This window comes from Barbus barbus, assembly GCF_936440315.1.
Source record: "Barbus barbus genome assembly, chromosome: 42".
Lineage (NCBI taxonomy): Eukaryota > Metazoa > Chordata > Actinopteri > Cypriniformes > Cyprinidae > Barbus > Barbus barbus.
The window spans coordinates 22,889,064-23,030,413 of record NC_136720.1 but is presented as its reverse complement, the minus strand read 5'-3'; the positions used below and the strand labels follow the sequence as shown (position 1 = coordinate 23,030,413).

The 141,350-nt window shown below is 37.4% G+C and overlaps 14 protein-coding genes and 1 pseudogene across 27 annotated transcripts; 8 read left to right on the top strand and 7 right to left on the bottom strand.

Moving 5' to 3' along the window:
* The first annotated feature begins 23,548 nt into the window (after nt 1-23,548).
* LOC306861197 (POU domain, class 3, transcription factor 2-like) lies at nt 23,549-24,741 on the top strand (annotated as a pseudogene). Its single transcript has one exon. The product of its transcript is annotated as a POU domain, class 3, transcription factor 2-like (transcript).
* A 6,255-nt stretch (nt 24,742-30,996) lies between these two features.
* On the bottom strand, nt 30,997-37,155 carry LOC306861516 (failed axon connections homolog). Its single transcript, XM_079403813.1, has 6 exons — nt 36,700-37,155; nt 33,914-34,049; nt 33,624-33,820; nt 33,215-33,432; nt 32,173-32,289; nt 30,997-32,087 (listed from the first exon to the last, which is right to left on the bottom strand). Exons 1-6 carry the CDS (start codon nt 36,957-36,959, stop codon nt 31,801-31,803), a joined length of 1,215 nt encoding a protein of 404 aa, XP_079259939.1. The 5' UTR covers nt 36,960-37,155; the 3' UTR covers nt 30,997-31,800.
* A 1,461-nt stretch (nt 37,156-38,616) lies between these two features.
* On the bottom strand, nt 38,617-45,363 carry ccnc (cyclin C). Its single transcript, XM_079403383.1, has 12 exons — nt 45,202-45,363; nt 44,615-44,721; nt 44,385-44,469; nt 44,186-44,255; nt 44,051-44,102; nt 42,835-42,890; nt 42,187-42,222; nt 42,021-42,112; nt 40,914-40,981; nt 40,731-40,810; nt 40,540-40,658; nt 38,617-39,603 (listed from the first exon to the last, which is right to left on the bottom strand). The coding sequence occupies exons 1-12, from the start codon at nt 45,231-45,233 to the stop codon at nt 39,549-39,551; spliced, it is 852 nt and encodes a 283-aa protein (XP_079259509.1). The 5' UTR covers nt 45,234-45,363; the 3' UTR covers nt 38,617-39,548.
* A 1,213-nt stretch (nt 45,364-46,576) lies between these two features.
* On the top strand, nt 46,577-51,263 carry LOC306861883 (desmin-like; the record flags this gene model as incomplete). The annotated part of the gene is made up of 11 exons (XM_079404369.1): nt 46,577-46,758; nt 47,899-48,067; nt 48,159-48,308; nt 48,405-48,524; nt 48,607-48,702; nt 49,051-49,185; nt 49,273-49,383; nt 49,478-49,588; nt 50,131-50,255; nt 50,790-51,041; nt 51,176-51,263. 11 exons carry the CDS (start codon nt 46,577-46,579, stop codon nt 51,261-51,263), a joined length of 1,539 nt encoding a protein of 512 aa, XP_079260495.1.
* Nucleotides 51,264-51,288: 25 nt separating this feature from the next.
* Nucleotides 51,289-57,957, bottom strand: pgm3 (phosphoglucomutase 3). Its single transcript, XM_079403449.1, has 13 exons — nt 57,905-57,957; nt 57,204-57,410; nt 56,910-57,094; nt 56,012-56,079; nt 55,499-55,632; nt 55,222-55,417; nt 54,004-54,161; nt 53,832-53,915; nt 53,632-53,730; nt 53,148-53,267; nt 52,911-53,033; nt 52,670-52,843; nt 51,289-52,584 (listed from the first exon to the last, which is right to left on the bottom strand). The coding sequence occupies exons 2-13, from the start codon at nt 57,408-57,410 to the stop codon at nt 52,495-52,497; spliced, it is 1,638 nt and encodes a 545-aa protein (XP_079259575.1). The 5' UTR covers nt 57,905-57,957; the 3' UTR covers nt 51,289-52,494.
* Nucleotides 57,958-58,824: 867 nt separating this feature from the next.
* LOC306861291 (cystine/glutamate transporter) lies at nt 58,825-67,560 on the top strand. Its single transcript, XM_079403490.1, has 13 exons — nt 58,825-59,326; nt 60,338-60,602; nt 62,983-63,109; nt 63,190-63,305; nt 63,400-63,525; nt 63,899-63,998; nt 64,088-64,132; nt 64,244-64,367; nt 64,456-64,559; nt 65,336-65,432; nt 65,505-65,654; nt 65,736-65,913; nt 66,428-67,560. Exons 2-13 carry the CDS (start codon nt 60,359-60,361, stop codon nt 66,490-66,492), a joined length of 1,476 nt encoding a protein of 491 aa, XP_079259616.1. The 5' UTR covers nt 58,825-59,326; nt 60,338-60,358; the 3' UTR covers nt 66,493-67,560.
* Nucleotides 67,403-73,473, bottom strand: LOC306861290 (forkhead box protein M1-like). 10 transcript variants are annotated; one of them, XM_079403484.1, is made up of 9 exons: nt 73,321-73,470; nt 72,208-72,614; nt 71,989-72,128; nt 71,120-71,299; nt 70,905-71,033; nt 70,758-70,817; nt 70,414-70,471; nt 70,139-70,323; nt 67,403-69,240 (listed from the first exon to the last, which is right to left on the bottom strand). In XM_079403484.1, the coding sequence occupies exons 2-9, from the start codon at nt 72,575-72,577 to the stop codon at nt 68,512-68,514; spliced, it is 1,851 nt and encodes a 616-aa protein (XP_079259610.1). In that variant the 5' UTR covers nt 72,578-72,614; nt 73,321-73,470; the 3' UTR covers nt 67,403-68,511. The 10 variants fall into 10 exon arrangements, with proteins under 10 accessions (XP_079259610.1, XP_079259608.1, XP_079259606.1 ...); XM_079403482.1 differs by having other exon boundaries at nt 67,403-69,291; nt 73,321-73,468; XM_079403480.1 differs by lacking the exon at nt 73,321-73,470 and adding an exon at nt 72,875-72,946 and having other exon boundaries at nt 67,403-69,291.
* Nucleotides 73,474-73,883: 410 nt separating this feature from the next.
* On the top strand, nt 73,884-75,524 carry LOC306861595 (RAD9, HUS1, RAD1-interacting nuclear orphan protein 1-like). 2 transcript variants are annotated; one of them, XM_079403965.1, is made up of 3 exons: nt 73,884-74,074; nt 74,316-74,511; nt 74,581-75,524. In XM_079403965.1, exons 2-3 carry the CDS (start codon nt 74,332-74,334, stop codon nt 75,268-75,270), a joined length of 870 nt encoding a protein of 289 aa, XP_079260091.1. In that variant the 5' UTR covers nt 73,884-74,074; nt 74,316-74,331; the 3' UTR covers nt 75,271-75,524. The 2 variants fall into 2 exon arrangements, with proteins under 2 accessions (XP_079260091.1, XP_079260090.1); XM_079403964.1 differs by having other exon boundaries at nt 73,884-74,209; nt 74,581-75,522.
* A 371-nt stretch (nt 75,525-75,895) lies between these two features.
* Nucleotides 75,896-78,557, top strand: pex26 (peroxisomal biogenesis factor 26). Its single transcript, XM_079403220.1, has 5 exons — nt 75,896-76,277; nt 76,355-76,501; nt 76,993-77,315; nt 77,451-77,597; nt 77,688-78,557. Exons 1-5 carry the CDS (start codon nt 76,072-76,074, stop codon nt 77,789-77,791), a joined length of 927 nt encoding a protein of 308 aa, XP_079259346.1. The 5' UTR covers nt 75,896-76,071; the 3' UTR covers nt 77,792-78,557.
* Nucleotides 78,558-78,623: 66 nt separating this feature from the next.
* Nucleotides 78,624-82,401, top strand: LOC306861142 (ubl carboxyl-terminal hydrolase 18-like). Of its 2 annotated transcripts, none has more exons than XM_079403242.1 (10): nt 78,624-78,903; nt 79,046-79,142; nt 79,864-80,000; nt 80,081-80,160; nt 80,265-80,399; nt 80,715-80,810; nt 80,973-81,122; nt 81,208-81,351; nt 81,442-81,491; nt 81,649-82,401. In XM_079403242.1, exons 1-10 carry the CDS (start codon nt 78,843-78,845, stop codon nt 81,701-81,703), a joined length of 1,005 nt encoding a protein of 334 aa, XP_079259368.1. In that variant the 5' UTR covers nt 78,624-78,842; the 3' UTR covers nt 81,704-82,401. The 2 variants fall into 2 exon arrangements, with proteins under 2 accessions (XP_079259368.1, XP_079259369.1); XM_079403243.1 differs by having other exon boundaries at nt 78,720-78,903; nt 79,049-79,142.
* On the bottom strand, nt 82,122-90,287 carry slc5a8 (solute carrier family 5 member 8). The gene is made up of 15 exons (XM_079403241.1): nt 89,764-90,287; nt 89,537-89,602; nt 89,408-89,459; nt 89,131-89,198; nt 88,314-88,468; nt 85,899-86,039; nt 85,680-85,809; nt 85,452-85,540; nt 84,797-84,906; nt 84,645-84,712; nt 84,476-84,562; nt 83,695-83,867; nt 83,522-83,625; nt 83,356-83,444; nt 82,122-83,266 (listed from the first exon to the last, which is right to left on the bottom strand). The coding sequence occupies exons 1-15, from the start codon at nt 90,103-90,105 to the stop codon at nt 83,156-83,158; spliced, it is 1,785 nt and encodes a 594-aa protein (XP_079259367.1). The 5' UTR covers nt 90,106-90,287; the 3' UTR covers nt 82,122-83,155.
* On the top strand, nt 82,163-82,926 carry LOC306861143 (LYR motif-containing protein 5A-like; the record flags this gene model as incomplete). Its single annotated transcript, XM_079403244.1, has 3 exons — nt 82,163-82,301; nt 82,445-82,530; nt 82,714-82,926. Exons 2-3 carry the CDS (start codon nt 82,486-82,488, stop codon nt 82,924-82,926), a joined length of 258 nt encoding a protein of 85 aa, XP_079259370.1. The 5' UTR covers nt 82,163-82,301; nt 82,445-82,485.
* A 1,410-nt stretch (nt 90,288-91,697) lies between the features above and the next one.
* utp20 (UTP20 small subunit processome component) lies at nt 91,698-116,706 on the top strand. Its single transcript, XM_079404277.1, has 62 exons — nt 91,698-91,875; nt 92,109-92,189; nt 92,275-92,341; nt 92,869-93,001; nt 93,072-93,260; nt 94,125-94,206; nt 94,294-94,431; nt 94,508-94,663; nt 95,242-95,388; nt 95,483-95,617; nt 95,699-95,776; nt 95,859-96,037; nt 96,124-96,258; nt 97,037-97,125; nt 97,242-97,347; nt 97,449-97,599; nt 97,926-97,988; nt 98,067-98,225; nt 98,306-98,382; nt 98,527-98,606; nt 98,687-98,960; nt 99,042-99,212; nt 99,356-99,446; nt 99,528-99,613; nt 100,185-100,310; nt 100,432-100,598; nt 100,888-101,096; nt 101,331-101,474; nt 101,712-101,791; nt 102,151-102,383; nt 102,469-102,613; nt 103,010-103,097; nt 103,786-103,929; nt 104,016-104,069; nt 104,159-104,311; nt 104,427-104,582; nt 104,664-104,804; nt 105,524-105,661; nt 105,749-105,888; nt 105,978-106,066; nt 106,150-106,460; nt 106,987-107,126; nt 107,347-107,503; nt 108,336-108,434; nt 108,514-108,681; nt 108,763-108,929; nt 109,017-109,158; nt 109,911-110,027; nt 110,136-110,306; nt 110,392-110,520; nt 111,545-111,655; nt 111,745-111,824; nt 111,915-111,984; nt 112,859-113,041; nt 113,123-113,254; nt 113,341-113,473; nt 113,560-113,747; nt 113,833-113,904; nt 114,615-114,887; nt 115,053-115,179; nt 116,081-116,226; nt 116,394-116,706. The coding sequence occupies exons 1-62, from the start codon at nt 91,825-91,827 to the stop codon at nt 116,547-116,549; spliced, it is 8,397 nt and encodes a 2,798-aa protein (XP_079260403.1). The 5' UTR covers nt 91,698-91,824; the 3' UTR covers nt 116,550-116,706.
* On the bottom strand, nt 115,294-118,557 carry arl1 (ADP-ribosylation factor-like 1). Its single transcript, XM_079404278.1, has 6 exons — nt 118,448-118,557; nt 117,960-118,097; nt 117,798-117,879; nt 117,607-117,718; nt 117,293-117,471; nt 115,294-117,210 (listed from the first exon to the last, which is right to left on the bottom strand). The coding sequence occupies exons 1-6, from the start codon at nt 118,449-118,451 to the stop codon at nt 117,180-117,182; spliced, it is 546 nt and encodes a 181-aa protein (XP_079260404.1). The 5' UTR covers nt 118,452-118,557; the 3' UTR covers nt 115,294-117,179.
* Nucleotides 118,558-120,811: 2,254 nt separating this feature from the next.
* On the bottom strand, nt 120,812-123,866 carry LOC306861517 (hemagglutinin/amebocyte aggregation factor-like). 2 transcript variants are annotated; one of them, XM_079403814.1, is made up of 5 exons: nt 123,644-123,866; nt 123,404-123,476; nt 122,708-122,890; nt 122,479-122,628; nt 120,812-122,376 (listed from the first exon to the last, which is right to left on the bottom strand). In XM_079403814.1, exons 1-5 carry the CDS (start codon nt 123,696-123,698, stop codon nt 122,331-122,333), a joined length of 507 nt encoding a protein of 168 aa, XP_079259940.1. In that variant the 5' UTR covers nt 123,699-123,866; the 3' UTR covers nt 120,812-122,330. The 2 variants fall into 2 exon arrangements, with proteins under 2 accessions (XP_079259940.1, XP_079259941.1); XM_079403815.1 differs by having other exon boundaries at nt 120,950-122,376; nt 123,404-123,428; nt 123,644-123,753.
* Nucleotides 123,867-141,350: the final 17,484 nt, after the last annotated feature.

Below are 141,350 nucleotides of genomic sequence, written 5' to 3'. Positions count from 1 at the left end.
TATAGAAATAATAAGCCTGGTTTTTATTGTGTGTTTTTGTATGATTACGTAGAAGGATGTGTATTGAAATGACTGAACTTCATGTTCTTGGCAAGTCTGAAACTGGTGTAAGTGGCTTCATTTCATAAACCTTGAATAAATACACACCTTTTTGGTTTGAAAAAGTGTTTTCTGGACACACACACACACACACATAGCAACATGTGGGGCTTTTTTCAGAAAAGTCCCGTCTAAATCCAGGGAGACAACATGCAGAGCATCTCAAAAATCACACAGCTCTGCAAAAAACAACAACCAAAAAATATAATACAAATTTTAAATAAAGTTTAAACATTTTTTTATTAATTTTTGTTTTTTTAGACAAATACCATATAAATTTAAATACTTTATTTATATAATATTTCAGATTAAACAACATATTTACAAAATGTATTGCTCCTAAAGGGATAATTCACCCAAAAAATAAAAATTGTCATAATTTACTCCAAACTTGTATGACTTCCTTTCTTCTTCTTTTTTTTATTTCAATGTAACGAAAGTCAATTAGAAAATTGATACTGTTTTGGACTTTTCATTATATGGACAAAAACATTAATAATAAAATATCTCCTTTTGTGTTCCACAGAAGAAAGGACATTATTCAGGTTTAGAACACCATAAATGATGACAGAAAGTTTCTTTTTGGATGAACTACCCCTTTAATAAACCAGATTTCACACTTTCTTTCGTCACAGCACTTCATTCTTTAGTATGCGGCGTCAGACACTCACAGTGATATTTTCCACCCATTTCTGTATTTTTCATTCAAGAAAAACATACTGTTATTCTTGATCATGTAGCGTGCCACAGTCTTATACTTTCTGCATTATTTCCATTTGCCGCTTCTCAAATGTTGATATCATAGCCGGTCTCTAAATCTCCAGACCTGCTGAATTAATATATCTCATTATCCATACGAAACATGGTTCTTGCCAAGGCATTATTTATCTGGAAAAGATGACAATATACTTCAGCTGTTGAATATTTATTATTTGGTTTAACAGAATAACAGCAAATGACTTGCTTACCTCAGAGCATTGGATATCGAAGCCTCCACGGCAGGTTTTTCGAGAACAGATGTCTTTAACAGCGTTAGCGATGGACCTCACAGCCAGCCCTATGCTAAACACTGAACCAGGGTATAGCTTTCTTCAGGGTTTCTCTTATTTCTTTGGTGGTTCTGCTTTTTCTTAAACCTCCTCTGAGGAAGTGCTGCAGCATGGTGGTGTTTGGAAGTGAATCAGCATTTAGATCTAGTAGATTATCTAAGTACCTTACGAAGTGAGAGTTGTCCCCTGAAACAAGGGTTATTCCAAGAATTATTCCACTTCATTCAGGGGCCGGTTGTTTAGCACTTCAATTGATGTAGCCCAACTATTTCTGCCGATCCAGAAATATCAAGATGTGTTAGAAGTGAGTTTCTCAAACAAACAAGACGTGGTGAGGTTTGGAAAATGACACAATGTCTTGAACTTTTGAGGCGCTCTCGATTTGTTTGATAGCTTCATTGAGTTTGCAATCTAAGCTTTCATTATTGAGAAAGTCAAATGTTTGTTTAGAACTGGCATGCACCTCAAGTCGGTCTGCGGCGTAGCACCCATAATCTCCATCTGTGGTTATAATGCCAATCCAGGTCCAGTTGTAGTACCTCAAAAATTTGGTGATTGCTTGAGCCTGGTGGTCATCTTCTGGCACAGTCCTCTTGAATGTCGGAAAACGGGTTTTATCGCTCATAAAGAATGAACCCCCAGTGGTTGAACCATAACTGATCTGCGACAATAATAAGAATATTATTAAAAAACCCCGAACGAAATCTTACAGTTAAGCATCTTCCTTTTGTCAATGTGTCAGACTTCTCTATTTTTCTGTTCACCTTCTCCACCTCTTCACCCAGAGTCCTCGGTTCTCTCTCTCTCTCCTCACCGGTCCTCTCTGCCAACTGGGCTGAGCTTGAAGATGTTGCTCAAATAGTCCATTTATGCTTCTTCCTCTGGTGCTCTAAAAACAGATGCCTTGTCTCCTTCCTGCTCACACCTCTAGACTATAAAGGAGGCCTGATCAAGAGGAAACATACCTGACATGAGGAAACGCCACATTAAGGAAGATTTGCATAAGATAACACCAACAATGCACAAGTGAATCCAAGTATGCCAAAACCTCTCAGAAGGGAAACATTTTTGCATAATCTAATAATTGTCCATAGCTATTTGCATTTCATTTAAGCAATCTATTCCGAGTGCATATTTAATGTTAGAACAGGTCAGTCAGGATTGCTAAACAGAAGGAAGGTCAGTTCTGAGAGTTTTCTCGTACCTATTTAACAAAGGAAATATTTTACACAACTATAAAGAGGCACATCAGTGTTGCATAAAAGTTGAGTAATCGTTGTCATCATTATGCGCTGCTATGATCTGAGTGCACTGCATTTAGGAGAAACACAAGTGATTTAATTAATGTTATGTAGGCCTATTGTACCACTAGGAAAGTCAAGGTCAATGTATATCTGAAAAATCGTTTTGTATAAAAGCATCTGTCAGTTGCATAAATAGTAAATGTATTTATTACATAATGCTAATTTATTTAGGTAAATTGGACACTCTGGAATAGGGGAAAGTATCCGAAGCAGTTATAAATATTTCTTTCTGGGCATTAAAATGTAGCCTAATGGAAATGACATTAAAATACACATAATAAATACATGTATAAATAATAATACAAATAATACATGCTCCCTAATTGACTTCCTAATTTTAGAACCTTTGAAAAAATTTACAAGGAAAACAATGGTTTAAAGTAATAAGGAAAAATCGCAACGAATTGATTTCTATGCTTTGGGGGTCATTGTTTGTTGTGGTTGGTGTCGACGCTATTACTATTACTCAGCACTAGAGGACGCCGCTGCATTTGTATTTTTCAGCCCTCGTCATATAAAAGTATGAGAAGCGCTCGTTGTTTATAATATCTCTATAGATAATATTGCTGGAAGTCTTCTCATGTCATGTATGTTTCGTATTTTTGCTATTTAATAATTCTTATTACCTTGTTGAAAAAAACAGCATATGCTGGTTAGGTAGCCTATGTTTTGAAGCATGGCTGCTGGTTTGAGCTGGTTTAAACTGGTCCTTAGCTGGTTTAAGCTGGTCATAAGCAACCAGCTCCTGCTCAGGACCAGCTTAGGACCAGCACATAACCAGTTTAAACCAGCTCATAACCAGCTAAGGACCAGCTTAAACCAGCTCAAACCAGCAGCCATGCTTCAAAACATACCTAACCAGCATATGCTGTTTTTTTCAACAGGGTAGGCCTACCAGTCTGTGCAAACTATAGCTACAGTATCAATTTATCGCTATTATCACAACAAAAATCAATGTATTCACCTTATGTAAGTCTGAAACTATGAGTTATAGGAGCCATCTCATTCAGCATTATCCTTCAATATGTGTATTTCAGTCAGTGTTTTTAATGTTTATAATGCGTGACATTTTGACAGTTCCTCTGTCAGAAACCTCCCCTCCCCTTGTGAATAACCTTGCCAGATTACCATACAATTATCATATCATTACCATCTCATTATCATACTGGAGCCAATGGAATTGGGTTTAAATTCTTTACGTTTGTTATTTCATTCTACACAACTGAATTTTATAGTTTGTGTGAACCGTAACTGGGCTGTTTTATATTTTAAAAAGCATGGATTTATAATGGGCGTCTGGCCTGTTTAATGCCGCTGGTTACTGAATGAAGTAGTTTAATAATATCAGGGTCTGTGTGTCATGTAAGGGCCATCCAAGTGTATTAAACACCTGCAGGTGGTCTAATATCTCTCCAGTATTATAATTACTTCTCGGCATCCACAGAAATCACCCGAAATCCCACTGTGACTGACCTAATCTGCAACTCTTTCCACAGAGGCCTGGATAAAGTGCATCTGCCTGTCTGTACTCAGCAAACATGAGTGTCAACCCTCCCGTATCTTCCTCTCAAAGTGACCTGGGCTTCATCTCATATACATTAGATCATCCAAAGGGGGTTCATTTTTCTCCATGCCTCTCTGTTCTCCATTACAATATTAAAGAGTCTTACTTAAGCTTCTACTCAAGGGTGGCTGTGAACTGAAATTTTCCTCAAAGTGCTCCAATCCATCATGAGGACAACACTGGGCCGAGCGTCCATGCATCATTTTAGAGAGGACGAGGGAGGGCTGTGGGTGTAACGGAGAGAGCGAGGCAGCGCCGGTGGGTTTTTCTTGCCAGTAGGGGGGTAGAGGGGCTGTGAGCTTTAGAATATCATAATCTAAAGGCTGGTTTTAATTTGTCATAATAAATGAGAAACCCCCTCTCCCCTGCAGAGACCACAAGGCTTTCTTTTGGGTTGTTAAAGGCCTTGTCTACATGCTGAGTGTGTCTGACCACAAATGCAAAACAACAGTATCCATATGCATTGATTAGGATTATTGCAAACATCACTAATACTATTGCTATATCTAGGGTTAGGGATGTAAACCCGAATAATTAAACATGCATTTAAGACATGAATGATGCTTCAGATTGTGTGGAGTTTTGAGGAGAGGCATGTTATTACGTTTCTTGACAATCTGAGTTTTAAATATATGAAAAATTGATTCTTTGGAGATGTCATGCTAGAATCCAACAGAGACTCCTTGTGAAAAAGAAGTGGACTTATTGACTGTGCACTTGTACTTCAAATCTTAGAAGTGTGTTTTAAAAAAAAAAAACTGTACTTGCAGATCATATAATATTAATAAAATAAACGGCCACTTAAGTGTGCTAATAGAAAGTATCTTTTCATGTTTCTTAACATATTTAAACATTCTTTTAAAATGCGCAATTTGTAATAATGTCAAATTAAAATATTTAAAGTCAATTTTAAATCACGCTTTAATAATGTTTTGTAATGCTTTAATTATGTGTTGTCTAAATACCAAAGCAAATGTATACATTATTAATTATATAGTTATATATTATTATATTGTAATTATATATAATTATAACTGTAGTGTGTTGTTTCATATATATATATATAATTAAATTTATGAGAACATTACATACACATCACACTTCATATTCTTTTAAAGTATATTATTTTCTTTTTAAAAGTATTCTCTTCTTTTTCACAAGAGGCCACCTAAACTACCAAATTTACTTAGCAAACGTCTTGTACAGGCCACCACTCACATTTTCTTCTTGTAGTTTAGGAAAAAAAGAGACATCAGACGTCACCACTGTGAATTAAGACTTTAATGCCAATATGACTGACAGGTGTCATAATAACAGTCAACGGGCCTTGGCAATTTCTCGCTCTCTGTTGGCAAAACATTAGCATTAGCGTAAGGGAGAGAAAGATGTGCGAGATCAGGTCGCCGCGGTACAGATGTTTTAATTGCGTCTGTGTCAGTGTGAAACACGATTAGTGTTTCTGCTCATTAACGAGCTGATGGGCCCCTCGTTCTGACACCTCGCTAATGCGCTAACACACTAACACCTCACACATCACATTCGGATGCAAAGACTGAAACAGAATCTAATCAACAAGGACAGCAACACATACACTTAACCGCTCTGCAGCAATTAGATGATCATTTGCTCAAGTCTTTGTGTATGTGCGAGTGTAATTACATAATGGATGGTTGAATAAAGCTGAATTTCATATGGTGAAGTTCTTTGGCCCTGCTGAGGTGAGACCGACAGAATGACGCCTCGCATGTTTGGGTTACAGCCATGCTGTATATGAATTTGAATGTGATGCTATTGCTGTACTGAACGTGACCTCATGAACGTTCAGCCTGTTTATTTCCAGCTGTTCAGATGTAGATGATGGCAGCTGTTATGTTTCCAACTAATCAGTTATTCAGCAAGACACAAAGGCCGTTTCTCAATATGCGTACTTGTCTGTACTTGTGTTCTTGTGGACTTGTGAAACGTCATCAGTCGCTGCCCAAGTACTATTCCAATTCAAAGTTCACATCTAGCCAAGTCCAGTTCAAATCCCCGGATGTGTTCTTGATCCACCCCTTTTATCGAGGATGCATCGAGAGGTGACTTGTGCGGACTTGATACGGGCCATAACCTAGAATTCAGTTCGTCCTCCCGTCCTCGAGAGTTCGTTCTTCTGAGTCGAACTTGGCAAGTCCAAACTCGAAAGGACGGAAGTCCAGACTCTGCGAACTTGGTATTGAGAAACGGCCTAAGTAAAGGTGTCAACATGCAATGTTCACAGAACATTCAGGCAAGGTTTTCTTACAGTTGAATGAACATTCTAATAACATTAATAGTAGAATGTTAGTAATTCAATGTAAATTCAAAATTATACGGTCTTCAATAGCATTCCTAAAATGTTACATTTATAGAAAGACCCTTTGCAAAATGATAAAAAGAAACATTCCCTTAACGTTTTCTCTAATGTTCCCATAAACTGAATGTTTTGAGTGTTCTTGGAACTCTCAGGAATAATGTTTTTGTAATTCAATGGGAAGATTAGAAAAACATTCCTAGAACATATTTGAGTTAGCTGGGATGCAAAGCGGGCGCATTAACAAGGACACTAAAGGCCGCTCCGCTCATACCAGCTGGCCTCTAACATTAACCGTCTGATGGTTTTTTTCACTATTATCATTTTTAAAATATTACAATAATGTGAATTTGATTGCTTTTGAATCCACTTTCTTCTGACATGCTGTTTCTTGGGAACAATATTAACTGTAGAAAATGTTTTATGCTTTTGGTGACATGTGGCTGACATTTAGTGCAGAGAGTATAGCAATTAAGATTCAGGGAATTATGGTTTTCAAACAGTTTCCCAACCAGTCCCCCATCTGCCACTGGTTGCTATAGTTTAGGCTAAAACAATATTTTGTTAAATCCGCTATTAAATTTACAGTACTTGAAGTTATTTTTAAAATTTGAAAAACACATTTTTTTTTTATTCTAAACATTTCATTTAAAACTATCAAAATAGAACATTAAATATCAATAAATACATTAAAATAAAATGCATACAGTAAAAAATTAAAGCCACCATATTACACTTATATTTAATTATATTTAATATATTTAATATTGTGAATGGATTGTCACCATGAATCTGAAATGTACAATTCTCATTATTTCTCATTCAAGAAGCTGTTTGACGTGGATATGAGTCAATGATGCCGTATTTTTGTAGGCCATCCCGGAAGTTAGTGTCACCCTGGTTTCCAATAGGATTTTTCCATTGGCTTTTGGCCATTGCAGAACATAAGCTCTGTGACCAACAAGTATATGATTCTTAAATGTTTTGTGCATCATGATAACGTTCACAAATGAACACAAATTTTGTGAATTTTGAAGCCTAAATAAAATGCTAAATGTAGGCCTAAAACTACACCATGGTCACATGACTTCCGAAAGTTAGGCCTACTTCAGTCTTTATTAACAGCCACCTTTTTCAAGACAAGTAAAAAATTTAATAAAACACAAGGAGTGATACTGATGTATTTTATATCAGAATAAAACATGAAAATATTTTGAGCTTGCTAACCACAGACCTTCGGGCATTTAAGCAACACCCAATTTAAAAAAAAGAAGAAAAAAAAGGAAGATGGAACTGGAAGTCCTAAAATACTAACTACAAAAATATGTAATTCCTACAACATTCCATAGGAGAGAAAACATAATTGCAATCTTTGTTCCTGCATGGTAATGTATTTGATGAAATTTTTCTCAGTATGATAAAGTAAATAATTTAGCTACATTTAGCTAACAAAAAAACGGTTGTGAACCTCTAAGAAAAGTCATTTTTAATGGGCATGTTGGGTAGAAATATCATGTTATGGTGCGCACTGCAATGTTTTAAAGTGTGTGCTATACTAATGCAAATAGTTTTAAATGCACCATGCCCATCATATTATTATCACACCCTGATATATTCTGCTAAAAATTATGAATTGGATTTTGCTGAATCTGGCTTTTGTTTGGCTCGCTATCGCATCACTTGCACCAGATTATTCACTTTCTGTGTGTCAAGCACGGCAAGAAATAATACAAAGGAGCTCACAATAAGTAGATTTGCTTTGGTCTCCGGTTGCCGTATATGTGTGTGTGGAGGCTGCAGTGGTGTGATACGGGTTGAACACACACTCTGAAGTGGACAGATATGAAGAATGACATTTAAAACGCTGCTCTGTTTGTCAGTTTCTCAGACCCTCGCGCTGACTGAACGCCCCTCAGCGCGGCTGTCAATCACCCGCGTGTCAAACCTGTGAGGACGAGGCAGGTGTGTTTATACTGGAAGACTGGAGACTAAACAAAAACCAAAAGACGCAAACAAGAAACGCAGAGGAGATGAAGGGGCGAGAGGCATAAAACGGGGAGAAAGTGTATCATAGAGACGCTGAGGAATCAAGAGAAAGCAGCCCTATCCTCCTCCCTCTCTTGCGCTGTCTGTCTCTCACCTGCGTATCAGTCGTCTGCGCCGTGTTTGATTGACAGCTTGGCAGAGATCAGTGTCTAGCTGATGTGAGGGTGGCAGACCTGGAAACGCAGTGAGAGGGTTTATCAGCTGCACAGAGAGAGAGAGAGGTGGGGGAGGTAGAGGGGGGCACACACAGAAAGGAGTGTGAAAGAGCTACAGGGAAGGAGAAAACGATGAAGGGAGGAGAGAGAGAGAGAGAGAGAGAGAGAGGAGGAGGGGAGAGGGCTCTTTTACTGCCGGTCTAGAATGTGACCGGATTCTTAAACAGCTTTACAGAGAGTAAGAAACAGCAGCCAGCAATTCATCAAACACATACCTGCACACACATGGGTGAATGTAATGAAACCAAAATCATAAGGTATAAAAATAAGAAATCATATTGTTAATTAATTAACTTATATTACCTAACTAGGATGATTAGTTTTTTTTTAGTTTTTTAATTTATTTATTGCATTATGACAGTATATTACTGACAATTAAGCATAGTATCCCTTCAACATTCTCATTATTGTAATGAGCTTTTTTTCTTTGCTAGTCCCATTATTCTCAACCATGATTGTCATTAGATTATCATACATTTAATACAGTAATAATATAGTAAAAAAAATAAAAAATAAATTATGAATATAAAGGCAATACATAAAAAACGTGGTACAAATAGTTGTGTTTTTGACAATATAATTATGAATATAAATGCAGTACAACAAATACTGCCATGTTGCATTACATTAATCTGGTGGAAAAACAGAAACTTGCAGGAAAATGTGCTTAATTATCATGAAAATGTAAAAAAAAAAAAAACATTTTGCAATAATTAATGTGCATATACATCTAATCACTATATAGACGGACATACTTGCATTTGTGTTTTATAGTGTGTTTAGCATGTTTGTAACATAGTACACCGGCACAAACATGAACATGCACCTGAATACATCCCTATGAGAACAAACACACACACCTGTTTAACACTAATTTTAAGCTGGTCCTAGTGGACGGTCCTTCCCTGACAATCACTGTGAGTCTGTTTTATAGACAATAAAAGCTTTAAACAGCAACACTATGTCTTTGCTTTAAATGGTGATGTCTTTCCTTTAAACGGCTGCTTTATAGTGTGAGTCGTAAAGGCTGTATAATTCAGCAGCATTTTACTGATGCTGCTCCTGGCACTCTGCCTGCCAGTCAACAAATGACTCTTGTGCCACAGAGGGCGGAAGAGAGAGAGAGAGAGAGAGAGAGCCAGATGCCCTGCTGCACTGAATCACTAGCTGTGCTTAAACTCTGTGCAGTGAGACAAATTCCATTACAGAGACACACAAACCTCGAGTCGGACTGACACACTGCCAGAATTTTGATAAGATTAGATCTCAGATGAAATTAGTGAAGAATCATTTCTGTGCTCTGAAAACACGTGATGTCATGAATATTTCGTGGAATTCTAATCATTTGATCATGAATATTCAATATTATATCAGTACATAAATAGATTATGATTGTTTTTTAAGTGTACTGCATCTAAAGCTTGTTTACGGAATATAAAATCCTTTTATCCTTTTATACGTTTCAAAAGTGTGATAATCACTTCGCATTTTGTCCATGCAGATCTTTCAGCACTTATAATCATGAAAGGAAAGTAAACATGCAAAAACACAACTAGAATTTTCTCTGCCTAGAAAGGTCTGACAACTTTACAGCTTACATTTATAAAGTTATTATACATTTCAAAGCAAAGCAGCTTACATTGCGCATATATATATATATATATATATATATATATAAAATATTCTCTACTGTTTGAGCTACGAGAACACCTCTAAACTAAAAAAAATATACAATAATAAAAAAAAAAAAATCGGAAGATTAGACTTTGACAATGTATTTATTGTTTAATCCAAATTGTTACTTGGCATTTCTTTGTAATTATATTGGTTTGTGAATTATTTACTAGCAATATTTGAGTGAAAATTTCAAAGTTTCATGGTTTCCTTTTTTCGGTGCAATTTGCCCAATTTTGTCTTGAAACACCCTCAAATAACTGTAAACTCAAGTGTAGATTATAAACTGAGAGATGAAAAAATTATTTTCTATGGTAATTCATCTGCATTTACAGATGCTGTCAATTCAGCTTGTTTTTAACAGGCTGGGTACCCTTTCAAAAATCATTTAGGTATATCTGAGCACAAATATGTATCTTTAAGTTACTAAAATGGGTAAATAAGGTACAAATCTGTATATTTTGAAAGGGTACCACTACAGTGACAGTTTCTGTACCTTTTTCTGTGAAAGTGAAAGATGTTTATATGTCAAAAAAGCCTAAATTACACCTCACATTTACATTATTGTACACAATTAAAGAAAGCACCCGTTTCAAGCCTCTTTCATTTCTATTTTCCCCTCTCTCTCTCTGATTCTCCCTTCATCTATCCGTCATTCCTTCCATCAATCGCTCATCTGTCACGCTGCAGGAGCACCCAATCTATCACGGGTTAGAGTTCGGGGGCACTGCGACTCTGAGCATTGGAGCGTTTCCTCCATCACACTTTCTCCCTCTCCTTTTTTCCTCCTCACTCCCTAACAGGCAGGAGGAGTGAGGTTGATGGAAATTTTCAGTGAGTATTTAACGTTTTGTTTAGCGTTCCTGAAGAACGCAGGGTTGTATTGTGAGCTTTACGATAAAAAAGGTGCTCTCTTCCGAGGGGCAGCGGCAGACATTAAAAATCAAGCCAAGTCATTACCCGGCATGCGTAGAGAGTAGGGCATGGGGGGGATTTACTTTGGGCAAGTGGTCTTCAATAAGTCCCGCTCTTGAGATCTGAGGTTTTATGTGGGGTAGCGGTGGTGGTGGTGGTGGTGGGGGGGGGGGGGGGGGGGTCTATTCCTGGGGTATTTGTGATGGGTGTGTGTTTGTGTGTTGCGGAAATGAATAAGATATTGAGTCGCTCACCTCTCCTCTGCCCTCTGATTCCAAATTGAATTTGAGGGATCTTGTGGATGGGGACAGCCTCCTACCTCTCAAAGCCACATCAATTACTATTGGCTGCCATGCAATTGATTTCGAATTACATCGCATTCAGACAGGCGACATATATTATTCAGAAACGTATAAAATCACATACACTCGTGTCTGTGACCTCACAGGAAATTAAAATACTGAGCATGTACAGTATATTTTACATTGCTCCTGTGGCAGTTTTGAGTGTCAATCAATCAGATTTTCCAGATACATCAACCGCAAACAGGTGAGAGCAGGCCAAAAGCCAGCAGAGGGTTGGGACCAAGGACGGTGACCTCTGATATAAAGCACAACCTCTGATTTACACCACGCCCTAGACAGGCGTATCGGTGACCTTAGCCATGACTGTAACCATGACAATCAGCCTACTGTTGCTGCGGGAGGATAATGAGAGAGACGCTGGATTGTGCATCAGTGCCCTATGTACACACACACACACACACACCTGATGTACAGAGTTATGGGTGAATAGTTCTGCCCAGATCGACCATATCTCTCTCTCTCTCTCTCGCTCTCATTACAGAGTGGATCATCGTCTGCAGCTCTGTTAGTAAAAATGTGAACCTCAATTGGCTTTATAGTTTAAAAAGATATAGAAATCAGGAACAGAATTAGAAAAAAATTCAAATCAGAATCTGGATCAGAATCCGAATCTAAAGCAGAGTCAGAATCAAAACAAGACTCAAATTCTGAATCTAAATAAAAATCATAATTCAAATTTAGGCTCAGGATTAAAATCAGTATCTGAATCAGAATCAAAATCAGAATCAGATTCAAAATACTATTTAAAATCTGAATACGAATCACAAAGTCAGTATCAAGATTAGAATCAGGAACAGAAGCAGAATTAAAAAAACAAAAATCAGGATCAAAATCTGAATCAAAATCAGAGTCAGAATTAAAATAACACTCAAAATCTGAATCTGAAGTATAATAAAAGTCAGTATCAATATTAGAACCAGAATCAGAATAAGAGTCAGGATCAGAATCACAAAATAAAATAAGACTTAAATCACAATTTGAATCAAAGTCAGTATCAGGTTTAGAACCAGGAACAGAATTAGAATACGACTCAGGATCAGAATCTGAATCAAATTCAGAGTCAGTATTAAAATACGTCTAAAAATCTGAATCAGAATATGAATTATAAATCAAGGGATCAGGATTAGAATCAGGTACAGAATGAGTCAAAATCTGGATCAAGTCAGATTCAAAATAGTACTCAAAATCAGAATCTAAATACAAATCATAAATCAAAATCAGAATTAGGATTAAAATTAGACAAAGAATCAGAAGAGTCAGGGTCTGTATACAAATCTGAATCAAGAGTCAATAGGTCAGAGTCATAATCAAAGCCAGTATCAAGATTAAACTCAGGATAAGAAGCTGAATCAAAATAATCTAAAAATCAGAATCAGAAAACAAATTCAGAATCTGAATACAAATCATAACCAGCCAGGATCAGGATAAGAATCAGGAGCAGAATCAGAAAACAGAAGAATCTGAAACAGAATAAGAATCTGACTTTAAATCAGAGTCAGAGTAGCGATAAGAGTCAGTATCAGAATTTAGAATCAAAATAAGACTATAATGAGTCATAATCATAATCCAAAGGATCAGGATTAGAATCAGGTACAGAATAAGAATTGGAGTCTGAATCAGGATTAAGAATGGGAAGAATCTGTATCAGACTCCAGGACCAAAAATACAGAAAACACGCTCAACAAAATATAAATCAAAACAAAATGGAAAATTACATTAATCAGGACGCACATAGAAAACTAAATGTAAAGAAGGTGGTGAAAATCTCCGCATCGACCAGTCCATCCCTAAATTCATCTCTACGAAGATAATAAAACAAGGGAGCTAATCTGGGGCAAACTCAACAAAATCAAAGAGCTTTTCTCGTGTGTAAATGAACCTCAGTATAGAGTGTTCTCTTCTGAGTAATGAAAATACACAGACTCAGCAAAGGAGAAATACACATTATTTCATTCACTTTCTTTACGCCCTCAAGATCCTGCCTTTAAAACACTTAAAGTGTTTTGCCTTCCATCCCTCTCTCTCTCTCTCTCCTCGCTCTTTCTCCAGGGTAATAAGTCGGCTCTCTCATTCCGTCACACGCTGTGCTACATTGATCAGGCCTGCAGGTCAAGTTCAATAGGTGCAGTGAGTGCCTCTTTTTTCCCCTTCCTGAGACCGACACGCACACACGTTCTGAAACGCACAATTACACACAAAAATACACACACGCACTCACATTCCTCATTCACACATACAAAGTGTTGCGTGCCCCTCTAAGGAGGTCAGACTCCTGGAACGCCTGTTCCACCCTGTAAACAGCGGCTGGGCTCCCACTTCATTAACATTCAAGCACACAAACAAACAGTCAGAAACAAGAGCAGAACGTTCCAGAAAAACAGTGTGTGATGTCTGCGGGTTGACTGTGACAGGAGATTTCGCACACACAAACATCTTCAGTGAAGCCTCAAGCGTCACATTTCTGTTTGCGTTCGTTTGTATTTTAGAAGGACACCGACCTCCATGGTTCCTAATTTATCCCGAAGAGAGCAATAGTTCATTTAATAAAGTTTACATTAAGGCACACTTGGTGTTGCACGGCTGCAGTGTTTTATGGGATGCGTTTTAGCAATAAAAGGAGTTAGCATTTATTGCTAACGCTGAGGGTCGTTATGAGACACGCTGACCTCCACAGACACGCAAATGAATTTATGAAGTATTCTCACAGCCATCGTAGATACACATATTAGCACACACACAATCTCATGAAATAGCCCTTGGTCCGTTTGCACTGGACCATGGCAAACAGAGCACATCTGTTAATATACACAAAGTAATTACAATTTCATTTAACACACACACACACACACACCACTTTTCATTAAACACACTCTGACTGTTTTGAGTTGAAGAAACATCTCATTAGCCACTGCTGGGAAGTGCTAGATGTGTGTGCGTGTGTGTACACATGAATTGCTTTCTAAAGTCGAATGGCACTAGCATGTGTCATGGCACTTTGTTCCCCTTCCGTTACGGCTATTTTGTCAATTTATCTTTATTTCTTTCCATTTGATGAAGACAAACTGTGTCATCGCAGAGGCATTTTTCACTTCTGCTGTCCTCCCCTTAAAAAATTACCATAAACCCTATAGCTTCTGTCAAAATACTGTAGTTGCTCAAGATAGTGTTACTGAACATCAGCCATCACTGTCATCAAAACAAGAAATTTATAGAAGAACAATGTTTGAAGAAGTTTCCATATTAGTCTATTTTGGTTTTAAGAGTTCAGGAGCAGAATCTGAATCAAAATAGTCAAAATTAGAATCAGAATATGAATCAGAATCAAAACAATAAACAAACAAGATATTTATGACAAAAAAAACAAAACAAATTCCCATAGTCTATTATGGTTTTAAGAGGTCAGGATCAGAATCTGAATTAAAGTCAGAGCTAAAATTAGAATTATAATATGAGTCATAATTAATGGATCAGGATCAGAATCTGAATGAAAATTAGAGTCAAAATTAGAATCAGAACATGAGTCATAATCAAAGGATCTGAATCGGTATCAAAACACAAGTCATAAGCAAGTTATAAGAAAAAGAAAATTGAGTTCCCATAGTCTATTAGGGTTTTAAGGATCAGAATCTGAATCAAAACGAGTGTCAAAATTAGAATCAGAACCAGTGACAATCAAAGGATCAGGATTAGAATCAGCAGCAGAATCAAAAGAAGAGTCAGAATCTGAATCAAAATGAGAGTCAAATTTAGAATCAAAGCAAGAAGTCAAGAAATACATTACCAACAACAGTATTTTGAAGAGTTCCCATATTAATCTATTGTGGTTCTACAATAGTAAATGTAGCTGATCTACTGTAACTTGATATTTTAACAAAAACTATGGTCATCATGGTAAATGGCAAAGATGAGTTTTTAATCAACCATACAGAAATTGCATTATTTTCAAGTTCCTCATTGTCTCTGTGCATATTATGAGCTGGAAAAGGCAGCAGGTTTCTTCAAACATGACTGCACACACAGAAGAGCAACTGAACGCTCACTTTAAACATTGACTTTAAGACACACCAGCAGCGGTTCAATTCTACAAACATTACCAAACACATTTAATACGACTCAGAATCCTTTGTCAGAACTGAGACAGTGTCAAGTAATAATCTATCAACTGCCACGATGTGTTTCGGCAGCTCAAAGTGTAAGCAGCTGACATGAAATTAGTAGTAGCCTACCTTTTAGTATGGAATATTTCTTTAAAAGGGATAATAATGTCTCATGAATATGGATATGTTTACTTAAATCTAATAAAAATAGACTACATCTTCCTAAAATGAGGCCGTTTTAGCATGACATTGGACAGTAAGGAGAGTTTTGGGAGAGGATGGAGGTCTAAACGGTTGCCATGGTGCCACAGGGTCGTGGGGGTCACAGCTGCAAGAGGCAGCTTTAGGAGATCGCTAACAATTGGGGGTCCGCTAATCACACACACACACACACACACACTCTTACAGAGGCAGCTTTAAATGGAGCACCAGCGCCAGTGCAGACCGCTTCACTCTTAGCAGGAATTCTGTGAGCAGCCACTCAGCCTTTCTCTGTTTCACCCCTTCATTCTGCAAATCTCTCACCTCTAGCCCCTCTGTTAGGCCAGCAAACCACTTCACAATCCCACCCTCCCACTCGCGCACACACAAACACTGCAAGATGTCCTTGGTCCTTTATGGCGGAGGACAGATGGTGTCCTGCCTTAAACCACTCAATTCTTTTTTCCCTTCTTTCTCTATTTTTTATCTGTTCGGGAAGGGGGAGACAGGCTCTTGGGAAAGTGACCTAAACGTGGTGAACACTTTAGTGAGGCTTGAGTGGAGAGAGAGAGAGAATGTTCATTAAAAAGCTGAATTTGATGTTTCTCTCAAACTTTAACCATTTAAATGTACAATCATATACTCACAGACGTATTTTAACCCCCACTTACCCACACACACACAACAAAGGCCCAAACAAAGAGGTATTGTTCCTTACTAATGTGTAGTTGGACCATTTAGTGCTCACACACACACACACACACACCTTCCATTCCATCTCCGCTGTGTGACCGGAGTTTCACTGTTAACCTGTGCTTGATGCACAGATTCAGCTCTTCTTCAGCTGTTAGTGTGGCCATCAGTGTTCAACTGGAGAGATTAACAGCCATTTTAACCCCTAGTTCAGACAGCTGTATTGATCTGGACTGACATACTTCTGTATAAATCCCCAGCGAGACAAACCGGGCTTGAAATCTGGGTTTAATCTGAGGTTAGCCCATCTCTATCGATCCACGAGGGCTTTCAAGATTTGTCTGTTCTAGAAGAGTGTTCTGAGGTTCATGAGGGGAGTATTAATGTTCTTGAATCATGGGAATGTTCTGATGCTGGAGTTCACATATAAAGAGAGTTCTAATGTGTTTATACATGAGGATAATTTCAATGTTCTAGAATCCTTGGAGAGTTCTGCTGCTGTAGTTCACATTAATATTCTACAGTTCTGAAGTTTATGACTATGTTTTTATATCTAATGGTCTTCAACAGAATTGTACTTATCTAGATCACTGGAATGCTCTAATGTTGCGGACACTAGAAGATTTGTAATGTTCTAGAATGCTATAGAATGTTATAGATATCTAATAGTCTAGAAGACTGAAGGTGTTTTAATGCAGATATTTATACAATTTGCACGCAATTTTACTGTAATATATCACTGCAATATTCTGACGTGAGGAGTCAGGACACATTACGAGAGTTCTAATGCTCTAGTATGCTATAGAATTGTATATGCATCTAATGGTCTAGAACATTGAAGATGTTTTGATGCTAATATTCACACATTTTACAAAATTTTATGTGAACAAAATATTATTGTTCTAAATTACTAGAATTTTCAGATGCTAAGGACACACTGAAGAGTTCTAATGTTCTAGAATGCTCTATAGAACATTATAGACATCTAATGGTCTAGAACACTGGAGGTAGTTTGATGGTGAAATTCATGCACTTTTACTGAATTTCACTTCAACCAAAGTTTACTGTTCTAGATTTCTAGATGACTGGAATGTTCTGATGCTGAGGACACATTAGGAGAGTTAATGTTCTAGAACACTATATAGATATCTAATGGTCTAGAACACTAAAGTATTTTGATGCTGATATTCACATATTTTTACTTGAATGCAATTTTACTGTTCTAGATCCTTGGAGATCTAGATCCTTGGAGTGTTCTATTGCTGAAGTTTTGATGCATATTCACACATTTTAACTGAATTTTACTGTTCTAGATGACTGGAATGTTCTGATGCTGTAGGCACATTAGAGGAATTCCAATGTTATCGAATGCTATAGAACGTTTTATAGATAATTAAATGGTCTAGAACATTGGAGGTGTTTTGATGCTGATATTCACACATTTTTACAGAATTTTACTTAAAACAGAATTTTGTTGTTCTAGATCGCTGGAATTTTCTGATGCTAAAGACACATTAGGAGAGTTCTAATGTTCTAGAATGCTGAAGTTTATGCCTACATTATAGATATCTAGAACACTGGTGGTGTTTGATGCTAATATTCACACATGAAGAGAATTTTACTGTTCTTGATCACTGGAATGTTCTGAGAGTTCTAAGGACAGTTCTATGTTCTAGAATATTCTAGAACCTTGGAGATGTTGTGATGCTCAAATTCACAGTTTTACTGAATTTTACTCAAACAATTTTATTGTTCTAGAATAGATCACTGGAACATTCTGATGCAGAGGTTCTTGCTTAAATAGAGAGAGCTCTAATGTTCCAGAACTGCTGGAATGTTCTGATGCTGTTCATATATTAGAATTTATAGGATAATTTGCATATGTTCTAGAACATTTCTATGCTGAAATACATATTGCAAATTAGAAAATGATGTACAGTCAGCTGGTACCATTAACATGAAATACTGAGTTTTAATTTAGTTTATAATTCTATATATTCTATACATTTTACTAGTACATTATTTTAATAATTATGAAAAATAAGAGGCGCAGCAAAAATGTTACAGTAATATAAATACTGAAGTCTTCTGAAGTCATTTGCACTACAATCAATAACTGAGACCAAAGATGGCGCTAGTTGTGATTGTATTACCCGTTTCAGTTGTGTCATTTTCTGATATACAGAGTTGCCATGGACGACTGTGAATATTATGAAAAATCACACCACTGACTTGAGCTGCTGACCAATCAGTAGCAGCATATCCTCAAGTTTAATGTTTAATTTGCTAGCTACAATCATGAGGTTGTTGTGACACTGAGGTTTAAGCATAACAAAATATCATGTGCTTTCATTTGGAAGAATATTTAAAGCCACAGCGACCCTGAAAACAGGACATATTTATACTCTCACATCCTCAGAGAATAGATCAGGATGCAAAACGAGCAAAACACCCGTGTGGATTTTTAATGGTCTGTTGCAATGGCGGTAAAATCCAACCGGCCATTAAGATACCAAACTCTTGCATCTGAGTCCAGGAGAAAAAGAGACTTAAATTGTATTTCCATCAAGTCATAAAAGTTCAGGGAACAGGGGAATCAATCAGCACTATCAGGCTGCGAGTTAGCCGCCTTCCAAAAATCTTGGACAATCAACTAAATATCTTAATGATTTTGGATTTGCACATTACAGTTTTATCATAACTGCCTAAGCTTCTCAGACAAAGATTTACACCCATTATCTAAATAATACCCCTAATTAGTGTGTTCATTATATCCTCCCACACAAAGCCAGAGACACAGACACCTCTGGATTACCTACTTAATCTGATGATGCAATGTCATTTTCCCACTCACTGCAACCAGCGCCAAATGTTTGTCACAATCAGGCGGAAAATACATAATCCTCACAAATGCTCTAAATTAGAGGAACATCATAGCAGACATGGAGCTAAATCTGAATGCTCAGACCATAGAAGGGATAGAAGCACGCAGGAGCTCAAATCATAACCCCATTAAAATCCAAAACCCTTGTGAAAAATACATGTAATTCTGCATTTGTTGTAATAACGGATGTACCTGCCGGGCTTCCAAAGTATTCATATTTAAACAACTACCCAATAAAAATGAGAGCTATTGAGTGTAAGAAGAAAAAGAGCAAGAGAAATGTTATTACTACTATGATTATTAAATATTAATATATGCATTGAGCGTACAGGATAAAGAACCTATCTTATTTTAGCTATGATATTTAATATAAAAATATAGCTGACGTGATCGTTCAAAGAAGTGGTTTTAAAATGTATTAGATAGTGAAATTTTGCAAGCACAAGCATTTTATTTTTTACTCTTCAGATTCACTTTCACACCATAATGTTTTCAAAATGTTTTTCTGAAGGGTTTGATCTAATGACACGTGATGAGCCGGTGTTTCTGCTGCATGTATGTGTGAGAGAGTGTGTTTGGGGTGCTATTGACCCCAGTTTTGCCGTGCGCAGTGGGAGCCTTAATACAGAGAGCTGAACTGCCCCTCCTTTATAAGGAGCATAATAGCCATTCGCTCACAGCTGACCAACACTATCAAAGGGAGAGGAGGCATGTGGGATTACAGATTTAACGAGCCCTTTGTGCAGACTAATTACATGTGAATGAGGGTCTGTAGGAGCTCATCCACCCCTTATATCTACCACAGGTGAACCCCAAACAAACCCCACACACATTCAAACTGACAGAAAACACAACACAATGTAAAATGAGACACACAGATGTACTGAATGACGTAAATTGCAATTGATTTGTTTTCAGTGTATTTTATTGAAAATGCAAATACTGGAGCAATGAAAAATGCTAAAAAAAAAACAAAGTACTGAAGTATGTTTCACAAAAAAATATACTATTTCAGTTTTTCTACTTCAAAAATGTAATTCAGTGTGCTACTGGCCATTTCTTTGTGACTATATATACTAACAATTTCTGCATAAAAATGGTTACTATGCCAAACTAAACTTTTTTTTCAGTAGGAATAATTTTGTTCATGTATTACCAATGTACTTTTTATCACACTTTATAGAAATGTTTTTAGATATCTGTATACATTGTATAGTATTTGTATATTTTAAAAATGTTATTCTTTATTATTTATACTGTTCTTATTTTTTTCCACTATATTCTACTTTTTACTGTTTTTTCTACAATGTTCTACTTTTTATAAATTTTTCATTTTATATTCATTTCATATACTTGATAGACTATTAATATTAATATTATTATTGCACTATAAATTCATTGCTCCATATCTGCTATACATCACACACACACACACACACACACACTCTCTCTCTCTCTCTCTCACACACACACACACACTCTCTCTCTCTCACACACACACACACACACACACACACACACTCTCTCTCTCTCTCTCACACACACACACACACACACACACACACACACACACTCTCTCTCTCACACACGCACACGTTGGTTTTTGTGGTTTATGGGGACTCTCCATAGGCGTAATGGTTTTTATACTGAACAAACTGTGTGTGCTATTGCCCTACACCAATCCTACACCTAAACTTAGCCCTCACAGGAAACTTTGTGCATTTTTACAATTAAAAAAAAAACGTTGTTTATTTTATTTTTAAACCCATTTTACAAATGAGGACGTCCCCAAAGGGAGGTTTTTGGAGATTTTGTCAGGTTTACCTCACTTTTGGGTACAAATTTGTCCCCAAAATATGGTTTTATATATATATATATATATATATATATATATATATATATATATATATATATATATATATAATATTTTTGAATATTTTCATGGCTATTAATAATGTACATAAACTATCAAACTGTATTTAAAAAATTATATATTTTCTTGTATATTTTATTTTTTATAGAATTATTTAATTATAAAAATGATGGGCTTTATGGAATTATGGAAGGTTATTACTCAGTGTTACCAGACTGTTCTGTTCCTGCTATGGAGAAAGAAAAGTATAAAAAGAAAAATCCCCATGATGATCATGTTTTGAATTGGAACATTTAGTTACTCAACAGTCCTAATTAAGCCATGAGAAATTAAATAACTTCAGCACAGGGTCGATATAATTACTGCTAATTTATTGCTCAGATTATTCACCATTAATTCTTATTCTCTCAAACGCAGATTGGAGGAACTATACCAGAGAGAGATAATTGCTTAATAATAATAAACACTAGGCCTTTTCGTCCCTTTAACAGGTCTAGCATCGTTTATGTGTTATTAGGATGTGTAATTGAACAGCCCATAGTTTGCATATTACTTTATTAAGCTAATGTGTTTTCTGCTTGGCCATGCACGACTGTGTTAAAGCTTCTGAATCTTAAAATTACAACTCAATTAACATGACCGCTCCTTGCATTTCACCAAAAATCATGAGCATTTAGCAATCTGCACTCATAATAAGTATCATGGGACTACCGTGCTTTTTTAGACATGCTACTACCATGTATTTTTTGCACTGCACACAGAGATGCATTACAAAAAAGTGGGAAAAAATGTGTTGAGAACAGTGCATGTGGGTGCATGTTTACAAAAGGCCGTGGCTGGAGTGGAGGTAGAGTCTGCCATTCACCTCTCTCTGGTCCTGCGGCCCTGCGATGCCCTGCGTGTGCTTTTCAGGCTTTGAAATGGGCTTTATGTGCGCGGAGAGAGAGAGAGAAAAGGCTCGAGCAGCTGTGACGTGGGCGGCGTCGTTTCATTCACCTCTCGCCATGGCAACGGACAGGGGCCCGAGAAATATGCCCCCTCCTTGAGCCATGAGAGAGACACAGAGAGACTCTGAAATCCCATCAGAAAACAGAGTGCTGTTATTTCAACCATATAATAATATAAACAAACAGAATTATTATAGTGTCATCTGAGTCTAAAATAATTATTAATGCTCAGATACCCATTTAATTATCATATACACTGTAAGGATGGTTAACAATACACTTGACGCAAGTCTATTATTGTGATTTTCTTAGCCTTATTTTTTTTTAAAAGTCAAATAAAAAAGTGGTGCCAGTGTCAATAAGCAGTCGTGACCTCATTGCACTTTTTCGACCATTTTGAATTTAATTTTAATGAAGAAATTAATGTTTAAATTACAAGAAAGAAAATTAAGTTAAAATTTGAGTAGAAATTACAAAGTATTGTGAAACAGATAGAATTTAAAAGGATGGAATGATGGCGATATTTTAATGTCCAGGTCACATTTCTGAATTTATCATTAATTGTCTTTTTTATTTTTCTATATGAAATATATTATGCACCCACGTCTTTAATTAATTTTGATTGTTGAAAAGCATTTTGTTTTATACAGTTATTTTCACCAAATATAAGATATAGATATATAAAAAAAACATTTAACTTTTGTATTGTCTTTTATCAATTTTTTGTTTATTTATTAATTTATTTGAACTACAAATTACTGTATATAAGAAATATTTAAAATAACTAATTTAAACCTATTTTTAGGTTTACTTATATATATTATTGCATAGAGAGAGAGAGAGAGAGAGAGAGAGAGAGAGAGAGAGAGAGAGATACACAGTTAAATATATAAAATATTAGGTTTTTGATACATTTATTTACCATTTATTTGAAAAACTAACACGATATATAATAAAATAAACGCGTTTATAAAATATTATTTAAAAAATGTTTTCATATGCAAGTTTTCACGGATAATATTAAAAACAGATGTATTCCTTTTTGAACAAAACACTCATAAAATAACCAATATTAACGAAATTAATTTAAAATTAATTATTTAATTATATTGAAATGACTATCATATAAGTAAAAGCCAAGTAAAACAGCAATTACGACTAAATTGTGAAGCCTTTAAACTTAAAAAATAAATAAATAAAAAAAGGTTACGAAAGCTAGGCTGGATACCTTTGGAGCCCATTGCGCCCTGTCACTGCTGATCCCTCTGTGCTTGTTTTCAGTGGAGAGCAATGGGATGGGGCTTTAGTGTCGACTCTACTGTGACCAATGAACGCGCCGCTGCCGCATCTGTCAAGCGCTTCTGACCAATCGACAGCAGCGCGAGGCGGATCTCAGGTGCGCGCCTCTGCGTCCTCGCGGCTCTGGCGCGCTGGGGAGCCGCCTGTGGCACAGAGTAGCTGTGGAAACTATGGCGACCGCGGCGTCCAGCCACTACAGCATCCTCACGTCCAGCTCGGAGCCCGGCAGCATGCAGCAGACGCCGCCGCAGGCCTACAGAGACGCGCACAGCCTTCTGCAGAGCGAGTACACCACCCTGCATAGCAGCGGCAGCACGCTTGGCCATGCGCACCAGTGGCTGACGGCGGCGCTGTCTCACGGGGGAGAGGGGTCGCCGTGGCCCGCCAGCCCGCTGGGCGAGCAGGACATTAAGCCGGTGGAGGAGCTGCAGCATTCGCCGAGGCAGGCGCATCTGGTGCAGCAGAGCCAGCAGCATCACGAAGCGGGCGCTTGGCGAGCCACCACCATGCCGAGCATGAGCACCTCCAACGGGCAGAGCCTGATCTACTCTCAGTCCGGGTACGGCGAGCCGGGGATGCACCACGAGGAGCACCACAGCCCTCATCTGAGCGAGCACGGCCATCCGCAGAGCCTGCACTCAGACGAGGACACGCCGACCTCGGACGACCTGGAGCAGTTCGCCAAGCAGTTCAAGCAGCGTAGGATCAAGCTGGGTTTTACACAGGCGGACGTGGGGCTCGCGCTGGGCACCCTCTACGGCAACGTCTTCTCTCAGACCACCATCTGCAGGTTCGAGGCGCTCCAGCTGAGCTTCAAGAACATGTGCAAACTCAAGCCCCTGCTGAACAAATGGCTGGAGGAGGCGGACTCCACCTCGGGAAGTCCGACCAGCCTGGATAAGATCGCCGCGCAGGGGAGGAAGAGAAAAAAGCGGACCTCCATCGAGGTGAGTGTCAAAGGGGCCCTAGAGAGCCATTTCCTGAAGTGCCCCAAACCCGGCGCGTCGGAGATCAACTCGCTGGCGGGCAGCCTGCAGCTGGAGAAGGAGGTGGTGCGGGTTTGGTTCTGCAACCGGCGGCAGAAGGAGAAGCGAATGACGCCCCAAAACGGACCGATGGCCGGGAACGAGGATGTGTACGGGGACGCCTCGCCTCACCACGGCGCGCAGACACCTGTTCCGTGAGAAAGGGGCGGCCTGAAACATAATCGACTGTCTCTTTGTCCCGGTCACAAGCCCGCTCGGGGCGGACCGACGGTGATGAAGTGTCTCTGTGTGTGGCACCTCCGAGGGCGCGGAGAGCGCGCGTGGTTGCGCGAACAATATACGGGCGCGGGCGCCAGAAAACACGCTCTGAGGCGTTACGCGCCCGGCTGAACCTAAAGAGGGAACGTAAATATTATTTTATTTAAGAGATTTCTTTTCTCAAGTCCGGGGATCTGTGAAAGCATCATATCACTTCCAACCGAAAGCTGTGAAAAAAAGGCGTCAGGGGCGCGCCATCTTCCCCTCATGGCCACAAAAGGTTTCTTACTGATTGAAATTAATCCGGTGCAGTCTACTGTATTCTCTTCCATATATTAATGGAAAATGCTTCGTTATTATTATTATTATTTCTGTCACGATCACAAAATGTTTAATACTGATGGAAATTATGAGTCTGAATATATATTATATATTAATATATAATATATATTTATATTAATGGCAATAAATAACCTAATAATAATAATAATAAACTAAATATATCTAAATTGTTTAAATAAAAAGATCCAAAAATTCCTAATACGAAAAATTAACAACAATAATAATAATAAATGTTATTGTTATTTTATTGTTCTTATTAACATCATATTAACTTATCTAAAAGTATCACTGTTAAATGCAAACGTGATCAATTCTTTAAAAGTCTAATTTCGGTAACAACAAAGGCTGCCAAGTGCTGCTGTGTGTCTTTCACAGGCAAAGCAGCCTGATTTCATGCAGATCACGCATTCACACTGCTGGTGCAAAACAGAGGCCTGAGGAAACAGTCAAACCCAGTGTTGTGGATCATAGCGAAATTTCTATTCACAAATAAAATTAATGGATACCAGCTCTTTATAATTAACCACCCAGTTTGGGTTTCTTAACATTGAGTGATTTTCTATAAGCGAGCACCAAAAGCGTTCATGATTTGAGACAGTGGCTTGTTTAATATGATTCTTCCTCCTCTTAATTTAAACCAGTTTTGGTTATTTAGCCTTTTCTAATTTAGGTAGTCTAAAAGAGACCAAAACTGACTCGTATAATTTATGATATTTTATATTAAACATAACAGCAAACCAAGCTTTTATTTAATTTCACTCATTTGTCTGGAAACGCTTTATGGAAATGACAAGATGCAAAAACTATGACGACGACATAATAATAATAAATATAATAGCATAATAATAATAATAATAGAGGCAAATTGTTCTTGATTGTAATTATTACAGTAACACCGTTCAAGATTTAAAAACAACAACGACAATATAATAATAATACTAGACTAAGAGGCCAGTTATTCTTGCCCATTATTATTATAGTAACATTGTGTGATTTTGTGCGTCAGCTAAATGTATAAGCCTCAACATGTTTGTATCTGTTTGATCTTTTGTGTTTCTTGTTTCTCTTAAATTGGTCTCTTTTTCTTTAACGGGAAATATTACACCAGCTGTGTTTCGCTGATTTGATGGCCCGCATCGAAAAACAAGGACATTGTGCGTGGATTTTTCTTTTGGATTTTCTATGGCTCTGTGAATACTTGTATATTTGTGCACTTAACCTGGCACTGCCAAAGCACAAGCTGTCAGTGTGCCCTATTGAGACTAGTAATGTCTTTGGTTTTGACAGAAAAATTGCACAGTTTTTAAACGCCTTTTGTCATTAAATGAATACGTTTTTATATAAAGAAGTGCCTCTCATCAATCTGTGCCCCGGATTCACAATTCCACACGTTATTCGAGCATCAAGGCTGTTGAATATAATGTTGCCTCGGGATGAGATGATGCTGTTGCAATTCCTTCGCTTCGATTTCTGCGTGAGCATGCAGGCAAATGTTTGCCATTTCACCGGTAATCAAGACGGATTTGACGGATTCCGAAAGAGGCCTAAGTGAATATTTTATGATGCTATTCTGGATCTAAATAAAATTCAAACGAGCAAATGGCTTTAAAATACATTCATGAAAACAAAATAACAAACTAGCTACTGATCTGTTAAATCATACTGTAATAGCTAATAGCTTTTAAACAATTAATAATAGCCTTTATACGATCAAATATTGGCTAACCTATTGCATTTTAATAGGCATATTTATCAGAAGGACTTTTCAAATATCATCAGCCATTTCTTTTAAATCAATTTAGCCTACTGCTCCATCAATCTACAATTTTAGGAAAACGACTAAAAGACTAGATATCAATTTTATTTACTGTGTGTTTATAATAAATAGTGAATCCTAGGACCTTGGAAATTTTCACTGCCTTGAAAAACTGCGTAAAGCCGCATTTGTGTGTGTGTGTGTGTGTGTGTCGAGTACATGTTGTGAGCGCCATCTATTGACTATAATGTGCTGGAGAAAAGCAATTCTTAATCAAATTGAGATATTACAGTTGTCTATCTGTTTGCATGGTCTGTTTAGTCAAATATACTGAATATGAGCTTGGGGTGTATTTTATAAATACAGCCTACCGTTTCTAGTCACTCATCTTGTTGTCAGTGCAGATACCTGTAAGGTGCAGGTCAAAAGGCTCAAGTCGTTGTATATTGATTGTGAATCATATGAATTTTGATTATTGTCGTGTGAGTATCAGTTTTTTCTGATAAGGTTGTGTTTGAGAGAAAGTTCTTACCGTTGGAAAGTTCTTGTTTTGAAGCAGGTGGCACATAAACAACTTTAAAACTGGATCATTTTAAAATCTCTGTTCTCTAAATCTTATGTCGGATGTCTAAAAATCTGGCACACAGGACCGGCAAGTGTTCACCTTTAGCTTACTTTGCAAAGCGGAAGTATTTAGTTTGAAGCAAACTAGTGTGTTTACGATAATATATTACAATCTTATAACAAATACTAGTTTGCCATATCAAGCAGCGTAACGGATTGTTTTTGAAAGAGTAAAATATCTGGACGATAACACCGGAAGCCTCGCGCATTCACAAACGGCTGCTTCCGCTTTTACGTAAAAAATAAAGTGGATATTGAATTTTAAATTTAAAAAATATATATTAATAGCTGATTTAGATTAACTGAGTTCGGAAATAAATAAAATACAACTAATAACGTATAACAAACACAATAATAATTTTTTTTTAAAGAATAATTTAGCTAATTTCATTGAGCAACCATTTAGTATTATATTCTAAATCATGTAACTATTAGTAACGCATATTAAGAGTTAAATAATGAACTCAGAAACCACTATATTTACATATACAGCTATATTTCATGAAATATTTTTATCTTTAACACATTCTCCAGACAATTTTGGTTCCTTTATGTTACAGTGATCATTAGCTCATGTACACAACCCCTCCCTCCCCAATATTATGTGCAGCCCATAATAAATCCAACAGGGTCATGATACACACAACACAGACACAAACATGGCTCTAAAATCAGCACACACTTGTGAGGAAACAAAGAGATTTTGAACTTTTACCATTGCCTTGCCATCTTTGGGTTGCCATATTTCCATCACTTTTGGCATATGAGTGGGGCTGTATGTCTTGTGAGGAAAATAACAACAAGATTGTCATGTAGGGATGATATATGGTAGAAAGCTAGCTAGAAACTAAAGCTCAACAAGGAACCATTAAAAATTCATTTGCAATAGTCAGTAATGCTTGTAGTGAGTTTTTGAAGACAAGCCTTGAATTCTGGCCTGGTGAGCATCGTCTGAAATTCATTCAATATAATCAAACAAACAGCGTGTAAAACACACGGCTCTCAGAGTAACTAAAACACAACTACAGATATCATGAAAAAATATAAAACTCATTAAAAGTCAAGAATAAGTCTTTTGCAATACTTTCAAAATATAAATTAAATCACAAGCGATAAATAAAAAAGGTCAAGTGGTCCAGGAATAACACATAGTATATACAGAAAAAAAGTAAAAGATTTTAAAAACATATCAATAATTGTTTGTTTTTTGAATCAGGCACGTCTTAAACCAAGAACAATACAAACAAGCAAACAAACAAGAATCAGAATATGAGGGTTTTACTCAATTTTATGACTTTGTACTTTAAAGGAATAGTTCACCCAAAAATGAAAATTTGCATAAAATGTACTCACCCTCAGGCCATCTAAGTTGCAGATGAGTTTGTTTCTTCATCAGAACAGATTTGGAGAAATTTAGCATTACATCACTTACTCACCAATGGCTCCTCTGCAGTGAATGGGTGCCGTCAGAATGAGAGTTCAAACAGCTGATAAAAACATCACAATAATCCACGAGTAATCTACACCACTCCAGTCAATCAATTAACATCTTGTAAAGTGACTTTAAACTGTTGCTTCGTGTTAAAATATGAGTCCTCTATCCATAATGGGTGGTGGGTGGTGGTGATGGCGCAGTGGATAAGACACATGCCTTTGGTGTGAGAGACCCGGGTTCGAATCCACTGTGAGACACCAATGTGTCCCTGAGCAAGACACTTAACCCCTAGTTGCTCCAGAGGCGTGCGACCTCTGACATATATAGCAATTGTAAGTCGCTTTGGATAAAAGCGTCAGATAAATGTAAATAATATTGTTTTCTCCATCTTCACACGATGTTAATTGATGGACTGGAGTGGTGTGGATCATTGTGATGTTTTTAATCAGCTGTTTTGGACTCTCATTCTGACGGCACCCATTCACAGCCAATTTTAATTTTTGGGTGAACCGTTCCTTTAAGTCTTTGGCACATTTAAATAATTACTGGCATGCAAACCTTTTATTTCTAATAAAGCACCAGATAATTAACCTGATGTTTACATAAAACAGTTTTTCCCCACACATTTTATAATAACATTGCATTTGAACAAACATCAGATAAGAACATTTGCATTTGAAGGCTGTAAAATGGCGAGAAACATCCCATTCTTTCTAATAAGTGCTCTATATAGACGCCGTCTTAATGCAGGATTATGTTTAAGATATTAAAAGGGCATTTATGGCAACAGAAATGAAGTTTGTACAGCACAGCAAGATACAGATTATATCTCACTACGGAACAGAAAAAACATAAGTCTCACGTCCTACATGTGTCATTCGTTGTGCATCGGCCCCTGGGAGATCATTCCTGCGAGTGTATTCATGTGTGACGATGACTCAGTGACTCAGTCATGCAGCAGATGGACACACACACACACACACACACACACACACACACACACACACTCACACACATCAGCTGTCTGTCTCCATCTGTATTGTGTTATGCGTCTCCTTCTGTAATGGCTGCATTTGAGAGAAACTGCTGCATTACCAGGGTATTCTGTTCTATTCTGGTCCAGTGTTTTCTGTCATGATGCTGCCCACAGGAGGCGCTCTTGCACAATCACAGATCCCCATCTGAAGTGTTTGCTGTTCGACAAACACAAGTGATGTTTTTAACTACACATTCAGCACATATATCATCTGCACACACATATGAGTCTCGCTTTATATAGATTTAAATAGTGCGGCTGCATTCAACTGATTCAGAATCTGCATCTTGTTACTGAAAATAGGCTTTGAACCTCAAACAAATAAGTGGCCATATGTCATTTTATATTTATATATTCACCATATTTGCTCCTATATGAATAATTCACCCAAAATCAAATAATAATCTGTCAATATTCAAATATGCAGGGAGCAGTGATGAGACATGAGATATGACTCATCTTAAACCTTATTTCATGTGTGTAAAGTTAAATACGCGTTTAGATTATGAACATGCTCAATTTTTTTTACATGCCTTATGTCATCTCACCTGACTGATAGTTTATACTTTATTACAAAATAAAAGGCCTTTTAATATCTTTCCAAAATGTTGTGGTACACTTTTTTTTGTAAGAATAAAAATAACTTTTAAAATGTAAGCATAAAATATGATACATCCAGCTGATATTTATTTATATGCATTTTATGTAAATAGTCAGTTATGCCTAGAGCAAATTGAGTGTGATCTCCATATGCTCATATATCATATTATATGAACCATAAAAACCAGATGTATCAAATATGATACTCCAAAAAAGGCTAACTTTATTTATTGATTTATTTCACAAAATAAATAATTCCATGTAATATATATATATATATATTATTTTATGCATGCTAAGCTTTATATGGTTAATCTGGTCCTCACATAAAGCTATGTAATTTCAGAAGACCTAAAATATAGTGCATAAGTTATATAAACCACTTTTATGCTGCTTTTTTTTAGATCTTGACAGCATCTGGTCACTGTATGCTTTTATTGTTTGAAAAAAAATGCACATGTAAGTCATATAGACTAGGAATGATATAAGGATGATTCAATTTGTGGGTGACTTATTCATTAATGCATTGCATAATTGGCCATAAAAAATAAAATGGCAAGATCATCAATTTGGGAATTCTGCTATGCTGCAATGGTTTGAGGAAGAAAAAAACCCCCGTTGGACTAACATTTTCATAATAACTATCCATCAGCTTTCTCGCTCTGCATATTCCGGCCTTAGCTTTGTAGATTTGACCAAATAAAACTGGACATGAATTTTAGATGGACTATGAGATGGTGTAAATCAGTCAAGTATCTACACATTTCAGTCATAACCCAAAATCCTTCTTTCTGTCTGTCTACCTGTATAATAATGTAAGAAGTGCTGTTTAGCTACAAACACACACGGTGAATGGGGAGTGGTCACATGAGATGATGTCATTCTGCTGATTTCGAGCGCAGTGATGATGTCACACCATCAGCTGAAGCGTCATTCACTCCTTTCCATCCTCACTCTTTTTTTATTCTGTTTTCTTCCTGGATTCTGTATAGCCTGGCCTTCTCTCGTTTAATAAAATCCTCTGTTTCATTAATTAAAAAGAGTCAGAATACCTTTCCCGTTGGCTTTATTGCCATCCCTCGCTCAGAGTTTGGGAAAACCGCTGCCACGTCACCACATCTTTATTTGACCGGCCCTGCTAAAGGGCTTGTGGGAGAACAAAGGGGGCGGGGCCCGTGCAGATGTATCATCAAGAGGGTGTGGTTTTCACTTCAACTGCTCCATTTCCGAGCATTCGGTGTCCATGTCCGAGTCGAACAGAGAGCGTCCGGTGACGTCGCTGTCCGGCGAGGGCGTGTCGTGGTGGGACAGAGTGCTTTCCTGCTCCTGGAAGCTGCCGCTGTGCGAGTACAGACCCAAATCTGGAAGCTGGGAAGGAGAATCCGGCTCCTCGCTCAGTCCGTCGTAGTAAAGGTCGTCGACGTCCACAAACCACTCCGGCCAGAATTGGCGGCGGATTCGCTCACAGTACATGGCCAGGTTGATGAACTCTCCTGCACCGATGATGCGTCAGTTAATGCGCTTATAACTTTATATGACAGTATTCCCATACACAAACACATGAGTTCATGAGCTCACCTTTGATTAACTGCTCCGGACGCGTTCCTGGGAGAGTCCACATGGCCTGAGCGAGATGACCAAATACAGCAGCATCTACTGCGGAGAGCTTCGGGCCCATTAGATACTTTTTATTGCCTGTGGGAGAAAATATATTATTAAACTAACAATATAAAAATGATTTGTATGTTTTTTAATGTGTTTTCTGGTTTGTTGCTATGATGTTCTGGTCTCTAGGCATGGATCAGGCACCTATGGAAGCTTGTTTCTACCACGGATTAAAAAATAAAAAAGGTAATTGTGATATTCTATCTGACAATTGTGATTGTTTTTCATGTAATTGCAAATTTGTATCTTACAATTCTGGCTTTTTTCTCAGAATTGCAAGTTTATATCCTATTTCTTTTTTTCTCCGAATTCTGAATTTACATTTTTTTTTCACCATGGAATAAAAAAAATGAAATTGTATACTTTTTTCTAGCATTTGTAAGTTTATATCATCACAGTTCTAAGAAGAAAAGTCAGAATTGTGAGACAAAAAGTAACAATTACCTTATCCTTTATAGCATTAAAGAAACACGTTTTCATAGAAATTCACCTGTAGTAAGAGTAGGATTTTTTCAGGATTATGTATAAATTTTATCAAATTAAGTTTATGCTTAAAACGGAGAAAGAAAAAGAATCTTGTTTTGCCTTAGAATGAAGTTTATTTTCATTACCACTACTTGTTTTAAGCATAAACTCACATATTTCAGGAAACAATATTTAATTAAGCAATTTTGATTCTCAAGTGAAGTGTATCTTGATATAAAATGTGCTGCAGAATAAGAAAAAATACTGAGAAAGAAAATCATTTTTTGCAATGTGAAAGGAGGATTTCTGCTTATTGGACACTAGAGGGCAGCACAGATCCATTGCTGCATTATTTTGTAACCTGTTTACAAAAGCACTGAACTCTCGAGATTCATCTAGAATGACCTATATTATATATGAAAAATGACTACAATGCAGCAAATCATGTCAGTAAAGCTCACAAACTGTGCCTCAGACGTTCAAAACATACCGAGGAATGTGGCAAGGGTGCGCATGTCTTTCTCCATCAGAGAATAAACCTCGTCTTTGGAGAAGCGTCCGATCCCGTGGCCGTACATCTCTCTCTTCACGATGCTGCCGGTCACCTGACTCAAGATCCACCTCAGCAGGTCACTCAGCGGCCCGTTTGTGGCTAACATTTTCTGCGTCTCCTCCACATTGTCCACCCATTGACAGTATGCTATCGTCCTAAAGCAAAACGCATTGCATTTAGATTCTCAACCCATTTTAGTCATTCGGTAGGTCATGTTCAAGTTAGAATCCACTTACGAAAGGCATCTGATCTCTGTCTTTTAACAATATAATGATTAACTAAGGAAGGCTGTTAAATATGAGGTTGATTTAGACCACAACGTGAAGAGAAACCAGCTCAGTCTCACCAGTAGAAGTGTTCCTCCACCATTTTGATGATGGCACGCGAGATGGCTTTCTCCTGAGGACTCAGGCTGGAGTTGAGGTTCACGCCGAGCTTCTCCTCCAGGAAGTCGATGATGAACTCTGTCCCGCACACCTGCTCCTTATTATACGCGATCCACGGCATCTTCCCTTGAGGAGACATCTTCCCATCAAAATAGTTCTGAGGAGAAAATAATTTGAGTTTAAAAGCCATCCATCTCTTTTCAAAACATATCTTCATCATCATATATTTATATATTATATATTTAGAAACCTGGTAGGGCAGATCCGCCATCCGCAGGAACGTTTCTATCTTCAGGCAAAAGGGGGACAGGCTAGGGACTCCAGTTTTGGGCCGGGCAAACTGATGCAGAATGATGGCGTCTTCAGAGTCCAACTCCTGTTCCTTCCTGCAGGGCAGCAAATATGGAAGTGTATTACATCCTAAAAAGATCAATTTTGTTTTAAAATGTACCAGAAACATTCCAAAAATGAGCAAGATACAGCAGCATCTGTGAAAAGCTTTGGGCCCATTATGGGATAACTCACATTATTACTTTAGAAATGTTATTGTGTTTAATGTTATATGTTTTAATGTGTTTTCGGTTGCTTTAATATTCTGCTCTGTAGATATGGCTCAGTTACCACCTTAAGTGTCACTAATTTTTTGACATTTCGTCATTTTTAAACCAACTTCATCAAATTCTAAAATGATCAATTTTGTCAGAAACATTTCAAACTGAGAAAGGTGACCATATACAGCATCATTTATATTATTATATTATTTAAGACAAGATTTTTATGCTGTTTTTAATGTGTTTCTGGTTGGTTGGTTGTTATAATATTATGGTCTCCAGATATGGCTCAGGGGTCTACAGTTAGTGTCTACAAGGATTTGTATTTTTTTTTTCAATATTTTATCATTTTAAATCAGTTGATCAAATTCTAAAACTATTTATTTTGTGTTTCAGAACTCACCAAAAACATTTAAAAATAAGCAAGATGACCAAATAACAGCACTTACAAATACACTTTTTATTGCCTAAGGGAAGAATTATATTATTACATTTCATAATATAATATAATTTTTTTTTATGTTGTTTATAAATGCGTTTTCTACATCACTGCTGATCAACTGCTGCATTATTTTGTAACCTGTTTCAAAAGCTCTGAACTCTCAAGATTCTAGAATGATCTACATTATATATGAAAAATGACTAAAATTCAGCAAATCCTGTCGATAAAGCTCACAAACTGTGCCTCAGACTTTCAAAACAAACCAAGGAATGTGCGCATGTCTTTCTCCATCAGAGAGTAAACCTTACAAATAGACTTTTTATTGCCTATGGGAAAAATTATATTACATTTCATTATACAACAGATTTTTTTTTTTTTTAATGTTGTTTATAAACGTGTTTTCTACATCACTGCTGATCAACTGCCGCATTATTTTGTCATTTCTGATATCTGATTGATTTCAAAATGACCAAAGATGACCAAATACAGCAGCATCCAATATGGAAACTCTATTTTTATTGCTTAAGGAAGAAATAATATTAAAGAAACTGAATTACATTAGGCAATAAAAACTTTTTTTGATTGCTATGATATTCTGGTCAATGTCTAAGGGATTTTTTTTCATTCTTAAACCAAGTTAAAATAAATAAAATCCTAAAATTATCAATTTTGTTTCAAAATTCACCAGAAATATTCCAGAATTTTTTTTAGGTCAACTTGAGAGTTCAGTCTTTAGTGTTCTCTATCAGCAGGATTTAGTCGCTGTCCACTTCCCTGGTGCTGAAATTCATTAAAAGCAGCATAGTCATTCGCTTTCTCTTTAGTTTTATACTTATGATAATGTGTCTGATCTGAAGTCAATTAATAATATGCAATTGTATTTGTGTAATGCATGTCTGAATCAATAGCTCATGTGAATGATGTTGAATAACAGCAAGTCCATCAGCCTTTCCCAGGGCCCCGTGTAACCTGAGATGTTTTGCTGAGGACTAACAGCACTGCCATTTCTGCAAAGGTCAGAGACGAAACAAAAGCACAGAATTAAACCCAACTGGCTCTGATCACTATATTGACGGGTCACTATTTACACTGTCTCACGAGGGGTCGACAAAGGTCATTCTGTCACATCACAATAACACAAGGAGACATTATCCTCAAGGCCTACACACAGAAACGCTCCAGCAACCGTGCCCTTGACATAGCACACATCAACATGTCAACAAGCAGGCTTTAGACGAGGTAATAAATAGCATCCTGCTCTAAATTCATTCAGTTAGCAGGTATTCATTCATCAATGGAGGATAATGAATGGACTGCATTGCATTGTGTTGACATGATTGTCCAGGATACTAATTTAGGTCATATTTCCCTGTTCATGCCCCTCTCACTCCACCCAAAGGAGAATTGTTATTATAATAAGTATTACACATTACATTAAATCTAAAACACTGCAAAAAAATATTTTATAATATATTTCCATAATTAAATATATATAAAAGCACAAGCATTGCATTTATAGTATTAATATTATCATTATTATTATTGTTACTATATATAAGCAATGCTTGTGCTTTTATATATATTTAATAATCTATCGAAATATAAAAATGTTTTTATTCAATGTTTTTATTCAAGCACTACTACTATCTATCTATGTAGCGCTTGTAGCGATATGTATTATACATATAAGCACTGCATAGATGCCAAATATTACTACTACAACTACTGCCACCTATTATTATTCCTACCTATGCCGTGCTTTATTTAAAAATATACTTACAATAACTACACCACCTCTAATAAAATTAATTAATATTTATATTAACTATTAATTATATATACAAGAATATAATACCTGCATAGACAGCAATAATAATAATTATTATTATTAGTATTATTATTACTACTACTGTCTGTCTTATATATAAAATGCTAAAATATAAAGGCTGCATGGATGGCAATAATAATAATAGCACTGCATAGATAGATAGATAGATAGATAGATAGATAGATAGATAGATAGATAGATAGATAGATAGATACCTAATGACAAGCAGCTCGTGTAGTAAATAGGCAGCGGCGGCGAGCAGCGCGCCCCCGGTGATGTAGAGCGTTTTTCTCCACCAGGAGTCAAATCCTAACGCAGACATGATCCTTCCGTACTCCTGCAGCGGGTAGGCGATGATGTACCCATACAGCGACAGATGCTCCTCGGAGCCGCTCAAGTCGAGCGAGAAGCTCTTGTTCCGGCCCAGCTCAAGCGCGCAGGAGCGGCTCCAGGCGAAGCCGACGCGCCAGTACATCTCTCTCCTCTATCCGCCCTTCGGCCCGCTGTGGCTCCGGCAGAGGAGGCTTCATCAGTGCCGCGGGGTGGAGGTGGAGGTCAAAGGGTCTGAGGATACATGTCTCCTCCTGACGCGCGCTGGGGTCGGCATCAATCCGCAGACGCTCGCGCCGCTGTTTACCGCACAGCTGAGCGCGGCACGTCACCATGGGTCTGGGCAGCTGATGCTGCGGGGGGCGGGGCGAGCGCGCACATTCTCCTCTCTCATTGGTCAGACCCACTGCTGTCATAACAGCTTGGTAACAACAATTTCATAATAGCTCATACTATGAAATGTTTCAGTAATTTGTAAATGCTTCATTCTTTTGCTCAAAAAAATAGTGGATAGCTTTGCAACTAACACCATGAACAAATGATTACTATGTTCTATTTACATCAATGTTATTTTAATATCATTTAGATATTATTGTAGTTTTCATAAAAAAATTGAATTCAGTTTTATTTTTTTATATATTTTTGTTTTAATTTTCACTTTAAAGTTTTATTAATTTTGTCTATGTAATTATTATTACTATTATTATTATTTATATATATATATATAGATATATATATATATATATAAAATACATCTAAATAGTTTTTTCATACATTTTTATTAGTTATTTTAGTAAGTTAATTCAAGAACATTTGGACATTTTAAAGAGAAAAGAAGTTTACCAATTTACATCAAATTAAACAATTAAACTGAGAAATGTTGAACTGGCAACTAGCTGAAATAAGTTTCAGATTTCAAAACAGATTTATAAAACTTTATAAATACTACCTATACACATTTTAAAAATAAAGAAATTAAATAAAAATGACAAATGCATACAACAAAATTTCAAAACTTAACGTTTAAATGAAAAACAAAAAATAAAGCTAAAAACAATTAAAAATATTAAAGAACAAAAGGTACGAGTATAATAATGATTCTAACATAACACTAAGCCAAACACCAAAAAAATATATTTTATATGTATATATATATATATTTATGTGTGCGTGTATATATATATATATATATAATATAAAGTCTATAAATATATCTTAATATAAAGTCTAATAATCAAATATATTCTTTATAATTTATGTGCCATTTGAAATTTTCTACTAATTTGTTTTATATGATTTTAACACCGGACCCTTTTCAAGCCAAAAAAAAACGGCCAATTTGTTTTTTAACAGCAGCTTTATTCAATAAGGCTTCTTAGCTCCGTTATAGACAAACAAATAAGAACATTCCAAGCCCTCTCACCCTCCACAACTCTCACACCATCAAATATATTTACAGGCAAATAATACATACACTGCATGACAGAGAGGGGCCACATTTATGCAAGTTCCCTCAATAAAGATGAGGCCACACTCCTGAAGCACAGCTAAACAAAGAACCACAGTGAGAGACAAAGCCAAAAACAAAAATGCCATTCAAAACACAGCCCAACATGTAAGTACTATAAAAATCTTTTGAGGTCCTTTCCCAATTAATTACATGTCCCTCAAACTATTGACGTCAGTGGAGATGCAGATGATGGGGAGTGAGGGCCTTGATAACCACACCCAAGATGTGGATCTCAATTATTCAATACATTTCCAAACTCTCAAGATATTGGATTGTCCATTAAACGTGATGGATGCTTCAGTGTGACATCAATTCAACATAACAGAATGAAAAGCAAAACATAGCATTTGGGTTATGGCAAGTACACATAAAGCATAATCATACAGTAAATTTATAATAAGAGAAAAATGATCAAAACAGAGTCAAGGGCTATATATGGAAAGCATATTTACAATGCATTTTGAGTGATCAACTCAACTATCTGTGTCACTTGTGCATTCTAACTCACATCCACACGCACGTCAAATATCCAATCAGGATTTGATTACACAGTACGAGGGTTCAAAAGATCGCCGTCACATAGCCCTGTGGCCAATCAGTTTACAGACAGCCACTTTGTAGAGAGGACTGATCCGTTTCCCTGAGGAATACAAACTGTGATATGGTCAACAAGAGGCACGCATACAAATACATTTGCGATTAAACACACACACACTCTTTCGTCGATCTCAGACAGAAAAAAACAATCAAGTTTTCTTAGTTCCCAAAGAGCGTCCGCTGAAAGAAAGCTTCATGGGACTTTTCAAGGAAGCCAGGACCATCGACTAACAAGATCTGGGAAAACAGCACCCCTCTTAATCAACCAGATACCCAATGAGGTGCGTTTGTTTTTTTGTTTGTGTGTCTGTAACATTCAAGACTACAGACTTAAGCTTGGCAATAAACTCTACATCAAAGCAGATTTCCTATTGGTGAGCAGTTCTGACGCGGGCTGCTCTGATTGGTGGAAGGAAAGAAGGAAGGAAGGAAGGAGGTGGCATCATTCTATCTGCTCTGATTGCTGGAAAAACCCAAAGGAGAGGAAAGAGGATGTGTGTGCCAGGAATCCGTTTCCCCACGGTCATAAAACAATGTGCTTGTGAAAAGCAGCATTCAGATGTGCCAGGATGTGCTGTGTTTGCCTCTCCGAATCACTCCGCCTCAGGTCCTCCAGCAGGCGCTGCTCTAGGACTGACTGTACGAGCTGTTTTGACTCCCGTTTGAGCTCTGGTCAGTCTCACTGTTGTATGAAAAGCAAGAAAATACAGGTGCAGAGGTGAGATGAGAAAAAAAATTGGTAGCTGAAATCAAATATCAACTAAATTTAGAAATGCTGCTTTGGAAACTAACTGAAATAAGAGTAAGTACTAAAATTACTAAAACTAAAAATGAAAAATTCTTTATGCATAAAACATGCTTTAATAAACGTCTTCTCCACTTTTCAAAAACTAAAACTATTGAAACGTTTTCTGTAATTGAAATAAATGTGAAATAAAATAAAATGTAAATATTAGATGAAATACTTTAATTTGAGTACTAAAATAATTACAAATAAAAAAGTACTTAAAAAAAAAACTAAAACTAAGAAAAGATATTTAAACATAAAACAGGCTTTAATAAAGGGCTTTTTTCTACTTTTCTAAATATCAAAAAAACGTTTTTGGTCATTGAAATACAGCTAAAATAAAATAAAAATAAATAAATATTGGACGAAAAACTTACATTTTAAAAACTTTAAATTGAAAATGTTGCCTTGGCAACTAACTTCAATTTAAAGCTATATAGACACTGTAAAAAATAAATAAAAATAAAATGTAAACTAAAATTAAAATAACAAACATGAAAACAAAATATTAATAAATACTATAAAAGTTTATAAATAACACTAAAATATAATTGGGCTTCATAACCACGTACGAAAAGTGTGAAATCTTTGGCATTAACTCTTTAAGACATTATTAAAATCCTATAATTGTACTTTAATCCAGGACATTTGCAAAGACCTTATGCATTGATATGGACCGAATGAGCTTATTTAAATAAAGAGTAATACGATTAGCTTCTTTTCATTGTTTCTCTTTGCAGTGGTGAAATAAATAAGCACCCCAGGCTGTTTCCATATAAATAAATATAGTGTTGTGTGATTTTGATAACTGAGGTCCACAGTCTGTCTTACCTGTTAGGAGGGGGTTTGGGTTTGGGCACCTTGTTGAGCACAGTAGCCATTTCCTTCCTATCATCAAAGTTCTTCCACTGGTCATAGAGTTTCAGAATCACCCTGATGATCTCCAGGATCTGTGCCAGAAAAGCTTCAATGTTCATGTACACAGCACTTATTCATTTATTTTACAGCTGAACGTGTCTTACCTTGTCCATGTCAACAGACAGCTCGGCGAACCACTGCCTGGCATCTTTCTGCTGCACCACACACGCCACATGCAGGCAGGCTGGAGGAGGAAGGAGACAGAATCTGTAACTCTGCCCTCTGGTATGTGACGTGTCAAGTTGTTCAGATCTAAAATTTGCTGAGTGTAGGAAGTTTGTTCTTACCCAGTGCAATCATGAATGGAGGATAAAGCAGACACAGGTCTGTCCTGTAGGTGTCGTTCACTATCCTCCTGCACACATTCACAGGACATACATGTTCACTTATTCAGCTTACATGGAAGTAAGCTATTTTCTGTAAATGTGCAAGACTTCTGATTCATTAGCTGCTATAGGTAAATAACTAGAAGAAAAAGAAAGTGCTGTAAACCAGTGTTATTTTAGTATCATTGAGATGAATTATAGTCTTTATTAATATTTTAAATCACTTTTATTTTTTAAGATTTGCAGTTTTCATGTAAACGTTTTAGTAACTTTGTTGAGCATTTGTCATTTTCGGTCATTTATGTTTGTTTATATGTCTATAGTTTTTATTAATTTTTATTCAGTTTTAGTTATTTTAATACATCAAGTTAAAACTAAATTAAAATGAGAAATGCTGCCTTGGCAACTAGCTGTAATAAAAAAATTATTCCAGTTTTATTTCCACAACTATTTCTATTACTATATCAACTATAATAACATCTATTAATAATAATAAATGGTAAAACTATTTGTGCTACAAACCAATGTGTTTATAATTAAGATAGTAAATTAAAATAATATTATAAGAAATATCAAGCAACATAACAGACTGTTTTTGTGAACTAAAACTGGGGGGAAACAAAAACAAATAATAATATTTAAAAGGAAACAAAATCTAATAAAAATTACAATAGTACACAATAAAATTCCCCCACAAATTACTAAAATTAAATTGTAAAAAAAAAAAAAAAAAAAAAAAAAAAAAAAAAGCTAATTTAACACATTAACCAAAAATACAGCAGTCCCTAATGAATACTAAAATAACACTGCTGGAAGCACATGACACTGGATGCCTCACACATTCATGTTACAAATGGCCGCACCTGCTCTTACATTAAAAACAAGGTGGACAGAGACCAAAGAGCATAGATTCAGAAGCAAGAGTCTCATATACGCAAACTTATCAGTGTAAAGTCCACATTTTAACTTTTTCTTTACTGCTCACTTAGACGGCTCTAACCGACTTATAACGCAAAATGAACAGTGGTTGTGCATTTTTCATGCCGTCTGAAGTCATACGCTCCTCACCAAGCCAGCGGCAGCAGCATGTCCTCCTGACCCATGTCCTGCACATACTGCAGTAACGGTCTGTACGGGTGGTACACGATCAAACAGCAGTCCTGAAACAAAACCAAACATCCATAAACATGCCGAAAACATCTAAACATCCTAAAGAAGAAGAACCAATACCAACCATGAGCTCCAGTAAGTAGAACTCACACTCCAAGATCTAAACAAAGAGAGAGAAGCATGAGTTCACTGCGAAATCGTCACACTAATGAGCTAACTAACACATTATGTGCACTACTTATCATCTTTCCCATACAATGATCCATAAACGTTCCACAAGACCTCTGAGATGATTCCCATGGCCTGGCGTACCCAAACACTGTTTGTAATCATACCGCACTTATCACCAGCCCGAGACATGAGCTGCCAAAACCAACAGTCATTTACCACCATAATGAGACTTTCCTACGAAGGTGTCGTGAGTGTGAGGAATGTCACTCCTGAAACTTGGTGACACTTAAGACGTGACAGAAAGCTGCACCGTCACCCCACACACGCACACACACACAATCTCAGCCTCTTGGCCAGCGTTTCCATCATATGAATCAGACAGTTACAAGAACTTATTATCTAGATCTCTAGGGTAGCTGTCAAGATTTCCAAAACCCTGATATGGAGCAAAGTCATTCTTTCCGCAGAAACTCTTCTCAGTAAGAGACCAACAGCTTGGACGGCAGTATCAAGGCCATCTGGTACAACTCACACTCGCCTACATGCCAGATCAGTGTCTCATAAGTGTTCTGCTGTATTAAAGCACAAACATTTGACTCACGTGATTCATTCTGAAGGGAAACTCCTTTGGAAACGCATAAGAGAACCTTGTTTTCACTGTTGCAAAAAGAAAAAGATGCATTTATTCCATATTCGTATGAAATGGTCACATGAGGAAAACAACGCTTTTTGTGATCTGGGCTTCCCAAACCTTACTGATAGAGAAGATATTTGGTGATTATGTCTAAAAAGTGAAGTTGTTTTATGGTTAAAAGTTTAATTAAATGCTGATTTATACTTTCAGGGTTTCAGCAGGTTTTATAAAGGTAAATTTAAGGTTTAAGGTCAATAACTTTTACTGCACCCTCGGATCAAACTGCAAAAAAAGAGTGACAGAAGATAAGAAGTCATGTTTACAGTAAAATTGATTGAGTTTATTATTGAAACCAGAGCAAATATCTTTGATTGACTTAATTCAAAGGGAAAACTGGTTTTAATTCCCCATTGACAAATACTTCTCCTGGTTTTAAGCATAAACTCATTTAATTTTGTTCTGTTTTTCCATTTTCATCTCAATTAGAGCTGTCAAATCGATTAATCACGACTAATCGCATCCAAAAATAAAAGCTTGTTTACAAAATATGTAGAAATATACACACATACATGTATATATTTAAGAAATATATCTATCTATCTCTCTCATATATATATATATATATATATATATATATATATATATATATATATATATATTATACACACACAAACTCTTATTTATATGATTTAAATTATATAGAAATAGAAATATTACATATATTTCTTAAATATGCATATATGCATATATGTATATATATATATGCATATATGTATATATATATGCATATATATATATATATATATATATATATATATATATATATACACAAACATACACAGTATACACGCATATTTTGTAAACACAAAATTTTATTTTGGATGCAATTAATCGATTTGACAGCACTAATGTTGATTGAGAGATGTTTAGACATTTGTACTGGAAAACAAAAATACTATGGAAGATAATTATTTTTTGCAGTGCATGCAACATTTACTGCCATGACTTAATGATTTAAAGACTTTTTGCTGTTATTTTAGGCCTTCATTTGTGGAAGCGTGAATTAACATTTTTAGGACCCACACTGTACTTTACTTTAAACTCTGAATATCATAAGCACATAATATTAAAAATACATTTCTGCAGTAATGTCTCATGAGTTTGTAAAATATAAATCACTTACACACAGACGTTGCTGCTGAAATGAGGCGTGTGTTCGAAACAACACCAAATTCCTGTTAAGGACAGAATTTGATTTCATTAAGATTTTAAGTTATGCATCTTTCAGCAGAAATTGCCATATTGAGACTGTGTTTACCTCTACTTTAGAGGCCAGAAACACACATGTGGGGGCCATCAGCACAGGGTCTATGCTCTTCAGAGAGTACCTGGAAACAAGCCAAGAGCATTCTTTTACTTTTATGCAAGTGTACTTGAAAAGGGCCATCAATCTAGAAGACAAGTATAAATTTTTACAGAGGAAGAGAAGGCTGTAACCAAGGCAACGACCCGCTCACCTGGCATAGAAACGCTTAAAGTAGACAGTTGCCGTGGCGATGACCTGCTGCCTGAGTTTCAAGTGTTCCCCCAAGGCTTGAATCACTGCCACAAGATGAAAAATTAAACACATCCTTAAAAAAATCCAATCTTAAAATACAAAGCAGGTGAATTACATTTGAATATTTGCATTAATGCATTAATTCAGAACAGGCCCATATTCATGTTAATAAACAATTTATCTCCAAACCATTGGCAAAAAATATCTGTAGCTTCCAATATTCCTCCTCTGTGAGGAACTTGAGATCTTTCTGTCTCTCCTTCATCAGATCCTGTTTGTCCAGAACCCACTGCAGACTGATGAGAACAAACATCAGACACTTCAAATTGAGAAATCATAAAAGAATAACATACAAATCAACACAGCAGCATTATAGTGTATTACTATAGTGTCACTTCATATAAACATCACAATATTATACTAATTGAAAATCCTGAAATCAGTTAAAAAGATGAAAATGAACTCATGCCGTGAATAACACACATTTATGTTCATAATTATTAAATTCAATTTCTCTATGGTTTCTTCAGTCTAGAACCACTAGCTAGCCGGCTAATATTCCAAATATTTATACTGTTCCGACCATAAAATACATTTATTATAGTATGTATTCTTTATCCCTGCATTAGCCGATATTTGGTAAATAGTTCGCTTTAATCTAGCAAAACCAAGACTTGTAATGTTTTTATTTCTCTTACAGCTACGCAGCAACAGCAAAACCTCTAGAAACTGCTTTAATGTTCTCCATTTATGTCGTCAAACACGTATCTACTTACTAATGTGAGCTCTGCCAGAAGTTCCCTGCCATCTTGAGGTGATTGAGGTAGAAAATAACCCTTAATGTGATGTTAAATTGTGTTAAGATAAAACAATACTCTGATCTAATCAGACGAGGAGCGCGACACAAAAAACACTCCGTAGAAGTTCAATGTGCGCATGAAACCGGTCCGGCAGGAAACACATTAACGCATCAGTTCCGGTCCGAGTCCTGCGCTCTTCCTACGCTCATCTGTTATTAAAAGGCATAATATAATATAATATAATATAATATAATATAATATAATATAATATAATATAATATAATATAATATAATATAATATAATATAATATAATATAAAAACTAATTTTATATAATTATTGTAGATACTGTTGTTATTATTACTGTTATTATATAAAACTATATATATATATATATATATATATATATATATATATATATATATATATATATATATATATATATATATATATATATATATATAATATAATATATATCTCATGATATAAAAAGTATTGTAAATAATATAATCCAAGTTTATAGAACTTCAACTTTAAATAAAATAATATAACATAAAGGACTCATTACATAATTATTGTCCTAATATAATATAAATAAATAATTTTATATAATTATTGTAGATAATATAATTGTATGCTGTTGTTGTTGTTATTATATTTTATTATATAAAACTAAAATACCTCATGATATAAAAAGTATTGTAAATAATATAATACAAGTTTATATGAAAATGTAACATCAACTTTAAAATAATATAATATAACTCATATTACATAATTATTGTACTATTATAATAGAATAGAATAAATAATCCAAGTTCATATGAAAATTAGAAAGATCATAATCAATTTTAAGTAATAAATAGAATATAATACAATATTACATATCATTTAATAAAAAAGAGCCATATTATAAAGAAATACTGTAAATTATTTTTATTTAAATGTATCAAATAATATGTCATGCCACTTTGTTAAGATGCTATATGCAGGCCTGTATCATAATTATAGTACTATTTATTTATGCGTTTGTTTGCAATATTGATTAGGCTATAATTATTTATACCAGCATGGCCTTCTTTAATACGGTAGGCTACTTTCAGCCTCCAAGTTTTTAGACAGTTTTAGCGCAGAGAACTTCATTAATGAGGCTCTCAGGCTTGCCATCTTCATCAGGAAAGCTCACTCGTCTATTTTTAGTTTGGTGCATCTCTTCGCGGTGGCCCGTCAGATATCTGACTCTGTGTCAGACTGAGGTTTGACATTCCTCCTCCGGACAGGACAGCAGGTATAAAGCCCCGTCTTCAGTGAACGGGACACAACGCTTCTGTAGAGGAACCACCAGCTTCACCATGAGTCACAGCCCAGAGAGGATGTCTTCTTACCGCCGTCACTTCGAGGGTGGCCTGACCTCCTCTTCCACGCTTCAGGTGCGGGTCTCCAGCCCTTCACCCACCCGAGGAGCTGTGCGCCACCGCTCCGCCAGCTACACCCGCAGGGGGCTCTCCGGATCCCGCAAATCACGCATGACCAGGTAAGCCTCATAATAAAGTAGCCTATAATATATATAGGCTATCATCACTTATTTTATTTCAGCTATAACATTTCTAATTTTTGCTTACTTTAGGTCTAAGTAAAGATAACTAGCCTAAAGCTAAAAACTAAAACTTAATAAAAAAAAAATGTGGACATTTAAAAAAAAGTAATAAAAATGACAAAAAACCGCAACAGTTTAAATTTTTTTACTAAAATTAAAATGAAGACAGAAAATGTAGAAATAAAATCTAATTCAAAATATTAACAAAAACTATAGCATATCAATATATAAGTAGCCTATATCATATGTGACCCTGGACCACAAACTAGCACGGGTATGTTTTATGTTTTTCTCAATATTTTTTTGTACCCTTTAGATTCCAGATTTTCACATAACCTATTTGTATCTCGGCCAAATATCGTCCTGTCCTAACAAACCATAAATCAATGGAAAGCTTATTTATTCAGCTTTCAGATTAGGCTATGAATATAATATAATATAACTATAAATATCAATTTTGAAAAATGGACCCTTATGCATATATATGACCCTGGACCACCAAACCAGTCATAAGCATATCAATGATACTAAAACATCAATATACTATGCTATAATAATATAATATATATATATATTGGTTATTATCATAAACTAAAATTAAAAATATTAAAAAACATATTCATTACTTTAAATAACATCAAAATTAATTTAAATAAAAAATAATAAATTGATTTTATTTTAGCTAGCTACCTGGGTAACGATTCTCATGTTTGTTTAGTTTACATTGAAGTAGTAAAATAACTAAAACTAAATAAACTAACACTAAAAATTAAAGCTTATAGACTTTTTTGTAAGTACTAAAAATGACAAACACATAATAACTAAAACTTTGACTAAACAGACAAAGCTGGAAATGTAAAAATAAAATAATTATCAAATGATCTAATTCAAAATATTATCAAAATAGTATATCAATGATACTACAATAACACTGGCTAAAATATAATAATAATAATAATTTTAGATTTAATAATTAATTTAGTCAAATATCTTGTATTTTGTATTGCTTTCTATTATTAATATGAATTTTTTTTTTACAATAAGCCTTGTAAATATATGTTTTGTGTCCTTGTACAGCAGTGTGAGTATGGGAACGCTGTGTCTGGGCATGGGTTTGGGGGTTGCTGGAGGCGCAGTGGATCTGGACGCTGCAGCCGCTGAGAACCAGGCTTTCCTCAGCACACGCACCAGCGAGAGAAAGGAGATGGTCACCCTCAATGACCGCCTGGCTGTATACATCGAGAAGGTAAGACACTTCTGAAGCACGCTTCTCCATCTTCTCCTTTTGCTTTCTTACTTTGATGACCAGCCTGTGAGTGTGAGTGTGCTTGTTACAGGTGCGCTCTCTGGAGCAGAGCAACAAGCTGCTGGAGGCAGAAATTGATGGCATCAAGGGACACCATGTAAAGCCGTCCGGTCTGCGACTGCTCTATGAGGACCAGCTGAGGGAGCTGAGGAGGATTGCTGACCAGATGAAAGTCCAGCGGGTGAGGGATGACCACAGGGCCATTATGACTAACTCGCTTACACATTTAGACCATAACCTGATCATTACTTGCTCATTTCTGCCTTTGCTTTTGTAGGATCTGGCGGTAGCAGCAAAGGATGCCATGGCAGGTCAGCTGGAAATGCTGAAGGTGAAATACGAGGAGGCTGTGGAGGCCAGGAAAAAGGCAGAGCTTGAAATCGAAGCCTTCAGACCGGTAAGGTCCAACTTAACACAGAAAGTGTAACATCACTTGGTTTTACACAATGGTTGGGGCTCAAACTCCCTCTGTCTACTAGGATGTGGATGCAGCCACATCCGCCCGAATTGCCTTGGAAAAACGACTGGAAAACCTGGAAGTGGAGCTTGAGTTCATGCAGAGGATTCACAAAAAGGTGCATTTCAATATGATATTATTTAATATTATAAATATCATCAAATTATTATAAATATATAATATAATATAATGAAAAATTATATGTCATGGCAACATATGTATCACAAAAAATTATATAAGATTTAACTACTTTTTAAGTCTGTTTAATATAACTTTAGTTTAATTTATTTTTCTTAAAAACTTGAAGCAGTAAAGCTTTTTTACAGTGTGCCAACTGTAAAATTTAGTTGTTAAATGTGCTAGTAATATAATCAATGTTAAAAAAATAGAGAATATTGTTGAATTGCTATGTGATTTTACTGTCAATCACTGGGTATTTGATTTCTCTACATTTTCTGTATGTCAGGAAATCGAGGAGCTGATGGCTCAGATTTATGGATCTGTGGCTAAAGTAGATGTGGCCTTCTCTTTGCCTGATCTGGCGTCCGCCCTGAAACAGATCCAGGCTCAATATGATAGTATTGCCGCCCAAAACCTGCAGGTAATCAGGACGGGACAAAAATAAAACAAATATACTAAGCTGCTTTGCTCACATATGCTCATGTTTTTCCTGATCGGTGTTCACTAGGAGATGGACGCTTGGTATAAATCGAAGTTTCAAGATCTAAACAAAGCAACATCACGGCACGTGGAAACAGTGAGGAGCGTCAGAGAGGAAATCACAGCTTACAAGAGAGAGGTGTGGGAAATGGACAGTTTTCCTGTCCTGTGCCTCATATAACTAAAGCACCAAACTGTACTGCCTTATAAACATAATGCTTATGTGTTTTCAGATTCAGAATAAACAGCGAGAACTGGACGCTCTTAAAAACAGGAATGAAGCACTGCTGCTCCAGATGAAGGAAGCACAGGAGAGATACAAGAAAGAGGAGGAGGAGCTACAGGTAAAGCCACGCCCCTTTCAATGTAGCGAGAGCATGTCACATTGGCTGCGTCCAAAATCACATACTAAGTATGTACTTCTTTTGAAAAGTATTTACTTGACAACTGTTAAAAAACACATGTAATCTGGACCTACCGGCATAGTTTTGTTGCTACATTATTCACAAATCCTCTTCTGTAGACTAATGGATAGTAAATAATGGATACATACTGGATGGATAGTAACTATAGCTTTTTAATATATTTGTTTATGCGTAAATTATTGATTGTTTGTACTGTGTTATGTGAGTTGTATTGTGTACTGGCCAGGTCATGAAGTCCGAGATGAATTTCCCAGAAATGGGACAATAAAGTATATTCTATTCTATTCTAAAGTGTCCATGTGCACATCAGAATATTGATGGACATTGTAGGTCAACCAGCTAAATGTTGTAAATTCAGAAATACTTTTTTTTCACTTACTATTTAATAGGTGATTTTGAATGCAGCCAATCAAATTTATAAACTGTAGATTTTGAAGATCTCACTAAATCATGTGTCATAGATCCGTATCGAGACGCTAAAGGAAGAACTGAAGTCTATTAAGGGGAAGATTGCACTTCTGCTGAGAGAATATCAGGATCTGCTCAATGTTAAGATGTCGCTGGAGATTGAAATCACCACATACAGGTACTGCGGGGATGCCATCACACCACATCACCTTGAACAAGCAATACATAATATCTCGCAATTTAGACTTTTTTAAAGCTGTATACTCAGAATTATGAGAAATAACCTCAGAATTCCGAGATAAAACTCTCAATTCCACAATTCTTGAGTTTACATTTGGCAATGCTGACGTTTCCCCCCCTCAAAATTCTGAGTTTATATCTCACAATTCTGTTTATTCCCACCATGGAATTAAAAATAAACACTCTTAAAAATAAAGGTGCTTAAAAAGGTTCTTCACAGCAATGCCAACTTTTCTCCCGCAATTGCAAGTTTCTGACATTTTCCCTCAAAACTGCAAGTTCATTTCCCACAATTCAGACTTTTTTCTCAAAATTGTGGGAAAAAGTTTGAATTGTGAAATAAAAAGTCTCAATTACCTTTTTTATCCCATGGTACAAATGGGCTTCCATAAACACTTTTCCATATACACATAGTTCAAAATTCTTGGCAACTATACCCATGTCTAAGTTTGATTTGCCTGTGGTTTTGCAGGAAGCTGATAGAGGGAGAAGACAGTCGCTTGTCCAGTATGGTGAGCGGTCTGTCTCTCATGAGCGTGAGCGCTGGAACGGTCAGCAGAGTTTTCGGGGCGGCAGCAACCCACAGTGGAGCGCTGAGCTCAGCCGCCTCTGAGAAGATGCTTTCCAGCAGCACAACAGTCGACCACAACCATCACGAGTCTGTGGAGGAGTTCACTCACGAGCAGGCTGTGGAGATGACGGAGAGGAAGACCGTCCTCATTAGGTACAAGTACACCGCTCCAACACAATATTACAAAACAAAACAATACTTTTTCAAGTTATTATATCAAAAGTCATGCATGTAAATGTTTCTTAATGGTGTTGTAGAAGCTAATGCCCATTTCTGTTTGGTTGCAGAACAGTTAAGACAGATGAGGACACGTTTCAAAGCGACACACAAGAACGTACCATCACTATCTCTGGTGCCGCAGAAGAGAGCGATTGAATTAGTTTTGAGATCTCACTCCAAACCTCCATATCAAAGTTTATTCAGAGCTGTTGTTGCTCAGATCTCACATTCCATTATCAAAACCTGTGACAAACCAAACGTCACAAAAAGTATTGCTACCGACTTTGTGCTTTGACTAAACTACTGTAACTGTGTGTATTAAGCGTTTAACCATGTGTCGATTCAAGTCAAATAAAGTTTGATTGCATAGCAGCAGTGCCTGACATTGTTTTAGTGCAGTTTTTCTGTCTGAAGTGCATGTATGGCATACTCAAAGAAGCAATGCTTTCATATAGCAAAAAAAAAAAAAAAAAATACAGGAAATATCAGATTTTCTAAGTACCCATGTAGTAAATTTATAGCAAAAATACATTGGTATAAAATCGCTTAATGCTACGTACAATACAGTATGCTTTACATGAGTTCTAATTCACCCAGTCTCTATTTTATTTAGTACAAGGTTTTTATTAGAGATCTGCCCAATATTGACAGCACATACACTACTATTCAAAAGTTTGGAGTAATTAGTTTTTGTTTTGTTTTTTGTAGAGAAATTAATACTTTTACTCAGGAAGGATGCATTTAAATTGATTTATATTTCAAGTAAATGCTGTTATTTTGAACTTTCTTTTCATCATAGAATCCTAGAAAAGAATGATCATGGTTTCCACACACAGCATTGATAATAATCAGAAACGTTTCTTGAGCAGCAAATCAGCATATAAAAATGATAAAAGTAATGATGCTGAAAATTCAGCTTTGATCACAGGAATATATTACATATTCAAATAAATTCAAATTTAAATTGTACTAATATTTCACAATATTGCTGTTTGTACTGTATTTTTTATCAAATAAATGCAGCCTTGGTGAGCATAAGAGACTTCTTTCAAAAGCATTTAAATATCTTACCCCAAACTATTGAAAGATATTTTCTTCTATAATCAAAATGGTAGGTAAAATTGAAAAAAAGGCAAAACTCAATTTTGCTCTAATGAAATGAGTGTAAACAAAGGTTCACACAGATCACGGATGAACATCCCCTCATAATCAAATGCTTCCTTTTATAAAGACTGTTGGTCATTCATACAGTGCAAAGAATAAACTATTAACATTCGTCATCTCCCAAAACATTTGTTTGTGCAACAAATACTAGTTTACTGTACATTTACAGTATTTATACATTTCACTGGATGGGTTCAGACAGACTGCTTGCATGAATGTTTGATTAGTGTAAAGGTTTTGGCTCATCTCCGACTCCTCCGGCGAGACGATACACAGCCAGACTGACCTCATGAGCCAGACTATCAGCACTTTCCTGCACATAAACACAGAAAAAGTTGCAATTACAATCAAATATATTGCGACATATAAGGGAAAATGAGCATAATGATCATGTGCACCTGTGTGTCAGCCTCAGCATAGACTCTGACCACATCTTCAGTTCCAGACGGTCTAACGAAAGACCGGGCGTTTTTGTATTTCTTAACAAGCGAGTCGATGGCGTCCTGCAGACCCTCTGGAGTCACGGCTTTCCTTTCTGCATCTGTCGTATCTATAACACGCCGGTCTGACACCTGCAGAGTACAACAGTTAAATACACACATAAACTCATACACCTCACAGACACATACAAGCACACACCGTGACTTTAAGTTGGCGGTTGGGGAGGTCTGTGTAAATTGTGTCCCAGTCTTGCACAGACATCCCTCGGATGGCCAACACTGCTTCAATCACTAGCATATCTGAGATTGCGTCTCCCACCGTCTGCAGAAGAGAGAAAGGGAGTTAAGTATTGAAAAATAGTTTGAATAATTGAATAGAATAGTTTAAATAAGACATCTGATGATCTAGTTTAATGGTGTTTGTGTTTGTCTATACCTGGTTGATCAGATTGATTGTGCTCTCCAGGAGTTTCACCGCTCGTTTTCTTTCATCGTTTGTGTTCGAGTCTTTCACCAGCTCCTGAATCTGTTTCTGTGCTGCTTTGCTAAACAAAACCTGCAACATACCAGCAAAAAAACACTGGTTACAGTGTACTAACACACTCAAAAATCATAGATTTAGAAGATCATAGAAGTCTCTAAACTGGAAAGTTAGATCAAAAGTTTGATTGAATGGGCCAATCACATAAGCATGCAGAATTGTTGTCCGATGGACTAAAATTGGCTAAACTCATTTGAACTAACTTGCACAATGAAAAGGCATTTGACCATCAGACATGAAGAAGATGCTAAAATGGATGGTTTCACATGAATACCCCTCAAAACCCCTCAACCAACTTGTATACTTTTATATTGTATATTCATATAAGTGCTTTTTTCTGCCTTATTTATAAAATGCTATTATTTTGCAGTGAACTCACAGTTCCATGTCCATTAGCCTCAAAATACACTCCAATATCATATTCCTGAGCCGCATGATGTAGGTGCTTCACTCCAGTTTTCGTACAGCATACAGCAACCTGTGGAGACGTCAAAGCTCACCTTAATATCTCATAAACACCGAGTTTATGCACGAATAGGAGCATACAATAGTACAAGGAGATATTTTGTAGACCATCACCTTCATGACGTCCTCCAAGTATCGAGTTGAGCTCCCATTAGCATATGCTGTCTGAACAACAGCAATCTGTAGGTTCAACCCTGCCTGAACACACACACAGACAAAATTAATGTCTGAATTCATATTTGGATGTATTGATTTTCATTTCAGACCGTGTTTGAGCTTGTAGAACCTGTGTGAGCAGCTCTTTGAGGTACGTGCTGATGAGAGTAGCGATCTTGTCTCCGTCCAGTAGATGGAAGCAGCCTTTAGAGTCGGTGTAATAGTAAACAATGCGATCGGCATCACCATCAAACGAGCAGCAGCGTTCACCTACTCCCATATTCATACCTGGAGAGAAAAAAGTGAGAGACTTCTCAGATAATTCTGTATGAAAGAATGATGTGCACTTCTGGTCAAATGTTTGGAATAAGTATGATTTTTTTAGAATATGCTCACCAAGGCTGCATTTATTTGATCAAAATACAGACTGAAATATTGTTAAATATTATTAGAATTTAAAATAGCAGTTTTCTGTTTTAATATATTCTAAAATCTAATACTGTGATGCAAAGCTGAATTTTAAGCATCATGACTCCAGTCTTCAGTGTCACATGATCCTTCAGAATCATTCTAATATACTGATTTGCTCCTCAAGAAACATTTCTTATCATTTGTATATATTGAAAACAATTTTTGCAGCTTAAACATTTTGTGGAAAATGTGATACACTACCATTCAGAAGTTTGGCATAGGTAAGATTTAAAAAAATCAATATCTATTAAATAAATACACTAAATTGATAAAAGTGAGAGTAAAGATATTTATAATGTAACAATGTTACAAACGTATAATTCAAATAAATGCTGTTCTTTCGAACATTCTATTCATTAAAGCATCCTAAAAATGTAAAACAAAAATATCAAGAAGCAAAAACATTTTCAACATTGCAAAATCAGCATATTAGAATGATTTCTGAAGGATCATGGGACGTTGAAGACTGGAGTAATGATGCTGAAAATTCAGTTTTGCATCACAGGAATATATATATATATATATATATATATATATATAGTCATTTTAAACTGTAATAATATTGCACAATATTATTTTTATACTGCATTGTTGGTCAAATAAATACAGCCTTGGTGAGCATAATTATTTTTTTTTTAAATCATTTTCAAAAACCTTTTTTTTTATGATAATTATTCCACACTTTTGACCAGTAGTGCAGTGCTTTTCAAGGCTTCTATCATTGTATCATAAAAGAAACTATCTTGGTTAATACAAATACAAATATTACACCATCTTCATACGAAAGGGTTTTTCCCTGCTGAGATCAGAGTTGCAGTTTTCTCACGAGACGTTCACAGGACCATGTGTTTTCACCCCTCCAGGAGTTCAGACACACCTTGAGGTGCTTTCTGCTGGACTTTGACGTAATCTGCTCCACACATGTGGTTGAGTTTCCCGCTACTGCCGTCATTTGAAAGCACCACCTGTAGTTTGGAGCGAAGAAACGCCTCCATTTCTCTCATCTTCAAAGAGCCGATGCCGTTGGCTCCATCCACCAGAAGCCTCTTCTGATCATCGGTGCGGTTTGAGACCTTTGGAATACAAATAGGGAAGCTATTAATGCTAGAAATAATCAGCATCATTAATGCTTGCTGTTTTTATGTCTCGCTTACGTTCTGTGTGAGCTGAAGGAAAGCCTGTGAGAGTTTTTGGTAGTAGCCCTCAACAGTGGGACTGCCGTAGCAGCCGTGCGTGTTGCAACAGCACACCATATAATGCAGCTGGGGAGTGGTGATCAGACCATAGTCTTAAAGAGAAACACACACCCAATATCTGTCACAATATAATCAACAGAGCAATTCATCAACCTTTGTACTGTCATAACTTAAATGTAAATCTGAGCTGTTTCAACTGAAAGAAACTTGCACTGACTGATCTTAAAACATGTCAGTGCCTTTGTTTTGTCTTAAGGTGCACACCAGTAATGCTTTTTTCTAAGGCGTGTTTATCAAAATTACTTAAATGTCATAATTAAACTATGGCCTAATCCTGGTTTAGGCTAAGCCTTGTCTATGAAACCGGACCGTAATCTAAAAAATAATGAAAATGCAAGACAACTTTAAAGGAACTTTTAAGCAAAATAATCAAGGTTAATAAATTAAGTTTTGCCATCCATAACCACACACCATGAGCTTTGCCACCCAAACTGGAAACGCCATCCAATACAGCCTGAGAGAGACTAGCACTGCTTGGTCTGAAGAAAACAAACACAGAGAAATACAACACTACATTTAAATTATGCATTTTATACATTAAATACAACCCATTTACATGCTACAGATGAGTGCAACAGGGAATGTAAATCAATGAAAAACAACCAACATATTATTTATCAAATTATGTGCCTTCAAATCTGGTGGCTGTTGTTCTTTATATATGGTTTTGTTTTATTGTTGGAATAAAATCATATTTTTCTTGTTTACAAAACAAAATTGTATGTACCTCATAAATCATGCTTTGCAAGAAAGAGTTGGATATTTAAAAACATTAGTTGAAAATGTACTTTTTAAATTACATAAATTTACTTTTTGCTTTACTTTTTCTACATAATTTAATTTACAAATTAATTCAGAGGCTCAGGAACAAATATAAAATATAGATCTGTATCTAAAGTGGTATGAAACTTCTGTAACTTTGAATTATATATGAAAGTTGTCTTAACTGTTTTTGTATACATTTGTGTAATTTTTGTTTAAATCCAGTGGTGAAAGTGAGGCTTATTAGAGTTTTAATGAAAAAAAGGTTCAACAGCTTCAACTTTTTTTAGTTAATATGTATAACTATGCATTTTTACTATGGACATTTGTATATAAAATAAATTGTGATGATGATGATAACAATCAACTACACTGGCTATTCAATCACATTTTCAGAGTGAAACCTCTGTCGGCCGTTTCTGACTTGATCTACTGGCTTAGCCACTATGAAGTCTATACAGGTTTGGTAACTTCTCTCTTTATGTACTTAAGCTTTCAATTTGAACATTTGTTAACCTTCCCGCTGTGTAAACAGAAGCCAGGCTACCTGGTGTCTTTGCCGACGTAGACGCTTGCCGGCTCGCTCATGTCGATGTCCTCTTTCTCAATAATGTCCTTCAGTTCTTTGAGAAGAGAGTCCTGCTCAGCGTTAGCGAGTTGTGTGGCGTATCCCTCCCACACCGCTGTCACCATCTCCCCCATGGGGTCAATAAGCTTCACCCCATTGTCTTCCTGAAAATAATGATGAGAACATTGCAGGAACGTCCTCGGAAAGTGAAAAGCGCAACACTATTCTATTGTTATGACAGTAAATGTGGACATAGATGGGTGCGTTTCTTACTTCTGGGTTATGAGAGGCGGTCACCATGACTCCAATGGTGGATTTGGTCTTTTTGGACCTCAAAGTTGCCAAAAGCCCCATGCGGAACATGATGTGATCCAGATGTTTGGCGTGAGTGCGGAATCCAGCTGTGCCATACTGCAACGTCAGGCCCTCAGGCTTCGGATGCAGCTTGGACTTTTGAGATACTTCCTCAAACTGAGCCATCTTTGAAAATGAACACAAAACAACTTAGCTTGATTCATTTATATTCTTCACAACATGATCATCCACTATGACTCACATTAAACCACTGCATATAAGAATTATAAGCATGTGCTTCATGCATATGCATTGCAGAGTTTGAACTACTACAGACATAAATGTTATTTATGATGCACATATACCCAGATCAAAAATTGCAATAACCAAAACAATAATTCATTAATAAATCAATCCCAAGATAAACAAAAATTTGCAATTTGCCTGTTCCAAGTACTTTTGATTTTGAACAGAATTATATATTAAAATCATATAATTCAATTATTACAATGACTACAATTACAAATAATAACTTCATTCAGTCTGAAATGAATGAATGAAATTCCTAATCACACAACTTGCAAACGAAAACAAGACATATGCAAACTAATTACAGCTGCTTTTGTTATTTGCCTTTAAATCATTTTAATATTATCACAGCTGATGAAGTTTCTACTCACTCTGCTGTTTCTGCGACTGAAGGGCGTGCGCCGCACTTCCTACTTCCCGGATTACGTGATACAGTGACGCACGTCGCCACGCCCCCTTCCCTGACGTACTCAGGAACTTACTTTTTTTGTCTTTTTTTTCAGGAACTTACTTACTTTACTTTTACTTTTAGTCATTTAGCAGACGCTTTTATCCAAAGCGACTTACAAATAAGAAAAAGTAACTAAAACTAAAAGTTAACACTGTAAATACTCTATACACACCCATTTAAGAAAATACAGAAATTAAATAAAATTGACAAATGCATAGGAACTTGATGCATATTTTAATCAGATCAGTTTAGCTCAACCCACAGATCAAAGTCTCATTATATTAAAGGCTTGCAGTGTGTGCTAACTGAGAATTTTCATTGTTATTCCTGAAATATTTATATTTAGAGGATTTAAAAGTAACAATAAATATTCATATTTCTTAATAAGATTTCTAATCACAGTTATAATCATTATTGTTAATTATATACATATTATAATGAATTCTTTATTTCAGCAAACTCAGTTATATCAGATTTTAATTAATTAATTGATTGATTTAATGTTTTTAACTTCAAGACCATTTTCTCTGACTTAGTGAGGAAGTTAAAAGTTTTGAAGTATTTTTTATATACTTTTTCAGCCCTAAATGTTTTTTCGGTTCATTATCAGCTGTGTAAACATGTTCCGCAAACATGTTGCTGCAGATGTTGTAACTCTGTTCCCATTTCACTATTGAGGAATGGCTTGTCAGATGCACCTGGACCATTTACGTCATTTTTTAACATTAACTTCATGCTTTTCATGGCACATAGTGTACATGAGTATGAAAAACACAACAGAGACCCTTCACGGTTCGAAAGAGACTTTAACACATGTCTGATGTCTTTCAAAATGACGTAGACAGCCAGACATAGAACAAGGAGAGAGAGAAAGTCGGTGGCCCCTGGCCAATAACAGTTTACTGCTAAGCTCCCTCTCAGCGAGGACTGACCCTCACACACACAAACTAACACTGACTATAGCATGCGCTGAAAGAGCTTTCAGTAATCTGTGTGGCAGACTCTTGGATTCTAATGCACTCTCTGTAGTCAACTTTTGCTTGTTTTTATGTTGCTGCTGAAGAAAAGTGAACTTTGCAGCTGCTTCAACAAGAAGAGGAGGTCCTCATGGCAGATTCCTGCGTCCCGCTGTGCACACTGTACCTACACACACACACACACACACAGCACAATGGCACATTGCTTCCCCGTTTAAAAGGCTTTAATTACTGGTGTTGATGAATCTGGAGAAGACTGCTGGCTTTGTTTCTGGCCTGAGCTCTGAGCTGGATGGTGAGTCTCCAGGGTTACTCTGCATGAAAAGAGCTGCAAAACAAGCTGCATAAAGAGGAAAAGAGGAAAGGTTAGTGGTCGCACTATTTACTACCTCTGACTGGTGAGTAGAAGAAATAATTGATGGGTCTCATATTTTTCTTAGATGAAGATTTGCATTTGTGTTTGGAATATTTTCCATGTTTACCAAATGTTAACATTTATGAGTAAAAAATAAAGTTTCTTTATTGGCATCTGTGGCTCCATGAAGAACCTTTAACGCCCGTGGAAACTTCACAACCCAGCTAACAATAATATATTCTAAGAAGATTTTGCTAACATTCCAATTAAATTATGATAACATTATTTCTAAAAGTTACCTGAACATTCAAAGCATCCAGATATTTCTAAAATGTTTTTTGGTTTTCTGAAAGTAGCTTCAGACGGCCATAAACCTAAAACTTTTCATAAATAGAGTTCCATGAACAATGTATAAACAACATTTTTGTGCAAATGTTGTGAGATAAATACCAGACAACACTCTTTAAAAATAAAGGTTCTTTACTGGCATCAGTGGTTCCATGAAGAACCTTCAAAATCCTTGGAAATTTTTAATTGAACAAAAATTATAGTGGAAAATTGGTTCTTTTAAGAATTGTTTACTGAAAGGTTCTTTAGAGAATCCATAATGGTTATTCTGCATCATCACGGCAAAATTCCTCATTTGGAATTTTTATTTTTAAGAGTGAAATCTGATGTTCCCCATGCGGAACATGATGTGAACAAATGTTCTATTAATGCTACTGGAAGTACATTTGTTCAAAACATTTCCCTGTTAGCTGGGAAAAGGTAGAGGAAACGATTCTTCAGATTTAAAAAATGTGAAATAAAGTGGTTCTTTTAAGAATGGTTCACTGAAAAAGAACCAAAAATGGTTCTTCTATGGCACTGACACGAAAGCCCTCTATTAGAACCTTATTTTTTAGTCAATAATGAACATCACTCCTATACTGAAAATCTGCTATGAAAGTGTTTCATATGTCGTCTTGCTTGCTTACTATGATATTTTTGTGCAAATTATGTGTGCTTATTCTTTGTTAAGAGCTAAATCTGCCACTGAGAGATGATGGTCACTAAAAGAGAGTCAGCCACTGATAAAGTGTCAGATGAAGGTATGGAAAAGACAGGAAAAGACGATGCAGTTCATCTCAGGAGGACGATAGGCCTGCTGCCGTCAATTTCCTTCATCATCGGGACTGTGGTGGGCAGCGGCATCTTCATCGCCCCCAAAGGCGTGTTGATGAATTCAGGCAGTGTGGGATTGTCCCTGCTGGTCTGGACTCTGTGTGGCGTCCTCTCCACTTTTGGTGAGGAACATCTTCAGTGCTTACACTACTGGTCAAAAGTTTGGAATAATATTTAATGATTCTGAAAGAAGTCTCTTATGCTCAACCAAGGCTGCATTTATTTGAGAAAAATGCTATAAAAACAGTAATATTGTGAATTATTAATCACATTTTAAAAAATAAATATTTTATGTTTTATTATACTTGTAGAATGTAATTTATTCTTTTGTTTCAAAGCAGAATTTTCAGCACCATTACTCCAGTCACATGATCCTTCAGAAATCTTTCTGCTCTTTTAGCATTAACATCAATATGTTAATGTTTTTTTTTTTTTTGCTGCTTAATATTTTACACTACTATTGGGATAAACCAAGATTTACAAGAAAACTAATATTTTTGTTTAGAAAAAAATTGAATTGATCAAAAGTGACTGTAAGATATTTATATTAAAAAAGATTTCGATTTCAAATAAATGTTGTTCTTTTTTATTAATCAAAGAATCCTGAAAAAGGGCTATGTCTTGGTTAGTTGGATTCTTGTTCTTGCATCTTGATTTCATGTTTAGTCTTTTAGTTTAGCCTTTAACATGCCTTAGTTACTTTCCTTAGTTACTGATTACAATCATCTGTACATCATTAATCACCCAAAAATGAAAATTCTGTCATCATTTACTCACCCTCAAGCTGTTCCAAACCTGTATGAATTTCTGTCTTATGCTGAAAACAAAAAAAAAGACATTTTGAAAAATGATAGTAAATACAGCTGACAGTAGCCATTCCATTGTACAGTGTCCCCTTCCTGTTTTTATTTTGCATATTTGTCACACTTAAAAGATTCAGATCATCAAACAAATTTTAATATTATACAAAGATAATGCAAGTAAATACAAAATGCAGTTTTTAAATGATGATTTAAGGGAAAAAAGTTGTCCAAACCTACCTGGCCCTACATGAAAAATGAATTGCCCCCTCCTGTTAAATCATGAAAAAAACTGTGATTTACCACGTTATTTTAGAAAGCTGAATTAAATTTCACAAGCAACACCCAGGCCTGATTACTGCCAGACCTGTTGAATGAAGAAATCACTTAAATAGAACCTGTCTGACAAAGTGAAGCATGCTTAAAGAGCAACATATCATGCTGCGATCTAAAGAAATTCAAGAACAGATGAGAAACAAAATAGTTGACATGTATCAGCCTGGAAAGGGTTATAAAGCTTGTAACAGTGGTGAAAATTCCCAGGAGTGGCTGACCTACCAAAATTAGTCCAAGAGCGCAACAACAACTCATCCAGGAGTTCATAAAAGAACCCAGAACAACATCTAAAGAACTGCAGGCTTCACTTGCCTCAAATAAGGTCAGTGTTCATGATTTAACAATAAGAAAGAGACTGGGCAAAAAATGGGAGAGTTCCCAGACAAAAGCCACTGCTGGCCAAAAAGAACACAAAGGCTCATCTCACATTTGCCAAAAAATATCTTGATGATCCCCAAGATTTTGGGCAAATATTCTGTGGACTGATGAGACAAAAGTTGAAATTTTTGGAAGGTGTGTGTCCTGTTACATCTGGCGTAAAAACAACACAGCATTTCATAAAAAGAACATCATACCAACAGTCAAACATGGTGGTGGTAGTGTGATGGTCTGGGGCTGCTTTGCAGGTTCAGGACCTGGATGACTTGCCATAACTGATGGAACCATGAATTCTGCACTCTATCAGAAAATTCTGAAGGAGAATGTCCGGCTGTCAGTTAGTGACCTCAAGCTCATGCGCACTTGGGTTATGCAGCAGGACAATGATCCGAAACTCACCAGCAAGTCTACCTCTGAATGGCTCAAGAAAAACCAGACTTAAATCCAATGGAGATGCTGTGGCATGACCTTAAACAGTCCATTCATGCTCTCAAACCCTCCAATGTGGCTGAATTAAAACCATCCTGCAAAGAAGAGTGGGCCAAAATTCATCCACAGCGATATGAAAGACTTATTGCCAGTTATTGCAAATGCTTGATTGCAGTTGTTGCAAAGGGTGGCACAACTAGTTATTAGATTTAGGGGGCAATTACTTTTTCACGTAGGGCCAGGCAGGTTTGGACCGCTTTTTTCCCTTAATAAATGAAATCATTATTTCAAACCTGCATTTTGTATTTACTTGGGTTATCTTTGTGTAATATTAACATTTGTTTGATGATCTGAATCATTCAAGTGTGACATGCAAAAAAAGTAAGGAAAAAAAAAACAGGAAGGGGGCAAAAACTTTTTCACACCACTGTATATAGAAGTCAATGGGTACCGTCAACTCTTTGGTTAACAACATTCTTCAAAATATCATCTTTTGTGTCCAAAAGATCACTTTTAATCCAAGTTGAATCCATTTTTTGACATGGCATGTTCTCCTCAGGTGCTTTATGCTATGCTGAGCTGGGCACAAGCTTTAGAAAATCAGGCGGTCATTACACTTACCTGTTGGAGACCCTGGGGCCCCTGCCTGCTTTCCTGCGCCTGTGGACTGAGCTCATATTTATCAGGTGGGTGTGCATGCAGTCAGTGTTTGTGTTTCACTGTGTTCACTGAATTGTAAGTGTCCAATCAATCAATGTCATTTCAGACCTGCAGTGGCCACGTATGTGTCTCTGGCTTTTGGCCAGTATGTAGTAGAGCCGTTATTCATGCCGTGTGCTGCTCCAACTGCTCTGGTCAAACTCGTCAGCATGCTGGGAGTCAGTGAGTGATGTTACTTTATAGATTACCGTAGTCTAAACATCTAAATCTGTCAAAAAACTTCAAATTTTGTAAAACCATAAACTGTTCTGCCTAGCATTTGTGGTGGCAGTGAACTGCTGGAGCGTATCATTGGCAGCTCGTACACAGGTCTTGCTGACCTTCATCAAGATGTTTGCTCTGATTCTGATCATCATCCCAGGCATCATGGCTCTGGTCAATGGTGAGAGACACATGCTGATTTATCTGCTGCAATACAGTATTCATTTAGGATTACTTTGAAATGTTTTTAAACAAAACCTATTCATTTTACTTCCATAAACCTGTGTGAGATGAAGTCTTGAATAACATAAGTTGTAGAGCCTCAGTTTAAACTCTGGTCAAACAGATCTGAATGCAAAAGGTATAATTTTTAAACTTAATTTTAATTTTTAAATATTTCCTAATTCCTTTTTATAGTCTTGGCTCATTTCAAAGGTTTGATTCCTATACAATTGTTTTTTTAATGTATGAATTTTTTAGATGTATATCTCTTCTGGGTCAAAATGGACGAGAGGTAGCAAATGGACTTGATATTTCCATTTTTTCTGTTTCAGGGAAAACGGAAAATTTCCAGAATGCCTTTGACTCAGATTCGTTATCTCTGACCAAACTTCCTTTGGCCTTTTATTCAGGTCTTTATGCATACGGTGGATGGTGGGTATTAGCAGCAGTGTCAAACATATAAAAATCTAGGGATGAAGGGATTTCCAAAATGATGTAAAAGTGTTTATTTTTGCTTACAGGTTTTATTTAAATTTCATAACTGAAGAGGTAATTAATCCAAACAGGTATTCAGAAGTTCTTGCATTGCCAAATTGTTAACTTGACAGCATATTGTTTTTTTTTTTCCAATTATTATATAAAACCTCTTAGATCAATTTCTCATATATTCCTGTTAGAACCATCCCATTGGCCATCGTTTTCTCTATGGTGACTGTTACTGTGTTTTACGTCCTGGTCAATGTGGCTTACTACACCATGATGACCGCAAATGAGTTACTGATGTCAGATGCCGTGGCAGTGGTTAGTAGTGATGGACTTTGGAGATGCTATTACAGGCTTTAGTTTGGAGCGTAAATATCATGACTGTGCTCTCCTTAATGTATTGCAGACTTTTGCAAGTCGGGCTCTGCAGGGTGTAGCTCCAGCAATACCAGTATTAGTCGCTCTTTCCTGCCTTGGAGCACTTAATGGAGGATTTTTTGGTTCACCCAGGTAAGGATCTCAGAAATGTAAAGACAAAACATCTTTTGCATCTAAAATTGTTGTAGTAGACTTTGACCAGTTAAAAGAATAGTACACTCAGGAATGAACACTTGCTAAAAATTTACTCACTCAGGCCATCCAAGATGTAAATGAGTTTTTTCTTCCTCAGAACAGATTGAGGATCATCTGCAGTGAATGGGTGCCGTCAGAATGAGAGTCCAAACAGCTGATTAAAAACATCACAATCCACAAGTAATCCACAAGACTCCAGTCAATCAATTAGCAACTTAAGTGAAAAACTGTGTGTTTGTAAGAAACTAATTCATCAAGACGTTTTTTAATCTCACACCATTGCGTCTGTGTAAAATGTTCCATTGCTTTCTCTAGTAAAAAAGGTGTCTCGTCAGCTTCAGGAGAGAAATATGCACATCAAGCCTGTTTACAAGCTACAAGAATTATAAACAAATGTGTGATTTGAATGTGAATTATAGACTATCAACCAGAAGCAACAATTTAAAGTTTAAACACGTTAATGATAGATTTGTTTCTTATAAACACAAAGCTTTTTGCATCATAGACGATTATTGATGGACTGGAGTTGTGTGGATTACTTTTGGATTATTGTGATGGTTTTTATCAGCTGTTTAGACTCTCATTCTGATGGCACCCATTCACTGCATTGGATCCACTGGTGAGCAAGTGATGTAATGCTACATTTCTCCAAATTTGCTCCAATGAAATTTGGTCTACTATTCCTTTAAGATTTCATAACTCTCTTTCTGCAGGATGCTGTTTGTGGGAGCCAGAGAGGGTCACTTACCGGCTATCTTCTCCATGATCCATATCCGCAGAAAAACACCACTGCCAGCTGTGCTATGTTTGGTACAATCAAATCCATTCATCCTTTTCTCCCGGTTCCTTCATGCCTGCTTACATTTCTCCTGATGTTTGCAGTATCCTCTGGTGATCATCATGATGGCGAGAGGAGAGATCTTTCAACTAATCAACTTTGTATCCTTCTCCCGTTGGCTCTTCATCGCTTTGGCCACCTTGGGAATGATCATTCACCGCTACAGATTTCCAGATCATCCCAGACCATTCAAGGTCCATTTAAATGGCTCTTTACTGAATTATTAACAGGAATTTGTCACTGTATTAATTAAACATTGTGTTGACTGTGTTCAGGTCCCTCTAGCAGTTGCGGTGATCTTTACCATAGTGTGTTTCTTCATCGTGGGCCTGTCCTTGTATTCGGACCCCTGGAATACAGGTGGCAGCTGTGCCCTCACATTATCAGGAGTACCTGTGTATTACCTGACAGTCAAGAAGTCATACATACCCAAACGCTGGAAAAAAGCCTTCAGTGAGTAACGCAAAACATATTTATGCATTACCTTTATGAAGATTAACCATGGTTTTACTACAAATAATAATAAAAAAACTACAGTTAAACCATGGTAACCACAAATAACCATCCTTTTGCTACACTAACCATAGTTTAACCATGGTATTTGTAGTAAAACTTTGGTGATACAAATGGTAATGAATATACTAAAACCATGGTTAATTTTCGCAAGGGTAAAAGCTAAACATTCACTGCCATATAGATCTTAGTCCAATTAGACGCCATATTGAATAACACTGATGAAATGATGCTGTGAGGGATCTTTACAATGGCACTCACTATAAAGTTTCAAACCCGTTTTTGTCTACTTAAAAGTGTTTTTGGAAAGACAGCTGAAAAAAACAGTACAATCCAATGAACACACTGTATTTCTATTCCTCAAAGCCTCGTTTTCAATCCAATCGAAAAATAAATGGCACTACTCAAAGGTCAGAAAAGATCCAATGATTGACCTCTACTTCCTCTTGTGCAGATTATTTAAGCCTACATCTGCAGATATTCCTGGAAGTGGCTCAGCAGGAAGTTCAGACCTACTGATGGAGCTTCACCAAACTACAGACCTGAGTGTTGCAAAGGGCTTCAAAGTAAATTTTAGTGGTGTTTGCTATTACTATTAGCCCTAACCACCCTAGCATCCATTAGTGCAAGCATCACTTACATTTCCATCTACAGTAGTTTACATTCACATCAAAGACAGGACTATGTCCCGGGAAGTCATGCTGTTGGGTTAACGGGATAGTTCACTCAAAAATGAATATTGTCATAATTTACTCACCATCATGTCATTCCAAATCCATTAGACTTCGGTTAATCTTCAAAACATAAACAAAGATACTTTTAATGAGATCTGAGATGTTTCTGTTCCTCCATTGAACATCAAGGTAACCAAATCTTAGAAGATCCAAAAAATTCCTAAAAACAATTTGTATAAGTCAAGCTGTATAATGTTAATTTGATTGAACTATCTCTCTAGGGCTATTTTGTAATAATTCACCTTTGTGTTTATATAAAGTATCCCTTTATTCTCAAAAAGCAAGTACAATAGGAAGAGAAACCAAATTGTATGCTTTGTTGGAAATGACAATGGGTGTTTCTGGTTAAAGCTTGTTACATCGGTAAAATGCCAAGTAGATAACTTTCATATTTCAACACAGTCTTTAAAAATAGTACAAAAGCTATCTTATTATGGGTCTTTCCATGGCAAAGGGTCTGAATGGGATTTTTATTTTTTTGTATCGCCAGAATGTTTGCTGTTGAAGAAATGTTAAAGTTGACTATTATTACATGACTTTGAATTCTTACAGAAACCAAGTATCAAGGCACTTGACAGCTTTTTAAATGTCTGTGCATCAATGAAATATTATTAGTAAATAGTACTTCATTTCTAATGCTCGTGTAACATCTTAACACCAAAAATCTGTCAACCGTTTAGTTTTTGTATATTTTTATGACATCTTGCTGTTTTTACATTGGAAGAATGCAATGCAATATATCATGAATTAACACAGCTACATATTGATGGTAGTCTTCTAAGCATATATGAACTCTGTGCATGCTCACTAATTACATATGCAAATGAACATTAAAAGCTTTGTAATACACCACAAATCTCTTTGAACTCTCCTCTTGGTCATATCCAACATTCAGAACACAGTCTTAAATTGTTCTTAATAGCAAAAACAAATGAATGCAGAAAAGCAGCAGCAGAGAGGAGTCACTATTCTGACATGCTTGTAACCATGAAAACGCACATTATGGATGTTATAAACAGCTCGATACACTCCAGATGAATGACTGGCAAATTCTAGTACAATGCAACACTTACATGACCATCTGCAATTAACGTACAATCATTAAGGGATAGTTCACCCAAAAATGACAATTCTGTCATTATTTACTCACCCTCAAGTTGTTCCAAACCTGTGAGAGTTTCTTCCTTCTGAGAATAAAAGAATTCTAAAATGTTGGCAACCAAAAAATACCACAATGGCTATCGTCAACTGTTTAGTCGCCAACATTCTTCAAAACATCTTTTGTGTTCAACAGAAGAAACTCAGGTCTGGAACAAGTGGGAGATGAGTAAATGACAGAATTCTCATTTTTGGATGAACTATCCCTTTAATTTGAATAGGATTTACACCCCAAATTCTATTAAAAGTCTATTTTTGTGTGCTACTTTTATCATCAGTCTCTCTGGCTAATCCAAGGTGTTCAAAATCATTCCAAAACAAAGATGTACTGTAAAATTGGGTAGTGTAATTTAATTAATCTGATAAATCTGTATGTTTACTTATAATATACACACACTCTCTTTCTCTCACACACGCACTCATATTTATATATTACAACTTGTGCAAATTAATCTTGTCTAAGTACATTCGTCACTAACAGTTTTGCTCGCAAATAAAGGCCTACACATCCAAAACACGAACACGTACAGTAAAAGGCAGTGAAATAGCAATAGAAACTGAGAAAATACTAAAGAGATCAATAGCAAGTAAATAAGAATCGAAGGCAGTGAAGGAAGTGTGAGCAGCTCAGATAAAGACACAGGAGTCACTTGAGCTCCGGGATTAATTGGGACCAGCTGATGTTTGCCATGCCGAGATCATCATCCTCCAGGTTGGGGAAGCTGATATCCACTAGGATTTTACTCAGGCTGTCGTTCATGGTATCCAGGACGAGGCCTTCGGTGAGAGAGCGGTTGGCGACGGCCACTTGCAGCAGCTCTCTTGAGCAGGTCGGAGTGGAGGGTCTCGGAGAGGGTCTGGAGCAGGTGAGCAGCTCTCGAGGGGAGCTAAAGAGCGGCAGCTCTTTGAAAGGTGTGCTGTTGAAGCTGAAAGGCGTGTGTTCGTGCCGTTGTGGGGTGAGCTGTGGCCCGCTGGGCGTACGGATAGGGCTGAAGTCCAGCACGCCTCCCTTTCTGACGGGTGTGATCCTCCAGGGCTCCAGAACTACAGGAAGCTTACTGGGTGTGGATGAGGAAGGGTGGCTGCTCTTGATGGGTGTTTTAAAAGTGTATTCTCTGTTTGGGCTGTCGGGGTCGGGTTTACAGGAGGGCTGGGGCTCTGGTTCGTGAGTGTCTTGGAAGGTGGAGACGTCGGAGACCACGCCCGAGTCGAAGAGAGTGCTGTCGGGGTAGAGCAGGACGGGTTCCTCTGTGGCTGGCAGGACTAGACTCTGTTTGCGGCGGGAGCTGCTGTTTTCTCGCTGTCTGGTTTTGGGGGGCAGAGGTTTGGGTGCCTCAGGAGTCACAGACACGCTCACAAGCTCCTCCTTTATGTCCTGAGAGGTGGACACACACAGCATCACCGAACTCATGTCGCTCTGCGAGACCTTTCACAACACACACAAGCATTAAACAACCAGAACTTGCTCTAATTTGTTTCTACACGCTTTTTTCAAGTTATGAATTCGAATGCTGAAATAATAAAAAAAAACACCATAATTGATTTGTTGGCTGCACTAAAAGTGGTCTACCTGCCCAAAACCAGGTAAAGATCCAACTGATCAACCATCTAAGCCCGCCTGGATCAGACTATAAACTAATTTAAAGTCTGGTTTTAGCTTTAGAAAATTCTGCTAAAAAAATTTATGTATTAGTACAGTAATCATAAAAGAGGCTTAATTTATTTATTTAAACTAATTTTTATGTACTTTTTTTTTATAAAAAAGACAAAATATGACCTGTTTTATAGATATAAACAGGTTTTATATTAGGGGCAAACCAAACCCTTGTCGACTGCTCTAAAATGGTTTACAAGCCGCCCAAAGCCAGCTGGAAGTCCAGCTGATCAACTATCTAGACCAGCTTGGATCAGTACAGGTAAATGACCATTAAAGTCTGATTTTAGCTAGACTTTCAGTATTATTTCCCCATGTGAAATGAATGAGTGAATAACAAGCAACCAGATAATTATGGGAAAAATCATTTTATAAATTAATAATTAAATAATTATAAACAATTTATCTCTTCCATAGCAAAGTATTGACACATAATGGTAGTGTGTGCTGTAAAATTATGCTGGGGGGGAAAAAAACTGCATATATTACAATAATCAGAATCACCACTGAGAAAAAATTTGGTTTAATTTTTTCTGTAATATAACTTTTTTTTCTTTTGATGAAATATGACCTGGGTCAGTTTTTGTGAGATTCATTCATATAAACATTTAGGGTTTACCTTAGGGGCAATCCGGACTCTCTTGCTCGCACCACTGGAGCCGGGAGTGGAGGAGCTCGGAGCGTGCGGAGGAGTGGCTAGAGTCAGGGGACTGGAGGAGGGCAGGAAGAGCGACTGACCCAGAGGAAGCTGGATGGGAACCAGGTACGAGTCAGTCCGAGGCAGAAGCAGCTTCATCTTCCTCTCTGAGGACAAACAGCGATAAACGACTGTCAGGAAACAAACTTATCACGCATACGGAGACATTCAATCCCTCTCACCAAGCCAACACTCACCTGTGCTGCCCATGGCAGATATGGCTTTCTTCAGCTCCAGAGGACCTCTCTTCTGTTGCTACGGAGAAAAAAAAAAAAAAAAAACTTTTTTTACTTTCACACAAAATGTGGCATTCAAACTAACTGCAGTCTCAATACTGTCTGCCTTTTTGGTGACTCTCAGCTGATTAAAAGAACAAAACAAGCAATTATCTCAAGCTGAACGTTCTTCCTTCTGTCTGACTGTCCCTGAAATAAAGTGATTCCTGGTAAAGTGCCCCTGAAATAAGTGATTCCTGGAGTCCCTGTCTTACGCCCTGTTGATCTGCCATGAGAGGATGAATTAGGAGGAAAAGTTGTCTTACTTGACTGAAACCAACTTGTGGGATCTGAGGGCAAGTGGGGGTCACTGGGTCAACCAAAGGCTGTGGGACGAGCCAGGAAATGAGAGATGACCACATTTGAAGCATAAAATCGCATATGAACACAGAAGTACAGTAAGTGATACACACCTTGTAAACTTGGTCCAAAGTAAGACAGCGGTTTGCTTCCGGTCGAATCGTCCAATAGGAGATCTTGCCATCATGAGATGTCTCCCGGACAAACATGTCATGCAGTGAGAGATTATGACGTATTGAATTCTAACAACAACAACAAAAAAATCACATTCAGAAATCTTACAAGAGAAGTTTGTGTAAACTGAAACTCTACTGCTTTTATACACTACCTTCCATCCGGGTTTGGCAACATTTCTGAAATACGGAAAATGGTCCTCGATCCAGTTGTAAATTTCCTTCAGGGTCATTTGTCGGTTCTTCTTGCTGTTGATAGCAAACTGGATCATAGCCATGTAGGAATACGGGGGTCTCTCTGACAGAGGGTCCTTCTCCTTTTCTGGTGCTATGGGCTGCTTAAGCAAACAACAAACTATTTTTAAGAATGAAGTTTAATAACAAAATATAGAAGAAGCAAAAAAGAAAAACGCACACCCCACTATTTATTAACCAATTTGTAAAGCTGCAATGAAACGGAAGCAGTGACAGATATTTTCCTCTATATTGTGGCATAAATCCAAGTGCAATGGATTATTGAAAAATAAAAATATATGGCAGAGGCTCGGTTCTACTCGTGTGTTCTCGACTGGATATTGATATGTGGGTGTGACATTCAAAAATGGGGAAATTAATTGGACCAAATGATTTGAGAAGTCCAATCGTTTTCACTGGAAGATCCTGTTATGACATTTTAATTAAATATTGCAGGGTCAATCAAATTGAAATCAAACCCAATGTTGCATTATATTCAACAATACAAAAAGTATGATATATATATATATATATATATATATATATATTATACATTTTTAAATTATTATTTAATCAAGTTCATGTGGTTTTTTTATTTACAAAAACAAAACAAAAAATGCTAAATCATAAATTAGAAATAACAATATGCATGTTTTTTTTCCTTCCTCTTGTGATATGGCATGGCAGGCCACATCAAAAAGGCCAACTATTAGGCATCTCTGATCTATAACGTGCATTTAGAAAATAGAGAGGGTGAATTTAATTTCATGCTGACTTTAACGTTGTGTACCTGATGACAGTCACTTGGATTGTCCTTGCTGGCGCATTTTTGGTTCGACTCTGATCCGAGCCCATCAGAGCTCATTTTTCCCAGCCACTGGATGTTGGTCAAACTGTCATCAAGCGGGAAGCGCTCCGTCTCCTTTTTCACTGATATCACAGCAAAGAACATTTCAGAAAACATATTTTTCAGAACATCAACAAGCTCAGTCTTAGCCACATCCCTCACCTTTCTCGAGATCATCCTTGGGTTCTGTAGATAGACACCCGAGGGTTTTGCTCTCCTCCAAACTGGTGCTGCCACTGAGCAGGATGAACTTGTTTCGGCCTTGAGGGCCACACTCCTTCCCTTTGGCCGTAAGGGCGCTGATGACACTCTGCAGATCAGCTGATTTCGGGATCACCACCACCTGAGTGTCCGGCATGGTGGGGTGGTCCATCATGCGGATGCCATCGGGGAAGCAGCGGGTGGTGGACGGGGTCGGGGTGGTCTTGCAGCGAGGCCCATCCGCTTCATCGCACCCTGCATCAGACTCACTCTTCTGAAACGGCAGCTTCCTCCTCTTCAGGATGATGGGTCTCCTTGGGCTCTCTCTCATTGTTTGCTCACAGCAAAAAGGCCTGGCTGATGACTGTCTACATATAAAACACATAAGTCATGTTTTCATCTAACTTAAAAGTTTTTTGTCCTAAATACTGTACACATAGAAACTATTAAACTAACGTTACAAAAAAAATAACGTTAGACGATTCGCAAGATCATTCACACAAACAATGAAATAACATACAATCTTGATTCAAAAGCAGATTAAGTGTAAAAATAAATGCGTGCACGTAAAACATACATTAAATACATAAAAAGATCATATATATTTGCAGATCTTGGCCAAATATACCAATAAGGAGGTCTGTTGATAAACGCCTTTTTTTGTCTAACGACTCTTGAATGACGATTTTAGTTCTAGAATATAAAATACCGTTACAAACTGATTACTTTCAATCTGACCCACTATTATTATTGTTGTTATTATTTTTGTTTGTCAGATCGTTCAGAAGCAAAAGATTTCGTGAAAGGCAGGTTTGTAAAATATATGTGTAAAAAATAAAATAAAAGTGCTTTCATTTTTTTTTTTTTACAATGACCTCATCGCGTTCACCGTCGTTTTAAAACACATTAGAGCTTGTTGTCGTCTTAATATTTATTATAATTTAAACACTAAATTATTAATGTATTAACTATCTTCCTTTATTATCTGACATGCGGCCTATCACACTAACCTACTGTACACGTTTAATTTATTAAAAATACAACACACATCAAATAATACGAAGCGGATCAAACCTTCATATCACGTCAGCCGTGCAGACGGTGGTTTATTGGAGTTAATCTGGCAGTGTTGCGTGATAAAATGTATTTTGATGGGGATAAATGAAAAAACTCGGGTCTCTGGACTCTTGTGCGCATTTGGTGAGATTTTGAATTTTGGCGCAGAGCGGTGCAGCGCTATTACGTCATCACGCTTAGCCAATGGCGGATAAACATGGGCGGAGCCATCGAGCGGAGAGTGGTCTGAGTGGTGCTGTTTACTAAGTTGTGGTCCTTTAGGGGGCGGTCGGCGGCTCAGAAATACATATTCTTTAATTTTCTACAGCGGACACCTTCTACATTTCTTCAATAGAAAACTGTACAACAATCTCTGCAAGTTTTTAAATATTCTGTTTCTGTAATTACATACGTTACATACCGGTTCGTTGCAGCAGCGATCTGGTTTAAATTGTACACCTCACTGATGAAAAATAATAATATTGGAACTTTAAAAACACAATGAAAAATTAAAAAGAATCATTAATATTTGAACTCATCCTACCTGTCCAATCAAAACTACATCCGGGCCACCAAGCCCCGCCTCTTGTGGTATCCAGCGCTAGGCTAACCAACATCCAATCAGTTTATATTTCTCTGGGAGGAACTGAAGGGAGTGAATGGGGGATGAACTTTCCCACAAACCTCAGTTAGACGGTTTATCAGTCTCTGTCAAATTTACATGGTCCAAAGAAAAAATACAATGCGATTGAGAAGCAATACAAAGCGATGCGTGAGTGTCAGCCAATTTATCAACAACAAGCGAACTTTCTCTATAGTTCATAGTACGGCTACCATGTCTCACATACGATGAACTGCGAACGAGATGAGATCTTCTAGTATTAATGGTTTTAATGCCTCTAAATGTGTCAGTATCTGTCTTAGAGAATTGAAAGTTTATGGCTGCATGATACTGAGAGATCAGTAGTAGTAGTAATTCTCTTCCTCATGTCAGCTTGTTTTCCTCCTTGCAGCATATCATGTCTTCTAATGCCCCGCAATTCACATAAGAAGAGACTGCTGAACCCAAGCAAATCTCAGCTGTTGTTCGTAGAGGAGCCCATCAATGGACCAAAGCATGAGTATGGACCACAGCTACGGAGTGCCATTCATCCCAAGTCATTTATATCAGAGAAACAACAGCAAAGTGGTGCACCATGTACCTCTTGGGTATGTGCATGCTTTGCAAGCCTTACTTTCATTTTATGAGTGAAACTAAAGCATATTCTCTGTTTGTAGGTGTCTTCGCAGTTTAATTCGCTCGAAACCACAACGCTTAGTCGAGGAGGTCGAAGGAGGAGAAATAACCAGATGGCTACGAGGATCTCAAACAAGGCACCAGTTTTGGGTTTCCCTCAGACTAGAAGAGCAAACGGCTGCAAATATATCCCCTTGTCCTTCAAGGCACCCACAGCAGGTTCACAGCACCAGTGTGAAAACTTTAGTAGTTCACGGACAAAGAATGATAGGCTTGTTTCTTCGGACAGTCATAGTAAGGAGCTTCGAGAAACTCCAAGAACTAGCTTTCCTCAAAAAGGGATGGAGAGGAGGATGGCTGCACGTGTTATATCCACCTCCAGGTGTTCAGAAGTTTCAAAGAATGTGCAATTACACAAAAATGGAGCGACTAGGGATTCGGTTCAAACACCGAACACAAGCTCGGTTCCCGAACCCTCGAATGTAGAGACGCCTGAAATGCCACATTGTTCCAGCACGTCTCCATCCAGTGTTCAACATCTCCTCTTCCCCCCAAACCAAGCAAAAACTCCTCCGCGAACTGAGAACTCAAGCATCCTGGTGATGGACACACCTGAGAAAGACTATGGGCTGAGGGTAACATGGAGACGGAGGAAAGGACTGATGAAATTGTTGATTGACAGAGGTCAGCTTCTTCCAGCAGATGCCAGAGTTGCCAGCGATTGGACTTAAACCATAAATTAACAGATATAGCAATAATTTTTATTTGTTTTGTAGTTTTCTGTTCAATGTGGATTTGAAAAGATGTGGGAAATTGAACAATTGAGAATTTAATATATGAACACTTCAGGAGAGAAGAATTAAAGATGTAATTTTGATGTCCCCAGCCTTATTTAACGGAATCACCTTTTGTACTCTGTTGGACATCAGTGAATTATGTACTTAAATGCTAAATACACATATCTGTCAAATATGCCTTTATTCACAAGATTCGTATTTATTTATTTATTTTTTAACCAAAGGGAGTGTGTGTACATTTGTCTGTGCAGGAAAAGTTTTAGATTTTATATTATGGTACTTTGAGAGTCTAAAATTGATAAAATATGAACAATACAAAACGGGTATAAAATAACAAAATTAAATATAACTCAGAAATATAATAATTTTGATTTTAAATATTTTTGATCTCTACTTAATTCCCATAGTTTTTACTATATATATATATATATAGTAAAAACTATATATATATATATATTTATATGTATATGTAACATTATGTAGTTACTATTATTATTATTTGTTTTTAAGTTTTAAATTTGAACTTCTCCGGACTTTTATCTTGTCGGGTATTTTCTTCGTCGTCCATTGCGGAAGTGGCGCAGTGAAGCTGGTTTTGTTTACAGAATGCATATATTCCACGTGTAGTGTCCTAAATTAATTAATGACATTGAGAATTCACATTTTATTTTTCTCAATCATTTCTTATTTCGATATTAAGCTTGTAATGCACTAAACGCTCAACAGCAGACCGGTATGAGGAGCAGTTCGTCGGTGTCTCTGGCGGGCGGTCGTGGCTCGGGCTCGGTTCGGCTCAGCAGCCCACCCGGGTGTCCGGTAACCGCTCCGGTGGACGCTGCCCTTGAATATTTAATGGTAAAGAAAGACTTTCATGCTGCTCTGGATACGTGCGAGAAAGGGCTTGAGAATTTGGGCTATTTTGCAGAGCAGGAGGACAGCAGGTGAGTTACATGATATAATGAAATCATATTTTGCATTTATAGTTATTTCAAATCTAATTCTATTTTTTTCCTTACAGCTTCAAGTATGCAGAACTGAAAGCAGCCTTGACTATAGTGGGGATTCAGGCTTTGGCAGAGCTCAATCAGTGGCGTGGAGTTCTGTCATGGGTTTTGCAGCAGTATGGAGAAACAGAGAAAATTCCTGCCAAGATTATCCAAATGTGGTCAGAAGAATCGGCATTAATCTCACAAATTACATTAACCCTTAAAAAGGGGCAAAACCATAAAGAGACATCAGAAAATTAATTTAGTGCTATTTTCCATCATATTGAAACTCAAATAATACAAATTCATGATTTTTTCAAAACTTGACTCTTATATTTGATTTTAATGTTTGTATCCACAAGGATACGTCGCTCCTTTGGGGGTATAAATTCACATAAAATCAACTTTTATCGGAGGGTGAGTAGATTTCCCATACAGTCAGCCATGCAGTATTAAATGCTGCCCATGAGCGCCACATCAAAGTCACCACATCTAAACATTCACAACAAACACCTTTTCAAAATGAAACATACACTTTCATGGCTTCTCCCCACAGCTTCTCAAATGTTTGTATCCCCCAGGATACGTTGCCCCTTTTAGGGTTAAACAGCACTTGACTGTGGGTGAACACACTACATCACTCCTAATGCTATATAACTGTGTTTCACAGCATTCTGCTCTATGTGAAAGTGGGTGAGTGGGCCGTGATGAAGGATCCGGTCTGTGATTGGCTGCACTGCTCTGGTAACATGAGCCAGTCGGGGTTCAGCTCTGTGGCTGAGCTGTATTTCCTCCACATACTGGTGCCGATGGGTCACACGGCCGAAGCTCTGGAGATGCTGGAGACTGATGTGGGTCGGGTGGCCTTCACTGATGAACAGAGACAAGCAGCTCGGAGTCTGGTAGACATTCAGAATGAGAAAAATGCAACATCATCCTCTACAAATCCTGAATCTGTAGGTGTGACGACAACAACTAGTGCTTCAAAACAAGGTGACTTTCTTTTATTATTGTGCTTAAAGTCAAAAATTCCAATGTAATTTGATGCTTCAAACTATATAATTGATGAGGAGGTCATTTTATTGTAGAATTGATAATGGATGCAATGGTGCAATTTGTGATTTACAGATAAACTGAGTCAGCGACTGACTTCCATTATGAGGTTGTTATACAGAGGTCTTTCAGTAGCCAGTGTGAGAATCAGATCCATCTCTCTGCGCAGAGTTTTTCTGGCTTTAATATTGCTGTATCTTCTTCTCGTCCGTATAGACCCGGGTAAGAGATCCGTTGGCCATTTTCGTGCAATGCATCCTTAATAATTACTTTCATTAATGATAATTTCTTCTGCTATTTCTCCACTCTCAGCTCTTCCCTCGGCTTTCCCCTGGCTGCTCCACCTGCATGGACTCCTTCAGCAGACGTGGAACACCATGTTTGGACCTTATTTCAAAGCCAACAGCCGGAGTTAGAGTTTTAATGGGGTTACTAACTGTGAAACAATGTTGCCATCCCTGATTTGTAATACTTAATACATCCTGTGTTTGCCATGGGCATCTCTAATTTGTGCATTTACTTACATTATAGATAAATAAATCACTGAATTATATCAAACTACTGATAGCCTATTTAAAATGGATGGTATCCTGAAGAGAAGTATTTCATGTAGATCAAATGTAATTTTATTATGTAATAAATGTGTAAATGTATTTTTGAATGTTGAATTCATGTGGATCTGCTCCAGACACAGTTTGTAAATTATATTAATAACTATTGTACATCACATTTGTATTTGTTTTATTAATATGTAGTTTTAAAATGCACTTTTATTAAGAATATACTTTTATCTGGGATATTAAAAAACATTTTTGTGATTTAAAATGAATGTTAACTAAAAAACAAACAAACGGTTTTATTTCTGCTAGTTGCCAAGGCAGCATTTCATTCATTTTTATTTTAAGGTGAAGAAATAAACTAAAATAAAAATGAATAAATACAGACATATTTGTAAAAAAAAAAAAAAAATGTTTATAAAAATAAAAACTCAACAAAATTACTAAAACCTTAACTAAAATTAAAGTAAAAACTAAATATAAAAAATGTTTTAATAAACATTAAGTATATATATCATTGTAAAAAATATAAATGTATGTGTATTGTGTCCTGATATTTCTATCGATTTAAAAATAATAATAATAATGATTAAATCATGTTTGTTAATAATAATAACAGTACTATTAAAAGTTGTCTAGTCATTTCTTCTGAACCGGGTGTTAGTTTCGTGTCTGTGACAGAAACTGACGCGTGAAATGAAAGTGAAAGTAAAATCAGCTCTTTCTGTTTATGTCTTTATGAAACTCATTGTTAAGCTGCGAGTAAAACGGGAGCTGAAGTATCTTGAAGAGGGTAATTATTTCGTCAGCTTAGTTTGATTTTCTATAACCAATACGCAGATTAATGTTGAGACAACAGGTTTCCATTGATTCAACACTGAGAAGCGTTTGAAGTCGTATATGTCGGTGGATGGGGAAGTATTGCAGTAAAATGTCTTATCCATACAGCCGCTCTGTATCACGGGATTATGGTAGGTCATCTTGCATCCATCATATCACATTTTTTTAATAAAAAGAAATACTGCTACTGTAACTACTGTCTTTTCCGTCTTTTAAACCATTTTAAGTTGATCCAGAAATAATACTGATCTTAAATATGATGTGATGTTTCAGAAGCGAGGGGCCTTTTAAACTACAGACTGTCCTGCTATGTTAATGCTTTGCTTCAGTCCTTCTCTGCCACCCCTGAACTCCTGGACATACTGAACAAGTAAAGCACTATTGTCTTTTGAATAAGATTCACATTTGCAAGTAGCCATGCCTAATTTGGACATCCAAGATGTAGAGTTTGTTTCTGAACAGATTTGGAAAGGTTTAGCATTACATGCTCACCAGTGGATCCTCTGCAGTGAATGGGTGCCGTCAGAATGAGAGCCCAAACAGATGATAAAAACGTCACAAGTAAGACTTCAGTCTGTCATGTAACATCTTGCGAAGTGAAATGCTGTGTGTTTGTGAGAAACTAATCCATCATTAAAGCATTACGAGACTATAATATAAAATAACGCATCCTCTGGTGAAAAAGTCCATCTCCTGTTGTCCTCTAACATCAAAATCCACCGACATTATTTGTTTAGAACTGTTTTGTACAATTTTTTCTTGATTTGTGCGTATTTCACGCCTGATTCTGACGAGACTACTTTTTTTTTCACTTGAGAAAGCAATATTATGGATTGAGGACTCAAACAAACAGTTTTTTCACTTCACAAGATATTAATTGATGGACTGAAGTCATGTGGATTATGAGATGTTTTTATCAGCTGTTTTGACTCTCATTCTGACGTCACTTCAGGATCCATTAGTGAGCAAATGATGAAACTCCAAATCTGTTCCGATGAAGAAACAAACTCATCTACATCTTGGATAGCCTAAAGGTGTGAGTAAATTTTCAACATTTTTAATTTTGGGGTTTGGGAACTCTTCCTTTAAAGATGGCATCCATCAGATGGGACTGATGAGAGGAACGTCCCACTGCAGTTGAGGAATGCCCTGGAAGCCATGAGGGAAACATCACATCCTGCTCCACACAAAGACTTCCTCAACTGCCTCTATCGTCAAGCTATCCAACGTATGCGTCATATCACCCTAAAATCTTATACTTATGGAAATAATGTCACTCAGTGGTGTCATTCTGTCATTCTGCTGTAGCATCCACTCAACAAGATGCAGATGAAATATTCCACATCATCCTTAATCTGAGTCAGAAGCAGATGCCTGATGCTGCTGTGGTGGGTTTTCATTAAAAATAGATGCACAGATTTTGTTCAGTAAACTGTCAGTGTAAATGAGAATAATCAGTTATGTTAAACTCTTTGTCTGTTTACTCTTTCAGGCTCAGGAAATCCGCAGTCTCTATGAGATAAAGGTAGAGACCCAGGTGGTGTGTTCAAAGTGCAAATTCATTCTCCGAGTGCCCAGCTCTCTTTTCAGCCTTCCTTTGGCAATCTCCGAAAGAGAAAACACCCTGGTAAACAATTTAAAGGAAAAAATAAAATAAAAATTCCGGCATCATTTACTCAAGTTATTCTAAACCTAGTTTTTTTTTCTTCTGTTGAACACAAAAGAAGATATTTTGAAGAATGTTGGTAACCAATCAGTGGTAGCCATTGACTTCTATAGTATAGACAAAAATACTATGGAGGTAAATGTTACCAGCAACTGTTTGGTTACCAACATTCTTCAATCTACATTCATTTTTAGTCATTGTGCATCAGTAATGTACATTGTAATGTAGAGGATCTTGAGCTAATCATGCTTTATTATTCTTCCTTATATTATTTAGGAAAGCTGCATCAACTCTTTTTTCAAGCTACAAAAGCTGCCGAACAGTGAGAAGTTTTACTGTGATCGGTGTGATGAAAAGCAGCCGTCCACTCATGTGTGTGCTTTATTTGTTATTATCTAATAGTATGATTTTTCATCAATTTTGATGGTTTGTTTTTATGTGGTAATATAGCAAATCCAAGTAAGATTTATCCTGATTTCAGCATATAGTGCAGTGCATTGTAAGTTAATTGTTTTGATTTTTATTTATTTTTAGGAAGTGAAACTTGTCTCATTGCCTCCGATTCTGTGTGTCCACTTGAAAAGATTCAGAAACGATGCTGGTTTCACCAGAAAACTCTCCAACAAAGTCACCTTTCCTAAATCATTCAGCACTGAGATTTTTGCCTCAGGACAATCAGAAAATGTATGTTTAGGATATATTTAGTAAAGAACTCTGCATTCAAAGTAATATTGTCATATATGCTTGATTTATTGTATGCTTACTTTAGGCTGATTGTCTCAAGACCGATGAGTATTACAGTCTCTATGCAGTAGTAGTGCACATAGGAACCATGTTTGGTCACTACACTGCTTTCATCAGCCCAAATCAGGACGAGATGTGGTTTTATGCTGATGACAGCTGCGTGCGACCAGTAAGAGATAGTGACTGACTGATTTAACTAGTATCTGAAATAGACTGAAATGTAACTTATACTAATATGTAATTGTTTTATTTATCTCAGTCCACATGGGAAGATGTGCAGGACACATATGGAGGGTCCCGTCAGTATGGGTATGTTAAACATCAATAATTCTAAACTTAAATAGTTTCTCACAGGCACTTCAAGCAAAACAAAAATGCTAATCTTTTAAATAATTACTTTATTCTCTTTGCATTTTTTCCAAGACGTCTTCCAGGTTTTAATTCTAATTTTGCATGTTGTTTTTAGAGGCACAGCGTACTTGCTTCTGTACAGGAAGAAGAGCAGCAATTCATCTGGATAACTGTTGGGAACACTGCAGCACTTTATGAACACTGTATGAATTAATACAGAGAATATTTCAAGAATAGGACCGAAGTCTATTTATTTAATTAATTATGTAATTTTAAAGAAAGGTGTTTAAGAATGTAAATCAGTATATTTTCATGTTGATTGAGGTTTATATAGGACAGTATTTTGGATGGGATTATGCAATTTTTTCCAGAGAATGCTTTGTGAAATTTATGGATATTGTTAAATACAAATAATAATGTGGTTTGAAATAATGTTGTATTGTATCTTAAGTTTTTACTGTAAAGCTCTAATGTAAAAATACTGTGCAAAAATAAAATGTTTTCTCGAGTTAAAAAGGTTGATTGGTTGAAAGCCACAACGAGGCTTTTATTCTGAAAAATGCAAAGACGCAACCTGGCTTTTATTTTGAGAAGCCATCGCGCTTCGTGACTTTTATTTTGGAAAGCATCCATACCATGGCCTCTGTTATGATCTTGTGAGCAAATGTTATCATAAACCATATTTCTTACAAGAAAACTTTACTACCCAGCTGAAGATGACTTTATCCGTTCAATAAATCGGATTTTAGCACCTTACTAATCTATAAAGTAAGTATAAAATACAATATGAGGAGAACTATATTTGAGGAGAGTTTCAGTCCACTTTTTTGTGTTATTTGTGTGTTGCATGCTATTAAACACAATAAGCAATACATTGTGGTGTATTTTTGTTTGTCCACTGTTTGTTTTAGGTTTATTGTCTGCCTCAGGATAAAAAGAGAGAGACTTTAAAATGAGTAATCCACTGAGAGGTGAAGTTATGAGATTGTACAAAACTGTAAGCAGCATTTTCTACATTAGTTTCCTTCTGCTTTCTTTTTTCATCTGTTCTTTTCATATGAAATGTTTTCCAGTGGTACTTTATGTCATCCTTTACTGGACATAACATTGCATGGCAGCCAAGTCACAAAATAAACAAACAGAAAGAAATGTAAAATTGTAATGCATTTCTTTTCTACAGCTTCTGTATCTTGGACGGGAATATCCAAAAGGCACTACATACTTCAGGAAGCGTCTGAAAGCAGCTTTCATGAAGAACAAAGATGTCACCGATCCTGAGAAAATCCAAAAGCTGATTGACCGTGGAGACTTTGTGATCAAAGAACTCGAGGCGCTTTACTTCCTCAGGAAATACAGAGCAATGAAGAAACGCTACTATGAAGCAGAGCATTAATCAATGTTTCTGTCGCATGTGCCAGGCTGTACAGTATATATATCAAAGGTTAAATCATTATTTTCTGTACATTTCTGAATGTATTTGATGTATTGCACTATAACAGATTTGGACATAAACATTTATTTTTACTACTTCTAAGTCCTGGTTAGATTTACAGTAGACAGTTATTTGTACTGTAATGACAAGTACGTATGTATATTTAAAGACATTTCAGTTTTATGATGTTCTAAGTAGGTGTTTGTGTAGACAGCTCTACATCACAGAAAGCAAAGTTGGTTTTTCCAAAGGATTTGTCCAGCTCCTGCACCAGGTCAAACTTTCCTGCGCTACCTGAAACCTTTTAGTGCAAATAATTGAAAATGATAAAAGTGATGGGAATAGTGTGAGTATATTTGTATATATGCATGCATTAAAGAATATACTCACTTTTGCTTTGAGTGCATTGTAGGCTTTGTAGAAGGTGAGGTCTTCTTTTGATAGCGTAAGCCCAGACTGCACTTTCATCTGTCTGCCGCCTTGGAGAGAAACTAAAAAACATCAGTTACTTTGAACAAAGACAGCAGGGTGCTTCACATATCAGAATGTCTCATACCTGAAAGTATGCTGACAGCGAGACCCACGGTGATGACCGTCACAGTCCCCAGTGGGCCAAAGTACAGGTATGAGAGCGAGTACCAATTATCAGCAAGGAAAGGCCTGTTGAGAAATGGATTTTGTTATCGAACAGCCAATAGATTTTGATTTAACTGATTTTTGCAAACCTACCTTTCTAGATTTTCCTCTGTGTTTGCAGTCCAGTTAGTGCCACCTGAGAAGTTACAGCCGTGTGTCACCAGAGCCAATGGTCTGCTGTTCTCTGGTCGAGGAGGGTATATCTGTGCCCCGATGCACACCCACAGTGACAGCGTCAAACCGGATATCAACCCTGCCAAGCCTCCCTAAAACAGCCACACTTTTAAAGTTTTATAGTTGATCCAAAATCACTGAACATTTACTCAGACTCAGGCTATCCAAGATGCAGATGAGTTTATTTCTTCATCAGAACAGATTTGGATGTAATTTATCATCATTACATCATTTGCTCATTAATGGATCATCTGCAGTGAATGGGTGCCGTCAGAATGAGAGTCCAAACAGCTGATGAAAGCATCACAATAATCCAAACCATTCCAGTCCACTTTTCCCAGGATTAATTTTTTTTATGGATTATGAACTCATATTTTGGTCAGAAGCAGTAGTTTAAAGTTAAAACTCCTTAATGTTTGATTTGATTCTTGCAAACATGCAGCTTTTCACTTCACAAAATGTTAATTGATGGACTGGAGTCATGTTGTGGATTATTGTGATGTTCTTATCAGCTGTTAGGACTCTCATTCTGACGGCACCCATTCACCGCAGAGGATCCATTGGTGAGCAAGTGATGTAATGCTAAATTTCTCCAAATCTGTTCTGATGAAGAAACAAACTCATCTACATCTTGGATGGACTGAGGGTGAGTAAAATTTAAGCAAATTTTCATTGCATATAAAAATCTATTCATGCAAACCTTTGCATTAGCGCAAGGAAACAGGATGCCAAGAGAAAAAAGGCCCAGTAGAGGTCCGCCAACCACTCCTGCGATACTAATAGCAGCCTGTTGAGGAACAAACAGACAGAAAAATTAGGATTATTCCATCATTCGCCCTGTAATTTCCCATAATTCATCAGTAACCCACCTGTAGCATCCCTCCCATTAAAGATGCAACACCAGCCATTCCTATGCACACGGCACCATAAAACAAACCTGTGATTGGGGAATATCACCTAGTTTAGTAGGTGGAATAATTGATTATGCATTAATGTGCTGTAAGTGAAGATATTCACTCACTCATGGCCTTTGAAGCCCAGGACAGCTGTTTTTCTGACAGACTGAGGTATGGCTGTATCAGATCTGCAATAGTTACTGCAGCCAAAGCATTTACACTGGAGGAGACTGTACTGTAGACAGTAAACATATAATACATGCTTAAAAATGGTAATTTGATCAATTGTATCACTCACATATTGTCCCATGTTTTAGGTTTCCCAAAGAACCTTTCAGGGAAATTCTTAAAAGAACCATTTTTCTTAATGTGAAGAACATTAAATAAAAACTAAAGAAAGCTTCCTTGGATGTTAAAGGTTATTTATGGAACCACAGCTGCCAATAAAGAACCATTATTTTTAAGAGTGAAGATCTTAACTTATTTTGTTAACAAAGGAAACTAATGTAAAGCATTTTCTGATGTTACATTTAAATTTTATTTTGTTATCTCATGACACTATTAGACCATTATAATAGACTAGAGAATTATAGTTTAATGGTAATTTATTGTCCTTTTTTGAGTCATGCTTTAATTGTATGGCAAAGAGCTGCTTGGACATTCTGCGAAATATCTTATATGCTCCACAGAATTTCAAATGGGTTTGGAATGACATTATGGGTATAAGTAAATTATGAATGTACTTTCTGGGTGAACTATTTGTCTTTACCGAGAACAAACCTTAATGTGCCACTATATGCTGCTGCCACAAACAGTCCTGGCACGCCGGGATATTCACTCAGGATGTCCAACACCAGATATGGCATAAGCTTATTGCATATAATAAAGAGAAACATTAATGTAGCATATTCCGAATTGATCAATAATGTCATATAAATGTTAATGGCGACTTTTTAATAACATGCACAGTTATTCTTATTGCATTTGAGATGCATTGTTGGTTTGTACCTGATCCAGAGCAGACACCTTTCTTGCTGTCCATGGATCACAGTTCTTATAAAAGGAGTATAGACACAAGCCACATAATACGGAGCATATCGATATAGTCCAGAGACATATTAAGTTAATATATAAAGCCCTGGGTAGAGACAAAAACAAAGAAAAGTGGTTCAGATATTGCATTGCTTTTAGTGTGAATTTGAGTTTTATGATTTGTGTAGTGCTCACATTTTGGCATGGAACATGGACTTGCATGATATGTATCTTTGAACCTGAGCTTGATTGATACCATAGACACTGGTCCAGAGGAACGTCCCTCCCACTGTAATGGTCCAGAAAGTGTGCCTCCTCAGAGGGTTCGGATCGAAGCTGAGAGGGTTACATACAGCATGAGAAAGGCAAGTGTTTAAACAGAGATAGTCCAAGCAAAAATGCAAATTCTGTTATTTACTCACCCTCATGTTGTTCCAAACATGTATGAGTTTCTTTCTTCTGCTGAACACAAGGGAATATATTGAAGAATGCTGGTAACCAAACAGTTTCGGTTCCCATTTACTTTTTTGACCATAAAAAGCTAAGGAACAAATTCTCTTTCAGTGATTCAGCTTCAGTGTGGAAAGGTCTGAAAGACATCACCAATTACAAGACACTATCCCCCAGCACTCTGGAGAATCAACAACTGGCAGACGATCTGAATGAGTTCTATTGCAGGTTTGAAAAAACACCATTCACACCTCCTGCAACCCTCCTCTCCCTCACTCCTGCACTGCAGATCAGTGAAGATGACGTGTGCCAGTCTTCAGAAAGAACAAGAGAAGGAATTCACCAGGTCCAGATGGTGTGACACCAGCCTGTCTGAAAACCTGTGCTGACTTGCTGGCCCCCATCTTCACACAGATCTTCAACAGCTCACTGGAGCTGTGTGAAGTCCCCTCATGCTTCAAACGCTCCACCATCATCCCCGTCCCAAAGAAACCCAAAAAATACTGGACTTAATGACTACAGACCTGTAGCTCTAACGTCTGTGGCCACAAAATCATTTGAAAGACTGGTTTTGGCTTACCTGAAGGACATCACTGGACCCTTACTGGACCCCCTACAGTTTGCCTACAGAGCAAAAAGGTCTGTGGATGATGCAGTCAACATGGGACTGTACTTCATCCTGCAGCATCTGGACAGACCAGGGACTCATGTGAGGATCCTGTTTGTAGACTTCAGCTCCGCTTTTAACACCATCCCATCACTCCTCCAGCCCAAATTAACTCAGCTCTCCGTCCCTACCTCTGTCTGTCAGTGGATCACCTGCTTCCTGACAGACAGGCAGCAGCTAGTGAGGCTGGGAAAATTCTCATCCAGCACTCGCACCATCAGCACTGGAGCTACTCAGGGCTGTGTTCTCTTCCCGCTGCTCTTCTCTCTCTACACGAATGACTGCACATCTAAAGACCCCTCTGTCAAACTCCTAAAGTTTGCAGATGACACCACAGTCATCGCCCTCATCCAGGACGGTGACGAGTCTGCTTACAGACAGGAGGTTAAGGAGCTTGCCGTCTGGTGCAGTCTTAACAACCTGGAGCTTAACACGCTCAAAAGTGTGGAGATGATCGTGGACTTCAGGAGAAACCCCCCTGCTCTCCCCCCACTCACCATCATGATCAGCACTGTGACATAAGTGGAGTCATTCAGATTCCTGGGCACCACAATTTCTCAGGACCTGAAGTGGGACAATCACATTGAGTCCATTGTGAAAAAGGCCCAGCAGAGGTTGTACTTCCTTCGCCAGCTGAGGAACTTCAACCTGCCACAGGACTTGCTGAAACAGTTCTACTCTGCCATCATTGAATCTGTCCTCCGCGCTTCAATAACTGTCTGGTTCAGCTCAGCTACCAAATCTGACCTCAGAAGACTACAGAGGGTAGTCCGGACTGCTGAGCGAATCATTGGTACAACCCTCCCCACTCTCCAAGAACTGTACTTATCCAGAGTGAGCAAAAGGGCTGGCAAAATCACTCTGGACCCCTCACATCCAGCACACTCCCTCTTTGAACTGTTACCGTCTGGACGCTACAGAGCTCTGAGCACCAGAACGACCAGACACAGGGACAGTTTCTTCCCTCAGGCAATCCATCTCATGAACACTTGACAATAAAAGCGGAACACATAATTCTATTATACATTATTTAGTCATCACACATACTTATTTTCATTTTAAATTTGCACATACTTGACCTGTACACACATAATTGTCTATATTATATATTGTGTTTTTGCTATTTTGTACATTGCCTATTTGTATATTTGTATATTATTATTTTATTATCTGCGTCCTGTCCTGTTGCTGTCTTTCTGTTGCACTGTGGAGCTTCTGTCACTAAAACAAATTCCTCGTATGTGTAAACATACCTGGCCAATAAAGCTCATTCTCTCTCTTATTCTCTCTCTCTCAAAATGGAAGTCAGTGGAAGTCGAAACTACATAGTTTCCAACTTTCTTCAAATTATCTTATTTTTTGTTATACTGAAGAAAGAAACATACAGGTTTGGAACGACATGGGCTGAGTAAATGATGACAGAATTAAAATTTTTCTCTGGACTATCCCTTTAATTATGCATTCCTGTACCTCTCAGTCATGTCAAAACTCACTCCCATAGGTTGAGCCGCCCGCCCTGGGCGGAGTCACTGATAATAGTGGAGATCCCGCCCTGCAGCAGCACTGATTGGATGATAACTGCTAAGAGCCCAGCCAATATGATGCCCACCTGGAATACATCTGTCCACACCACTGCCTTCAGTCCGCCCTGCCAAGGTAAAGGGACAGTTCTTTATGATGCACATTTTAATAAATATACATTATATAAACAACATATAAAATGCCAATTCTAACAAGTTTTGCTACACTCTTAAAAATAAAGGTTCTTTGTTGGTGTCAATGGTTCTATGAAGAACCTTGAACATCTAGGGAACCTTTCAAATGCAGAAAAGGTTCTTTATATTCAAAAAAGGTTCTTTAGATTTTTTAAATGTTCTTCAAAATGGTTCTTCTATGGCATCACTGCAAAAACACCCTTTTGGAACCTTTATTTTTAAGAGTGTTCTGTATAATTTTAATACTGCAGGGATTCTGAAACTTTTTTGTCTGTACATATATTTTCACTCAACTGAAATAAAATAAAATTCAATGTATAGTATATACTGTATATATATATATATATTTTTGTTTTAGCTAGTTGCCAAGGAAACATTTGTCACTTTTCATTTAGTTTAATTTAATTAAAAAGAATAACTATATAGACAATAAAAAACTAATTAAAAACAAAAATTAATAAAACTTTAACTGAAATGAAAATGGAAAAAAGTAACAAAAAAGTAACTCAACATATTAATAAAAACTTTAGTGTTCAATGCTTATATGTTAGAATCTCAGTGACACCAAAAAAACACTAATCTCCTTCTAACTTACTAATGTACAGTAGAGAGTGCAAACCACTCCGGTCGACACGACAGCACCCCAGAGATCGACACCTGTGACTGAAAACAAGGGAGAGAGTTCACTTAACCAGACAGCACTGTGCCCTATCAAGCATACTTGTTACACCATACACTTCATAAATAAAGTTGTTTCACTCACACACTTAAAAATAGAGGTTCTTTACTGGCATTGATGGTTCCATAAAGAACCTTAATCTAGAATTTTGGATAATTGTTTGTAAGAATTGCAGAAGCGCAAAAAATCCTACCTTGGTTTAAAGCCAAAGCTGGAGCATAAATAACCAGACCCGTGTATAACACCTGAAAAGAGATACAAAATAGTGCATTGAATTCACTGTATGATTTAATAAGACTAATAATAACAAGAAAACACTCACTGTCTGTATGATAAACAGGACTGTCCCAAATAGTCGGATTACTTTATTGTAACGCATCTCCAGATACTGCAAACAAAGGGAACAAAAATGCATTGCATAAGTTGCAAAATTAATGCATAGTTGAAACATTTTAACATCATTAATATGTTCTACCTCAATAAACACACTATTTTAGATTACCAATGAAATGTTTTTATGCATTATTGAATTTTTTCCTGTCATCTCACCTCATAGGTGCTGGTTATTCCCAGTCTGTAAAAAATAGGCAGGAAAATCTCAGAGCTCACAGCCACCATCAGAACATAAGCAAAGCAGATGAGGATGAAGACGGCTCCGTACTGATACACCTCCACCGGGGTCCCCAGAACGGTGATGGCAGACATGAAGCTGGCTGTCAGGGACAGAGCCACCGGCACCGCCGTCATACTCCGTCCACCCACCAGAAAATCTGCGGAGCTGCTCTGACCTCGTCCGCTGAAGGCATAGTAAACCCCGATGCCTGCTGAGATCACCAGCATTAAGGTGAAGACCACATAGTCCCACACACTGAAGGACGCCGCACTTGACATCTTGGTGCACGTCTGAACTTCTTTAACAGGGTCTCTTGATTTTACGAGCAAACCTTTGTGGCTCTGTTTGCGAAATATTATCAGTGAGCATCAGGAATTTACTCATTGGAAGCTGATTGTTGAGTCATGACAGAAAGAGGTGTTTGTTCAGTCAGAGAGTCTCTGCCAAAGTTACTCACTGTGATTGTTCCTGGAGCTGCATGCTTGTCATCATCCCACCCCTATCACATTCATTCCTCCTCACTTATGCTGCAGTTAGACTGCGCTGCCCCCCCCCCCCCCCAGTTACCAGATAATGCGTTTATTCTTGTGTGTGAGATACACATAGATAATTCGCTCCCTATTAATAACAAAAGCTGCCTAATGTTATTAACCTCCCAATATTACTAATCTTTTGTGTGTCTATTTATAGGTTAAGTGAGTACAACTTTATTAGTACTAGAGAAAAATTGGGATATGTGGAGATAATGTTTAGCATAAAAATAAATTAGATTATGAATAAAAAGTTAGTAAATGTTAAAAAATAACATGTACCATGAAATATTCATAATAATACATTCAGTAGTTAGTTACAGGTAAAATTTTGTCATAGTTTTGTTTTCTAGTTACCTCTTAAGTTATATATGCTACATATATAGCTGAATGTTTAAATATAGTCAACTTTCATGAATAACCCCAACAAACCATTGACCAAAAATAAAATATATCTGTACAACACATTAATTGTCAGAGTCACCACAGTCTCCACTAACGACACTCACCAGATCCAAATCCCCTGATTTCTGATCACCGCTACCTGTATTTATATTTACTTATATTTTCATATTTCTATATGTATAACTGTAATGAATAACCTTAAACCATTAACACACAAAAAAGTCTATACTACACATTAATAATGTGTTGAACAAATATAATTAACAATAAATTTGCAAATATTATTTAAACTTATTTATTATATTTTTATATTTCTATATGGGACCCTGGAGCACAAAGCCAGTCATAAGTAGCACCGGTATACATTGTATAGGTCAAAATGATTTTTTTTTTTTTTTTATGCCAAAAATCATTAGGATTTTAAGTAAAGATCATGTTCCATGAAGATTTTTTGTAAATTCTCTACCGTAAATGTCAAATTAATTTTTGATTAGAAATACGCATTGCTATAAACTTCATTTGGACAACTTTAAATGTGATTTTCTCAATATTTTGATTTTTCTGCACCCTCAGATTCCAGATTTTCAAATAGTTGTATCTCGGTCAAATATCGTCATTTCCTAACAAACCATACATCAATGGAAAGCGTATTTATATATTTCAATTTAAAAAAATGTACCCTTATGACTGGTGTTGTGGTACAGGGTCACATATTATTGTATTATATATTATACAACTAATACACTGTAATAATTTCAAAACAGACCAAAAAAAACAAAAACAAAAAACAGTTCGCAATAACTGAGAAGCTAAACTTTAAGTATCGCTCAAAATAAGATATACTCTTTCCAAACTGTTTTGTTTTCCGAATGAAGAAGACTTTTATTTTGAAAAACAGTAAAACCACTGTACCTCCACTGTACCCATAATGCGTCATTCAAGATGGTGGCCTCCTGATACCGCATGTGTATCAACAATTTCAAGCCATTGAGAACGGATCTTATCTTTTAAATCACGGGATATACATCATTTCTGTATTTGTTGGTGTGATAATACAACAAAATGAAGCTCAAATCCAAGCCCCCGTCTCATAAATCAGAAAACACTTACCGCGTAAGTTTACAGAGCAACGCATGCTGGAATCTGCTGCTCGTGCATGTGACAAACATTACCGTGTTTTATTTCATATAAGTTACATATCGAAACGAACCGAGTTTTGCGTACTACATATCTGTAATTTCAGTTTTAAAATGTTTAGATGTACACAAGTTGAATACACTGGTAGTTTAATTGTCTGTATGTGTGTATGTGTTCTGATGCATCAATCCTTTACCTTTATTTTCCAGTTTGTCACGTTTTCTGAGAGGCTCGCAAAAGTAAACATTGATGTCATTCATCGCATTGACAGGACTGGAAGTTATGCAGAGGTATGAGTCTCGAAGATCACTTAGTATTATTATTATTATTATTATTAATGTGTATGTGGTGAATTCTGCTGCTTTATTTTCTCAGGAGGTAGAAACCTATTTTTATGAAGCCCTATTAAAATGGAAAGACCTGAATTTGTCAGAACACTTCAGTAAGTAACATGTTTTGTGTTTGTTTACAATGGCAATATATGCTGTATATCATGAGGATATTTTATATACTGTGAATTTAGCTTGTGTTCTATATGTCTTGTATATTGTCACTCTCTTTCAAGGTTATTGTAGTTGTTATATAACTTTATAATATATAACAACAATAGATAAAACCTTAAAAAACATTTTCATTACTTGAAATAAAATAAACATTAGTAGAAGTAAAATATATTTAAAAACGTATTTTATTTAAGCCAGTGTCCAAAAACAATTCATATATTCATAATCCTTATATTCATATAGTTTAACTTAAGGTACTAAAATGACTACAACTGAAAAAACAACAACTATATAGACGTATTTAAAAAATATATAATAACATGTACCCCCCCCCCCAAAAAAAAACAAACTAAACTAAAAATATAAAAAATTAAAACATTTACATAAAGATGTATAAAAACACTAATAGTATGTCAGTGCTACTAAACTAACAGGTTACTCTGATGTATGTTAATTTGTTCTACAGAGAAGTGTTTTCAAGAGGTGTCAAGCAAGAGTCAGTCATTCAACATGCTGGTGTTTCACCAAAACGCTATCGTGGACAGTTTGAAGACCTACCTGTCAGTGAAGAACAACATGGCAGTGCAGCCTCTTCTAGAGTGAGTTCTCAGTCTTTTCTTTGTAATAAACAGGGAGATGATATTATGTTAACTTCACTATTAATTTCAGTCTTGTAGTTCAGCTGGCTCGTGATCTCCAGATGGACTTTTACCCTCACTTCTGCGACTTCTTCATCATCATCACGTCATTACTGGAAACACAAGACACCGAGGTGTTGGAATGGGCCTTCACGAGTCTGTCGTACCTGTACAAATACCTGTGGAGGATGATGGTGAAGGATATGGACAAGATATACAGGTGAGAAGTACCAGATAATATGAGTTAAGCAGGAATAAACCCTAGCAGATTATGTTCTAGTTTAAATTCTTTTCTGTCAGACCTTTTAACCTCAAAAGGATATGGAAGTTTATTTCCGCCATGGAATAAAAATAGAAAAATTATGACTTTTTATCTCAGTTGCAACTCACAATTCAGACTTTTTCTCTCAGAATTGCTTGTTGACGTTTCAATTACAAGTTATAAACTGGTAATTGTGAGTTTATATCTCGCAATCCAGATTTTCTATTCTCAGAATTGAATTACATTTCACAATTCGGTTTTTGTTGTTTACACCATAGAACAAAAAAAATTAAAAAGGTAATTGTGATAAATTCATTTTTCTTGTAATTACAAGTTTATTTCTCACAATTCAGACTTATCAGAATTCTGAGATTCTAGCTCACAATTCTGATACTTCAAAATTCTGAGTTTATCTCTCACAATTCTAATTTTTATCTCACAATTCTGAGTTTATCTCTCACAATTCTAATTTTTATCTCACAATTCTGAGTTTATCTCTCACAATTCTAATTTTTATCTCACAATTCTGAGTTTATCTCTCACAATTCTAATTTTTATCTCACAATTCTGAGTTTATCTCTCACAATTCTAATTTTTATCTCACAATTCTGAGTGTATCTCTCACAATTCTAATTTTTATCTCACAATTCTGAGTTTGTCTCTTATTTCTGAGTTCATGTCTCATATTTGGACAGTCAAACTTGTGAGGAAAAAGTCACAATAATGCAAATAAGCTTCCATAAAAGTATGTTTACATTCTCGGTCATAATTTGTAGAATTATAATAATGTAATTTCTCACTTTTTTTGCTTTTCTAATCCAGTCTTTACAGTAAACTTCTGGCGCACAAGAAGGAACACATCCGCAACTTTGCTGCTGAGAGCTTCTCTTTTTTGATGAGAAAGGTGAGGCTTTAACAGCTCAGGTTATTTTTAACCACGTCTTCTGTGTTGTGTCTGTAAAGTCACCACTTCTCTCTCATGTCCCCACAGGTGTCTGATTATGATGCTCTCTTCACACTCATGTTCTCCAACCTGTCTGAGAGCCCTCAGAAGGCCAGAGGAGCAGGTCAGCTGATCTTTGAGATGTGTCGAGGAGTCTGTAACATGTTCCACTCCTGTGCTACTAAGGTGAGATCACATCACTGAAAACCAAACACATCACACAATTAAGGATGTCAGTGATTAACAGGACTGTTGTTATCAGGCTTTTCCAGTGGTGTTGCAGAAACTCGGTCCTGCAGCCGGTCAGGACGCTGAATTACCTTGGGATTCAGTAAAAGAAGCTCTGGATCACATGGCTGAGTCTTCAGCCAACTATGTTGACAAAGAACACCTGCTGGTCTTGTGGGACGCCTTACAAGTAAGAAAAAGGTTTTTTCGTATCTCAAAATGAAGTTTGTCTGACAATCTGTATAATATTGACTTATTAATCATTATTAATGTGTTATGCAGTATTTAAGTGATTGTACCCATCCTAGATGCTGATTGGTCGCTGTTTCAGTCGTGTTAAAATATATGCTATAGTAACATATTTTAATAGATGATACATTGGGCAAGTAGATTAATTGACATTTTTTTATTAATAATTGCAAATTATATGCAAAGAAATAGCTAAAATTAAATAAATGCTTATTTACATAATGTTTGTGTATATAAAATTATTTACTTTTTTATATTAATTAAAATCTAATCTAAATGTATCTTTATCTTTTAGTTATATATGTTTAAGTTTAATTCAATTTATTATATATACACACACACACACACACACACATATTTCTTTAATATAATTAAAATCTAAATCAAAATAAGTCTTTATCGATTATTACATTTTAGTTATGTAAGTGCATGTAATTAGATTTTATTTAGATTTTATATAATTAAAATCAAATAATTTATATAGATGTATAGTATATTTATATTTATCTTGGTTTGCAGGTCTCTCTAAAAGAAGTTCTTGGAAAGTTAGAGACAAGCAATGCTGATCAAGCTAATGAGCACCTGGAGAGGATTCTGTACATCTACCACACGCTTGTGGAGCATCGCAAAGGAGCAAAGATCACAAAACCACAGTCTGTTTGTGAGGTATGTGTGCGTTTCTGTAGCACTCAAAGATTGTGTTCTCATTGAGTTCTATTGCATCTCTGATATCTCTTTTCCCTTTTTTTGTAATATTTAGACACTTCTTCAGATAGCTCAGGTACCAGGACTGTCCTACTCCTGCAACAGGCTGCTTTTACAAGTAGTCTCTGCTCTATTGATGGGGGAGAATCTGTCATTACCTGCCAGCAGCATCCATGAGCTACTGAAAAAGGTTTGTTTAATGTGCACCTATACATATGGTTTTCCATCTGTTTTCCTGTTAACCTCATTACCTCTCTGGTCTCCCACGCAGGTCTTCAATAGCAGCATGGACAGAGACCTCGTATTATCATTTACCAAAGAGATGTTTGACATGAAACGGTTTGAGCAGGTCAGTATAAACCCTTATCAGCAGGATTACGTTCTTCAAGATCAACGGCCAACCCGTTTAATGCTCCTGTGTGTTTCTCTAGTTGCTCTTACCCAGTTTGCTGCAGTATCTGGAGCAGCTCTTCTGCATGGAGGACTCTGTAAACCGACAGCTGGCTCTGGACCTGCTGGTTGGTCTGATTTTGTCTAAAGCTCCACCCCCCACTGACGGCTCCATGGCTTTTGAGAAGTACCCATTGATCTTCACTGGACAGACTGTCAGGTAAGAGCTGGGCTTCTGTATGGAAAAACTACTCAATAAAGCAAATTATACTTCATAGATGAATACACATCCAAATTCTGTTTTAGGTCTACTGGACCTGAAAGAGACCAGGTAGTCTCTGTTCCCCAGCAGATTCTTTCTCTCATAGACATCCCTGACGATCAGCCGATCTCTGATCTTTCCCATCCCTGGGCTGCACTGGTGCTGCTCCCACATGTCAGGTAAAGACTTAATTAATTACCCACAATCCTTTGGGTGTTAAAGGGATAGTTCCCCCTAAAATTCTATCGACATTTACTCCCTCCTTAAGTTGTTCCAAACAGTTAGCCATTCACTTTTCTTATGGAAAAAATACTATGGACGTCAATGGCTACTGGCAGCTCTTTGCTTACCAACATTCTTCAAAATATCTTATTTTGTGTTCAACAGAAGAAAGAAACTCACAGGTTTGGAACAACTTGAGGGAGAGTAAATAATTACAATTTTTGGGTGAACTATCCCTTTAAATAGCATACTGCATAAAATAATGTAATCTTCTTTTGCATTGATAGCCAATCAGTATTTTATGTAATCCAATTTTTATGATATTCTATCATGCAGATGTAATTTTATAGTAACATTCATAATTAAGTCATCGGATTTATTTGTATCGTGCTTTATACAATACTGATTGTTTCAAAGCAGTTTCATTCACAGTAATAAAAAAATAACATTAAAGTTCTTCAGTTATGAAGTAAATAGAATTTCAGCTGTAAAAAGACAATAGTGTCACTACTCAGCTCAGTTGAATTCAGTTTAGTTCAAACAGTCTGAATGATGCAAAGTACATTATTAATGAAGCAAAGAAAGATAATAGTATCATTACGTAGCTCAAGTTAGTTTAGTGTTGATTCATTTTAGTTCAGTAAGTGTGCAAAGTTATGTATTTGGTCTTTTAATAGTCTTTTGCGGTATAGTTTGGTATTGGTGTAAATATGCGACAATTAAAATGTTTTGCAGACCGTTAGAAGCATCAAGCGTTATACCGGCTATCACTGCAGTACTGAACAGATTACTGCAAGAGGTGTGCAGTGAAACTCTGGGGAGAGGTCAGTCAAGTGTGTGTGTGATTGACAGCCTAAATCACATAGTTACAAGCTGTAATGTTCAATCTTTAACTTTGTGAGATGTAGTTTGTTCCTAATACGTCCTTCTGTCCCCTCAGGAGGGCTATTTGTAGCCCGACAGGCTCTAAGCACCCTGCTCAGCTTCAAGGAGACGGCAGTGGTACAGTTGCTCCTGCCTGCAGAGTTGGTCAGAAACATCATTGAGTATGTGCTTCAGTAATTACATCTGAACATTCTAGAAAAATGGACCTTGCTTGTTAAATTAGGAACTTGTAGAAATACATTTTTGCTTGTGTTCATAATAGGAAATTCCCCACGGATCATTCAGCGCTGCTGTTAGGAGATCTGTACTACACCAGACTGGCACTCAACGGCTGCTCGGCTCAGCTGTCCCATGATTCTCTTCTGGAATTGTACCAGATACTACATTCCAATTTTTCTTCCAACATTTCCAAGGTGAGGATAAGCCCAGTAAGGGTTGGTGTTGTTAAGTGGGAATAGGGTTCCCACAGTCCTGGAAAACCTGGAAATATGATTTCAGGCCTGGAAAATGTATATAAATTTATTAAATCTTTTAAGGTTATGGACATTTCTGCTGTCCTACATATTTCTGTAATTTCTGTAACTATTTACAAAAATAGTTTTATGTAAATCCTTAAACAGTCTTCACAAATGACTATACAAATCATGGGAAAACCTTGGAAATTCTTTACTTAGAACTTGAACCCTGATGTTTTAAAACTGCAGACTTTACAAGTTCAGTTTCTTTTTGTCCTCCACAGATTCGTTTGCTGACCCTCAGAATTATGTCAAACTTTGAGGCTGATCTTCCGAAACCACCAGAGGTAACATTTATGAGATTTTCCAACAGCAATGGCTATAAAAAGCACATGCACCTATTTATAATTTCATGTCTTGTTTAGGGAGAGGAGAGCTCAAATGCGCAGACGGTGTTCGCCGTGTGTCTGCAGGCAGAGCAGGTCCCGGCCACAGTGCAGGACTACAGGGAGAAACTGCTACACCTTCGTAAACTGCGTCATGACCTGGTGCAGCCCTGTCTGCCCAAGGGACCTTTCCATGAGGTAGCTAATGTCTTTTACTCCATATCAAATATTGAATTATTTTTGAAAATCGTTGTTAAGGGTGATTTTGTGTTTTACAGGTTCCTCTTCGTTATCTTATTGCAATGCTGTTTGTCAATTTCCGACCTCTCTGGGATGCAGTTATTGATCTGTTGGTGTAAGTATCATGCTAATGGCCATTGCTTGTTTTATTTTTGATCTTCTGCCTTCCAGATCCTCATATCCTCACCCTGTGTCTCCAACAATATCCTCTGTTTCTCTATTATTTCTGCCTTGTTTTAATATTCTTTCATTTGCTCAGGACCCACGCTAAAGAAATGGACAACAAGTCTTTCTGGAAGGTCTATTATGAACATCTAGAGATGGTTGCTGGTCTAGCTGGTGAGTTTTCATTGAATTGTTGACCTGTTAGACCTTCCCTCTTGTCTTCACTTTAAAGATGCTTGAATATTTATTCTCAGAGGAAGAGCTTCAGGCAGATGATGAAGATGATGAGGAGGGAGACAGTGAACAACATCAAGCCGCAAAGCAGCTTCGAGGTCCAGGGACCAGTGTGATTGAAAGCGGGGATGTGGGAGTTTTGTTTCTGGAACTGCTGGACCATGTGCTGAATCCCACTGAGCGGACGGACTTCACAAACTTCCGCGGCTTGCTTTGGCGAGTAATGGCCCAGTTTCCCGACAGAGTGGAGCCACGCAGCAGAGAGCTCAGCCCGTTACTGCTGCGCTTCATCAGGTGTGTTTGAGCTTTGTGTCATCAACCTCTATTTGTCTTTTTGTAAAGTTCTCCATAACAGCCTGTTCTCTGCCTTCACAGTAATGAGTTCTACCCAGCTGACCTGCAGGTGGCTCCCACACAGGACCTCATAAAGAAGAGCAGCTCCTCATCAGAGCAGGAAATGGGTGAAGAGGTAGATGCTGACATGGAAGAAAAGGAAGAAGATTCCAAACAACCCAAGAAGAAGCTCCCTAGAAAAGCAGCAGCCAAGTAAGAGATGATCTTATCTTCTAACATTCATCTTTGTGTTCTAGTTATGAACTTGCACAGACTAGATGTGCATGCCTACTATACCAGAAGAACAGTCAGCATTCATTTGTTTCTTGTCAACATATATACTTATTTTGTTACAGGCAACTCATTGCACACTTGAAGGTCTTTACCAAATTCACCAACCCAAAAGCTTTATATATGGAGGCAAAACTAAGTGAACTGTACACCCAAGTATGATTTCCCATCTTTATGTGAAAGATAATTTTGCTTATTAATGGCAGCTTGAGACTAATTTTTTTCTCTAACCCACAGCTTCTGTGCCATAAAGACCAACAGATCCAGAAAATAGCACTGGACTGTTTGATGACATACAAAGACTCAAACATTCTGCCTTACAAGTAAGTCTTCTAACACAAAGCACAAAATACACTGTCCCTTCTCTTCTTACTTTCCACATTAGTTTTTTTCTGTAATAATGTTGTACTATACAGTAATTAGGTCAGTTTATGAATAGAATGCTTTATATCCAGAGCAGAGACTGATGGTATCTTCCAACAGACTTCTTTGGTTACCTTACTAACTTTCACTGCTGAGATACCGGAATGTACCAATTGCCTCAGGAAGTCTTTTAGTCTATTATGATATTCATTTCTCATCTTTGGGTTACTTTGAGCCACTTTTGTCATTTGATGCAGGGAAAAAATAACTAGAGGCAACCCTTGTGTTTCTAATTTTAAGCCTGTTATCAGAACTATTCTCCATCCTCAAACTTGCTGTAGGGATGCTTTAAACAGGTTTTAAACATTTTGTAGTTATGTGGACTTTTTTTATTATTTATATTTGGGGGTTTATTAATATGATGGCTTACAGCAATACTTTGAGAGCTTTTTTAAACATTGCTGCAGTGGCGGTGTTCCCCAGAGCTTTGTTTTAGGTCCATAATAATTGTTGATTTGTCACTGTTTACAGAGAGAATCTGGAGAGACTTCTGGATGACAAGCACTTTAAAGATGAGATTATCCATTTCAACATCTCAGAAGAAGGAGCCGTGGTACTTCAGTCGCACAGACCCCAGCTCATTCCCGTGCTTATGAGGTTTGTGATTAGATGCACAATGCATATTAATGATGTCATTGCTCCATCATTCACTGTTGTTTCTTCTCTGAATGTTAATGTTATGTGCCTGGAGTTAGTAATTATATATATATTCTTTCAGGATACTATATGGGCGGATGTGCCCTAGGGTTGGTAATAGGTTTCAGGGTAAGGCGAACACAGCTTCACGTTCCTCCATAGTGCTGCGCTTCCTGGCAGGCTGTCAGCCAGAGGAGTTGGGCATGTTTATAGATCTTCTGCTGGAGCCTGTTTGTAATCATGCTGAAGGTAATGACTTGAATTTATGCTTTTTAAAATGATTATTAAATACACCTATTTTGCAATTAATTTGAAAATATATTATTTGGACCATTTATGAACCTTATTTAATAATGAGGACCATATTCACAATATAGGATATTTATAAATTAACTTCTTTTTAATGAGACAAGCTAAACCAACAGAATCAGTTTTACTCATTTTACTCTTTCAAAAAAGAGCAGATAGATAAAAAGCAAACATTGATTTAAAAAATGCATCAACATACCACATAAAATGGATAATTTGTTGCTTGCAGGAGCGTGTCTGGCTGCGGTAGAACGAGCTGTAGCTGAGACGAACCTGTCTGCTGTTCTCCCTCTGGGTCGCCAACACAGCCTGCTCAACACCATAGAAATGCTCATCCATAAAATGGGCCATCTCATCCACATCTACCTGCCCAAAGTTCTGCAGATCCTGCTGTGCATCACGGCCTCAGTGTCATTTATACTGGATCACAGAGAGCAGGTCAGCCGAATGCAGAAAACAGTCCTTATTAACTATATATGCAAAACAAAATATTGGGCTTAAATGTGTAGATTATGAAATATTTCTGGAATTACTCTTCAAAGTTAACAATTAGAGGGTCAGTATGTTTTTTCAAAGCAAATTTTCAGATTTTAGAATGTTGTTTTTTTTAATTGTGTGATGTTTAGATCTATTTTTGGGGTGCTGATCTCAGGCTTTTTGATGTTCCTCTAGCTCAAGCCCGGTTGCATCAATCCTCTGAAGAACTTGCGGCGTCTGGGGATTCTGCGCATACAAGACTTCTTTGATGACTTTGAGTCTTACAGCTTCACTGCAGATGAGCTGGACGCAGTGTTTCAAGCTGTGGTGTGGCCTAAGGTGTGTGTATAAGAGAGACAACTGTCTGAATAACTTAACCTTAATAAGCCATCAAAGACAAGAAACAGTTTGGCTCATTGTAATTTAAAGAAGTCTCGCACTTTCAAAAGAGGCTTGGAAACTTGTGTGAAAGTAATTTTTTTTTCCAAACAGTCTTTGACATTAATTTTGAGATTCTGAATATTTAAATAAGGACTGGAGTAAACCCAGTTGACCCGGTTGTGTTTTGTTCATTAGGTGTGTCTTTTGTCTACTGAAAGCCCGTATTCACCAACGCCCCTTCTGAAAGTCATCCGTGTGTGGACCCAAAATCCTAGGTGAGATCATTAACGCACAAAAATAATTTTTAGTTTTTAATAATATTTTTTTTATTTAAAACTGCTTTATAGCTGGATATAGTTCGTTCCTAAATTGTTAAACTTTGTCACATCTGACATTGAACTGAATCGAATCAACACTGAACTGACTTAACATGAATAATGTGAGTTGTCTTGAAAGTGAAGTCTAGTTTATTTTTATGAAGCTGCTTTGAAACAAATGTGTATATAAATAAATGTGACTTGACTTGTGTTAACACAATTTACGATGCTGTTGTTATCATATTTTAGTACTGATTTGAAATGTTTTAGCAATGCAGTCTGATTATAATATAAATGTCGTCTGTTCTCCCTGTCAGGTATTTTCTTTTGCTTGCTAAGCAGAGAACGGGCCACCCTGAGTGTGATGTCCTGCGCAATGTATTTGCTCTGTTATCCTCCAAAAACGTGTCTGCCATCACGACTGCCATGGTGATAGATATAGCCGAGAGCTTGCTGACCACTCCAGACTATGAACCCAAGGAGAATGAATCAGAGCTGATTGTGAACGACTGTGTGATCCCCGAACCCGATCAGAGCTGTGATGCATCAGGTAGCCATCAGGGGTGTTGATGATTATGCTAGAGGATCCACTATTATTTGTACATTTGACATCTCTGTTTCCCTTTCCCGGGTAGATTCTTTGACTATCGGCTGCCGTCTGCTCCTTCCTCACATCCCAGCACTTCTGCAGTACCTCAGCAAAGTCGTGCGTAACTCTGAACGCCTCAAGAAGAAGAAATTCAGAGCTCAAGTCAGCAAAGAGCTCAACATCCTCTCAAAGTATGTCCATGTAAATCTATTTATGCACAGAGGCACCTTAAAGGGCCGTTCACTACAAGAACTATAACCATAAATGTTTAATAATCATTCTTTTTCTATGACAATTACGAATTCCACATCATAATAACGACACAGGAACTATATCGTTGGACTCACTTTCAGAATGTTATTTTCAAATCCAAATCCACTGACTTTATAGAACTCGAAAATTTAATATATAGTTATCAATCTTGGTGTGAACGGGTCTTAATTGGTACTTCAGTAGTTCTCAACTGTTTTTTGAAAAGATCTGCAGCCCTGTTTGGCCCACCAAGTTGAGAACTTGTGCTGCATCCTATGCTGTGAAGTAAAACATTCAAACAAATGGTTGATTTAATGGTTTTAATTCTGTTCCAGGATCAGTAGATTTGTGACTGAAAAAGATCAGAGTTCAACACTCATTGGTTTGCTTCTGCCTTACCTTCACAAACCCAAAACTCCTCAGGTACATTCTTCATGTCCGAAAATAATGTACACTACCGGTCAAATGTTTGGAATAATGCATTTATTTGAACAAATTTACAGCAAAAACAGTATTATATTGTATATTATTATTACAATTTAAATAACCGTTTTCTCTGTAAATATATTTAATAATATATTTTTTCCTTTGATTCAAAGCTGAATTTTCAGCATAATTTCTTCAGTCTTCAGTGTCACATGATCCTTCAGAAAGCATTCTAATATGATGATTTGCTGCTCAAGAAACATTTCTCATTATCATCAATGTTGAAAACAGTTGTTCTGCTTAATTACCATTCAAAATTTAAGTAAGGTTAAAAAATAAATTAATATTTATTAGCCAAATTAATCTAAAGTGACAGTAAAGACATTTATAATGGTACAAAAGATTTGCATTTCAAATAAATGCTGTTCCATCCTAAAAATACTTTGTCTGCACAGGAATAAATTACATTTTAAAATATATTCAAATGAAAACATTAATTTAAAAGAATAATATTTCACAATATTACTGTTTTTACTGTATTTTTAATCAAATAAATGCAGCCTTAGTGAGCAAACATTTTTAAGGATCTTAATTCCAAACATTTTGCCACTAGTGTATATTATTACATTATTGTATTATATCTGTCAAATAATAGTATTTTATGGATATTTCCTTTTTCTTTCAGGAAACAGAGCTGGATATCCTGGGTACCGTGACGAACCTGCTGAGACAGTGTTCAGAGCCCAGCATGTTCCTCAAGCCTCTCAGCAAACTATTGTCCATCATCCAAAACAGACTTTCACGTAAGGCTCTGTGTGAAGCGTTTCAGGTTGGTTTCTGCATTTCTATCCACTTTAACACCACTTTAGTCCTTTTTAAAATACTACCTGACTGACCATATCTCTCTCTCCGCAGACTCTGTCAGACATGCAAGCTGAACTGAAGTACATCACAGACGTTGTGATTCAGGTAATGGTCCACTGAGGCAATCAGAAATGGATTTAGTTTTATTTCTTCCAATCATGTTAGTGTTTGACCGGCTCTCATTTCTTCTCCAGCTCAACGAGTATGATAGCCGCCATCTGGACGAGATTCACTTTGACGTGCGTCTCATAGCGTTCCAGAAGGTCTCCAAGCACGTTAAAGAGATGAGCACTCTGGATATGAGATACCTGACTGCTATCATGCACAACTGTTTCCATTCTCTAGAGGTGACTGTTTTTGTGATGTTACTGTTACTGTTACCCTCTATATGTCTTTTTCTGTGTCTGTTTGCTTCTTGACCGGCATCAATTTTTGAATGCTTTTGTTGTGTTTCCGAGACAGATCGGTGACATGTCTCTGGCAGACAGCGCCACCATGTGTTTGTCAGCCATAATAATGCAGCTCTCTGAAGTCGGATGCCCAGAGGCAGAATACAAGGAGATTGTGCAGTTCACGATACTGGATGCAATACGAAAGGGTTTAAAGAGCAAGACTGAGGTAACCAGTAACATGTTAGCTTACATTATTACATAACTGCTGTATATTTCACATTTATTTATTTATTTATTTTTTCCACAGAGTGTAAGAAATGATTACACTACGGTTCTGGCCTGCCTGGTGAAGACCTTCCCAAACCGATCAGAGTTTCGTGATCTGGTGCAGCTTACGGACTGTAATGATCCCGAGTCAGATTTCTTTGAGCATATGAAGCACATACAGGTAAAACAGATATACATAAAAAAGAGATATGCATAAAAAAATACATAATAAAGAGAAAAATTGTCTCCAACGTTTTCACTGAAAAGTAAGAATACATTATAGTAATATTATATAAAAGTAATAAAAAATTATATTTAAAAAGCAAGTAAAATATTAAGAAATTAAAATAAAACAAATACATTAAAATAAAATAAAACACACATTAAACTAAATATTAAAATTGCCTGCCCAAAATGTCATGAAGTTTTATATAAAAACAACAACAACAACAAAAAACACATCAAATGAGCATTAGATATTAAAATTGAAAAGCAATTAAAAATTTAAAAATGTAAATAAACACATTAAACTACTATATAGAAAGATAGATAGTTAGGAAATGTATGGTGTGTATTAATAAATGGAAATAAAATAAATATAATAAATGAACACATACATAAACATAAAAAAAAAAAATATATATATATTAGTAATTAGAAAGTAATTAAAGTATTAATAAACACATCAAACTTCTAGTTAACATGCAGTTTATAAAGTGTAACTTATTTATATGTATTGATAAATGGTAATACAACAAATACATGAAAGTAATGTTTTTTATTTCCATTTTTTAACATTTGAATTACTTTTTAATTTCTAATATAAAACCTGCGCTCTTATTTGACCCTTATCGTTCCAACTCAAAGCACAGAAAATGAAGAAGTCTGTTTGTTTTCCAGGTTTACAGAAGAGGTCGAGCGCTCAGGAAGTTCGCCAGGCAGCTGACCGAGGGCAAGATTGTGATGTCATCGCGCTCCATGCAGAATTACATCATGCCCTACGCCATGATCGCTCTAGTTGACGAAAAACTGCTGAAGGTTGTTCTTGAGTCAGTTTATATTTTTAAATGTTTCAATTATTGTGAGTAGACTGTGCTTTAAACAAATAAATCTCTGTGTTCCCAGTATGAACCCATGACAACAGCCGCCGTAGAAGTTATTGGTGCCGTGTGCAGACGCTTGACCTGGTCCAAGTACTTGTTCTACCTCAAACACTTCGTCCATGTTTTGCAAACCGGAATAGCTGAGCAGAAACTGGCTGTCAGGTACACTTCCTATGCATTTGTGTTTTTTCTGTGATGTTTGTCCTTGATATGACATTGAATGATTTTCCTGACTCTTTTCATTGGTGTAGCATGTTGCTGACTGTTCTTGATGCGTTCCACTTTGACCATGAGACTCTCAGTAAAGAAATCGAGGTGGCCAAGAACAAGAAGACAGCCGGTAAGAGTGTCACAACAGCCACATTAAACTTCCTGTTAACCCACACAGAGCTTAACATGACCAATGTGATTTATCAACTTCAGAGCCCAGTGTTGTGGTGGAAGAAGAAGCTGAAGACGAGGCAGCGGAAACCATGGACATGGATGAGAGTGATGCTGAAGATGCCATGGAAACCGATGATGCTGGAGCAGCTGTTTCCACAGCCACAGATGCTGAGACGAAAGGCCCTGCCAAACCAAAAGCAAGCAAAGAGAGTCAGATGAAGAAAGTTCCCCTTGTCGTCAGCAGTGGTCTTCCACAGAGTGAAAGGGATCTAGAGGCGCTCATTTCCAGCATTCATCACACAGTCACTCAGAGCGTCCTGCCCAAACTTCACAAGTGCCTCACTGCAAAGGTCTGAGTTTAGTTTAAAGCAGAGCCAGACCGAAAGCTCTTAGTGGAATGTATTGCTGTCTGAAGTCTACAAAGGATGTAGACTCTGTATTTTTGTTTTGTTTTCCAATATGACTAATTAAACATCCTTAAATCAAGATGCATTTAAATCTTGAGATGCCAAATGATGATAAGAAGTCTTGTTTTCTGGAAATTTATCAAAATAAGCCAGTAAAACAAGAACAAAACTGTCAACTGTCAATGTTTTCCACCTTGAATTAAGTAGATCTGAGCCCGTTGGCAGATATATGTTTTTGTTTTAATCATAAACTCACTTTAGATATTTGCACTGGAAAGCAAGTTTTCACAACATATTGACACATTGTGTTCCCTTTAATTTGTTGCTTCAATTTTCTTTGCTTGGTCTTAAAAAGTTCTTAAATTTTCCTTTATAAAACCAGCAGAAACCATGTTGTAACCCCACAAGTGCTTGCTCGTGGAAAGATGTTTAGCATCAACTAATTGTACACCAATATTCATTCCTGCAGGTTAAACGAGATGACGAGCACAAGATGGCAAAGTCTAAGGATGTGAAAGATGAAGAAGTGGTCAGAGTGCCTATTGCATTTGCCATGGTTCAGCTCATGAAGTCTCTGCCAAAGGAGGTCATGGAAGCCAACTTGCCGGGGTATATTTGCTCGTTTTCTTAATATAAGTGTCTGTTTGCGTTTGGAAAAGATTGATGATCAGTTGTGCTGCAAATATTCCATCTTTTATTTTAGTTTTGAGTGTTGTTCAGTGCAGAAATTTGGTAAATGATGCAATATTTTCAGTTAATGCAACCTCTGATCAGAACGTGAAGTTATGCTCAGTTTGATGTTTATATATATATATATATATATATGCAGAATCTTCCTGAAAGTGTGTGTCCACCTGAGGAGCCGTTTCCAGGAGATCCGTGATGTTGCTCGAAACACTTTGGTGAAGATCATTGAAACGCTTGGGCATCAATACCTTCATTATCTGCTCAGCGAGATGCAGGCGGTCTTAGTGAAGGGGTATCAGGTAAAATATAGTCTTTATTAGCACGTGAGTGTATGATGCGAGAAAAGAGTATTTCGTTAATGATGTCACTGATGAAAAAGTGTCACTGATGAATATTGTCGAATAGTAGAAAATTTTATGTGATGTTGGTTTGGAAATATATTTCTATAAATATATACCATTTTGTATACATTGTGCATCAGAAAAAAATTAAAGATTTAAATTTAAGGTAAAAAATAATAAAATATTCCTCTAACTGTACACTTTAAAAACATTTAAAATGCACTTGAGTGTTCATATTTTTAATCAGTATTTTCTAAAAGGTTTTTGAAAATATTTTTAAAGATGAAAATTTTAATCTTTCATAAATGTATTATATTTAATCTTAAACATCTTTAGTTTTATTTTTGATTAACTAAACCTGGCTTTCGCCATTAATATAGCATAGAAGCTGGCATGGCATTAAAGAAAAAAAAAATATTTTTTAAGTAAGTTCTATTGAGGTTACTTGATTTTGCATGATTGAACTTGTTATAAAAAGGTTAAAATATCATATATAAAAGTTTTTTGCCAGACAAAATTAATATTAATTTAATTTTGATAAAATTTAATAATATTTAAAAACAAAACAGCATGACATTTTATAAAAAAAAGAAAAGATTGTAATTACTATACTTATGACAAAGAATTTCGGCCGGCAAAATAAAATTGATATGCAAAACATATCAAAATGAATTTAGAAGTCTTTGTCTGTTTGAATTGCATTTGTAATGTCTTTTTGAATAACTTAAAAGACTTGGACCAAATAAAACAAGCATCATGTCTTTGACCCGTGTCTAATTTGTCCCTTCAGGTCCATGTTTTGACCTTCACTGTGTACCATTTGCTCTCTGTCCTAAAACCATCCTTGACCGGAGGAGATCTCGACCCATGCATGGACATGCTCATCATGGTAAACAGCACTTAAATTTTCAATATTAATTTCAAGCAATCATACTCTTTTATCCACTAACTCTCCGCAACCTTTCTAGATCTTCAACAACGAGTTATTTGGAGCTGTAGCTGAGGAGAAAGACATCAAAGGAATCGTTTCCAAAGTGATGGAGGCCCGTCACAGCAAGAGCTCCGACTCGTACGAGCTCCTCGGCCAGTTCTGCGGTCAGGAGCGCGTCATTCACCTCATCCTGCCACTCAAAGAGGTGAATAACCAATGCGCTGCAGCAGCATCTACAAGAGGCTCACGATTTCTCAAGAGACTAATCTGGTCTTCCTCTTTCTAGATACTTGAGAACACAGCCAGTCTGAAGGTGTCGAGGCGAGTGCATGCTGTGCTCAGGAGGATTGTGGCGGGACTTTTGTTCAATCAGAGCATGAGCCCTCAGTCCATCCTACTGCTCAGCCACGGGCTCATCAGTGAGAGTCTGCCGCTCATTACCATGAAAAACAAGTACGTCACACACACACACTCAGGGATGCATACAAACTGGTTTAATCAGATCTACTTTGAACAATTTCACATCCCATATTCACCCAGAGAGAAGCAGCGTCTACCTCCAGATCCTCGCCTGCCTCCACTAAGCTGTTTACTGCTGCCGGCCACTCCTAAGAGAGGAGGCGCGAGAGCCGCCATTAGCAGAACAACAAATATGCACATCCTGGTGGAAACGGGAATCAGTGTAAGAAAATAACGCATTGGTTTTTAATTCACAGCTGGGAGAGTAAATGAGGTTCAATCTCAAGCAGAAATTATTCAAATCATACTCCATCAGCATTTAGGCAATTGTACATAAGTCTGAATTCAATAGTTTGCTAAATGGCAAGCAACCAATTTAGATTGTGTTGTGAATTTATTTTGACTCTTCAGAAGTTTGGGGTCTGTAAAATCTATAAATGTCTGTGAAAAACATCTTTTATGCTCGTTAAGGCTGCATTTATTTGACCAATAAAAACAGTAATATTGTGAAATGTTATTACAATTTAATGTAACTTTTTTTCTATTTTATTGTTTCTAAAATGCAATTTATTCCTTTGATGTAAAGCTGAATTTTCAGCATCAATACTCTGGTCTTCAGTGTTACGTGTTACTTCAGAGATCATTCTAATATGCTGATTTTTTGCTCAAGAAACATTTCTTATTGTTATTGAAAAGTTGTGCTGCTTAGTATTTTTGTGTAAACCATGAATACATTTGTTTTCAGAATTAGTTAATGAATAGTAAATTCAAAAGAACAGCATTTATTTGGAAATTTAAATATTTTGTAGCGTTTTAAATGTCTTTACTGTCATATATAATCAATTTAATGCATCCTTGCTTAATAAAAGTATTCATTTCTCTTCAAATTTTTCTTGCACACTTTCAAAGCCACTTACTATTTCATAAATATTTTGTTGCCATATCACTTTAACCACCACAATCTCTCTTCCACAGCTGCTTCACTGTAGTCTGAAGAGTTCAAAGATCAACTCATCTGTCCCGTCAGTAAAGGAGATGCTGGATCCTTTTGTCTCTCTCCTCCTGGACTGTCTTAACTCTATGCATGTGAAGGTCTGTCCTGCCTATGTCTAGTTCATGTGTTTTATTGTGCATGATTGCAGCAGTTTCTTTATATACATGTGATTGCATGCATACAGCAAGCTGTCTTGTGCACATCAGGTGATTACCGAGGCTCTTCAGGCCTTCATCTGGATCCTGAAGTTCCCTCTGCCGGCGGTGGTGCAGAATCACGACCAGCTGACCAAGCAGCTCTTTGTCCTGCTGAACGACTATGCTAAAGCCGGAGCCGGCCGTGGAGAGAACTTCCACCTGGTTCAGAGCTGCTTTAAGGTGTGAGAGACACTCACCACTGTCTCATGTTCTTGTTTTGAAGTCTAAATGTGAATAATCCAGCATGACATGTTGTGTTTTATAGGCCATTTCTGTTTTGGTGAAGAGCATGTCAAAACCTGTAACAGAAACACAGCTGCAAGTGCTTCTGGGATATGCTGAGGAGGACATTTATGATCGCTCGCGGCAAGCCACCGCATTCGGCCTCCTGAGGGTAACTTAACCTACTTATCTAGACTGACTTGATCATCTGAGATACTTGCTTGTCAGACGAGGCATATTCTAACGCTTTATAGTGAATGCACTTTATACTAGTCATGCTCATGGTTATTATTGTTCCTAAAACCAAAATCATTCAAATGTCTTACTTGAAATAAAATAAACATTAATTGAAGTAAAATATAAAAACACTTAAATTAGGTTAATTGCCAGTCTAACTGAAACTAAAATCAGAAAAAACATGCCTATTCCTAGAAATAAAATAACTGAAATAAAATATTAAAACAAAAGTTAAACATTTTTCAGTTAGTTGCAAAGGCAGTATTTCTCATTTTCATGTAGTTTAAATTGATGTAATGAAATTAATAAAACTAAATTATTTAAAGTTTATATTATAAAAATAGGTATTGTATTGTTTTGCATTATATTATACAAATGATTAAAAACTATATAGGCATATCAAAAAACAAAAAAAAAAGGATGGCAAAAACAACTAAATTACTAAGATTTGAACTAAAAATAAAATAAAAGAAATGTAAAACATTAATAAAAACTGTAGTGATGTTAAAATAACAGTTACCGATTTTAGTTTAATTTTTGCCATTTTTTTGTTTGGTTTAAGTTGAAGAAATAAAATAAACTAAAACTAAAAAATAACATTTAATAAAAACTACGCAGGCATTCTTTAAAAACAAACTAATAAAAAATTGACACAAATTACTAAAACTTTAACCGAAATTAAATGGAAACTGACAATATAAAAATAAAATTAGAATTCAAAATAATAAAGTATAATAGTCTATTAATGATACTAAAATAGCACTGGTTATGCTCTGCTATTACCATGTAATTGGCTACATATTGCTCTTGTTGTAGAGTCAAGTTTGTTCATAAATGATGTGAGCTCTTCAGACTGTTGTTTCATTAGTGAATCAGTGTTAATCAAAAAGGTTTCTAGAAATCCTCCTCCAGTGATCATGAAAGCATCATGGAAGTGAATGGGTTTGTTTGTCTTGCAGGCGATTCTCTCCAAGAAACTGGTGGTGCCAGAAATGGAGGATGTTATGAAAAAAGTAGCCAAGTTTGCCATCGACGGGTCAAACGAACAGGTCCGCATGCGCTGCAGACAGGTCAGTCAGGATACTGCAGTCTTCATAATCATCCGTGCTTGTCTCAGAACTATCATCAGACTAATATTTGTCCTCTGCTGTGACTGCAGATCTATCTGAAGTACCTGATGGACTATCCACTGGGCAAGAAACTGAGGAAACATTTTGACTTCATAGTTGCTCAGCTTACGTAAGTTTGGAACTGCTGATTACAGGAGGGTGTGAATTGTTTTTGTTCATGTCAGGCAAATTGAAATAAAGTTTCTTGTTCTCTTCCCAGTTATGAATATGACACTGGAAGACAGTCTGCCCTGGAGTTGATGGCTTTCATTTTCCAGAAATTTCCTCAGGTACTGTAACAAAAACAGTCCGAAACGGTCATGCAGAACTAATAATAACATTTTTGTTGCAAAAAAAAATGACAACTACTTAACATTATCAGTTACTTTAGTATCATTGAGATACTATTGTAGTTTTTAATATTAGGAAATATTTTGTTTTATTTTCTGTTTTTATTTTAACTTTTTATAATATATAGTTTTATAAATTTTTAATTTTAGTTTTTTAGTACATAGTTGAACAGCACAAAAATGAAAAACATTGCCTTGCCAACTAGACATTTTTTTTTAAATATTTTATTTTAAGAATATAATTTTTTTTTTCAAAATGTATTTTATTTCAAGGATTACACGAAAGTGAAAAATGTACATGCATGTATATATTCAATAAAAATGTGTAATTATATTTATATATAATATAAATCATATATTTGTGTGTATATATATATATATATATATATATATATATATATATACACACACACACACACACATGTAAATGTTTCTCAAATAAATGTGTGTATTTATATTTACATATATCATGTTTGCTAAAAAAAACTTTTATTTTGTCTGTGATTCATTTAGATTCATTGATTTTACAGCCCTAGTTGAAATGTATTTTATTTAGAAACAATAATTTTTTATTTTTTTTATGTTTTATAATGACTCTGAACATTTATTGTGTGGAGCAAGGTATTTTGAAAAAAAACTTGGTTTGCATCTGGATTGATGTTCTTCTTCAGTTAATGGCATAAATCATAATGGCATTCTGTTCTGTTCTACTGTTTTGAATATCCTGTTTGACTTGGGAATGCTTTACATTATGCAGAATATTCTATACTTGGTGTTTATAATACTGTAAGATAATTGTGTTTTTTATTCACAGGCTCTTTTGCATGAGCACTGCGGTTTGTTTTTTGTGCCTTTGTCGTTGGCCATGTTGAACGATGATTCTGCAACCTGTAAGAAAATGGCGGCTCTGGCCATCAAGTCTCTGCTGAGTCAGCTGGATTTGCAGCATCAAAATGCCATGTTTAACCTGGTTAACACCTGGCTTACAGGCGAGAAGGTGAGTAGGAAAACTAAAAGCTGAAAAAGGCTGCTTAAATGTGTTTTGGTCTTAACTGTTAGCATGTTTGGGCTTTTGTAGGCGGCTTTGAGGCGACTCGGAGCTCAGATTTGTGGGCTGTTTGTGGAAGCTGAAGGGGAAAAGTTCAACCGGAGACTGGACGTCCTGATACCTCTCATTGAGAAAGAGATCCATGCTTCCAACTTTGAGGACGTGAGTGCAGAGTTTCGTAGTATGTAGACTTATTTTGCATGTTTGAGTCTCTATACATTGATATTGGCTTTGATATGATTGATCAGATCGAGGAAGAGGAGGATGAGAAGGCTGCAGACAGACTGCTCTTCGGTTACCTCACGCTCGTCATCAAACTCATCAAGGAATGCGGTTTTTTGGAGCTCCACAAACCCGCAGACCTGCTCAACAGCATCTGGAGTATGAACACATACAGATAAATCAAGACAGTGTTAATAAACCTGCACTTATGAACCTGAGATGCATCACATTCTCTCTCTCTCCAGGTCATACTTATTCCCATCTGCGTTACCCTCATTGCTGGGTCTGGCTCACGGCTTCTCAGATCTTTGGCTTGCTGTTTGCTGCTCGTAAACCAGAGGAGCTCTTGGCCTTATGGAGCTCTCAGGAGAACACGAGTAAAACCACACATCCTGTGGCCACCGCTTTTCTCATAGACAACCTGTCTCAGAAGGCAAGAGCCCTGAGAATCGACAAATAAAACGCTCATTTCACGAAGACGGACTGAATTAATGAATGTTTTGTTTCTAAACTGTTAGGTGAGAGAGCTGGTCCTGTCCTTCTGTTACCAACTGCAGTCCAAGTTCTTGGATGTTTCCGCTGGAGAGCAGGTAGGGAAAAAAAAAGAAGAAAAAAAGTATGTTTGTTGGGTAATTATATATTAATATATTGAGTAATAATAATTTAAGTATATTATGTAATTTTTTTAAATGATAAAAACATCAGAAATCATGATCATCATGTTAGTGAATACATTTGAAAGTTTTACCTGTTTTATTTAATTAGTTTTCTAGACTTTCTAGGTGGCTTTTAATATTTAACAGTATAAATTATATTAATATATTACTTGTATAATTTAAATTACATTTCAATTATTTATTCAGAGATGATTCAATTAAATGAAATTTGTTTTTTTTGTCACCAAAAATGCTACGTGGAAAGAAACAAAATAAAATAAAATACATTTTAATAAAAATTTTTTTTTTTTAAATTGGGGAAAAAAATAACATCTTATTTTTTGATTAATACAAAAATCATCATTTATTTTAATTGTACAAGTCGTTGATGCACAGTATGTCTCAATATACCTTTATAACCTGTATTGTATTCATCATTTTCCTATTTTAGGAAAAATATCCAAATGCTTGATATTAAATTAACCATTTTTTAAAATGTAAAAATGTATCAAATTTAAAAATGTTTTAACTTTATTGTAATATTTCCGTTTTCATTGTACTTTTCTTGCCAAGTTAATATTATGTTAGATCTTGTGACTCAAAACATGACATTTGTTCCTCTGTTGTTGTTTTGTTCTGATCAGGTGGTCAAGAACTTACTTTACGTGGCCAAAGTGATCTACCTCATCTCACCAGAGTCTGATACCACAAATCCAGCTGAAGAACAGGAGGGTGAGGAGAAAGAAACGACGGATAACATGGAGGAGAACGAAGGGGAGGAAGAAGAGGAAGATAAGAAGCAGGAGCTTGAGGAGCAACAGAATGATAACAAGCCTCCGTCTCTCCTCTGGGTGATGAATAAGCTTTCATTACTGGCCAAAAGAGAAGCCGCAGATACACCGAAAGTGCCTTTGAAGGTGGGCGTTAAATCAGTCTTTCTGTTTCGACTCTACTTCTCTGAATGATACAGATGGATCGCTGGTAGGAACGTCCTCTGATTTGAGGATCTCCAGCTCAGGATGCGAGTTAAGCAATGGTTTGCAAAGGTAAACAAGTTTTCCTGTTACTGTTTTCTTTTTTAGAGAACTTGTGTTTTTAAGTTCTTGGGAGCCATAGCTGTGGATCTCGGAAAAGATCGCCTTGGACCGTATCTGACCACTATCATCGCTCCTCTCTACAGAGAGCTGGACAGCACATATGCAGACCAAGGTCAGGCCACACCGTCCTTACAGTATAAACAGAAAAACCTTACATGGAAAGAAGGTTTTTTTCGTCTGGGGAAAAAAACAATGACGCGCAGTTAGGAAAAAAATTTGAACTAATACCTTGACTATACCTTTATTTCAGTTAAAAAAAAAAATTTTTTTTTTAGGTTGTTGATGCACACAGTGTATATCTCAGTGTAACTTTATTACTTTCATACACAAACCTGTAAGGCCTTTAAATGATCAAAACTTGAAAAACCTGCTGTGCACGATGTATTATAGGCCTTTTGTCATTTGATTGATAGTCCTATACTTGTCAGCAATCAAAAGGCCTTTTATCATAACTGTAGAAACATCCACCTTCAGGTCACACGTCATGTGCCCTTTTGTTGTGAAATCTTTACTGATTTGAATGACAACTTTTATATTGTTAGAAGAATTTTAAGATGAACATTTACTGGACTAAAACAACTTAGATTTATTTGATTATACATAATTTTTTAGAAAAGTCATATTAAACTATAGAGCTTTGATCCTAAATCTATGCATTTAAATATTATATTACTAAGACATGAGTCTAGCTCTAAGGTATAATTCTGTCATAAAGATCAAAATTTCATCTTATATTTTGCCCATTTAAGTGAGCGACTGCATCAAATTGTCTCTAAATAAAATAAGTGTTTTTTTTTCTTTCTGGAGTGTGAACTCTGTATTCTCACTATATCATGCAATATGTACCATAAAAGTCAAACAAGATACTGACTTATTTAATGTGTTTTTAAATTCCATTTTTAAAAGCAAAATAGGAATTAAAACTAAATTAGAATGTCACAACTAAATGCTTATTGTTGCTATCTCAACGTGGCTGAAGCTGACATTTGATTGATCTTTTTGTCTCGTTTCAGACCCCACACTAAAGAATTTGGCTCAGGAGTTGATTGAGTTGTTGAAGAAGCTGGTCGGTCTGGGGCGGTTCTCTCTGGCTTTCGCAGCAGTACAGAAAGCCGCCGCTCAGAGACGAGCTTCACGCAAGAAAGCCAAAGCCATGCAGGTAAGACATGTTTCTAAATGCTAAGTGTGTCATTTGTTCTTCTAGCCTTCGGAGACAACTATAAATAAACCACTTGTTTGTTAATTTCCAGGTTACACATCTTTATAACACAAGTAAATATATTCATGATTTCTTAAACCATGCATTCTATTTTTGTCCCGTGACAGGCTGTTGTAAATCCTGACATTGCTGCCAGAAAGAAGATTAAGAAGCAGTTAAAGAAAAATGAGGCCAAAAAGCGGAAAATCGCATTTGTGCATACAGGACATAAAGTAAAGAAACATAAAAGCACATCACTGAAAGACTTGGCTATAGTCAGCTGATTCATTTGCTGCTGTTTAATGTTTCTCTGCTAAATAATACATGGCCAAATGTGAGACATACATGACAGTTGAGAGGGTCTGTCTGTCGAATGATAGTCTGCATCAGTATATCGATTTTTGCAACTTGTGCAGTGTTTTTAAATAAAAAGTAACGTGCAAAAACAGCCCAGCCATTGTTTGATGTTATGCATGATGCAATACAAGTTGACTGCATATTTATTTCACAGCTATAACGCAGGAGTGCACGCCCCTGTACACGTGCAAATATAAATATGCCATTACAAATCTAAAGAATACAAATGACAGTTAGTTCGTCTTAAATATCTACCCACATAATATCAAACTGAGCTTCAGTGATTATTCCAAAACAGGCTAAATTTAAAAAGCAAACACCTCGGAAATTACAAATGTAGTGGATACGCTTTACTAAAAACAAGCATCAGTAGAGACGAGAAGCAAAAAGGGGAGTTCATTCGTGGAGAGTCCATTCAATGCCGCTCAACTTTCTGTACTAAATGGGAAAAGAGAACGATCTTCACACAATAGGAAGAACGCAGTCATTAGTCCAAAGGACGCCCAATAAGAAGTCTCTGAAGATCCTATTTACAAGATGTTTCTGCGCTTTTGCATTTACTGTCGGCTCTTCAGTGACTCGACCAACCTGAAATGTGGAAGAACAGAGGAGGTATTAGTAAATACAATGCAAAGACTCTGTATTTAAACTCTCAAAGTCAAACTCTTACCATTCCATTGCCTCATCCAGGCCTGTGCCTTTAGTAGCAGACGTCTTGAAGATCTGCCACTTCCTATCTTTGAGCGCAGGTAAACCGAGAGAGTTAGCCACTTCGGTGGGCGTCATGGCCTGTTCCATGTCCTGCTTGTTTGCAAACACCACCAGAATGGCTTTCTTCAGCTCCTCCTCCTGGAAAAACAAGACGGATGACTTCACTCTTTGAAATCCAGGTACTTTATTGGCATCTTTGGTTCCACGAAGAGCCTTTAGCACTCATTCTACAAAGGTACAGCATAACAATAGAAAGTTGCGTAACAGACGGACCTCCAACATGGCCACCAGCTCAGATTTGGAGATGCCCATCCGGTCACGGTCACTGCTGTCCACCACGTAAATCACTGCATCTGTGTTGGAGTAATAACACCGCCAGTACGGCCTGTGGAGGATACAGTTTAGATCTTTAGCTTCATCTTTTCTTTCTTAATAGAATACAAAGCAAAATGAAAACCTCTTGCCTGATGCTCGTCTGTCCACCGAGGTCCCACACTTGAAACTTTAAGTTCTTGTATGTCACAGTTTCCACGTTAAAACCAATTGCTGTGTTCGAAAAATAGCAAATTAGCCCACACTACATCTCATGTATAAAGCTGTGTACATAAATCATCAAAAACACGCACTAGGAATTGTGGTCACCACTTCTCCCACTTGAAGTCTGTACAATATGGTGGTTTTTCCAGCTCCATCCAAACCTAAAATGAGGATTCTCATCTCTCTGTTGCCAAACAGGCCCGAGAAGAGGCTGGAAAAGAACCCCCCTGTAAAAACAATACAATTATATGAAATTATTGAACAGATCAGGACAGAAAATGGTGAACTTATGCCATTTTAGATCAGTATCTCTCAGAATCATAGCACATGCATGTCGCTACACCCAAACACTTTCGAATAAAACACTATAATCATTATGAAGAGAGTCAAAAGTGTATATTTTCAATAACATGAGTTCTTCTGTTGTCTGCTATGCTAACAAACAAACTAGCGTCACCAGGAGAACCAATGCGTGATGAGGAAACTTTCCTTTGGAAGCAAACAGAGAAGCGTTCGCATTTTAAAACGAACTGTCCATTATATCCAACAAAATCTATTTGAATTCACGCAGACCTACCCATTCTGGATGAAATACTTTAGTAGCGCTGTCTCTCTGATGGCAGATCCGTGGAAACACTTCCGCGCTCGAACTGCTGAATGACGTGTCACACATACACGTGAACGAGCAGTTTCCTGTCGATCCACCACGCGCACATTCGACACTCTTCTAAGCGAATCTGCTGCTATCTTTAAATACCTCAAACATCTTGAGTTTTAATTATTATTAACAATACAAAACAAGAACATGTGGGGGATACCATAAAAATTTAAATATAATTAAGTAAAAATAATAATAAAAAATAGTGTTGTCAAATTTGTCGATTAATCCATCCAAAATAAAAATTGTTTACATAATATATGTGTGTACTGTGTATATTTATTATTTGTATATAATTACACACTCACATGCATGTATATATTTCAGAAAAATATGAGATGTTTGTATATTAAATATATTTATATATAATATAAATTATACGAATATACATATATGTAAATATTTTCAAAATATATACTGTATGTGTGTGTGTTTATATATACATAATAAATACATACACATTACACAGACATATATTATGTAAACAAAAACTTTTATTTTGGATGCGATTAATCATTTGACAGCACCAAAAAAAAAAAAAAAAAAAAAAAAATCATAACCATACACGTTATGTCTTATTTATGGATTTTTCTGTAAAATTTGATTTTTTCTATTGGAGGATATTCTTTGAAGTGATGAGTAAAGTAAAAGTAAATCAGAAGTGTAAGGTTTAAATTTAAGGCATTGTGCTTTGTGAATGTGGAATTTTCCCATCATACAAATAAAGTCCCAAAAGCTCCCTATTGTCGGGAACAACAGCACTAGTTTATTAATGACTTATTAAAATATTCATGCAGCCTCCTTACTGTTTTCCCTGACACATTCATAATCGTAACTTCTGCCAGTGTGCTGTGGCAAACTTTATGCATGTGCATGAGTGCTTATATTGAAGGCAATTAAAGGCTCGGTATTATGATTTAAATGGTTTATTAATAAACTAATGCTAAAAATGGCGACTACTAGTCAACCAGAAAAATCTTTAGTCGGGGACAGCCCTAGAAATTTGAAACAAAGTCCCTGTATTTCTTTAGTCTTTAATTTTCAAAATATAAATTCTATAAATATTTATAATTAGATTTTTACACACACACACACAAAGTTTGTTTCGTTAGTGAGGACATTGCATAGACTTACATTGATATTTTCATAAACCCTGACCTCTAAACATGTGCAGCACACTAGACTGAAAATTTATAAAATAATAGCTACATAAAATTGTGTGTGTAAAACCTTGATCTTGCATTACATAAAATAATTCAGTTAGCCTACATATAATTCTCCTTTTCTCAGATTTGATAAAGTAAATAATATATTTAAAAAATAAAATAAAACGTGAGTTAGAGCAGAACTGAACTTATTGCATTAATTACAAACCAAAATTTATTTTGGACATTTTTATTTTGAACATGTGTATATGTTAAAATATTACTTGCAAATAGTTCAAAATGGTTAAGCTTCTATACTTAAATTAGATCAAGACATGGTTACAGCCTTGCAGTGGTATGAAGTAACGAATTACAAATACTCACGTTACAGTAATTAAGTAGTTTTTATCAGTAATTGTACTTTTTTGAGTAGTTTAAAAATTGTGGACTTTTACTTTTACTTGAGTACATTAAGTGATGTATCGGTACTTTTACTCCGCTATTTTCCTCCGTTTGTGGTCGTTACATGCTTATTTAAATTTTATTTTTATCCATTAATATGATTGGATAGGGAGATAGTGTCTCGTGACTTTCGTCAAATCAAATTGTGCATAGAAAACTTTAATCGCCAACTGCTGTCTATCATGGCTGCTGGAAGTGCATTCGTCAACCATCAATGCAGTCACATCTTCCTCTAATATGTTAAGGTAAATTTTGGATTTCTGCTTACTAAATGATTTGTATATATGCTTGCCTATCTACACGACCTGAAATTTGGTGTGAGGTTGCGGGTATTGCGTACAGTGTTAAATCCCGCAAGTGCCACGTTCAGTAAATTCCCACTCACTTAAGAGCCGCGCGATTTGCGCTGCTTCGTCTCTCTCACGCGCGTTCAGCTGCAGTCACTTGGATACGTTTTTGCTTGTTGAACTTGTTGACTTTTGATGAGTTTGAGCGTGTGATGCGCGCTGTGAAAAAGTGTGTTGGAAACACTGTAAAACAGTGCAATATTGTACTCAAATTGAGGACCAATCTGCACCTTATTGATGACCTGTGGCGTTAATACTGCATCTGTGTCAGCGCGTGATGTAATAAAACTGCAGCTCATTAATAAACTTTTTTAATTTCTTTTTTTTATCCATTTTATTCAATCCGCCTTCATTTAGCATGTGCACTCGCGCAAGTTCAACACTTTTTGTTGCATTCAGTTGTGGATGCTGCTGATTCACCGAGACCGCCGGGGCTCAGCAAGAGACGTGCGTTTGTGTTTTCTTTTGAAAAAATTTCCCCAGAAATACTTTATTTAATGCATTTTTCCTTACAAATTGTTTTATCGACATGACATAATTCAAGTAATGTATATGTACATGTAATGTACATGATGCCATACTTCTAGAACAATGTGCATTTGTTAAAATTGTAACATAAATGATCAAGTCTTGTTTCTTTATTGCAAAACGCTGAAACTGGCACCGTTTTGGAGAGAAATGGGCTCTCATTTTAACCCATATCATGGTGTGTGATGCTGAACTATGAGTTTCTAATGGTGTTTGTATTTGCACTGTTCTAAACATTAATATTTTATGTGCAACAACAGCATGCTCTCAGTGGCCTTACACATTATTTTAAATCTATTTTTCAAACTTTATGATTTAAATGGGTATAATTGTACTGAGAATAACTTTCATCTTTTCTTCAACTGAATACTGTTTCCGTGCTGTTTTGATGTGTTTTAAAGAGTTGGCAGTCAAAATCAATCAAAACTGCTGGATTATAGATATTCTTCATTCTTTATGACAAACAAGATCATGTGAATTCCAGAATGTACAACGTTTTTTTAAAGGTGACCCTGGACCACAAAACCATAAGTGACAATTTTTCAAAACACCATCTATGCAAAGCTGAGTAAATAAGCTTTCCATTGATGTATGGTTTGTTAGGATAGGACAATATTTGGCTGAGATACAACTATTTGAAAATCTGGAATCTGAGGGAGCAAAAAAATCTAAATATTGAGAAAATCTCCTTTAAAGTTGTCCAAATTAAGTTCTTAGCAATGCATATTACTAATCAAAAATGAAGTTTTGATATATTTACGGTAGGAAATTTACAAAATATCTTCATGGAACATGATCTTTACTTAATATCCTAATGATTTTTGGCATAAAAGAAGAATCAAAAATTTTGACCCATACAATGTATTTTTGGCTATTGCTACAAATATACCTCAGCGACTTAAGACTGCTTATGTGCTCCAGGGTCACACATGTATAAATTGCAGTGTACAGCGTTTATTATAATGGGGTAGAATCCACAGCTCAGTACTCAATACTCATGAGTACTTTTAAATAGGCTACTCTTTTACTCTTACTCAAGTAGTTTTTTTGGACAAGTACTTTTACTCTACTCAAACTACATTTTTTGGAAGGTAATGGTACTTTTACTTGAGTATATATTTTCAGTACTCTTTCCACCACTGCAGCCTTGTTATAAATGATTATATGATTAAAATGAATAATCAAGTGATTATATGATAAATGATTATAAATGAATGAATGAATAAATGAATTATAAAAAAAGAAAGTTAAGCAACACAAATGTATCATTGCTCTCTTGAAGCAACGCACACAGGATGCTATGAAGAATCCTTAGATCCTTCAACATGATTGTTGGACACAGTACTTGTACTTCCACTGTCGATCTCTGAAAGAAGTGAAACAAGCATGATATTAGTGAGCAAGAGAAATTGAAATCGCTTTGCTTATTAGAAATAACATAATGAGTAAGTAAAGAAATGATACCCACTCTTGAAAATTTTGATGGACGCTATGAGCTCCCACCAGAACACTGTGAGGAGGCACAGTCCAGTAGAAGTACTCGTCAAAGTTGTTCACATAAGTAGTCCACTGACAGTTTCCAGAAACACACTTACTTTTACAGCAGTAAAACTGCCACCTGTGTGAAAACATTGACATCAGATTAGATAACCGCAAGTAAATTAAAATTTAAACATGAGAATCTTATCAGAGCTCACTTTCTGTCCTCATAGTAGTTGTCGTGGTAGCTGCTCATTCCTGCAATCGTGTAATGTTGTTGACACTCAAAGACGAATGGTTTGTCAAAGTTGTTGACGGAAGGTGACAAGTAACAGCCTAAAGCCTTGGTGGGTTTACATTCAAAGTCCCAACGTCGGTCCTCATAGTAATTGCTGTGTTCACTTTAATTGAATTAAACAAGTTAGGAATGGAGAAAATCTATCTATCTACACACACACACACACTATACACTGTATGTGTATATATATATATATAAATTGCATATTATAATTACATTGAAATTTATATTTACATTTGAAAGGTTAAAGATTTTCTAACAATTTAATACATGGCAAAACTTTAACATACAATTTGTGAATTCAAAAAGTTTTATGCCTTCATAGTAATGTTTATAATGGATTGATACACATTAATAAGTGATACTCGAGGGGTGAGAACCAGAAAGGCATATAAGTGACATTTCACCAACTTTACAGGAGAGTCAAAACCAAACTTTTATCATAGTTTGATCTGACTTTGTGTACTGATTTCAATTTTTTATAATAAAAATTCGTTCACTCATGGATGACAGTACTATTGCCAGTAGAAAGAGCTCATTAAGAGCTTTCATTTGATATATCCATTTCACCAAAAATGTCAATTACGCCCTCCTGGTTCTCACCCCTCGTACTCACCTTCTTATGGAGGATATAGACTGGCCTGAAGGACAGTAAAAATTTAGATGCTTATCATAGTCGTTTTTCCAGCCTACATAAAAATATAAATGAAACCCATATCAACTTAGATTGGAATATATTTAATGTCAAAAAAGAAATTATGCAGATTAAGCAGATCACAATCTCTCAAAGTTGGGCATAAAACATATGAGTAAAAGGAGTAAAAAATGCTAACACATATTTAGTAAAGTCACCCACCATGTCCAGTGCCCAACAGTCCAGTCAGTAGCAGAAAGAGTGCAACTCTCTTCATGGTGTTGGTCTTTGGGGATGCAAGCGTGTTTTGTGGCTGTCGTTGTTTAACGAGTAGTGCCGACAACACTCATTTCGCTCATTCTTTTAAATGCTTATCGTGTGTCAGTGGCCAATCATGAGCCTGACAATTGCTCTTCTGACTATAGCACTGGCCAATCGCGTGTCTGCAGGGTTGGACTACTGGAAATGAAAACTTTTGAACAGGATGTGTAAAATTGTTCTTCTTTTTAGATCATATTTTTTCTTTTACTTATAGCTACATGTTTCCCAGATGACAAAGTACAGTTTATCCCGATCATCCGATTTAAAATTTTACACCCCCTGGTTCTTAATGTATTGTGTTTTCTTCCTGAGCATCAGTAAATGTTTCCACCTTAGACGTGTCCCTCAGTTGTCCACAGTGTGAAAATAATGGATCTCAGAATCATTGTCATTGTTGGAAAGGGGTCAAATATGCAGAAGATGCTGGAAAACCAAGGAATGTGCAGGAGATGGAGGATTTTTCTGAAAAACTGGTACTTCTTCCCCTTTCTGAAGAACTGGTTCTTCTTCCCCTTTCTGAAGAACTGGCTCTCCTTCCCCTTTCTGAAGAACTGGTTCTCCTTCCCCTTTCTGAAGAACTGGTTCTTCTTCCCCTTTCTGAACAATTGGTTCGTCTTCCCCTTTCTGAACAATTGGTTCTTCTTCCCCTTTCTGAACAACTGGTTCTTCTTCCCCTTTCTGAACAACTGGTTCCCCATTTCAATTTGTTTTTTGATTACTTCAGCGTGTTAAGGTTATTATTATATTCAGACAGACATCTAGCCACCTTGTCCATATGCATCTGTTATTGTGACACACTAACTAACACCCATGCGACAATGTCTCAACGTTAGAATATTAATTGCAATTGTCAAATGTCAGTCGCCATGGGATGAGTTTAACATCACGGACATAGATAAGCCTAAAAATCAAATAGACTAAATTATTTTGAATAATGGGATAAGCTTGCAGTTGAGAGAGAGATAATTTCAGTTTATCAAATGCAATTTTTCATTCATTAAGCAATTAAAATTTTGTGTTGTTGCTCATGAGATACTTAGAAGAAGATTAGAGATCTCCACACAATCTTTGATCGAAAAAATAACTACAATTCTTGTACCCCTGGTCATGACAGCATCCATGATTTCAAAAACTTTGAAATTTGAAGTTATATTATATTATATTACCAATATTATTGCTTTACTAGCCAGAATTTTCTTCCTGGACCCCAATCTCCCATTTCTTTGGATGAGTTAAGCTTCCACTTCTATCAATGAACTTGATGTGAAAAAGAAAAAGAAAGACTTCACTTTTTTTTTTTTTCAAAAAAGAACGACAGACAGAATTATAACTCCTATTAACTACAAATAAATAACATTTTACATAAAACCCACAGCTTTAACAGACATTTCAAATTCAAATTTTATTTGTCACATACATATACACTCACCTAAAGGATTATTAGGAACACCATACTAATACTGTGTTTGACCCCCTTTCGCCTTCAGAACTGCCTTAATTCTACGTGGCATTGATTCAACAAGGTGCTGAAAGCATTCTTTAGAAATGTTGGCCCATATTGATAGGATAGCATCTTGCAGTTGATGGAGATTTGTGGGATGCACATCCAGGGCACTCCCGTTCCACCACATCCCAAAGATGCTCTATTGGGTTGAGATCTGGTGACTGTGGGGGCCATTTTAGTACAGAGAACTCATTGTCATGTTCAAGAAACCAATTTGAAATGATTCGAGCTTTGTGACATGGTGCATTATCCTGCTGGAAGTAGCCATCAGAGGATGGGTACACGGTGATCATAAAGGGATGGACATGGTCAGAAACAATGCTCAGGTAGGCCGTGGCATTTAAACGATGCCCAATTGGCACTAAGGGGCCTAAAGTGTGCAAATAAAACATCCCCCACACCATTACACCACCACCACCAGCCTGCACAGTGGTAACAAGGCATGATGGATCCATGTTCTCATTCTGTTTACGCCAAATTCTGACTCTACCATCTGAATGTCTCAACAGAAATCGAGACTCATCAGACCAGGCAACATTTTTCCAGTCTTCAACCGTCCAATTTTGGTGAGCTCGTGCAAATTGTAGCCTCTTTTTCCTATTTGTAGTGGAGATGAGTGGTACCCGGTGGGGTCTTCTGCTGTTGTAGCCCATCCGCCTCAAGGTTGTGCGTGTTGTGGCTTCACAAATGCTTTGCTGCATACCTCGGTTGTAACGAGTGGTTATTTCAGTCAAAGTTGCTCTTCTATCAGCTTGAATCAGTCGGCCCATTCTCCTCTGACCTCTAGCATCAACAAGGCATTTTCGCCCACAGGACTGCTGCATACTGGATGTTTTTCCCTTTTCACACCATTCTTTGTAAACCCTAGAAATGGTTGTGCGTGAAAATCCCAGTAACTGAGCAGATTGTGAAATACTCAGCAGTGTTTCCCACAGGTTTGAAGGCAATTAGCCCTTTCACACATACAGAGTTTTCCGGAAAATTACCGGTAAATTGCCGTAAAGAGATCATGTGTGAACAGGACCTTTTCAAAAATACCGGTAAATTCGTTCTGGCAATTTACCGGTATGAGAAGTTGTAACATTACCAGTAAATTGCCGGAATTCTGCTGTGTGTGAACGCAGAGGGAAAATTACCGGTATGAGCACGTACAAGTTCAGAACGCGCTGACGTAAGACTCTACTCCGGGCCAATCATAACACACTGACACAGATGACGTATTCACTCCACACTTTCCCATGTATCCGCCCATGTCCGTCGCACAGACCGCTGCATTTGTGTAAACATAACTGTTTTTTTTTCAACTGTAGATGAAAAGAACGATTGGATCCCCTAAAGGGATTTCCTAATTCCTAAAGGTTAATAATTTAAAAAAACTGTTAATAATTGGTTACACAGAACTTTATTACATTAATTTAACACCATATACAACAGCCTACTTGCTGCACAGTCTGCAACTTTTGTTAGGGCACCTTATTTTGCGGGGCTTCCTAAAAAAAGATTCTAAAGCCCTATCATATGGAAAGTCCTCAGGACAGGGTCCATTGATAGAGATCCTCAGGTAAGCTGCCAGGTGTTCTCCTTGGAGTTTGTTCCTGAGGTCTGTTTTTACCTGAAGATAAAGTAAAATGCTATCAATAAAAAATGCACCAATATAAAGGCATTGGGGATTTCAATGTATTTTAATTACCCTGTATAATACTTTTCAATACTCATCTGGATTGAAGCAGCAAACATTCGGTGTAAGAGTAAAGAAACGACATAATTTATAATACGTTTATTTGATTCACAGCTGCTACATATAGTGTTTTGACCTCGACAACCCAACTAGGCTAGCCTACATTTTACCGCAAACTTGCGACTAGTTAACTTTCTAAAGAAGGCGCAATCGCGTTTGCTAAGGGTCGGGACTTACAGTAACATCAACACACTGAAACTATTGTATTCAGAATATAAAATATTTTATAGCACTTTTTAATCTGTGATTGTGTGTTAAAAGTGTTCACGAGATACCAACCTTTCGCCAGCCGTCTTCTCTCCACAGATGATCCAGACAGATGTGGTGTGCATGGAGGGGAGGGGCTGTGTGTGTGTGTGTGTGTGTGTGTGTGTGAGAGTGAGAGGGAGAGGGAGAGACGCGTGAGTGACAGAGAGATGAAGAGAGAGCAGGGAAAGGAAATGCAGTTGAACGAATTCGCTGAGTGTTTTAAATGGCGTACAAAAGAATAACGAAACGCAATATGTGAGGGTCGGTATTGATTTTTTTTTTTTTTGGTCGGTGTTGAATCTGTGGCGGTCGGAATTTAATCTGTGGCGCACCGCCACAGATTCGTCTATGTGTGGGAAACACTGCTCAGACCGGCCTGTCTGGCACCAACAACCATGCCACGCTCAAAATTGGTTTAAATCACCTTTCTTTCCCATTCTGACATTCAGTTTGGAGTTCAGGAGATTGTCTTGACCAGGAGCACACCCCTAAATGCATTGAAGCAACTGCCATGTGATTGGTTGATTAGATAATTGCATTAATGAGAAATTGAACAGGTGTTCCTAATAATCCTTTAGGTGAGTGTACATACATAGTACGACATGTAGTGAAATGTATCGTACGACTGTCCAACAAATTGTCCAACAAAATTAAGAAAACCAAGTTTACAAAAATACAATAGAAATAAGTACAGTAAACATATATATATATATATATATATATATAGATAGATAGATAGAAATAAACTAGCAATAAAATAAAATAGAATAAAATAAAAGTAGATATGAGAATAAAAATAGAATATGATTCTGCATAGATTCTATAAAAAAGTAAAGTGTATATCAGTGATAAAGTGTCCGTGTGCTGTGCAGTGCAGTAAAGTGTATAAGTGAGTAAAGGAATACTAAAGACAAATGGTATGTAAATCCCACTCATTTATCCTCACGTAACCTTCTACAACTGAGACTGACATTAGTGCAGATTGTAGTTGAAATTGTGCAAAGTGAAAGTGTGGGGTGATGTGATTAGAGTGGAGAGTGGTTAAGACTCCGAATGGCCTGCGGGAAGAAGCTCCTCCTCATTCTCTTTGTGTTCGCCTCCATGGAGCGGAAGTGCCTCCCTGAACGCAGCAGAGAAAAGAGTCCATTGTTGGGATGGCTGAGGTCCTTCACTATCTTCCTGGCCCTGGTCAGGCACCGCTTGCTGTAGATCTCCTGCAGGTCAGGGAGCTCGGTGTGGATGGTACGTTCCGCTGAACGCACCACCCTCTGGAGGGCTCGTCTGTCCTGCATAGTGCAGTTCCCGAACCAGGAAGTGATGCTGCCCGTCTGGACGCTCTCGATGGTGCAGGTGTAGAAAGTCTTAAGCACCCGAGAGGGAAGTCTAAAGTCCCTTAAGCGTCTCAGATGGTACAGACGCTGCCTGGCCTTCTTCACCAGGGTGCTGGTATGACAGGACCAAGTCAAGTCCTGCGTGATGTGAACACCCAGGTATCTGAAGCTGTCCACTCTCTCCACTGGAGTCCCGCTGATCGTGGTCGGCTGGTATGACCGCTCCTGCTTCGTACTATCAGCTCCTTAGTTTTGCTGATGTTCAGGTGTAGACTATTCACCTGGCACCAACTCTCCAGGTTCTTAATCTCCTGTATGTAGGCCGTCTCGTCGTTGTCTGAGATCAGGCCCAACACAACAGTGTCATCAGCAAACTTAATGATGGTGGTGGAGTTGGAAGTGTCCACACAGTCATAAGTGTACAGTGAGTACAGCAGGGGGCTCAGAACACAACCTTGAGGGGCTCCAGTACTTAGGGTGATGGAGGATGAGGTGTGTTTACCCATCCGTACGGCTTGCTGTCTGTCCGTCAGGAAGCTGGAGATCCATTGGCACAAGTATGTGCTGAGACCAAGGACCTCCAACTTGGAGGTGAGTGTGGAGGGAATTATGGTGTTAAACGCTGAACTGTAGTCCACAAACAGCATTTTTACATAATTCCCTTTTCTGCAGTCCAGGTGACTTGTTGTGGTGTGGAGGAGGTGTGAGATGGTGTCCTCCGTGGAGTGATTATGTCTATACGCAAACTGTAGTGGATCCAGTGTGTCTGGTAGTGATGCAATGATGAAGTCTCTGACCAGTCTCTCAAAGCACTTCATCACCACTGATGTGAGGGCTACAGGGCGATAGTCGTTGAGGCAGGTGGGCTGGGGTATCTTGGGGACAGGAACAATGGTGGACTGCTTAAAGCATGAGGGGACTGTGGACTGTTCCAGGGAGAGGTTGAAGATCTCGGTGAACACCGGTGCTAGCTGGTCAGCGCAGGCCTTCAGAACCCGACCTGTGATGCCATCTGGTCCTGCTTCCTTCCTGATGTTCACTCTCCTGAATGCCCTCCTCACGTCATGCTCCGTGATGGTGAACACGTTGTCCTCACCGGCTTTCTCAGCTTGCATGCAGTTAGCACTGCTAGCGCGGCAAGCGTGATTAGCTGCAGCCTCGAAGCGAACATAAAAAGTGTTCAGCTCGTCAGCCAGAGAAGCGTCCGCATTCCCCGATCTGGAGGGTGGTGTTTTATAGTCCGTGATGGTTCAAGATTCAAGATTCAAGAGTTTTTATTTGTCACATACACAATTATACAGGGTATAACCAGCAGTGAAATTATATAGAATACAAATATTAAGAAGGAGAAAAGTACAAAACATAAAATAAAATAAGATAAAAAATATAAATATAAATGTGCAGGTCAGTATGTTGTTGACTTAAATAGCATTGGTGGAAAGAGTACTGAAAATATATACTCAAGTAAAAGTACCATTACCTTCCAAAAAATGTAGTTTGAGTAGAGTAAAAGTACTTGTCCAAAAAAACTACTTGAGTAAGAGTAAAAGAGTAGCCTATTTAAAAGTACTCATGAGTATTGAGTACTGAGTACTGAGCTGTGGATTCTACCCCATTATAATAAACGCTGTACACTGCAATTTATACATGTGTGACCCTGGAGCACATAAGCAGTCTTAAGTCGCTGAGGTATATTTGTAGCAATAGCCAAAAATACATTGTATGGGTCAAAATTTTTGATTCTTCTTTTATGCCAAAAATCATTAGGATATTAAGTAAAGATCATGTTCCATGAAGATATTTAGTAAATTTCCTACCGTAAATATATCAAAACTTCATTTTTGATTAGTAATATGCATTGCTAAGAATTTAATTTGGACAACTTTAAAAGAGATTTTCTCAATATTTAGATTTTTTTGCTCCCTCAGATTCCAGATTTTCAAATAGTTGTATCTCAGCCAAATATTGTCCTATCCTAATGTGGCAACCACAGGGACAAAGGACACTATATATGTTATATGTTCTAGTTAGACTACGCCACCCTGGGAATTTCACCCAGAGAATATTATCCGCGCACAGGTTCCCACTAAAGACAAAAGCCTGGAGACACAGTTATTTATACAAAGTTACAAAAAAGTTTATTATAATTTATAATAAAAACCCACACACAAAAATAAGACAAGCCTCAAGCAGTCAAATACAATGTTCACAGAAAGGAAGCTGCGGCCTTGCAAGAGAATTGCATGTTCCCTTCATACACACTACACACTCACTCACAGCACAAAGAAGCCCCAGTGAAATGATCAGTCACAGCACACGTTGTATACACCACCACCAAAGATAGGAGGGAAACGATCACTTTCCTAAGCCAAAAAGGCCGCAGCTCCTGAAAAAGAACACACTCCACGCCACACACACACACCACACAAAAGAAAATATTTAAAAAAGGTTATACAAGCTAACAGGTGGATGGCAAAGACTCATCCACCTACAAGCCTTTACATTCAACCTTAATAGGCCCGATCAAATAAAGAAACAATAACAGTAAACAAATTCAGTCGTTTTACCAAAATCAACAAACAAAAATAGTATTTATGGTTCACACATAAATCGACCATGAATCAGCAATATACCAAATAAATCAATTCCCACATATTGTATTTACCAAAAAAGACAATGTAAGACATAAATTATACAAAAGACAAAAGACCCACACTTATGAACCCCATAAATTACTCCTACAAAACAAGATATCAAAACAGAAAAAAGAACAATAATTTGAGATCTTAATATGGGCAAAATATCCACTAAGGAAGTGTGTGTGAGCAGAAAATATAAAGATGTAAGGCATAGCAAGATCAAAACATTGTATCACAGCAGTCTCAAAACGGCCTATGACAAAACAGCGATGACACCGCACGAGCTGCAGTTCTCCTAAAATTCACACCAATAATTAAGACAATCTATATATGCACATAAATTTTAGAAGGAGAATTTAGATGGTGACCTACCGTAGCTGCGAAGCCAGGCACCCAAAAGGACATCCCCTCAATAGATTACAGTCGTCATTCACACCAAATCACGAACTAACAAAACAAATGCAGGAGAGTTGCCTTCTAACCAGTTGCTACACTTTAACAAGGTATCGACAATAAATTAAAACCTGTCATACCCGCACCTGAAGTCCACAGACGCCCGCACAACAGTCATCCGAATGAAGCAAAAACCACGTTTAATGAAACAAAATGGGAAATTTCTGTCCGTCCAAAACGGTCACAGTCGCGTGCAGCGAGAAGCAAACAGACGAGGGTCCACAAACGGCGCACTAGGAGCGGTCACAGCAGCATGCGGCATGAAGCATGAAGCAACCAGGCGAGGATTCACAGAAGACGCGCAAAGAGCCTAAATACATGCGCAGATTAATGACGTCACGTAACTTTGAATGCGGACAAATGGGCTTTCAGCTCATTATGCCACAATCTACCCCACCTTTTTTGCAACGTCGCCCGACGATGGACTCAACTCCAGGGTCTAAAGACAGAAACTGAACTAGAAACAGCTGCTGATCGAATAGCAGACCCAGAACCTCCTAATGCCCTAGGAAGATGATGAGGGTTAGAGTGTTGTCCTGCAGTCGTTCGTCTTGTCCTCACCTGACCATTATCTGGCTCAGGGGGGTGTATGACTCCTGGCGAGATAGAGACCAAACTGCCACCCCCCACTTCTACAGGATCAGGATCAGGCTCACTTGGAGCCACTAATGGCATTGCATCAGTAGTAGATGACTCAACCAAAGCATGACCGTCCAAGGCTGACACACCTACTTCTTGATGCTCCCTTGGAACCACATGCCAACAATCCACCTCGTCCCGCTCCTCACACACGGTCTCTAACAAAGTTAAAGACACATCACTAGGACTCAACTCCGGAGTCACCACCTGACTTCGTCCCTTCAACAGGGAACGATGAACATGTTTAACCTGACCAGGCTCTTCCCGTGATGCAATAGAGTAAACAGCACCGTTATCCTCTGGTGCTTTCACTACATAATAGGCTACAGGACTCCACAAATCCTGTATTTTATGGCGTCCTCGTCTACCACACTCCTTCAAATACACCAGCTGGCCAACAGCCAATGGGACATCTCGAACATGCTGGTCATGGTTCACCTTTCGATGATCTGCCGCGAGCTTTAACCGTGCACTAGCTCCCTCAAAAGCAGCCTGTAGCCTTGCTTGATGTTCTACAATCCACTCATGCACGTCACCAGGAACGATGTCCTGGACCCCTCCAAGCAGGAAATCCACTGGGAGCCGTGGCTCCTGCCCAAACATAAGAAAATATGGGGACTCACCCGTGGCCTGGTGGGGTGTGGTGTTGTAGTAATATACCACTTGCGGGAGACAAGACGCCCAATCCCTCTTCCTTGAGGGGGGAAGAGTGCGCAACAGATTATGCAAAGTGCGATTAAATCGCTCGCATTGGCCATTGCCCGCAGGATGGTAAGGCGTTGTGCGAGACTTCTTGATGTTGTACAATCTACATAACTGCTGCACCAAGATGGACTCAAAGTTATGCCCCTGGTCGGAATGGATTCGACCAGGGACTCCCAGCCTATAAAACCATTCCCCCACTAACACCCTAGCAACTGTCTCGGCACGCTGGTCTCGAGTTGGGACAGCCAATGTATATTTAGTAAACACATCGGTCATCACTAAAACATTCTCTATCCCTGTCTGAGATGCTTCCAAAATAGTGAAATCAATTGCTAGAATCTCATTAGGCCGAGATGCCAACAGATGGCCCATATGACTACGAGCAGCTGGTTGCGTATCTTTAGCAACCTGGCACCTCTCACAATCTCGACACCACTGGGCCACTTCTGCTGCCATACTTGGCCAATAGCAGCGCTGCCTCACCAGTTCGAGAGTGCGCTCTATCCCCTGATGTCCATGTTCCTGATGCAACAGGGTCAACACTTCACTGCACAGAGAAGAAGGGAGAAGGATTTGAAGAATCTCCTCTCCTCCATCAGAACGAAAAATACGGCGGTACACTACACCTTCTCGATCTACCAACCTATTCCACTGGCGGAGTAAAACTCGTGCTGACTTGGAGAGCCCTCTGCGCTCCTCCACATTGGGAAAGGTCTTACCATCCCAAAACTCTAATACCTCAGCAAGGACTCTGTCAGCACGCTGCTGGACCCTAATTTCTTCGGTCGAGTAACTCGGTAGAACGGACATCGCCGCCTGAAGAACGCGGGGACCTACTTCTCCCTGCCTCCCAGAACACAGCATCTCCTCTGGTACACTAGTCCTATGAAGCGCATGATCTAACCCATGACAACCAGATGGACCCTGTCTTGAAAGAGCGTCAGCATTACGATTACTTCGGCCGGACCTATACTTTATCTCAAAGTCAAATGAGGCAAGCTGTGCGGCCCACCGCTGCTCTGTAGCACCAAGCTTGGCAGAATTCAGATGACTCAGGGGGTTGTTGTCAGTGTAAACTACACATTTCTGTCCCAACAAATATTCCCTAAATTTCTCTGTCATGGCCCACTTGAGCGCTACAAACTCCAGCTTCATGGAGCTATAATTTGACATGTTGCGCTCAGTGGGCCGTAAACTACGACTCGCATAAGCGATGGGTCGCACCCTGCCCCCCTGCTCCTGAGAGAGCACCGCTCCCAGTCCTCTATGGCTGGCATCTACTTCTAGAACAAAAGGTCGAGAGAAATCAGCATAGGCCAGGACAGGAGATGACGTAAGCCTACCTCTCAAACCATCGAAGCTTTGTTGGCACTGTTCAGACCATGCCATCCCAAAGCGTTCAACCGTATGCTTCCTGGATTTAGACCCGGCAAATTCTGCCACTAACCGATGTAAAGGGGCAGCCAACTGAGCGAAGCCCTCCACAAAGCGACGATAATAACTTGCGAACCCCAAGAATGAACGCAAGTCCTTGACCGTCTCTGGGCGGCGCCACTGGGCCACTGCCTCAACTTTACTGGGGTCGGTGGACACTCCCTCAGACGAGATGACATGTCCTAGATATTTCACCTCCTTCTGGAAAAAGGAACACTTCCCCAACCTAGCCTTTAACCCTTCAATCTCCAATCGATGCAAAACCACCTCTAGACGCATCAAGTGTTGTGCCACTGATGACGAAAACACTACAATGTCATCAAGATATAGTAATAACGACTGGCACTGCTGGTCTCCAAACAAGCGTTGCATTAATCACTGAAAGGTACTGGGGGCATTGCAGAGCCCAAATGGCATACGATTGTACTCAAATAAGCCAAATGGGGTGCAAAAGGCAGTCTTAGGCCGATCCCCCTCAGCTACCGGGACTTGGTTATATCCATTAGCCAAGTCCATGGTTGAGAACCAGCAGGCCCCTGACAAGGCATCTAAAGATTCCTCTATGCGAGGCAAGGGAAATGCATCTTTTCGGGTTTTGGCATTTAATTGACGGTAATCTACGCACATGCGTAGAGTACCGTCCTTTTTCTTTACCAGGACTATCGGTGAAGCGTAGGGGCTACAGCTCTCTCTAATCACCCGTGCCTCAAGCAATTGATTAATATGTGCTTTAACCACCTCATACTCAGAGGGCGGGATCCGGCAATAACGCTGCCGAACTGGAACGTCGTCCATGAGGGGAATATCATGAGCCAACAAATCAGTACATCCCAAATCCCCCTCATGGGCCGAAAATACCGACTGGTATCTATGAAGCAACGCCCTCACTTGACTTACCTCCTTCTCCGATAATCCTGGCAATCCTAGAGCATTGATCTGTTCCTCCATAGTGAGAGCCACCTGAGGAACCTGAGTCGGACAGTGGCGGCAACAGATCGAATCTCTGCCACATCTGGGGGCAAACTGACCACGAGCACCTGATCCAAAGTTCCTAAAAGGCTACGGGGAAAAAGCATGACATCAGAAATCCCGACGTTAACAATGGGCACATATGCAGTACCCCGGATTACCCGAATTAGCGCAGGAGACGCCAATAATCCCGCAGGTAACCCCTGCTCGAGTGGTTCAAAAAACACAGGAGAATCTGAATAGTGCTCAGAGCATGTAGCAGCTACAAATTTTACTGTGCCACCGGGTATACAGCAAGCCCGGTGGCCACGAACTCTGACCTTACCAGCACGACCCTCTATAGGTTCAGTATTAACGTGACAGCAATACTGAAGTGCCTGAACCATAACACTCGGGGCCTGGGTAACAAAAGGCACTCTAAACCATGCAGGGCCATGTTGACCAAAGAGCTCCTGGTAATAATAATAATAATAATAATAATAATAATAATAAGTTTTATTTATATAGCGCCTTTCCAGTGCTCAAGGACACTTTACAATGTACATTTAAAGAAGAGACAATTCACGTAAGCATAGATGGATAACAATAAGTATAGATACAGTAAAGGAGCATTATATGGACAGGGCAACATACCGATAAAGAGTCAAACATAACAAAAATACAAATACAAAGCAGAGCAGACTGAAGCGACAAAGCATGAAAAGAACAAGTTCATTAGACAAAGCATGGTATCAGTAATCAAAGGTATAGCATTCAGAAAACAAGTGAGTTTTGAGTAGTGATTTAAATTCTGAGATATTGTTAATACAGCAAAGTGAGCGAGGGAGGGAATTCCAGAGTTTGGGTGCAATAATACTGAATGATCTGCCCCCCATTGAAGAAAGGCGGTGCCGAGGGACAACGAGAAGGCCAGAGTCAGAGGAACGTAGTGAACGAGTCGGGGTGTAGGGGACAAGCAAATTACACAGATAAGGGGGAGCTAAGCCATGCAAGGATTTAAAAGCGAGCAGGAGAATTTTGAATTTAATGGTAACATCGGCGCAAGACATTCATCCCCAATACACCGGGAACTTTGTCACCCATGCCACCAGGAGGGTCTCTGACCACCAGAACCCCACACTTAGGCACCAAGCACCCACAAAGCTCAATGTCTAACTCTACATAACCAATATATGGAATCTCAAGCCCATTTGCCGCACGCAGCTGCAACCAATGACACATTTTAAGCTCTTCTTGTTCTCCTGGTGCGATATCTCTACGGAAACAGCTCTCTGTAATAGTGGACACTATTGAACCAGTGTCCACCAAACAGGGAACTGAAACCCCACCAAAGACGGCAACAAGATGTGGACAGGACGAAATTAATAAAGGCATGTTTTCAACGTGATTTAAGACCGAGCCCATTGACACCCCAACCGGACTGTGGTTCTGCAGCCCGGTGGGAACTAGTTTTCCGACTGTTGTACTGGACGGGGCTGTCTTCCCCCAGATATGGGTACTACCGCGGAGGGAGGCCAAGGGCGAGGAGAAACCCGGTCACCATCGCATTCTCTAGCGAAGTGACCAGCACGTTGACACCGTCTACATATTACAGGACCCCTGCGAGGGGAGGGCTTTTGCAAGGATGAACCCTGTAACTGGGCAAGACCTTGAGTAAGCTGGCCCAACTGCTCCTGTTGAAGTTTTAGCATCTCTTTTAACTCATCAAATTCCGACCTGGCCACCAAGCCACCACCCTCTAACCCAGAATGCCCTTGCATTCCATATTGGACACCATACGCTAACGGGAGGGACTGACTCCGAGCTCTCGCACCTCCCAACATCCCTTCCCTTTCCCACCTTATCGCTTCACTACGCACATATAAAAAAATTACAGGAAGGCTCACGACGGACCAATTGTTTAAGCTCACGGCGCAATGCTGGATCTAAAACGAATTCAACAAACTGGTCACGTAGCAAAACCCCTGCATTTGGCATCGCAGCCGGTGACTGTTGCTTCACCTTCTCCTGGAGGCCCATTAAGGCGAGGGAGAACTCCAACAAGGTCTCCCCCTCCTGTTGCCTACGGGAGAAGAAAGCTTCTTGTAGTGCTACATACGACAAGGAACAACCATACAGGTCACGAAGTGCCACAATAATTTTATCAGGGTCTCCTTTTTCTGAATCAGGACGATGCCTAATCTCCTCTCGAGCTTCCCCCTCCAAATGATCAAAGAGGAAAAAAGCTTTATCGGCCGTGGACAGACAACGGACCCGCATACAGGCCTGTGCTTCCTCCACCCACTCATTAATACCTACTCCTGATTTACCACTAAACTTTGGGCACCTTCGATCCCTGGGGACAAAAACAAACCTATCAACAGCTTCAGTGCCGACCTCTAAAGGCCTAGATGTCGCCGCATTACTACCCTGCGAATCACTTATGGCACTTACTGAAGGTTGCTGTCCCTGCAGCCTTTCGTTCTCAGTCCTCAATTGGGCCACCAGGTCCCGCAACTCCTGCAACTCAACATCCATATCTAACAATTTTAATTGAGAAGAGAATTATTAATTAAATACATAAACAAAAACGTAAGGATATTAGAGAAGACAGTTTATGACACCGCTGTTTTGTCAAAATACATACAATCACACAAAAACACAAACAAAAATACCCATGTCTCCAAAACCTCATCAAATTAATAAGCAGATCCTGCCGACTACGCCAAAAATGTGGCAACCACAGGGACAAAGGACACTATATATGTTATATGTTCTAGTTAGACTACGCCACCCTGGGAATTTCACCCAGAGAATATTATCCGCGCACAGGTTCCCACTAAAGACAAAAGCCTGGAGACGCAGTTATTTATACAAAGTTACAAAAAAGTTTATTATAATTTATAATAAAAACCCACACACAAAAATAAGACAAGCCTCAAGCAGTCAAATACAATGTTCACAGAAAGGAAGCTGCGGCCTTGCAAGAGAATTGCATGTTCCCTTCATACACACTACACACTCACTCACAGCACAAAGAAGCCCCAGTGAAATGATCAGTCACGGCACACGTTGTAGACACCACCACCAAAGATAGGAGGGAAACGATCACTTTCCTAAGCCAAAAAGGCCGCAGCTCCTGAAAAAGAACACACTCCACGCCACACACACACACCACACAAAAGAAAATATTTAAAAAAGGTTATACAAGCTAACAGGTGGATGGCAAAGACTCATCCACCTACAAGCCTTTACATTCAACCTTAATAGGCCCGATCAAATAAAGAAACAATAACAGTAAACAAATTCAGTCGTTTTACCAAAATCAACAAACAAAAATAGTATTTATGGTTCACACATAAATCGACCACTTCAAATGAATCAGCAATATACCAAATAAATCAATTCCCACATATTGTATTTACCAAAAAAAGACAATGTAAGACATAAATTATACAAAAGACAAAAGACCCACACTTATGAACCCCATAAATTACTCCTACAAAACAAGATATCAAAACAGAAAAAAGAACAATAATTTGAGATCTTAATATGGGCAAAATATCCACTAAGGAAGTGTGTGTGAGCAGAAAATATAAAGATGTAAGGCATAGCAAGATCAAAACATTGTATCACAGCAGTCTCAAAACGGCCTATGACAAAACAGCGATGACACCGCACGAGCTGCAGTTCTCCTAAAATTCACACCAATAATTAAGACAATCTATATATGCACATAAATTTTAAAAGGAGAATTTAGATGGTGACCTACCGTAGCTGCGAAGCCAGGCACCCAAAAGGACATCCCCTCAATAGATTACAGTCGTCATTCACACCAAATCACGAACTAACAAAACAAATGCAGGAGAGTTGCCTTCTAACCAGTTGCTACACTTTAACAAGGTATCGACAATAAATTAAAACCTGTCATACCCGCACCTGAAGTCCACAGACGCCCGCACAACAGTCATCCGAATGAAGCAAAAACCACGTTTAATGAAACAAAATGGGAAATTTCTGTCCGCCCAAAACGGTCACAGTCGCGTGCAGCGAGAAGCAAACAGACGAGGGTCCACAAACGGCGCACTAGGAGCGGTCACAGCAGCGTGCGGCATGAAGCATGAAGCAACCAGGCGAGGATTCACAGAAGACGCGCAAAGAGCCTAAATACACGCGCAGATTAATGACGTCACGTAACTTTGAATGCGGACAAATGGGCTTTCAGCTCATTATGCCACACTAACAAACCATACATAAATGGAAAGCTTATTTACTCAGCTTTGTATAGATGGTGTTTTGAAAAATTGTCACTTATGGTTTTGTGGTCCAGGGTCACCTTTAAAAAAACGTTGTACATTCTGGAATTCACATGATCTTGTTTGTCATAAAGAATGAAGAATATCTATAATCCAGCAGTTTTGATTGATTTTGACTGCCAACTCTTTAAAACACATCAAAACAGCACGGAAACAGTATTCAGTTGAAGAAAAGATGAAAGTTATTCTCAGTACAATTATACCCATTTAAATCATAAAGTTTGAAAAATAGATTTAAAATAATGTGTAAGGCCACTGAGAGCATGCTGTTGTTGCACATAAAATATTAATGTTTAGAACAGTGCAAATACAAACACCATTAGAAACTCATAGTTCAGCATCACACACCATGATATGGGTTAAAATGAGAGCCCATTTCTCTCCAAAACGGTGCCAGTTTTAGCGTTTTGCAATAAAGAAACAAGACTTGATCATTTATGTTACAATTTTAACAAATGCACATTGTTCTAGAAGTATGGCATCATGTACATTACATGTACATATACATTACTTGAATTATGTCATGTCGATAAAACAATTTGTAAGGAAAAATGCATTAAATAAAGTATTTCTGGGGAAATTTTTTCAAAAGAAAACACAAACGCACGTCTCTTGCTGAGCCCCGGCGGTCTCGGTGAATCAGCAACATCCACAACTGAATGCAACAAAAAGTGTTGAACTTGCGCGAGTGCACATGCTAAATGAAGGCGGATTGAATAAAATGGATAAAAAAAAGAAATTAAAAAAGTTTATTAATGAGCTGCAGTTTTATTACATCACGCGCTGACACAGATGCAGTATTAACGCCACAGGTCATCAATAAGGTGCAGATTGGTCCTCAATTTGAGTACAATATTGCAAACTGTTTTACAGTGTTTCCAACACACTTTTTCACAGCGCGCATCACACGCTCAAACTCATCAAAAGTCAACAAGTTCAACAAGCAAAAACGTATCCAAGTGACTGCAACTGAACGCGCGTGAGAGAGACGAAGCAGTGCAAATCGCGCGGCTCTTAAGTGAGTGGGAATTTACTGAACGTGGCACTTGCGGGAGTTAACACTGTACGCAATACCCGCAACCTCACACCAAATTTCAGGTCGTGTAGATAGATAGGCAAGCATATATACAAATCATTTAGTAAGCAGAAATCCAAAATTTACCTTAACATATTAGAGGAAGATGTGACTGCATTGATGCTTGACGAATGCACTTCCAGCAGCCATGATAGACAGCAGTTGGCGATTAAAGTTTTCTATGCACAATTTGATTTGACGAAAGTCACGAGACACTCCCTATCTCCCTATCCAATCATATTAATGGATAAAAATAAAATTTAAATAAGCATGTAACGACCACAAACGGAGGAAAATAGCGGAGTAAAAGTACCGATACATCACTTAATGTACTCAAGTAAAAGTAAAAGTCCACAATTTTTAAACTACTCAAAAAAGTACAATTACTGATAAAAACTACTTAATTACTGTAACGTGAGTATTTGTAATTCGTTACTTCACACCACTGTAAATAGTAATAAGAGGAATGTGCAAAAATAATGTGCAAAAAGTTGTACAGGGTATTTGAATAGCAGCAATATGAGGTAGAGAAAAATTATGAATAGCTTATATTATATTATGAATAGCTAGTTCTGAG

Coding starts and splice junctions, on each gene's coding strand:
- LOC306861290 (XM_079403482.1), bottom strand. CDS start 72,577: ATGAGAGAGAGCCCAAGGAGACCCATCATCCTGAAGAGGAGGAAGCTG. Junction 70,818..70,904: donor CTTTGGACCAAGTTTACAAG/GTGTGTATCACT, acceptor CTCGTCCCACAG/CCTTTGGTTGACCCAGTGAC. Junction 69,292..70,138: donor GAGTCCGGATTGCCCCTAAG/GTAAACCCTAAA, acceptor GTGTTGTGAAAG/GTCTCGCAGAGCGACATGAG.
- pgm3 (XM_079403449.1), bottom strand. CDS start 57,410: ATGGCTCAGTTTGAGGAAGTATCTCAAAAGTCCAAGCTGCATCCGAAG. Junction 57,095..57,203: donor CCGCCTCTCATAACCCAGAA/GTAAGAAACGCA, acceptor CATTATTTTCAG/GAAGACAATGGGGTGAAGCT. Junction 53,731..53,831: donor ACTTGGAGGACGTCATGAAG/GTGATGGTCTAC, acceptor ACGTCTCCACAG/GTTGCTGTATGCTGTACGAA.
- pex26 (XM_079403220.1), top strand. CDS start 76,072: ATGAGGAGCAGTTCGTCGGTGTCTCTGGCGGGCGGTCGTGGCTCGGGC. Junction 76,278..76,354: donor GCAGAGCAGGAGGACAGCAG/GTGAGTTACATG, acceptor TTTTCCTTACAG/CTTCAAGTATGCAGAACTGA. Junction 76,502..76,992: donor GCCAAGATTATCCAAATGTG/GTCAGAAGAATC, acceptor TGTGTTTCACAG/CATTCTGCTCTATGTGAAAG.
- utp20 (XM_079404277.1), top strand. CDS start 91,825: ATGAAGCTCAAATCCAAGCCCCCGTCTCATAAATCAGAAAACACTTAC. Junction 104,805..105,523: donor AGCATATGAAGCACATACAG/GTAAAACAGATA, acceptor TTTGTTTTCCAG/GTTTACAGAAGAGGTCGAGC. Junction 113,905..114,614: donor ATGTTTCCGCTGGAGAGCAG/GTAGGGAAAAAA, acceptor TGTTCTGATCAG/GTGGTCAAGAACTTACTTTA.
- LOC306861595 (XM_079403964.1), top strand. CDS start 74,187: ATGGTTTTAATGCCTCTAAATGT. Junction 74,210..74,315: donor GTTTTAATGCCTCTAAATGT/GTCAGTATCTGT, acceptor TCCTCCTTGCAG/CATATCATGTCTTCTAATGC. Junction 74,512..74,580: donor GTGCACCATGTACCTCTTGG/GTATGTGCATGC, acceptor CTCTGTTTGTAG/GTGTCTTCGCAGTTTAATTC.
- LOC306861517 (XM_079403814.1), bottom strand. CDS start 123,698: ATGAAGAGAGTTGCACTCTTTCTGCTACTGACTGGACTGTTGGGCACT. Junction 123,477..123,643: donor ACTGTTGGGCACTGGACATG/GTGGGTGACTTT, acceptor ATTTTTATGTAG/GCTGGAAAAACGACTATGAT. Junction 122,629..122,707: donor AACTACTATGAGGACAGAAA/GTGAGCTCTGAT, acceptor GTTTTCACACAG/GTGGCAGTTTTACTGCTGTA.
- LOC306861142 (XM_079403242.1), top strand. CDS start 78,843: ATGGGGAAGTATTGCAGTAAAATGTCTTATCCATACAGCCGCTCTGTA. Junction 80,811..80,972: donor AAAAGCAGCCGTCCACTCAT/GTGTGTGCTTTA, acceptor ATTTATTTTTAG/GAAGTGAAACTTGTCTCATT. Junction 81,492..81,648: donor GGAGGGTCCCGTCAGTATGG/GTATGTTAAACA, acceptor TGTTGTTTTTAG/AGGCACAGCGTACTTGCTTC.
- LOC306861516 (XM_079403813.1), bottom strand. CDS start 36,959: ATGTACTGGCGCGTCGGCTTCGCCTGGAGCCGCTCCTGCGCGCTTGAG. Junction 34,050..36,699: donor CACGAGCTGCTTGTCATTAG/GTATCTATCTAT, acceptor GCTGCCCTGCAG/GAAGGAACAGGAGTTGGACT. Junction 33,821..33,913: donor TGGCGGATCTGCCCTACCAG/GTTTCTAAATAT, acceptor TTTTCTCCTCAG/AACTATTTTGATGGGAAGAT.
- slc5a8 (XM_079403241.1), bottom strand. CDS start 90,105: ATGTCAAGTGCGGCGTCCTTCAGTGTGTGGGACTATGTGGTCTTCACC. Junction 85,810..85,898: donor TCCATGTTCCATGCCAAAAT/GTGAGCACTACA, acceptor GTCTCTACCCAG/GGCTTTATATATTAACTTAA. Junction 85,541..85,679: donor AGGTGTCTGCTCTGGATCAG/GTACAAACCAAC, acceptor ATATGCAATAAG/CTTATGCCATATCTGGTGTT.
- LOC306861291 (XM_079403490.1), top strand. CDS start 60,359: ATGATGGTCACTAAAAGAGAGTCAGCCACTGATAAAGTGTCAGATGAA. Junction 63,306..63,399: donor CGTCAGCATGCTGGGAGTCA/GTGAGTGATGTT, acceptor TGTTCTGCCTAG/CATTTGTGGTGGCAGTGAAC. Junction 63,526..63,898: donor CATCATGGCTCTGGTCAATG/GTGAGAGACACA, acceptor TTTCTGTTTCAG/GGAAAACGGAAAATTTCCAG.
- arl1 (XM_079404278.1), bottom strand. Junction 117,880..117,959: donor AGTGGTGACCACAATTCCTA/GTGCGTGTTTTT, acceptor TTTCGAACACAG/CAATTGGTTTTAACGTGGAA. Junction 117,472..117,606: donor AGCTGGTGGCCATGTTGGAG/GTCCGTCTGTTA, acceptor TTGTTTTTCCAG/GAGGAGGAGCTGAAGAAAGC.
- ccnc (XM_079403383.1), bottom strand. CDS start 45,233: ATGGCAGGGAACTTCTGGCAGAGCTCACATTA. Junction 44,722..45,201: donor TTCTGGCAGAGCTCACATTA/GTAAGTAGATAC, acceptor TGTTCTCATCAG/TCTGCAGTGGGTTCTGGACA. Junction 44,103..44,185: donor TTCTGGCCTCTAAAGTAGAG/GTAAACACAGTC, acceptor TGTCCTTAACAG/GAATTTGGTGTTGTTTCGAA.